The sequence below is a fragment of the Mobula hypostoma genome, chromosome 9, assembly GCF_963921235.1.
Source record: "Mobula hypostoma chromosome 9, sMobHyp1.1, whole genome shotgun sequence".
In the NCBI taxonomy this organism is placed as follows: Eukaryota; Metazoa; Chordata; class Chondrichthyes; order Myliobatiformes; family Myliobatidae; genus Mobula; species Mobula hypostoma.
In genome coordinates this window covers 120,167,710-120,289,605 of record NC_086105.1, presented here as the reverse complement: position 1 = coordinate 120,289,605, position 121,896 = coordinate 120,167,710, and the positions used below count along the sequence as shown (strand labels likewise).

The 121,896-nt window shown below is 40.9% G+C and overlaps 1 protein-coding gene across 1 annotated transcript; it reads left to right on the top strand.

The window, feature by feature from the left end:
• The first annotated feature begins 1,035 nt into the window (after positions 1-1,035).
• LOC134351371 (transmembrane protein 114) lies at positions 1,036-115,911 on the top strand. Its single transcript, XM_063057446.1, has 4 exons — positions 1,036-1,219; positions 1,436-1,516; positions 22,949-23,086; positions 115,682-115,911. The coding sequence occupies exons 1-4, from the start codon at positions 1,036-1,038 to the stop codon at positions 115,909-115,911; spliced, it is 633 nt and encodes a 210-aa protein (XP_062913516.1).
• The last annotated feature ends 5,985 nt before the right edge of the window (positions 115,912-121,896 follow it).

Genomic DNA, 121,896 nt, shown 5'->3' with positions numbered 1-121,896 from the left:
TTGCTGCTGCTATGTTAACAAACTTCACGATACACGCCGGTGATAATAAACCTGATTTTGACTTTGATATCATCTAAAAGTTTGACAAACTTCTATAGGTGTGCAGTGGAGAGCATCGTGACTGATTGCATCATGACCTGGTGTGGAAACACCAGTGCTCAAGATCGGAAAAGTCTGCAAAGAGTATTGGATACAGCTCAGTCCGTCACAGGGATTTAAAAAGCCTCCCACCATTGTACACATGTACAAGGAGCTCTGTCGGAGGAAAACTGTATCGAACATCAAAGAACCCCATCATCAAGGCCATTCTCTCTTCTCTCTCCTGTCACCAGGAAGGCGGTACAGGAGCCCTAGGACCCATACCACCAGGTTATTACCCTTCAGGCCTATGTTGTTTTGAAAGATACATTTCAATACATATAAATAATCAGAATAAGGAGGAATGTGGTTGCAATCTCTTTGTTTTATGATCCACAATTAATTCAAAGTCCTGGTGAAGGGTCTCGGTTCGAAACGTCGACAGCTTATTCCTCTCCACAGACGCTGCCTGCCTGGAGGTCCTCAGGTATTTTGTTTGCGTTGCAACCCCACCACACTCTGAGGAACGCGCGCAATGCTTGCTTCGATTCTTCTAACTTCATTTTTGTTATTTTCTCCTCCACCCCCCTCACAAGGATGTTAACCTTACACTCGTAAGGAGTTAGTTACTTATATAATGGAACGTGTATGTGAGGGCATCATTAAGTGGTGGTGAAATGCACTGCTTGGATTGCCGGGCTTTGTTTGCGAGGGATGAGCATACCCACAAACACCACACGCCACAGCAGTTTCAGGAAGATGCGTCTGACATCTCTATAGCGTGGCGAATAGCAGCAAAAGAAAATAAACACTAAGAGCATTCAGCGCTGAGAATTCGCTGTATTCGCGCCGAAACGGCCAGAGGTGACAAATAGCATCGTTTTGGATTTCCTGGACTGTGCAACAAGCCCGCGAGTTGTCTATGAGTTTAGTCACGCCGGTGACTGGTCATTAATAATGAAGTTAACGTTCAGGTCTCTCTCAGTGTTTGTTGCTTTGACCGGCGCAATAAGCTTTGCGTTTCTGGTGGTCGCAATTGGGACAGATTTCTGGTACATAATCGATGCGTCAAAACTGGAAACATTTTCCAATTCTACCCATCACCTGAGCTCCCATTCTGGGCTTTGGAGAACTTGCAAATGTAAGACCATTAAATAGTACAAACATGAGTATCGTGCTATACTGTCTGTATTATTAACAACGATTCTTCCAATGCAGTAATGTAATGTAAGACATATTTTTAATAATTCATAAGGCTGTCAAACCGTTGTTTTGATTAATTTTCTTGAATAACAATTAATTTCTTTAAATAAATCTATGGTTCACTTTACAGCGGTTTTTGTCTTTCTGCTTGCAGTTGAAAGTAAATGCTTCCATTTAATGAATCCGTTCTGGAAAGGAAAGGCAAACTTGACAGCCTCGCAAAGACAGATTTTAAGTAAGTATTTTTATCTTTTTCGGTGACCATGATTAGTTAAACCTTGTGCAGAGCAACGCGTCTCCTCCATCTCTAACTAAACGCCGTGAATGCCATTAACCACAATTTTAAATGCGAAGCAGTAATAAGTGAGAGGTACAGTATTCACATCCTTTCCTCTGGCCGTCAGGGTAAAAAAATGTGACCGACAAGTTAGCACGCCTGATTTGATTAAATTTGTTCTAGCCAAGAATGTGAAAGAAGTTTTCATGCGAAGTGAGTGAAGTAAATTAGATTACGGAAGAAAGGAAACTAGCCGTTTAACAGTCATTTGGAGTGAAGATTTATTTAAACTGGGAAGCTAACATTTGGCTATGTGGCATAATAGAGTGGATGACATTTTCCAACTTCAGTATCTGTTGGAGGACTGGATGACAGACAGGCAGAACACACTGCTCCAAAGACTACCCCTGCTACAAAAGAATAATCTATTTTAGACTAGTGTATGATGTCTCAGGCTCCTCTGATGCATTAAGTTCGTCACCTGGTCCAAGAAAAAAAATGCAGGTAGCTGTAATCATCCCCTTTACTACTTAAATATACTTGCATTTTAGGAAGTAATTTGTCTGATTGTGAGAGTAAAGATCATATAGTACCTCATGTAGGTTTGTGAAGTTATTAGAAGAGGTCAGGATTATCAGTTAAGTTTGAAATGACCAATCTACTACCCCAAAAGGCAAACAGTGCCATTTTAAGTACATACTCAACATCTAACCTCATAAAAAAAAAACAAAAATCAAAAGCTGTAAATGTTGGAGATCTGCAGCACAGAGTCATAGAACACTACGGCACTGAAACAGGCCCTTCAGCCTGTCTAGGAATGTAAGCAGAAATTTTCTGGAGACATCCAGCAGGTCAGGCAACATCTATGAAAAGAGAACAATTAATGTCTTGGACCTTATCCATTGAACCTCCTGGAGATATGGTTATGAATAGATTTGCTGACACCCATCAGAACACATATTGATACTTGCAAGCATTTATGGATATCTGCAAATCTATTCATAACTCTATCTCCACATGGCCTCGTTTTAAAAAATAGCTAGGAGAGGAATGAATGGGGAAATTGAGGCGTCCAGCATCTGGGAAAATAATGAGAGTCTGCCATTAATCTTATTATAATATAGTAAGAATGTAAGAGAGAACATAATGAGATTGAAGATTGACAAGTCTCTTGGACTGATAACTTCAAAGGCATTCCAAAAGATACTAAATAAGAGATTATAACATTAATGGTGTATGGACTTTTGATAAGGATAGGGAATTGGATAGGAGGTAGGAGGTGAGAGTATTAGAATAAAGGACACCCACTCAAATTGACAAGATCAAATTTAAACAATGATTGAATTCAGGTCATCTTCAAATTGGGTGGTGGGTTTTTTTTATGGATTTGTATGGATGATATATTGAGAAATTTAGAAATCACTGAAGTGAAGAAACAGGAACTTATATCAAAATTAGGTGGCATATAAACAGGAACAGAGAGGTACAGTGGAATATGAGGAGCTTAAGTGAGTGCATAGAACTTTTGCAAATGGAGTTTATGTGCAGAAAGGTTAGGGCCATTCATGTTTTACTAAAGGTAAATCACAGTATTATGGTGAGCACTCAGTCCTTGATGACAGGCGAGAAGATCTCATTTATCCCAACTGCCAATTTTTTTTTGCAACCAGCACAATAACACACAGAGTGCCATAGCTTGGCGAAAACTAACTCAGTCACATACAGCTGGGAGAGGTGATTATTACACACGCTGTTTGCAGTCAGGATGACACACAACCACACAAGCGAACAACTGTATAACCTGAGTTAAAATAAGTGAACTTGAATATCTCACCATAATTCTACTGAACACGTACACTGTGAACACTTTTTAAAACAAGAACAATAAGTAACACTACTAGGAATGCTGGGACAAGCTGTCGACCGCACCACCAGAGCACCACACTATTATCTAAATTGTGAGAAGCTAAAAAGCTTAAATGGGCTGAGACTTGTAGAGATCCAACAGGTCATCAACAGGTCCAAAAACTGATTTTATAAGAAGAGAATGTTGGTTCAGTGATTTGAGGTTCCCAACTGCTTCAAAAAAACATCTATTGTACCAGTTCCCAAGACTAGTGGGGAGATCTGCCATGACTAGCATTCAGTACCATTTATATAAGCCATAATGAACTGCTTTAAGAGGCTGGTTATGGCACAAATCAATTTCTACGTCAGAGATGACCTGGATCATCTTCATTTTGCATAACACCACAACAGGTAAATAGCAGATGTGATTTCTCTGGCTCTTCACACTGCACCATCTGGACATTGGGGAAACATACGTCAGGATACACATGCAAAGTGCTGGAGGGACTTAGCAGGTCAGGCAGCATCTATGGAAATGAATAAACAGTCAATGTTTCAGGCTGAGAATCTTCAGGCTGCTGTTCGTTAACTACAGCATTCAACAAAATCAACCCCTCCAATTTATCATCAAGCTTCAAGGCCTGGGCCTCTGTAACTACCTTTGCAAATGGATCCTCAACTTCTTCATTAGTACACCTCGATCAGTGAGCATTGGTAACAACATCTTCCCTTCTCTGACCATCAACACTGGTGTACCTCAAGGCTGCATGCTTAGAGCCCTGCTTGGACCGGCAGGATTGTGGAGGGGAGGCTGCAGGTGTATTTTGTTGAGTGGGAATGGTTCTATGTACTTATCTCCGCACTCTCACCTTCCCTGAGCTGAGGGCACTGAGTGGACACACCTACACGTTCACTGAGACTTTGAGGATTACAGGTGGCTGATTTTCCCATGTCTGCTCATGGCCCAGTCACAGTTGTTTCTGAGATCACACACAGTGTCACACACTGTTTTTGTTCATCTATGACTAATGATTAACAGTTCTTGGGAATAGAACCCTGTGGTAACCTAGGGAACTGCCTCTACAGGCAAATCAACGATGAATTTCTGATGTATTTCCTACATATTATGAAGATCACTGGAGGGATTGACAAGATAGATGAAATAAGACTACTTCCACTCAAAGGAGAATCTAAAGCCATGAGTTATTATCTCAGGATGAATGTTATCCAATTAGGTCCATGATAAGGATACATTTCTTTAAATAACTGGTACATCTTTGGAATTCTTTTACCTTGTGGCCCTGCGAACACTCAGTCAGTTAGCATATTCAAGGCCGTGATCAATACATTTTTGGACATAGAAAGTTAGGAGATAAGGGAATCAGTGGAAAAGTGCACTTAAGGCATAGGATTGTCATGATCTAATTGAATGGTGGGACAATCAAGTCTGCTCCGCCATTTCATCATGACTGATCCATTTTTCTTCTCAGCTCCTATCTGCTGCCTTCTCCCCATATCCCTTCATGCCCTGACCAATCAAGAATCTATCAATCTCTGCCTTAAATATACATAAAGACTTGGCCTCCATGGCTGCCTATGACAATGAATTTCTCAGATTCACTACTCTCTGGCTAAAAAAACTCCTTCTCATCACTGTTCTAAAAGGATGACCCTCAATTTGGAGGTTGTGTCCTCTGGTCTTAGATTCTCCGACCAAAGAAAACATCTTCTACATATTCACTCTATCAAGGCCTTTCACCATTTGATAGATTTCAATTGGGTCTTCCCCCATTCCTCTGAATACTAGAGAATGCAGGACTGGAACTATCAAATGCTCTTCATAAGGCAAGCCGCTTAATCCTGGAATCATTTTCTTGAATCTCCTTTGAACCCTCCTCAGTTTCACCACATTCTTAATTAAGGGAAGGAGCCCAAAACTGTTCACAATACTCCAAATGAGATTTCACTAGTGCTTTATGAAGTCTCAACATCACATAGAAACCACAGAAATCCATAGAAAAAACTACAGCACAGAAACAGGCCTTTTGGCCCTTCTTGGCTGTGCCGAACCATTTTCTGCCTAGTCCCACTGACCTCCACATGGACCATATCCCTCCATATACCTCCCATCCATGTATCTGTCCAATTTATTCTTAAATGTTAAAAAAGAACCCACATTTACCACCTCGTCTGGCAGCTCATTCCACACTCCCACCACTCTCTGTGTGAAGAAGCCCCCCCTAATAGTCATAGTCATAGTCATAGTCATACTTTATTGATCTGGGGGAATCTGATTTTTGTTACAGTTGCACCATAAATAATAAACAGTAATAGAACCATAAATAGTTAAATAGTAATATGTAAATTATGCCAGTAAATTATGAAATAAACCAGCCTATCGGCTCAGGGTGTCTGACTCTCCAAGGGAGGAGTTGTAAAGTTTGATGTCTATAGGCACAAATGACTTCCTATGACGCTCTGTGTTGCATCTCGGTGGAATGAGTCTCTGGCTGAATGTACTCCTTTGCCCACCCAGTACATTATGTAGTGGATGGGATACATTGACCAAGATGGCATGCAACTTAGACAGCATCCTCTTTTCAGACACCACCGTGAGAGAGTCCAGTTCCATCCCCACAACATCACTGGCCTTACGAATGAGTTTGTTGATTCTGTTGGTGTCTGCTACCCTCAGCCTGCTGCCCCAGCACACAACAGCAAACATGATAGCACTGGCCACCACAGACTCGTAGAACATCCTCAGCATCGTCTGGCAGATGTTAAAGGACCTCAGTCTCCTCAGGAAATAGAGACGGCTCTGACCCTTCTTGTAGACAGCCTCAGTGTTCTTAGACCAGTCCAGTTTATTGTCAATTTGTATCCCCAGGTATTTGTAATCCTCCACCATGTCCACACTGACCCCCTGGATGGAAACAGGGGTCATCGGTACCTTAAATCTCCTCAGGTCTACCACGAGCTCCTTAGTCTTTTTCACATTAAGCTGCAGATAATTCTGCTCACACCATGAGACAAAGTTTCCTACCGTAGCCCTGTACTCAACCTCATCTCCCTTGCTGATGCATCCAACTATGGCAGAGTCATTCGAAAACTTCTGAAGATGACAAGACTCCCTAATGTTCCCTTTAAACTTTACCCCCCTCACCCTTAACCCATGTCCTCTGGTTTTTTTCTCCCCTTGCCTCAGTGGAAAAAGCCTCCTTGCATTCACTCTATCTATACCCAACATAATTTTATATACCTCTATCAAATCTCCCCTCATTCTTCTACGCTCCAGGGAATAAAGTCCTAAGCTATTCAACCTTTCTCTGTAACTGAGTTTCTCAAGTCCTGGCAACGTCCTTGTAAACCTTCTCTGCACTCTTTCAACCTTATTAATATCCTTCCTGTAATTTGGTGACCAAAACTGAACACAATACTCCAGATCCGGCCTCTCCAATGCCTTAAACAACCTCATTATAACATTCTAGCTCTTATACTCAATACTTTGATTAATAAAGGCCAATGTATCAAAAGCTCTCTTTACAACCCTATCTACCTGTGATGCCACTTTTAGGGAATTTTGTATCTGTATTCCCAGATCCCTCTGTTCTACTGCACTCCTCAGTGCCTTACCTTTTATCCTGTATGTTCTACTTTGGTTTGTCCTTCCAAAGTGCAATACCTCACACTTGTCTGTATTAAGCTCCATCTGCCATTTTTCAGCCCATTTTTCCAGCTGGTCCAAATCCCTCTGCAGGCTTTGAAAACCTTCCTCACTGTCCACTACACCTCCAATCTTTGTATCATCAGCAAATTTGCTGACCTAGTTTACCACATTATCATCCAGATCATTGATATAGATGACAAATAACAATGGACCCAGCACTGATCCCTGTGGCACACCACTAGTTACAGGCCTTCACTCTGAGAAGCAATCCTCTACTACCTCTCTTTGGCTTCTTCCATTGAGCCAATGTCTAATCCAATTTACTACTTCTCCATGTATACCTAGCGACTGAATTTTCCTAACTAACCTCCAATGCGGGACCTTGTCAAAGGCCTTACTGAAGTCCATGTAGACAACATCCACTGCCTTCCCTTCATCCACTTTCCTAGTAACCTCCTCGAAAAACTCCAATAGATTGGTCAAACATGACCTACCACGCACAAAACCATGTTGACTCTCCCTAGTAAGTCTCTGTCTCTCCAAATGCTTGTAGATTCTGTCTCTTAGTACTCCCTCCAATAACTTACCCACTACCGAAGTCAAACTTACTGGCCTATAATTTCCCAGATTACTTTTCTATCCTTTTTTAAACAACGGAACAACATGAACCATTCTCCAATCCTCCGGCACCTCACCCGTAGACACCGACATTTTAAATATATCTGCCAGGGCCCCTGCAATTTCAACACTAGTCTCCTTCAAGTTCCAAGGGAATACCCTGTCAGGTCCTGGGGATTTATCCACTTTAATTTGCCTCAAGATAGCAAGCACCTCCTCCTTTTCAATCTGTACAGTTTCCATGATCTCACTACTTGTTTCCCTTAATTCCACAGACTTCATGCCTTAGTGAATACAGATGCAAAAAACCCATTTAAGATCTCCCCCATTTCTTTTGGTTCCACACATAGCTGACCACTCTGATCTTCAAGAGGACCAATTTTATCCCTTACAATCCTTTTACTGTTAATATACCTGTAAAAACTCTTTGGATTATCCTTCACTTTGACTGCCAAGGCAACCTCACGTCTACTTTTAGCCCTCCTGATTTCCTTTTCAAGTATTTTCATGCACTTTTTATACTCTTCAAGCACCTTATTTACTCCCTGTTTCCTATACATGTCATGCAACTCTCTCTTCTTCTTTATCAGAGTTGTAATATCCCTTGAGAACCAAGGTTCCTTATTCCCATTCTCTTTGCTTTTATGTTCTAGTCCTCTTAAAATGAATTGTAACATTGCATTTGCCTTCCTCACCACAGACTCAACCTACAAATTAACCTTTAGGGAATCTTGCACAAGGACTCCCAAGTCCCTTTTGCACCTCATACTTCTGTATTTTCTCTCCGTTTAGAAAAAGGTCAACACTTCATTTCTTCTACCAAAGTATATGGTCATATACTTCCCAATTACCACTTCTTTACCCATACTCTTAATCTGTTTAAGTATTTATGTAGCCTCTCTACTTCCTCAAACCTACTTGCCCTACACCTATCTTTGTATCATCTACAAACTTTGTAACAAAGCTATCAATTGGGTCATACAAATCATTGACATATATTGTAAAAATAATTGTTCCTAACACAGATCCTTATGGAACACCACTAGCCACTGGCAGCCAACCAGAAAAGGCTCCCTTTATTCCCACTCTTTGCCTTCTGTTAATTAGTCACTGTTTTATCCATGCTGGAATCTTTCCATGGGCTCATAACTTGTTCAGTAGCCTCATGTGTGGCACCTTGTCAAAGGCCTTCTGAAAATCAAAATACACAACATCAACAGTCTCTCCTTTGTCTATCCTGCTTAATATTTCTTCTCAGAATTTCAACAGATTTGTCAGGCAAGATTTTCCCCTGAGGAAACCATATTGACTACTGCCTATTTTAACATGAGCCTCTAAGTACCCTAAAACCACAGTCTTAACAATTGAATCCAATGTCTTCCCAACCACTGATGTCAAACTAACTGACCCATAATTTCCTTTATTTTGCCTCTCTTTCTTAAGGAGTGGAGTGACACTTGCAATTCCCAGTCTTCTGGAACCATTCCAGAATCTAGTGATTCTTGAAAGACCATTACTATTGCCTCCATGATCTCTTCAGCCACCTCTTTCAGAACTCTGGGGTGTACACCATCTGGTCCAGTGGACTTATCTACCTTCAGACCTTTCAGTTTCCCAAGAACCTTCTCTTTAGTAACGATAACTTCAATGAATTCATGGCCCCGACACCTGGAATTTCCAGCATACTGCTAGTGTCTTCCACAGTGAAAACTAATACAAAATTCTTAGTCAGTTCATCTGTCATTTCATTGTCCCTCATTACTAACTCTCCAGCATTGTTTCCCAGTGGTCAGATATCCATTTTTGTCTCTCCTTTATACTTTATATATCTAAAGAATTTTTTGTTATCTTCTTTAATATTACAGGCTAGCGTACTTTCATATTCCTACTTCACCGTCTTAATGACTTTTTAGTTGCCTTCTGTTGGTTTTTAAAAGCTTCCCAATCCTTTGCTCTATTATATTCCCTTTCTGGCTTTTATGTTGGCTTTGTCTTCTCTTATTAGTCATGGTTGTGTCATCTTGCCTTCCCTTCCTCTTTGGGATGTATATATCCAGTGCCTTCCAAATTTCTTCAAGATATTCCAGCCATTGCTGCTTTGCCATCATCCCTGCCAGTGTTCTTTTCCAATCAGTTCTGGCCAACCCCTCTCTCATGCCTCTGTAATTCCCTTTACTCCACTGTGATACTGATACGTCTGACTTTAGCTTCTCCTTCTGGAATTTCACAATGAATTTGATCATATTATCATCACCTTCCCCTAAGGGTTCTTTTACCTTAAGCTCCCTAATCAATTCCGGTTCACTGTACAACACCCAATCCTGAATAGCTGATCCCCTTGTGGGCTCAACCGTGAGCTGCTCTAAAAAAGCCATCTTGAAGGCATTCTAGAAATACCCCCCTCTTGGGATCCAGCATCAACCTCATTTTCCCAATCTACCTGTATATTGAAATCCCCCCTGACTATTGTAACATTGCCCTTTCAGTATACATTTTCTATCTCCCATTGTAATCTTTAGACCACATCCTTACTACTGTTTGGGGGTCTGTATACAACTCCCATCAGGGTCCTTTTACCCTTGCAGTTTCTTAGCTCTATCCACAATGATTCAACACCACCTGACCCTATGCTACCTCTTATAAATCATGGTTAAAATCTTAGTTATGAGGAAAGGATGGTCTTGATTCATGTTCATAAATTTGCAATGCATTGTAAGGCCAAGTAACTAGCACACATCAATGTTGAATTTAAATGTGCCCAAGAATAAAATAATGAAGATAGAATACAGAATGGTACACCACAAGATCATGCCACCATGACTACTCCAAACGTAACTGCACCTTCCTGCATATAGTCCATAATATGAAATCATCCAGAGATGGAAGGGACTGCAGATACTGGGATCAGGACCAACAGACTGCTAGAGGAGTTCATTGAGTCAGGTACTGTCTGTGGTTAGGTGACTTTTTGTGGAGACCCTGAAGATTCCTCAAGTAGTTTATTACTCAATGTTTGAAAAAAGTAATATAGTATCTTTATTTCTGACAAGTTACGTATATCTTAGTCAGATATCTCTGACAGGGATCTGATGAAAATTTGCACTTTTATGTCAAATTAAGTTGACTCTTCTGTTCTCTGGTGGACTGAACAATATTTGCTGTATGCAATGGAACATGAACTGGAAGTTTTCTCCTGTCTAAACAAAATATTGAATCCTTGTGTGAAGGTGTGGAGGCAAAAATGATAGGGTTTTTTAAGAGACTCCTGGATGGCTACATGGAGCTTAGAAAAATAGAGGGCTATGGGTAAAGCCTAGGTAGTTCTAAGGTAGGGACATGTTTGGCACAGCTTTGTGGGCCGAAAGGCCTGTATTGTGCCGTATGTTTTCTATGTTTCAATATTTTTAACTTTGTAATTGAACCAAGAGCAACTGTAAATTATAAGGATTAATACCTAACAATAGACAGCTGTGAAGAACAATATGTTACCATCACAGTCTTTTGAGTTTTGCTAGAGATATTGATGAATTGGAAGGGAAGAAACCTCTCTTTTACAACAGAGTTGTCCATACCAGTAGATTATTGGCATTACAAAGTTAATTTCATATTCTGATTGCTTGATCTAACAATTGACAAGTGCCAAATATATAGACTACTTCTGCATTCTGAAGTAATTGGTTGATACTTGCAACTTCTCCCATGAACATTGTAAATAATTTTATATAAAATTAGGACATGTTTGGACAAGACTTTTGCATCTACTCTCATATCAAGATAAATCCATATTAGATTATTTGGGAGTGAAGATAAATAAGTCATTTTTTTTATCAACAAGAGGTTTCTAAAGTTAAAAACAAAATGGAATAAAGTTCATGCAGAATGAAGCTCAGTAGAATTTTGGACACTCAGGAAATCAAATTACAATAAACTTTAGTTTCAATATTTATGCTGTGGCTAATGGTAAATCTATAACAGAAAAAGTGGCCACACCATCTAATCATCCACAATCTGGGGTTATATATGAAGCAGTTCTAAAGAGCTTTGTTTTCCGGTAAGAGTTACCTTCAAGCCTTGTCGTTAGCTCAACCAATCTGATTGAGTTACATAGCTAAGTAACTATACATTGAAAAGAATTAGTGTGAGGATTTCACAGGTTGTAGAAGTGCAGTTGGATCATAAACCTCAGGATAGATTCTATCAGTTCATCAGAGCTGTCTTATGAAAAATTAATTGAAGAACCACATGATTATTAAAGGTCAAACTGTCCTGGTTTAATCATGTTTAAACACACTGTTCAGCATTTTTTTTGCTCAGAAGAAAGAAAGGGATTTGATTGTTGAAGGCATGGAAAGAAGAGAAATAACTATTGAAGATCTGATTACTCAGGTACGGTAATTCTGGAGAGTCATAGATACAAAATTTGTCTTTGGTCATCAGTGAGAGAATATTAATTTTATTCCCTTCCTTATGTTTAGAGTATTGACTTAAATACAGGTGGCAGAGCTGAGTACAACCAATTGCAGTACAACCAATGTGTTCAGTGCCAGTGACCAAAGACAAATAGACAAATGTCCTGGGGGGTGAGGTGGGGTTACAATCTGGAACAGAGAGGTACAAAAGTCTGTAAATGGTATAGAGGAAGCATTTTTTTAAAACGACCTTTAGTTTAAACAAATGACTCGTAACAGGAAATTCTTCCTAGAAATAATTCCAAGTAAAATATTGTTGGTAAAGGCATGGAGTTGTTTTAATAACAATGATGGTGGGAGATCTTTGGAAAGATGAGCTTATTAGAAGAAGATAACCACAAGCAAAGAACAAAATGAACTGCATACTGGATGTCCAACAGAGAAAATTAAAAACAAATTGGTCTTTCGCTGCAACATCAGTTAGTAGCAACAGTTTTGGAGATTTGGAAAAATTGGATTGATCTCAAACATCTGCACTGGAGTCATGATACATGAGTAATGCACATCACAAGTCACAATTACGTTATGTTGTCACAATGGCAACATCCAGATGGTACCAACCACATTGTTCAGTGTATTGGTGCTTTACCATGGAGAGTAATTTTGGAAGTTGCTCCCAACAACTTGAAGTTAACACTAGCCGATTAGAGTCATGACTGCACCTCCTGAGGAGAAGGTGCTCATTGTCTTTGATTGGTATCAGAAAACAGAAAATGTTGGGAATAATGCTCAGGTCAGACAGCATCTGTGGAGAGAGAAACAGAGTTAGCATTAAAAGTTAATGATCAATATTGTTTTGGATGCTTTGAGAGTATTGTATGGCAGAACAATAATGAAAGCAGGCATCTTGAGTTTTTGACAGAGCTCTGAACACTAAATGTCTTGATAGGAGGAGTTGAAGGGAGAAGAGTTGGAGGCCCAAGAATCTCAATGTCCATCCACTAGTTAGAAGGGCTTAACAGGCTTATAGCACTACTTAAGCCATTACAACCTGAATGTAGTGCTCAACAAAATAGTGATTTCAAAGATACATTCAAAGCAAATGAACTCATGAATAAATCCCAACTCTGAAACTTATTTTGCATTTGTGCATCAGAGGTCAGGTTGTGTGGTGAGACTTCCTTCTAGCCTATTAATCATGATGCCTAGCTAACATTTATATGCTCCAGCCAACATTTTCAAGCTTATCACTACTTTAGCACATAAATCCATATCTCAAAACTTCCCTATATGTCAGCCACCCATGCTTGGCAAAGCGCATCACTTGGAAGCATGAATATGAATATTGCTTGTTGAAATCCCAAACAATTTCCACCAGCAACAAAAGACTAGCAGATGTCACTTCTGCTTGTTTTAGATGTGTATCTTGGAGGAGATTTATGCTTTCTGTTACATATGCAATTATCTGAGTCGGTGTCTGGTATGGTGTAAGCTTTCATCTCCTGATCCGCTTTCCCCTCATCCCACAATCTCATTTGAGTTACATGGGGATGAATAAACATCTGGACCTGTATGGACCTGTCAATCCCTGGGAAAAAGAGGCTGTAGTAAGAAACAGTTCAAGGAGAAAAAAATACAACATAGAGCTGCCAAGGAGAATCAAATCAGGTTTAATATCACTGGCATTTGTCATGAAATTTGTTAACTTTGTGGCAGCAGGACAATGAAATACATGATAAGTACATGTATAGAGAAAATTCAGAAATCAGATGGCAGCAGGGAGGAAGCTGTTCCTGAATTGCTGAGTGTTGGCCTTCAGCCTTCTATACCCCCTTCCTGACTGTAACAGTGTGAAGAGGGCATATCCTGGGTGGTGGGGATCCTTAATGATGGAGGCTGCACTTTTAAGGCACTGCACCTTGAAGATGTCTTGGATGCTAAGAAGGCTAGTACCCGTGATGGAGTGGCTAATTTTACAAATTTCTGCAACATACTTCTCTTGTGCAGTGGTGCTCCCCACCGCCCCAACCCCCTGCCGGTACCAGATGCTGATGCAGCCAGTTGGAATGCTTTTCATGGTACATTTGCAAAAGGCTTCAAGTGTTTTAGTTGATAAACCAAATCTCCTCAAACTTCTAATGAAATATAGCCACTGTCTTGCCTTCTTTATAGTTGCGTCAATGTGTTGTATCCAGGTTAGGTCCTCAGAGATATTGACACCCAGGAACTTGAAATTGCTCACTCTCTCCACTTCTGATCCCTCTATGAGGACTGGTTTGTGTTCCCTAGTCTTACCCTTTCTGAAGCCCATAGTTGGATGCATCAGCAAGGCAGATGAGGCTGAGTACAGGGCTACGGTAGGAAACTGTCACATGGTGTGAGCAGAATTATCTGCAGCTTAATGTGAAAAAGACTAAGGAGCTGGTGGTAGACCTGAGGAGAGCTAAGGTACCGGTGACCCCTGTTTCCATCCAGGGGGTCAGTGTGGACATGGTGGAGGATTAGAAGTACCTGGGGATATGAATTGACAATAAACTGGACTGGTCAAAGAACACTAAGGCTGTCTACAAGAAGGGTCAGAGCCGTCTCTATTTCCTGAGGAGACTGAGGTCCTTTAACATCGGTCGGACGATGCTGAGGATGTTCTACGAGTCTGTGGTGTCCAGTGCGATCATGTTTGCTGTTGTGTGCTGGGGCAGCAGGCTGAGGGTAGCAGACAAACCACAGAATCAACAAACTCATTCGTAAGGTCAGTGATGTTGTGGGGATGGAGCTGGACTCTCTGACAGTGGTGTCTGAAAAGAGGATGCTGTCCAAGTTGCATGCCATCTTGGACAATGTCTCCCATCCATTACATAATGTACTGGTTGGGCACAGGAGTACATTCAGCCAGAGACTCATTCCACCGAGATGCAACACAGAGCGTCATAGGAAGTCATTCCTGCCTGTGGCCATCAAACTTTACAACTCCTCCCTTGGAGGGTCAGACACCCCGAGCCAATAGGCTGGTCCTGGACTTATTTCCTGGCATAATTTACATATTACTATTTAATTATTTATGGATTTATTACTATTTAATTATTTATGGTGCAACTGTAATGAAAACCAATTTCCCCCGGGATCAATAAAGTATGACTATGACTATGACTATGACTATGACTAATCAGCTCTTTGATCTTACTAATGTTGAGTGCAGGGTTGCTGCTGTGACACCACTCAATATCTTGCTCCCATACGCCATCTTGTCACCATCTGAAATTCTGCCAACAATGGTTGTATCATTGACAAATTTATATATGCTGTTTGAGCTATGCCTAATGTGACGAATACACATAGATAAGATGTTAGCTGTCCTGGGTGATCAGCAGTTGGTCTGCCACCTGTCTTCAAGAGAGAGATAAGGGACACAATGAAACAGCACCTGGAGATGTGTAGAGAGCTGTCTGGAGCGGCTCCCCCTTTGAACCCTGAACTGTTTGAAGTGATGGACAGGCGATACCCCAGCAGGGGGATAAAAAGGGACAGGTTCGCTAAGGCAGGTCACACACGCCACCCGAGGTAACGAGACCCTGGAAGCGGTACGCCTCTCACGAGTCGGTGGGAAGTATCAGACAACGGCCAGGGTGGAAAGGTACGATCAGCGGGAACCCGGTGTGTGTCCGCCCTTGCCTGGGTGCTGGGTTCACTGCAGAGGATCGACCGCATCTGGAGGAGGGGTCACAGTCGGTGACCTCAGGTGACATCACCAAGGACCTGCCCAAAAGCTGCTTGTGAGCCATATCGCCGGTCTGTGAGTGAAGCCGTGTCTGAATGATCAGTTGTTCCTGTTCCCTCTCTCTCTCCCCCCACGTTGTCCATCGCCATGGCAACGATTACTGCGAACTGAACTACTAAACTGGACTGAACTTTGAGTCACTTTGAAATTTGGTCATTTACCCCTAGACAACGATAGAGCTTGATTGATGCTGTTATCTTAATTCTGTGCACATGTGTGTTTATAATCGCTGAACTGTTGCATTTATTATCCTTTCGATTACTGTGTTGCTTGTTTCTTTAATAAAACTTTCTTAGTTCTAGTACTCCAGACTCCAACTGACTGATCCATTTCTGCTGGTTTGGCAACCCAGTTACGGGGTACGTAACACTAACCACACAGTTATGGGTACAGAGAGAGTACAGCAGTGGGCTAAGCACACATTCCTGTGGTGCGCCTGTGTTGATTGTCAGCGAGGTAGAGATGTTATTTTAATCTGCACAGATTGCGACCTTCCAGCTGGGATCCATATCCAGCAACGTACTTTCATAGAACTGGATCATGCTGCAGCATGCCCACTTCAGCATGGTGGAGGAGATTAACATATAATTATTTATTTAGTTATCTATGTATCTATCTACCTATTTATTGAGATACAGCGTGGAATCAGCTCTTTGAGGCACACCACCTAGCAACCCTTGATTTAATCCGAACTTAATCATGGGACAATTTACAATGACCAATTAACCTACTAACCAGAACACGTTTGGACTGTGGGTGGAAACCAGAGCACCCGGAGGAAACCGATGCAGTCATAGGGAGAACTCCTTACAGGCACTGGCAGGAATTGAACCTCATATCGCCTGTACTGTAAAGTGTTGTGCTCACAACTGGACTACCGTGCCGTCACCATCAAGAGTCATGTTGGACTGTGAGGCATTCTGCCACTCAAGCAGGGCTGACAAGTATTGGATTCATCCAGACAAATGCTGTTGGCTGTGGTGGGTATACTACTTGCAAAATATTCAGAAAATAAATGAAGTAGCACTTTCCCAATTTTATCCAGTTTAATTTCACTTACACTGTAGTTTTTCTAGTCTGTAGAAATCCTGTTCTTCCCTCATTATTTCTTCCTTGGTTAATAGTACCTATTTCCTCTGCAAGCTCCAAAGTTCAAAGTACATATAGGTGACCGTATACAGGCCCTGCGATTCATTTTCTCGCAGGCATGCACAATAAATCCATAATAGAATAATAATCATAATAGAATCAATGAAAAACACACCATCTTGGTGTTATTTAATCTTGGCTTATTTAATTAACATCTATTGGAAATGTCTATTGCTTTCTATCTCCTTTCTGTCTCCCACCACCCCCTCAAGTATTCATTGAAAATAGATCTTTGATTCATATGGGAGTATCCGAGAAATCCACATCATTGGAAGTATGAGATGGTGTTGCCATAGCATGCAAAGGCAACAAGACCAGTGGTAACAATAGTAAAATGGCAATCTCACTCAGAATGTCACCACCAAAGAGATGTCCTGAAGCATAATGTAACAGTTATCAGATTCCTAATTTCCTTTGTGAACATGGACTTGCTTTCCATGAACACGAAGAGCAATTGGAATCCATACACAATACAAATTATTTTGGCATTTGGAGTTGATTGCTTGATTGGATCATAGAGTTAAGTTCAAGCTGAAGGGCAAAAGCAATTCATTTTCTGAAGAATTCATTTATTTGACTGCACAGTTAAAGGAATAATATTAGCTGAAGAGTAACAGGTCAAATATCTCACAGCATTGGTGGATTCAGAAAGAGATTTATTGGATGTTGATTTGCTGATTTTTATATTCAGGTTTAGTAAACCAGAAGGAGAACCTGGAATAATTTATTGGGTTGTATTGTAATTTTGAATTTATTGAATTACATCGTAATTTTGATGCAGCTTTTGTGAATCTACAGAACTGCTCTGTCTCATGTTTGACAGAATTTTGTGTGCCAAGCATAAGCAGCCTTAAGCATCTGGGGGCCCGTTTCAAGAGTTAATGTGGTGCCCTACCCCCGCTTCTCAAAAAAAAAGAAAGAAAAAAAGCAAATATTCAAGTTGGTTTGCTTCAATAATGGTATAATTTCGGATTTAAACATTGATGCATTATATGCACTTTCAGCATAATGGACAGACAGCTCAACATAATCCAGACAATTCCCTTAATTAAAAACTGAAACAATGACATTTTTTGCTTTGGAGTGAGAAGCCTCACCCTTTTCAGCAACTAGTCTGCATTGAATGGCACTATGTGTTAGGTATCAGCTGACATAAGAACAGCTTAAACAATTTCCCTCTAATTAAATTAATAACAAAAGCAATCTGATATTTAATGAAAATTCACACTTTATTTATTCAATGAACAGTGTCTGAAAGTTAACTACTGGAAGTTTACAACAAACTGCGTCTGGCGCTCTTTCAGCACCACGGACAGCTCACGTAAGGCCTGGAGAGCGAACAGGAGGAGAGTGAGAGAGAGAGGGGATGCAAGCGGGAGAGAGAAATTACCATTTGTGGAAATGCCACCTAATTGCCTATAAACTTTTTGAGTGAAATACATGGTTTATTTTATTATTTTAATTATAAACTTTATTTCCGCTAAAATGTGTTAAAAGACTTACCACTAGAACTTCATCACCCTCCTGTGCTTGAGTGCTGAGAATGCTTTAATGAGCTCATCTTTGTCCAGTGATCTTGTTATTTCATGCTCAATTGATATCCGAGCAAGAGCTGACAGACGCTCCTGGAGCATGGTTGTCCTCAGATGCGTTTTGATGAGCTTTAGCCTTGAAAAACTTCTCTCTCCACTTGCTACCATCACAGGCACTGTCAGCATGAGTCTTGGAGCAATGGTGAGGTTAGGATACAGTTCAACCAGATTGTTGCTGTAAATGTAGCTCAGAATCTGCAGGCCAGATGTTTCTTTTGTAGGCATGGTACCGTGACAGCAGCCGACACCTCGTGCAAAAGGTCCTCATCATCCACATCATCAAGTGTCCTCTCCATGTTTACACAGCTGTCTTTCAGTGTGCGACTTTGGTTGGCTTTTTTCATTTCCTCTCTTCCATAAATGAAGCCAAACAGACTGTAAAATGACTCCGTCAGCTTGAAGTGCTCACTAATGCCTGTGATGGCAGAGTCCACTAGTGGAAGGAAAACTTCTGTCTTGTACCATTCCTCGGGTGCCACTGTCAGAGAAGGATCTGCACTTTGGGACTTGTACTGAAACTGGCATTTTGGTTTTCTGATTCGTGTAGTAGGAAAGACCATTGGCATCCCTATCTCTTCAGCTTTGTCTCTGGCATCTGTTTGGGCAGATGAAAGGCCGTTCTCTCTGTATTCCTTGAGAAATTTCAGAACATATTCCACCTCACGCTGTAGCACTTCGATTCCCACTTGTGGGCTCTGGATCAGCTTGCTGACACAATTCACCTCATGTAAAACGTTGTACCAGATGATAACAGTCAGCAGGAATTTCCATGACATGGTCTCCTGTTCTAGGCCTCTGGCTGCAGATGTGGTTTCACTGTCACCTCTCTGTGTAGCATGTTCAGTGACAGGAGCGCATTGCCAACATCGGGAAGCTAGTAGCACAGGACTTTCACACTTTCCACGCAGCACTCCCATCGCGTGTTGGATATGGCCTTGAGGGTCATCTGTGGCACGTTCTCCTTGAAAAGCTCCCGTCTCTGTGTCCATGAGCTGAAAAGTGTGTATAGACGTTGCAGTACCCCAAAGAAGCTCTCAGACTCCACTGTTGATTTTGCGGCACCGACAATGACTAGGTCTAGGCTGTGGCTGGTGCATGGCATGAACAGTTCTTTTTTGTTAATATCTAGCACCCTCTTCTGCACCCCACTATTTCCCCCCCCGCATATTGCTCCTGTTATCATATGCCTGCCCTCTGCATTTTGAGATATCTAATCCTAACTTCTCCATATGCGTTAAGAAAATGTCGGTTCGGCCTGCACCTGTTGTGTCAAGTGCTGGTAGGAAACCGACAAAATGCTCACTAACAGTAGCTCCGACATTTGCTTGGCATGTGACAATGCGCAGTGTCACAGAGAGCTGCTCTATGTGTGCAGCATCAGTGGTGCAGTCCATTATCACCGAGTAGTAATGTGATTGTTTTACTCTCTCTGTTATTGCTTCCAGTGTCTTGTCTCCAATAAGTGTGATTAACTCATTTTGTATGGTTTTCCCCATGTAGTGGTCAGCAATCTCTTTTTCCTCTGCTCGTCTGACATGTTCGCTCATCACTGGGTCAAACTCGGCAAGCAGCTCTACCAGACCTACAAACGTTTGTAGAAAGTTCCCATTATTTGGTTCATGTAGGGTGGAACTGTGGCCACGGAAAGCAAGGTTTCATTCTGCAAGGTAACAGACTATAGCAATGAACCTCTTCATGACATTATTCCCATTTTTTTCCCCAGCATTTGCATTTCTTGGTACGTGCTGTCAATGGCACTGTGTGTTCTCAAGCGTGTTTCCAGATTGCGCCAGCTATCCGTGGTGGCACGGTGCGCATTCGACTTCTCATGATCCTGGAGTGTGAGAGTGAGTCACTCCCACACTCTGAAACCTCCGCAAGTGAGACTGTGATTTCGCTTGCCAAGTAGGGTAAAGCAGAAACAGAAGATTGAATCAGATGATTCTGAGTACACTAACCATGACCTACAAATGGTCTCTCCATTTTTCATCTTCATAAGATATCTGTCCTCGGTAAAACGACGGCGTGATTGGCTCTGTGGAAAGTTAATGTCCTCTTAACTGAACGGGACCTCTCCAAACAATGTCGATCCGTTGGTCGCTGGTAATATGCATTGGCCAACGTGCTGGATCGGTGGTCTCTGTGAATGTTAGTGGGACTTTCTCTCTGTCTGGTGAGCATCTCTCTCACCTGTCTCAGTTGTAGGTCTGTCATTAAGCTGTGGTACATGTTCATCAAACAAAGTCTGGTCATCATTATCACCATCTGTTTGAGTAGAATTATTCTTCTCATTTTCATTGCTCTGATTATCAACATCTCCTGTACCACTTACACTGTCACTTGGAACTGCAGCCCCATGCTGTGACGATGGTGTGGCAGCAACTGCAGTCGGTGGGCCTTTTACAGATGCTGGACCAAATGAAGATGTAACTTTTGGGAGACTATTTAGACGTTTTGTTTTGTTGTCTAATATTTTCCGTTTTTCAGCACCACTAGGATAGGAGCGCTACACTTTCCTCTCATTGAAAAGTAACCTTCTTTGCCAGGAGCAATGTTTACAAGTGAAGTAAATATTTTAATAGATTTTCTCAGATGTCAGTCAACGAGTGCCCACTGGTGGTTCAGCTGGCAATAGCAGGAGAATATTGTGGCGTCTGGGAGCTGTGCATTAAATTTTTGCATGTCAGTCAGGGGCCCCTGGGAGGGCGGGGCCCGTTTCAGTTGAAATGGGTGAAACATAGCTAAGGCCACCTATGGTGCCAAGAATGAATGGCTACCCTTATTATATTAAACCTGTTCCAGTGATATGTACAAGCTGGGCATAAAGGAGACAACATTTGTAGACACCAGAATCCATTTATAGCACATCTCTGTAAACTTCCACTATATTTAACAAAGGGGCCCATACAGGGAATGTAGCAAGTGGGTTAGGTCATTTTATACTCATATATTATACCATTGTTTTATCATTTCCATATATTTGTCTAAACAATTGTAAAGGAGTGGCACAGTAGCGTAGTGGTTAGTATATTGCTTTATAGCACCTGCAGTAAGACCGGGGTTCAATTCCCAGCACTGTCTGTGAGGAATTTGTATATTCTCCCTGTGATTGTGTGGCTTGCCCTCCAGGTGTTCTTGTTCCCTCCCACATTCCAAAGACATACAGTGAGTGTAATGAGCTGTGGGCATGCTCTGTTAACACCCGAAGTGTGGCGACACTTGCCCAGCACAATCTTAGCTGATTTGATTTGAAGCAAGCATTGCATTTCAAAGTTCAAAGTAGATTTGTTATCTGAGTGCATATATGTCACCATATACAATCATGAGATTCATTTCATTGTATGTTTTGATGTACACATGACCAATAAAGCAAATCTTTTTTTTCTGGGATTGATGTGCAACCCCCATACAGATTGTGTACTTAGAGTTGTGCACAATTTGGGTTTGGATTTTACAATTGTTGTAAACAAATACTGAATATGGCAATGATAGCAGTACAATGACATAATACTTCAGTATAAAATGATCTAGCCCATTTACATGCTATGTTCTTTAATCGTAGTGGAAGTTAACAGAGAAGTGCTATTATTATGTTTTGGTTTCCACAATTGCTGTCGCTTTCTGCTCAGCTGAAGATATCATTAGAACAGGTTTTTCATCAAAAGAGTAACCATTCACCCTTGGCACATAAAATCCGTCAAGCATAAGATAGAGTAGTTATGCAGATTCCCCAAAGATATATCGAAATTACAATACAATTCAATAAGCACTGGAAGGCTTGAGAAAGCCTGAGAACCACGAGAAAGAAGAGAAAAGGGCCCCATTTTCAACAGAAGGAATGGAAGGACAACTCTGGAAAAGTTATCTGGTGTGCTGAACGGCAGGAATTTTTTAACCTCTGGGAGATTTCACATGGTGAACTTGAAAGGTGTAAGAGGATATTACATCATGCTGGACATGCTGTGGTGTGATTATTTTTGATCATCAGAAGTTCTTAAACATCCTAATGTACCAAATTCACCTTGCTGACACTTAGATGAAGGCTCTCAGCCTGACACACTGATTCTTTATTCTCCTCCATAGATGATGCCTGCCAGGCAGAGTTCGTCCAGAATTTTGTGCACATTACTTTAATTGTTACATACAAATTAATTGTTTACAGTTGGTCTCTGACTGAAGATGACTTAATTCTCGCTCCAAATTCAGTATTGTTCTTTGACTTGGTAATGAAGCCATCATTACTGAAAATACTTGAGTATTTCCTAATTTCCAGAAATGTATTTTGCTTATTCTCTTCGGCTGAAATGGATCTGATTTTTCTTTTTCTTACAGACCTACATGGAGCATTTGTGATTCTGCTTCCGCTCAGTCTCATCCTGATGATTTTTGGTGGAATAGCTGGGTTTATCAGTATTCTAGTTCGAGCCTATTCCTTACTGCTGCTGACTGGAATTCTTTTTCTTTTTGGAGGTAAGACTAATCTGAACTTGCTGTCTCTTACTTGGTATATTTATTTTTGCGATTTCCTTTACTTGCTCCCCACACCACTTCCCCCTCACATTTTCAAGCCTGGAGTTTTCCTTTAGAACCACCTCAGCCTTTGCATGGAGTGAATCCACAGCCTTTTGATTTCTAATACTATATCTTCTTTCTTTTAAAAAAAATATCTTTATTACAAATTCAGTGCTACACTATATATAAACCAGTGGCTAACACAATTACTAATCCTATATATTTATCCTTTGGATTCAGACCTCTGCAGTCACTATTTTCTTATCCTTTCTAAACCTACTCTAATCTAAATCTAAATCTTTTCTACTCATGTTTATAATCACTCTTCTCTGCTTTCCACTTCACGAGTAAAGACAAATATAACCTTGCTCTGTCATTAATGGAGAGCCGGCTGGTGGTGTAGTGGCATCAGCACCAGACTTTGAAGTGAATGGTCCTGGGTCTGAATCTGGCATGCTCCTTGAAGTGCTGGATTGAGTGTCCAGCCAGCAACTCAAATTCATAAAAAACGGGCAAATGCTAAAGGAACAGCAAGGTTGCTCCCTGATGCACCACGAAAGGAATAAACAATAACCTTGATCACTTCACCATCTGGTACCTTCTTCTAAATTAAAATCTTTTGTATTTGGATGTTTAGAAAACTGCATCAAACATCTTACAACAGGACTTTTAGATGATTAATTGCCTTCCTTTGGAGTTCATTATTCAAAATTTGTTCATTTACTTTGGTCCCATAGAACCATAGAAACTACAGCACAGAAACAGGCCTTTTGGCATTTCTTGGCTGTGCCGAACCATTTTCTGCCTAGTCCCACTGACCTGCACACGGACCATATCCTTCCATACACCTCCCATCCATGTATCTGTCCAATTTATTCTTAAATGTTAAAAAAGAACCCGCATTTACCACCTCATCTGGCAGCTCATTCCATACTCCCACCACTCTCTGTGTGAAGAAGCCCCCCCTAATGTTCCCTTTAAACTTTTCCCCCCTCACCCTTAACCCATGTCCTCTGGTTTTTTTCTCCCCTTGCCTCAGTGGAAAAAGCCTGCTTGCATTCACTCTATCTATACCCATCATAATTTTATATACCTCTATCAAATCTCCCCCCATTCTTCTACGCTCCAGGGAATAAAGTCCTAACCTATTCAACCTTTCTCTGTAACTGAGTTTCTCAAGTCCCGGCAACAACCTTGTGAACCTTCTCTGCACTCTTTCAACCTTATTTATATCCTTCCTGTAATTTGGTGACCAAAACTGAACACAATACGCCAGATTCGGCCTCACCAATGTCTTATACAACCTCATCATAACATTCCAGCTCTTATACTCAATACTTTGATTAATAAAGGTCAACGTACCAAAAGCTCTCTTTACGACCCTATCTACCTGTGACGCCACTTTTAGGGAATTTTGTATCTGTATTCCCAGATCTCACTCCTCAGTGCCTTACCATTAACCCTGTATGTTCTACCTTGGTTTGTCCTTCCAACGTGCAATACCTCACACTTGTCTGCATTAAACTCCATCTGCCATTTTTCAGCCCATTTTTCCAGCTGGTCCAAGTCCCTCTGGAGGCTCTGAAAACTTTCCTCGCTGTCTACTACACCTCCAATCTTTGTATCATCAGCAAATTTACTGATCCAATTTACCACATTATCATCCAGATCATTGATATAGATGACAAATAACAATGGACCCAGCACTGATCCCTGTGGCACACCACTAGTCACAGGCCTCCACTCGGAGAAGCAATTCTCTACTACCACTCTTTGGCTTCTTCCATTGAGCCAATGTCTGATCCAATTTACCACCTCTCCATGTATACCTAGCGACTGAATTTTCCTAACTAGCCTCTCATGTGGGACCTTGTCAAAGGCCTTACTGAAGTCCATGTAGACAATATCCACTGCCTTCCCTTCATCCATTTTCCTGGTAACCTCCTCGAGAAACTCCAATAGATTGGTCAAACATGACCTACCACACACAAAGCCATGTTGACTCTCCCTAATAAGTCCCTGTCTATCCAAATGCTTGTAGATCCTGTCTCTTAGTACTCCCTCCAATAACTTACCTACTACCGAAGTTAAATTTACTGGCCTATAATTTCCCAGATTACTTTTTGATCCATTTTTAAACAACGGAACAACATGAGCCACTCTCCAATCCTCCGGCACCTCACCTGTAGACAGCGACATTTTAAATATTTCTGCCAGGGTCCCTGCAATTTCAACACCAGTCTCCTTCAAGGTCCGAGGGAACACCCTGTCAGATCCTGGGGATTTATCCACTTTAATTTTCCTCAAGACAGCAAGGACCTCCTCCTTTTCGATCCGTACGGTTTCCATGATCTCACTACTTGTTTCCCCTAATTCCATAGACTTCATGCCAGTTTCCTTAGTAAATACAGATGCAAAAAACCTATTTAAGATCGCCCCCATTTCCTTTGGTTCCGCACATAGGCGACCACTTTGTTCTTCAAGAGGACCAATTTTATCCCTTACAATCCTTTTGCTCTTAATATACCTGTAAAAGCTCTTTGGATTATCCTTCACTTTGACTGCCAATGCAACCTCATGTCTTCTTTTAGCCCTCCTGATTTCTTTCTTAAGTACTTTCTTGCACTTCTTATACTCCTCAAGCACCTTATTTACTCCCTGCTTCCTATACATGTCATGCAACTCCCTCTTCTTCTTTATCAGAGTTGCAATATCCCTTGAGAACCAAGGTTTCTTATTCCTATTCACTTTGCCTTTAATCCTGACAGGAACATACAAATTCTGCACTCTCAAAATTTCTCCTTTGAAGGCTTCCCACCTACCAATCACATCCTTGCCAGAGAACAACCTGTCCCAATCCACGCTTTTTAGATCCTTGCTCATTTCTTCAAATTTGGCCTTCTTCCAGTTAAGAACCTCAACCCTAGGACCAGATCTATCCTTGTCCATGATCAAGTTGAAACTAATGGTGTTATGATCACTGGAACCAAAGTGCTCCCCTACACAGACTTCCGTCACTTGTCCTAACTCGTTTCCTAACAGGAGATCCAATATTGCATCCCCTCTAGTTGGTCCCTCTATATATTGATTTAGAAAACTTTCCTGAACTCATTTTACAAACTCTAAACCATCTAGACCCCTAACAGTATGGGAGTCCCAATCAATATATGGAAAATTGAAATCCCCTGATCACTTTGATCCTCTTTCTCTCAGTTAGCTTCCTCTTTGCTTCTTCAGTTTAAGGGATTGCGAGGTTGAGCATTCATCATCCAGATCTTGATAGATTAGGTCCTCATCCACCTCCACCAAAGCATTTGGTTATTTCTGGAGAATAATCATCACACATTAATTTTTTTTACTGCATTACAAATAAAGTTCCTAAACTATTATTCCCTGTTTTGCCCACTCTCAGCTCAAATAAGCGTGAGGAACAATCGCCTTTCTTTGCCATTATTAGCCAGGGCAAATATTCAGCTACACCATTAGCCAATCCTTGACCATCTCCAGATTGCTTTTACCTTGCTGTGAATTTCATCTTTCTTTAACTACCTGCTCCCATGCATTTTCATGGCTCAAGCACGTCCCTAACTTAATTCTGACTGAATCGTGCAAGGTAAAACTGATCTCCAAAATAGTCTCCTTTCCCTTGGGCATTTCTACCACCTCCTTCCAAAATGACACCATCACTCGTGCTGCAAAAGATGCCTTTGCTCTCTCTGTATTTCTATGTGACTACTTAACCTTTAACTTCACTTCCTTTCCTAAGATGTGTTTCTGGCTTCAAGAAGAGTTTCCATTATCTCTGGTTGAGTCTTTCCAATCAGCATGCTGCACAATCAACAAAGTCAATAATATCAGTCATAAAATGTCTCCCATTGTATGCTTCAACCACCCTGAAACATTCAAAATTCATACTTTTTTCGAGTCTTACTGGTACAGTATCCAATTTAGGGAGCATGTTGTTTTGGTTCCATTTTTATCCATTGAATTGAGATGGAACATCTTTAAAAATGGCTTCTCCCCCATTCCAACCAACATGACACTCTCTACCAACCCAAACCCCAAGGTCCTTAATGTGCCTATGATGGAGTTCCTTACCTTACCTATGTGCTATCATGTAGCAACCACATGGAGCCAAGTTAATTAGGGAATCTTGGACAAGAGAAAAGCTGCAGATGCTAGAAATCCAAGCAACACACACAAAATGCTGGAGGACTTCAGCAGGCCAGGCAACATCAACTGTACTCTTTTCCATAGATGTTGGCCTGCTGAGTTCCTCCAGCATTTTGTGTGTGTTGTAAGGAATCATGGACTTGTTATAGCATTCAAGGAGAAGGATATTTGACCTATTAATTTAATTCTGACTTCTATATGAGCAGAGCTATCAGTCCCATTCCTCTTTTCCTTCCCCAGAGCCCCTTCAAGAGCCTTTCCAATTCCCTTTGAAGCTACTGTGTAATTCTGTTCCAACCTTCCCTGAAGCCGGTGAGTTCCATAACCACTTACTAAGTTAAAAATTGAAAGCTTCCTTCTATCTCCCTTGTCTCTTTAACTCTCTTGACCCTTGAATATCTGATGACATTGAGCCTATTTACATCAATCATAACATCTGTCAACACTCATCTCAATTTTATTTTCAGCAAGGAAAGCAAACTGATTTCACTATTATAAATATTCTAAAAATCCCTCATCCCATGAACTATTCTAGTTCATCTTCTATGTAGTATCTCTAAATATAGAATAAATGCAACATGCCAGTTATGGCCTAAACACTGTTATATACATGTAAGGGGTTTCTTTTTTTTAATGTCACTGCGTAGTCTAATTAAAATGGCTTCTTTGTTATGTTATAGTTGAAAGGGCTTCTTTGTTATGTTAACTGCTGAGAAAGTCCTCCTGCTAGCAGTTTGTTTGGATCACGTTGCTAATAAGAAGGTGTTACGAACCAATTGGGATAGTTGTTATGCTTTTGGTGTGTCTGTAAGATATTGTATGTGCGGGGTTTTGGGGAGAAGGCGGGAGAGAAAGACAGAGGATGGTCCAGGTGTTGTGAGTCAGCTAACGGGGTTGGACCCTGAGCAGGAGTCCGAGGTCCATGGTGAGGAGAGGAGACGGAGACGGACTCGTGTGGAGCGTCTGGTCGACCACCGTTGTTGGTCCCAGATGGCCGGTCGAGATGGTCTGAGGGGTCGCAGGGTGAAGAAGAAGGGTCCTGAGCTCCAACTGTTTGTGCACGAAGAGATTGAACTTTGATAAGTGTGGCACCGTTTATTTTCCTTTTATATTTTATTCTCTATTAATTATATAGTTCCAGTAATACCTATAAACTGTAAATCATTTAATTGTATCTGGTGTATTGCCTGTTATTTGGTGGGGTGGGTACATCATACAACATCCACACAAACTAATTACCCGTTTGGCGGGGCCGAGGGCTATTTCCCTAGACGACAGCGAGCCGAGCCACTCTGAAGTTGGCCGGGGGGCTACATTGTGTGGGCTTTTGTCCGGGATTGGATCTAGTGGTATGCTGTGTGGTTGCCCTGTATAAATCAGTAATGTGTGTCTCTGTTATTGCTGCATGTGTGTTGGGTGAGGTCTTTGTTCGAGTTCAGACTATCGTTGACGAGTTGGGGGTGGAACTCTGGGCTGTCCATGCTGTTGGGAGAGAGAGGAAAGAGTGGTCTGATTCGGAGATAGTGTCTGTGAATAAATGTTCTAGCTCTGGCAGGCTCCGCCTGGCGTTTTGGATAGTGTCCACCCCAAGAGAGGCGGAGGCATGTGAGAAGTGGGCGGAGCGGATCTCTCAGTTGTTAGATGAGTGGCAGCGCTCGGTTGAGGGAGAGCGACAGGGATTGGTTGAAAGTTTAAGTAGATGGGCTGGTGACGGTGTTAGAGCTGTCAGGTTCAATTACACCGTAGTGACAACTATCAGTTATTTGAAAGAGGGGGGAAAGTTTTCAGTGTGTCTTCTCTGGCTAGGAGGGCGGCTAAATTGCTTGCAGTGTCAGGGGGATCATTTCAGGGAATCAGCCCCTCCTTCAGTTGTTCAGCTGATCAGAGAGGTGTCGGGAAACTTAGTGGAGGCCCCGTGGGGGAACGGCTCAGGGTCTGTAGGGAAGCACGTTCCCAGCAAGGTACCAAGGAGCTTCCGAAAGGAAAAGACCCTATTCCTGAAGGCTTAGAGGGACCACACCCCTGTGTGTCATTACAGATAGAGGGAAGCGATGCTAAAACCATCCTCGACCCCGGGGTGCAGGTCAAGTTGTACAGTTCGTTTTACAACCGGTGTCTGAAGCATTTATCCTTGACAACCGCAAGGGCACCGGAGATTTTGGGTACCAGTGCCAGTAATTATCCAGAAGATGATGATTGGTTAATGACCCTGGAGTTCATGGGGGCACTGTCTGGGCACCCAGCGTGTCGAGTTGCTTCTGAGGACGTGTGTAGCAGCCTTGAGCCGGTACCGAATTTAAATGAGATCCAGCTGTGGTACGGCCTGGGGAAAGTAGCTGAGGGTGAGACCCTCTTAGTAGATGCTCTGAACTACCACGAGGGAAGGGAGTTGACCACTGAAGACACCTCAGTGAGAGAGAGGTTGCGGCAACTGGACCCTGGCGCCGTGGAAGCTGTAGGCAGCGAGTGTGGGGATTATGCGACGTGGTTTAATGTGCTGGATCTGAGGAGTGGATGTTGCCAGATCCCGAGGAGTGCGGCTGTTGAGCCAAAGACGGCCGTTATTAGTTCCCTAGGATTATTCCGATCCAAAAAGATGCCCAAGGGCATATCCAGAGCCCCTGCATCCTTCCCGCGGGGCATGAGGAAGAGCATGGGGGAAGTGAAGGTGTGTGGAATTTTGGCCTATGTGGATGACTATCTAGAGCTTGGATTTGCCTGGGGGGACTATGAGGCGAGGCGAGTGGCTGAGCCCGGGCGACAGAAGCGAAGTGTCAAATGTGGAGGAGTTTTTGGCCGGAGGAGTTTGGTGCAATGTGAGAAAAATGACCCGACATACCAGTTGAACTTCCTGGTGTTGGAACAGACGGTGGTGGACCTGGGGATGGAAACCCAGGTCGTCAATCTGAATGAGACACAGGGGAGAGGGGGGATTTGCACCGCTGAACTGAGTGCTCAGAAATGCCAGCCGGAGACCAAGTGCCGCACTTGTGGGACGACCATTGCAGACTTGGAATTCATGCTCATCAACGTGGAGAAGGAGCAACGGAATTCCGGGCTGACACTGCGGTCATGTACTGATGAATTAATCCAGTGTGAAGAAACAATGACTCACTTTCGAAGGGATCAGCAGAAACTCAAGACGTCGATCCAGAAAAGATTGGAAGACTTATAAGTTGGGGAAGATCAAGGAAGTGTTCTGACTAAGGCCAACAGAAAACCGAGAGCCCAGGGAGGGGAGTTTGACTACACTCCCAAGGAGGTCGGAAAAGGGAGGTGGATGTTTGAAAGGAAACTGAAGGTGACTATCGACAGTTTAAATGAAGTGGAAAAACTGAAAGTTGACCTGGAAGACGTCATCAGGAAGAAACAACCGGAGGCTGAACATTCTTTAACTGCTGCTTTTCAGGTCAGGATGGAAGAAGCTGGTGGGGTAACTACGTCCCAGATTGAGATGGCCAAGAACCGTGAGTCAGAACTACTGAGGCTGTGGCGAGAGTTGAAGGAGTCCCCGAAGAAGCTGACGTCTCGACTGCAGGAGGCTGAAGGGGTAGCCCCAGCTAAATGTTTCAGTTTGGAGAAACTCAAACAGCAGCTACTGATCAAGGGAATGAGGAAGATTACAGACTCGAAGGATGATGTGCTGGACATGTGGAAGATGCTGCCTTTCGCTAACTTCCCCATGACTGAGGAAGAGACCTTTGGCCCTTCTCCCACTGAGTCAGGTGTAGTGGGGAGGGCTAGCTGTGGGCAGTCTGAGTTACAGCAGGACCAGGAAGGAAAAGAAGCGGGACCCCGGACACGGGACAGGGGGCTCCGAGTTGTAATGGTGGCAAAAATTGTTAATCAGGTAATCAGGTAAATTTCCTCAAGGTTATTATCGCCAGGGGTGGTAGTGGGGATAAGCTCCCACTACCTATTAAATGCTCCCAATGGTGTGCACCTCAAGAATTCTCTGACAACCAAATCCAGCTCCTGGCCTCCAGGTGTGGCCCAGAAAAACTGTTTCTACTGACAGGAGAAAGAGCAAAGTTGGGTTGCTGGCAACTTAAAAGTAGTTGCTTTGGGCATTTGAGACTTGTCAGCCATGGTTGGCAACTCATCTGGGAGAAGGAAAACTCTGATTTAAGACCTCCACTGCCTTGCAGCTATACTCATGGGGAGAGTTTCAGGATTAAACCCTGAGGGAAAATCTGGGACTGGAGTCCCTAAGGCAGTCCCACATTGAGTTCAATGCTAACTGTCTTCTCCTGGGATGTCGCTGGTGCCAAACTGTATTGGTCTCTGCTGTTCCTTTGGATTCATCAGCAGTGTGAAAATGTGGAGCCTGCTGCATGGGAACAGCTTGCTCTCCATATTGTACTACACTGGCTTGCGTATCACGTGATCAGCTGAGAAGCAACATCCATGGTTGACCTGATCAACGGAGGGCCTCAAATCAGGTAATTAGTGAGGATGGGGGCTGATGCAATCAGGCAGGAAACTGGAAGTTGGGGATGGGTGCAAATGTGAATAGGAAGGAAGTCGTTGGCAATTAGAAGAAATGGGATTTGTGATTGATAGGGCTTTACATCTGGATGTTTGGCATAAAAGATTCCTTGAGGAGCCCATGTGGAAAACTACCCCTCCTCTGATCCATACTTTGGAGAAAATAGCACACCCAACCTTCCAGTCCCTGTTTAAATTCTGAAAATCTGGAATTAAACTGTGCAGTTTCATTTCATCTGAGCATGCCAATCTCCATGACATAATAATGCAGGATATGTTTAATCGTCCTTTTATCAGAAACAAACATGGGAATTTAATTTTGACTCTAAGTATCTGATACCTGGTGAAAATTAGTTTGGCTTAGGGAAATCGGAGTTATGTATTTAATATATCAGTAATATTTGAGTAATATTGTAAATATATCATTTGATTAAGCAATCTTTGTTGTTTCCATAATTCATTACGGGTTATATGTAAAATTATGTGAATGGCAAATGCCATTACACCACTATGTCAAAAGCGTGCACCTCACTAAATTGAAAATGGAGTAGACGCATTATCCCAGGCTCCTGTGTGTTCCGTTTTGCAACTTCAAAACATTAAACTAATTTAAAGGAAGACATGGCAGTCCAAAATGGAAGTCTAACTTTGTTCTTTACTTTAAGCTAGGTGTGTATATATCACGTGGTTGGGTCATGATGAATACAATTCATATATTTTTACATGTAACCATAATGAATCATATAAACAAAAAGAATGCTTAATTAAACAATATATTTACAAGGTTACTCAAATATTACTGAAATATTAAATACACAGCAGCCCTCCCTGCTTAGCTATAAACTCCGACTCAATATAGAATGCATCTCAACTATGTACACAGTATATTATATAATACATCTACTATTTAGACATTTACTGCATAATACATTTTAAATTGTCCCATTTAGACCTAAAGATTTAATTGCTGTGGAGGTGTTCTTCTTCTTGTAGGATAATGTCTTTCCTGACAAGGGGAATCCCTCGGCTTGGCGGGTGAGACTTGTGGCTGTGAAACAATCTCAGGATCTGGGTCTCCTCCGTGGTGGTTGTAGGAGTTGACTCCAAGACTGCAAGAAGTGGTTCTGACAGCTCTGGACACCTTTATTTCCCTTTACTTGGTGTTTTTCTCTGGATCTACTTTGATCCTTGTATCTCTCCTTTTTAACTTCGTCTTTCTTTTTCTCACCTTCCTTTTTCTTTCAGTTTCTAGTGAGTATCTCGGAATTTGCTAATTTCTTGAGAAATTAAGTCTCGTTTATCCTCTTCCATTTCCATAGCATTTACGTCATCCTTTTTCTTTTTCTTTTTCTATTTTCTAGGATGTGCATCTCAATCTTGGGAAGGTGCATTTAGTTCACTGGAGTATTCTCCTATTAATCCTTCTATTGCTCCCTGTATGATCTAATCTCTCCTCTTGGTTTTGTTACCCTCAACATTATCTGACAGATCCTTGTTTTCGTATCTCTGTTGACTCTTTTCTTTTTGGCCTTCCATTCATCCAAGCTGGGCTTTAGACTTTGCATCTACTTTTACAAGCAGCTTTTTGTTTCCCACTTGAAGTTCATGCAATAACCTTAAGGCACGTTCAGTAGATTTATATTAGAAAAGCCGAATGCTTGCAACTTTCCTGAAGCTCCTTGAACTCTTTTCCAGCTTAAAACCAAGCCACATTTCACAAGTAAATACCTGATTGACATATCAGAGGCTTTCACTGATATGCTACATTCATTTACTGCCTATTTTTTTAACTTGACAGTCTCTTTCTGTGCTGGACTGCAGTTTTTACTCGCCATTCTTCACTGCACTTCAACAGGTCAGTAGATGTATCGGGTTTGTTTTAAAAGTACCTTATCACCACTTATGTGTTGTAACTTCAACATATTAAGCTAAATCTAAGGAAGACACAGGAGTCTAACTTCATTCTTTACTTTGAACAAGGCATGCATGTATCATATGGTAACTTTGTGATGTTTGCAATTCAAGTATTTTTACATATAGCCATAATGAATTATATAAACAACGAAGAATGCTTTATGAAACAGTATACTTACACGATTACTCAAAAATACTGAAATATTAAATACGACACCGTGATTTTCTTTCGATTAGTTTTTGGAGTTACAAATCAAAACAGGAATGATCTTGACATCAGTTCAGGTGGAGAAACTCACCTCTCCCCTCCCAAGAAATCAATACTTGTGCTCCTGATATCAGGAATATGCATGCATTCTTGGAAGGTTATATCCTGCAGGGTTCCATGGTCAAATAAATACTAAAGTTTCCGTGATAGGTCTTTCTACTTGTGAGACAGGAACATGACGGTAGTAACTAAGCTATCTAAGACCCCACCAAACAAAATGGAAGTGATATTTCAGGGCATTTTTCTGTTAGTGTGTCACACGTGCATTGGAGCTTTGCTGCCAATGATGCCCATAGATCATCCAGCAATAGGCAGCAAAAGGGCACATGGTTTTCACATCATCTAGCAATTGCAACATCAGCAGTTTGCCAGGAGAAATACAATTTTGCTAGGAATGAGTTTCATTCATGAGAGACTATAGTTGTGGCATTGTTTGTCCAGGATCACAATTGCTAATCCAAATTAAATTGGTAAATAGTTTTATTATTGTAATGTGTACAATTCATACAGATCAATTCATTACAATAGTGCATCAAGGTAGTACGAGGTAAAACAATACCAGAAGGCACAATAAAGTGTTACAGGTACAGATGAAGTGCAGTGCAGGTAGACAGCAAAGTGCAAGATCACAATGAAATAGATTGTGAGGTCAAAAATCCATCTTATTGTACTAAGAAACCATTCAATAATCTTATAACAGTCAAATAGCAGTTGTCCTTGAGCCCAGTTGATATGTGCTTTCAGGCTTTTGTAGCCCAGGGTAAATGTGCAGAACTCCAACAACAAATAGAAGTACCCGACAAGAACAACGATGAGTTGGAAAGAGATTGGAAAATGGAGGAAATTATTACAAGGATACAAAAGGAAAAGGAATTTCTTGCAAAGTGAATTATCTACATTCAGATTATAAAATGAAAACATGGAAACAAATGAAGAAGAACTCCGAGGTCTCAGTAAACAACTGCAGACTATGATTCAAGAAAGGGAAAACCTGAAAAAGCAGATAGACTTGGAAAAACAGCAATTTTAAAAGTATAACATGCAATAATTACTATCCTTTAACAAGACGATTTTAGTCTTACAAGTGATGTAGATGAAATCAATGTAATTGAGGTAATGCAACTACATGAAAACATGTGACAAAATTAGGGAAGAATAGCAGTTTGCGGCATTATCTAATGAGCGCATTAAGCATTCACCAGGAACTGCAACTACAGAGTGATGCTAATAGGGAACTGCAGGCTGAACTAGATTGTCCAAAGTAGAGAACTCCAGGACATATTTGGTTAGAACACAAGAAGTCTAGCAGGTGGCGGTAATGCACTGAAAACTGGTTGCCAACCGCTATAAAACAAAAAAGAAGAAGAAGAGGAAGAAGAAGAAGAAGAAGAAGGCTTTTGTATCTTCTTCCTGATGGGAGGAGAAAGAAGAGAGGAAGTCTCTGGTTCATGGAGTCTTTGAATATGTTGACTGCTTTAATGAGGCAGCACAAACAGGAGAAAATCTGCAGATGCTGGAAATTCGAGCAACACACACAAGATGCTAGAGGAGCTCAGTAGTCCTGCCGAAGGGTTTTGGCCAGAAAAAATGATTGTACACTTTTCCACAGATGCTGCCTGGCCTGCTGAGTTCCTCCAGCATTTTATGTGTGTTATTGAGACAGCAAGAGGTATAGACCATGGAGGGGAAGTTGGTTTCTGTGATGTGCTGAGCTACATCCACAACTCTAGTTTCTAGCAGAGCAGTGGCCGTACCAAGCTGTGATGTATCTGGATAGGATGCTTTCTATGGTGCATCAATAAAAAATTGCTGCAAGCCAAAGGGGACATGTCAAATTTCTTCAGCCTCCCATGAAAGTAGAGGAACTGGTGACCTTGCTTGGTCATGGCATCAAAAGAGCTTGACTAGAACAGGCTATTGGTGATGTTCAGCCCTAGAAACAGAGAACATAGAACATAGAACAGTACAGCACTGGTACAGGCTCTTTGGCCTACAATGTTGTGCCGAACCAATTAAATTTGTAATCAAATCGCCAACTAAACTAACGTTCTCTGCCTACAGAATGTCTATATCCCTCCATTTTCCTCACATTCATGTGCCTATCTAAACATCTCTTTAAAGTCTATAGTGTTTCTGCCTCTACCACCTCCCCAGGCAGTTCATTCCGGGTACCCACCACCCGCTGTATAAAAACCCTGCCCCTCACATCTCCTTTGATCTTACCCCCTCTCACCTTAAATGCATGGTCTCGGGTATTAGACATTTCAAGATTTGGAAAAAGATACTGTCAGTCTACTCTATTTACGCCTCTCATAATTTTATAAACCTCCATCAGATCTCCCCTCAGCCATGGGCACTCCCAACCCAAGTTTGTTCAAGCTTTAGTTATAGCACATGTCCTCTAATCCAGGCAGGATCCTGCTTTACCACTTCTGTGCCCTCTCCAAAGCCTCAGCATCCTTCCCATAAAGGGGTGACCAGAACAGTATGCTATACTCCAGACTAACTAGAGTTTGATAAAGCTGCAACATAACTTCCTGACTTTTAAATTCAATGCCTCAACCAATAAAGTCAAGCATGCATATGCCTTCTTAACCACCCTATCAACCTGTGTAGCCACTTTCAGGGAATTATGAACCAAGATCCCTCTGCTCCTCAGCAGTGTTAAGGGTCTTGCCCTTAATAGTGTACTGTCTCTTTACATTTGACCTTTCAAAGTGCAACACTCCACATTTGGCTGGGTTAAACTTCATCTGCCATGTGTCTGCCCATATTGGCAACTGGCCTATATCCCATTATATTCTTAGTTAATAATCTATGCTACCCACAACACCACCAATCTTCATTTCATCTTCACACGTACTAACCGACATATCTACATTTTGATCCAGGTAATTTATGTACATCACAAACAGAAGAGGTTCCAGTACAGATCCCTGAGGAACATCACTAATTACAGACCTCCAGCTAGAATAATTCTCTTCAACCATTACCCTCTGTCTTCTGTGGACAAGCCAGTTCTGAATCCAAACAGCCAATTCACCATCGATTCCATGAATCTTAATCTTCTAGTTAAGCCTCTCACTAGGGACCGTTTCAAAGACCTTAGTAAAATCTATGTAGAAAACATCCACAGCTCTATCTTCATCAATCACCCTCATAACAAAACTCAATCAAGTTTATAAGACACAACTTGTGCTGCACAAAGCCATGCTGGCTCTCCCCAGTCAGGCCATGGTTTTCCAAATGCTCATAAATCCTATCGCTAAGAATTCTCTCTAGTAAATTCCCTACCATTGACATGAGTCTCACTGGTCTATAGTTTCCAGGATTATCCTAGTAAGCACAAGGTTGTGATTGTGGGAGATTTTAATTTTCCACACATAGACTGGGAGGCCCATACTGTAAAAGGGCTGAATGGTTTGGAGTTTGTAAAATGTGTGCAGGATAGTTTTTCGCAGCAATACATAGAGGTACCAACTAGAGAAAGGGCAGTGTTGGATCTCCTGTTAGGGAATGAGATAGGTCAGGTGATGGAGATTTGTGTTGGGGAGTACTTCGGGTCCAGTGATCGCAATGTTACAAGTTTCAATATAATTACGGAGAAGGATAGGTCTGCACCCAGGGTTGAGATTTTTGGTTGGAGAAAGAAATTAGAAGGAGTGGATTGGGACAATTTGTTTTATGGGAAGAACATATTAGAGAAATGGAGGTCATTTAAAGGTGAAATTTTGAGGGTACAGAATCTTTATGTTTCTGTTAGGTTGAAAGGAAAGGTTAAAAGTTTGAGAGAGCCATGGTTTTCAAGGGATATTGGAAACTTGGTTCAGGAAAAGAGAGATATCAATAATAAATATAGGCAGCATGGAGTAAATGAGGTGCTCGAGGAATATAAAGAATGTAAAAAGAACCTTAAGAAAGAAATTAGAAAAGCTAAAAGAAGATATGAGGTTGCTTTGGCAAGTAAGGTGAAAATAAATCCAAAGGGTTTCTACAGTTATATTAATAGCAAAAGGATAGTGAGGGATAAAATCGGTCCCTTAGAGAATCAGAGTGGACAGCTATGTGTGGAGCCAAAAGAGATGGGGGAGATTCTGAACAATTTCTTTTCTTCGGTATTCATTAAGGAGAAGGATATTGAATTGTGTAAGATAAGGGAAACAGGTAGAGAAGTTATGGAAACTATGATGATTAAAGAAGAGGAATTATTGGCGCTTTTAAGGAATATAAAAGTGGGTAAGTCTCCGGGTTCTGATAGGATATTCCCTAGGGCCTTGAGGGAAGTTAGTGTGGAAATAGTCGGGGTCTGACAGAAATATTTTGAATATCATTAGAAACGGGGGTGGTGCCGGAGGATTGGCATATTGCTCATGTTGTTCCATTGTTTAAAAAGGGTTCTAAGACTAAACCTAGCAATTATTGGCCTGTGAGTTTGACGTCAGTGGTGGGTAAATTGATGGAAAGTATTCTTAGAGATAGTATATATAATTATCTGGATAGACAGGGTCTGATAAGGAACAGTCAACATGGATTTGTGCGTGGAAGGTCATGTTTGACAAATCTTATTGAATTTTTTAAGAGGTTACTAGGAAAGTTGATGAGGGTAAAGCATTGGATGTTGTCTATATGGACTTCAGTAAGACCTTTGACAAGGTTCCACACAGAAGGTTAGTTAGGAAGGTTCAATCGTTAGGTATTAATATTGAAGTAGTAAAATGGATTCAGCAGTGGCTGGATGGGACGCCTGAGAGTAGTGGTGGATAACTGTTTGTCAGATTGGAGGCCGGTGACTAGTGGTGTGCCTCAGGGATCTGTACTGGGTCCAATGTTGTTTGTCATATACATTAATGATCTGGATGATAGGGTGGTAAATTGGATGAGTAAGTATGCAGATGATACTAAGGTAGGTAGAGTTGTGGATAATGAAGTAGGTTTTCAAAGCTTGCAGAGAGATTTAGGCCAGTTAGAAGAGTGGGCTGAAAGATGGCAGATGGAGTTTAATGCTGATAAATGTGAGGTGCTACATTTTGGTAGGGCTAATCAAAATAGAACATACATGGTAAATGGTAGGGCATTGAAGAATGCAGTAGAACAGAGGGATTTAGGAATAATGGTGCATAGTTCCCCGAAGGTGGACTCTCATGTGGTTAGGGAGGTGAAGAAAGCTTTTGGTATGCTGGCCTTTATAAATCAGAGCATTGAGTATAGGAGTTGGGATGTAATGTTGAAATTGTACAAGGCATTGGTGAGGCCAAATTTGGAATATTGTGTACAGTTTTGTCACTGAATTATAGGAAAGATGTCAACAAAATAGAGAGAGTACAGAAACCGTTTACTAGAATGTTACCTGGGTTTCATCACCTAAGTTACAGAGAAAGGTTGAACAAGTTGGGTTTTTATTCTCTGGAACATAGAAGGTTGAGGGGAGACTTGATAGATGTATTTAAAATTATGAGGGGGATAGATAGAGTTGACATGGATAGGCTTTTTCTATTGAGAGTGGGGGAGATTCAAACAAGAGGACGTGAGTTGAGAGTTAAAGGGCAAAAGTTAGGGGTAACATGAGGGGGAACTTCTTTACTCAGAGAGTGGTAGCTGTATGGAACGAGCTTCCAGCAGAAGTGGTTGAGGCAGGTTCTATGTTGTCATTTAAAGTTAAATTGGACAGCTATATGGACAGGAAAGGAATGGAGGGTTATGAACTGAGTGCAGGTCGGTGGGACTAGGTGAGAGTAAGAGTTCGGCACGGACTAGAAAGGCCAAGATGGCTTGTTTCCGTGCCGTAATTGTTATATGGTTATATGGTTATCCCTGGTTTCCTTCTTGACTGATGGATCAACATCAGCTCCTTGCCAGTACTTTGGGATCTCTCCTGTGGCTAGAGAGGACACGAAGATATTGGTCAAGGCCTCAGCAATCTCTTTGCTTGCTTCTTTCAATAACCTGGGATATATCCCATCAGGCCCTGATGACTCATTCACCGTAATGCTCTTTAAGAGATGCAACACTACTTCCTCCTTTACTTCCAAATGCCCTAGTATATTAATACTGTCAGCACTGATCTTTCTATCCTCCATGTCTTTCTCCTTGATAATTACTGATATAAATACTTATTAAGGACTTCACCCGCTTCCCCTGCAAGCAAATGTTCCCCACTTTATCTTTTAGTGATCCTATCCTCTTCCTAGTTAACATCTTGCTCCATGTAGTGGCTATTTGAACTCTTCACTTTACCACACCCCTATCCATGTGACAAACTCTCATAAATGCACAGCACAAAGCAGACTGAAAAGAGATACATGGCGCCTATACTCCTGATGTACAGTATATAGAGAATGCCTTGGGATTCTCTTTAATTCTACTTGCCAAAGGCTTTTCATGGCCCCTCCTGGCTTTTCTAATTTCCTGGTTTCTTTATAATCCTCAAGGGCTATGTTTGATTCTACCTTCTTAAGCTTTACGTACTTTTCCTTTCTCTTCTTTACAAATTCATTACCTTTCATAAACTCCAAAGTTCTCTCACCTTGCCATCCTTGTCCTTCCCTCTGATTGGAGCATATTGTCCCTGTTCTCTGTGCAGTTGGTCTTTAAACCCTACCACATGTCAGATGTGGATTTGCCCAAAAACAACCATTCCCAATTAAACCTCACTAGTTCTTGCCTAATGCTCTCGAAATTTGCCCTGCTCCAATTTAATACTGTCCCTCAAGGTTCATGCTTATCCTGACCTTAAAACTTAATGAGCTGTGATTATTGTTCCCTAACTGCTCGCCACATGAAAGGTTAGTCATCTGTTCAGACTCATTGTGCAGCACCAGGTACAGATTTTGAAACAGATTCAAAACTTTGTAAAGACTAAGTGTCCTTGGATTGAATGCATTGAATGGACAGAATTTCATATAAAATGTATTTATTCATTCCTATGATTGCAAATTTCTCTGAATTCTTCAAGTCAGAAGGCAATTTAACTCACCTTTGAACTCTGAAAATATGTACTTCATAGGCCACATTTCCATATTACCAGCATATTACATTTTTTCTTCATATTTGACCATTAATGCATTTTCAGCTTCTGTTTTCAAGTCTGTTTAGTGATGTCAGTGTAAGGCCAACACTTACCATCAATATTTTATTACGCTTGAGGAGGCCGATTGAACCAGCTTCATAGATTACTGCCGCTTTTGTTGGAGTAATTTTCTCAGAGCTGTTCGACAGGCAAGTCCAGCATTTTGAGTCAGCAACGCTGATAAGCTTTCAAGATGCGTGTGCTTTGGAGGGAAGGTTGCAAGTGATGGCATTTCCTAGTTCGTAGTTGCCTCTGTTCCTTTTTATTCTCTCCCTCCCCTTCCCCTCCTCCCCTCGCTCTCTCCCTCTCCCCCTTCTCTCTCCTCCCCCTCTCTCCCCCTCCCCTCCCCTCCCTCTCCCTTCCCCCTCCGTCCCTCTCTCTCCCCTCCCTCCCTCTCTCTCTCCCCCTCCCTCCCTCTCTCTCTCTCTCCCTCCCTTCCCGCTCTCTCTCTCCCTCCCCTCTCTTTCTCTCCCCCCCTCTCTTTCTTCCTCTCCCCCCCCCCCCAGAAGAAGTTGCCTGGATTTGCAGAAGCCTCTGAGGCAATCTTTCATAGTTCCTCATACCACATGCTAGGCAATATGATTACATGAAAAGTAAATGTTAAGTATGAATTTAATTGGAATCTTTAAGAAAGTGTTAAGGGACAGTTTATTGAAAGGAATCTGTGGAAATAGCATATTTAGCTATCTAAAGGGCATTTGCTGAGATGTCACAGAAGAGACTGGTGCATTAATTAAGAGCCTAGAGTCAAATGTCAAAGTTCAAAGTAAATTTTATATTCAAGTACATATATGTCATCATATACAACCCTGAGATTTAATTTCCTGTGGGAATACTCAGCAAATCTATAGAATACTAACTATAGCAGGATCAATGAAAAATCAATTAGAGCATAGAAGACAACAAACTGTGCAAATACAAATATAAATAAATAACAGAAACATGAAATAACAAGATAAAGAGTCCTTAAATTAAGACCATCGGTTGTGGGAACACCAGGTATAGAATGAGTGTAGTTATCTCCTTTGATCCAAAAGCCTGATGGTTGAGGGGTAGTAACTGTTCTTGAACCTGGTGGGGCGAGTCTTGTACCTTCTACCTGATAGTAGCAGCGAGAAGAGAGCATGAACGGGGTGGTGAGTTTGATAATGTATTCCTATGACAGTGTTTCATTAGATGTGCTCAATAGTTGGGAGGGCTGTACCAGTGATCCACTACCTTTTGTAGGATTTTCCATTCAATGGCATTGATGTTTCCATACCAGACCATGATGTAGCCAGTCAATATACTCTCCACAACATATCTATAGAAGTTTGTCAAAATTTTAGATGTCATGCCCAATCTCCACAGACTCCTAAGGAAGCAGAGTTGCTGCCATGCTTTCTTTGTAATTGCACTTCTGTGACGGGTCCAGGACAGGTCCTCTGAAATAGTAACATCCACGAATTTAAAATTGCTTACCCTCTCCTCCTCTGATCCTCCATGAGGACTGGGTCATGAACCTCTGGTTTCCCTCTCCTGAAATCTATAATCAGGTCCTTAGTCTTGCTGACATTGAGTGAGAGGTTGTTATGATACCACTCAGTCAAATTTTCAACCGCCCTCTTGTATACTGATTCATCACCACCTTATAATCAGCCCACAATGATGGTGTCATCAGCAATCTTGAATAAGGCATTGGAGCTGGTCTTAGCCACACAGTCATGGGTGTAAAGTGAGTAGAGTTGCCAATCTGAACTGACTGGGGCCTACAAATAAGGAAATCCAGGATCCAATTGCACAAAGAGGTACTGAGGCCAAGGTCTTGGAGCTTATTGATTAGTATTGGTGAAACTGTGAAAACTAACATATAAAACAAAGAGTTACAATAAATGATTCCTTTTCAGACTGGAAAGAGGTAAATGAGAGGCATACCTAAAGGATCTGTTCTTGGCCCTCAATCATTTACTAATGTTTCCAAGTTTGCAATCGATTCGAAACTAGGTGGAAGAGCACGTTGTAATTCGGATATTGTGATTCTGCAACAGGATGTAGAGGCATAGCCAGATAAACACTTAGCAAATGGACTTTAATACAGGGAAATGTAAGGTCATGTACTTCAGTAAGAGAAATAATGGGTTATTATCTAAATGGAGAGAAAATCAAAATGAGTGAATCACATGTTCATGCATGAATCACAAAAAGATACAGGCAGGTTCAACAAATAGTTCAGAAGGCAAGTGGTATTTGGCCATTATTGCAAATGGGCTGGAGTTTAAAAATAGGAGTTTTCGTCACAGTTCTACAGGATATTGAGAAGGCCATGTCTGGAATATTATGCACAGCTTTAGACCCACACGTAAAAAAGGGATATAGTAGCAGTAGAGGCATTCTAAAGGAGGTTCACCAGGCTAATAATTTGGATGAGTGAGTTCTCCTACCAAGAGAAACTAGATAGTTTGGGTCTGAATTTCATGGAATTTAGAAGAACAAGGCGATCCTAAGGTGACTTGACAGGATAGGTGCCATTATGTTTAGGGGCGCCACCGTAGCAGAGCTGTTAGCATGACATGATTACAACTCGGCACTGGAGTTTAGAGTTCAATTCTGATGTCCTCTTAAAAAGGTTTGTGCATTGTCCCTGTGAGCACCTGGGTTTCCTCCAGGTGTTCCGGTTTCAATCCAAAGACATACCAGTTAGTAGGTTAATTGGTAGTAGGCAGCTTCAATCCCAGGGGATCATGGGCTTGCGCCTCTGGTGGACTGTGTCCTCTCCAGGGCTCAAGCCTGGGCGGGGAGATCTGAAGAACCAGCTGTTGTCTGTGCAGCGGGTTCCTCCTCTCCACGTCACTGATGTAGTCCAAGGGAAGGGCAAGCGCCAATAGAGCTTGGCACCAGTGTCGTTGCTGAGGTTGCCAGAGTGAAGTTGTAAACAACATCAAACTGCCTTAGGGACCCTACTCCAGATTTCTTCCTCAGGGTTTACTCCTGATGCCTTTCCCACGGGTGGATATGGCCGCAAGGCAGCAGAGGTTTAAAATCAGAGTTTTCTTTCTCTTAGGCCGGCTGCCGTCCAAGGCTGATGAGCCCCACTTGCCCAAAGCTACTGGTTTTGAGGCGCCAGTGGTCCGCCTTTGCCCCTTCTCTTGTCAGCAGAAACAGTTTAGCCGGGCCTAGTAGCTAAGCCACACATGAAGGCCAAAAGTTGGACTTGGTTGTCAGAGGCTGTTAGAGACACACCCCATTTGGAGCACTTTATAGGTAGTGGGAGCTTATCCCACTGCCACCATGGCTATGACAACCTGAGGAACCATGGGATAATTAGTCAATGTAAGAATTGTTCTGTGATTAGGCTGTGGTTAAATGGGAGGTGTTCTGGACAGTGTAGCTCATTGGCCGGCTACACTGTGCTGTATCTCTAAATAAAAATAAAAAAAAACGTTCATATAACTGAAAGTCAAAAGCAAGAATTTAATTCAGTCAAGTGTGAGGTAATGTATTTTGGGATGTCAGATACATATACAATAAATTGCAGGAATGCTGATGGAGAGATGGACCTTGACATATTGCCTCACAGGTCCTTGAAATAGGCAATGCAGGTAGATGCAGGCGGGTGAAGACAGCATACAGCATTAATTAAGAGTCTAAAGTATAAGTGAAACTGTGAAAATTTACATAGAAAACAAAGAGCTATAACAATCAATTCCTTGACAGACCCTTTCTACTTGTGATGCCACTTTCAAGGTATTATAAATACCTTTTTTCTACCGCGCTCCTCAGTGCCCTACCTTTCACAATTCCTACCCTAGTTTGTCCTTCTAAAGTGCAATTTCTCACACTTGTTTGTATTAAATTCCATCTGCCTTTCTTCCAGGCATTTTTTTCCAGTTGGTCCAAATCCTGCTGTAAGCTTTGATGGCCTTCCTCGCTGTCCACTACTTAGTGTTACCTGAAAATTTGCTGATCCAGTTTACCATGTTATCATCCAAATCATTAATGTAGATGACAAATAGAAACAGACCCAGCACCGATCCCTTTGGCACACCATTAGTCACAGGCCTCCAGTCTGCGAGGCAACCATCTAATATCAATCTCTGACCTCTCCTGCAAAGCCAAAGTTGAATCCATTTTATTACTACATCTTGAATGCCAAGTGACTAAACCTTCTGGACCAGATTTCCATGCGGACTTGTTGTCAACCGTCTTGCTAGAGTCCATGTAGAGAGCATTCACTGCCTTCCCTTTATCAACTTTTATGTAATCTCCTTGAAAAACTCTATAAGATTGATTAGACATGACCTACCATGCACAAAGCCATGTTGACTATCCCTATCATTCATGTCTATCCAAATGCTTATATGTTTTCTCTCCATTCATCAGGGTTGACGACAGATGCTGCATCCCAGCTGTCTATGTAATATGCAAACCAAGGCAGAGTGATATGAAGAGCAAACTGGTGCATGTGAAGCAGGCTCTCCCTACAGCTGATGAACCCAAAGGAATGGCAGAGAATGATGGAGTTTAGTGCCAGTTGTGTTGCAGAAGTTGCCAGTCAGCATTGAACTCAATGTAGGGCTGCCTTAGGGACTCTGGCTCTAGATTTTTCCCTCGGGGTTTACTCCCAAAGCCTTCCCCATGAGAGGGTATAGCCACAAGGCAGCAGAGGTTTGAGATCAGAGTTTTCCTTCTTCTGGATGAGCTGCCAAGCACTGCTGACGAGACCCATTTGCCCAAAGGGACTGATTTTAAGGTACCAATAACCTACCTTTGCCCCTTCTCCTTTCAATAGAAAGAACTCTGCTGGACTTAGTAGCTAAGTCACATTTAAAGGCCAGGAGCTGGACTTGGTTATCTGAGACTATTTGACACACATGCCATTGGGAGCATTTAATAGGCAGTAATCCACACTACCTGTCCTGGCTGTGACAACCTTAAGGAACATCACTTACAACACCTTCCAATATTATATTCAATACTGACATCAGGTTCAACGGCCTATAATTTCCTGGCTTATTCTTAGAACCTTTCTTAAGCAACAGAACAACATCAGCTATCCTCCAGTCCTCCACCACCTCACCCATGGCTAAGAATGTGTTTTATACTTCTGCTGGGGCCCCTTGCAATTTCTACACTAGCCTCACACAAGGTATAAGGGGCACCTTGTTAGGACCTGGCCACTTATCCACCTCAAGACAACAAATACTTACTCTTCTGCAATCTGGATATGGTCCATTACCTCAGTTCTGTTTTGCTTCAGTGCTATAGACTCTGTATCCATTTCCTGAGATGCAAAAAAATCTGTTTAAGGTCTTTTCCAATCCTTTTGGTTCCCTGCATAGATGGCCATGCTGATCTTCGAATGGACCAATTTTGGTATTCTTTTGTTCTTAATATATTTTTAGAAGCCTTTTGTCTCTTTAGCCTCACCATCAGCCTGGTAAAAATGGAAGCCCTATTTCACTCCTGGATCTGCGGTTGCCCCTCCTTCCGTCACCATCGAGGGAGCAAAATGGACAAGGAAATCAATGCCTGTATTTGCAAAGCCAGTCAGAACCTTGACCGCCTGTGTTCATGCACGTAGAACCAGCACAGCATTCAACTATCCACAGAGCTCAAGGTGTACAATGCTGTCCTTGTTAGCAGTCTCTTTTATCTCTGTGAAACATGGATTGTTTACAGAAGACATCCCTTAGAAAGCTAGAGCCTTTCCAAATTCATAGCCTAATGTTGAACCTGGGCACCCGCTAGCAAGACTGAGTCACAAACCTGGAAGTCCTTGACAGAGCAGAGACCACAAGCATTGAGAGCCATGGTCCGGGAAGCCCAGCTTCGATGGACAGGACATGTCATATGCATGGAGGATTCCAGAATCCCCAAAGAGCTACTGTATGGCATACTGTCTCTGGGCAAGAGGAACCAAGGTAGAGCTCACAAGAGGTTTAAATACTGCGTGAAGGCTAACATTGCATATGCTGGACTTACTCCAAAGCAGTTGGAACGATACGCACATGACTAGACTGGATGGCATGCCTTGGTAAGACCTGCTCATGACAGTTCTGAGAAGAGGCATCGTGCAGCCTGAGAGTGATGGAAAGCTGCAACAGCAACTACTCCTGCTGACTTCAGACTTTTTCCCTATCCACACTGCCAAAGAACTTGCCACTCAAGACTTGGACTCCACAGCCACCTTCAGATCTATAACCAATAAAACACCATCATCATCAGACACAACGAATGACCATCACCTTGTCTGCCAGAACAACATCATGCTTTCTTTCAGGTTTCTTGATTTCCCTCTTAAGCATTTTCTTGCATTTATTATACTCCTCAAGCACATCATTTCTTCCTTGCTGCCTATACCTGCTATGTATCTCCTTCTTCTTCTTAACCAGGGCCTCAATACCCCCATGAAAACCAAGATTCCCTAAACCTATTTGCCTTGCCTTTAATTCTGACAGGAACAAACAAACTCTGCACTCTCAAAATTTCAGTTTTGAACACCTCCCACTTAACAAGCAACTCTTTGCCTTAAAGCAACCTATCCCAATTCACACCTGTCAGATGCTTTCTGATGCCATCAAAGTTAGCCTTTTTCATATTTAGAATCTCTTCTTCTCACCTACCCTCTCCATAATTATCTTGAAACTAATAGGACTATGATTACTAGATCAAATGTGTTCCCCTACACACACTTCTGAACCCTGTCCTGTCTTAGTCCCTAATTGAAGATCAAGTATTGTAAAGTACTTGACTACGTATAGTGACAGGCTTTTAAGAGAATCCTTTTGCATACCATATAAAAACATTGTGCAATACAATAGAATTTTAGGTCTACTTCTTAGAACTAGTGAATCATTTTTATTGCATCCAATGCAGATTAGATTGGATTTGTTTTATTTGTCGCGTGCATTGAAACATTAAAACATGCAGTGAAATGTGTTGTTTGCACCAACGACCAACACAGTCTGAGGACATGTTGGAGGCAGCCTGTAAATGTCGCCAAGCTTCCGGCACCAACATAGCATGCCCACAACTTACTGATCCAAACCGCACATTTTTGGAATGTGGGAGGAAACACGGGAATAATGTATAAACTCCTTATGGACAGCAATGGAATTGTACCTGAGTCACTGGCGATGTAATTGCTATGCTACTGTGACACATGTAGCAACATGCACAAAATGCTGGAGGAGCTTAGCAAGTCAGGCAGCATCTATGGAAATGAATAAACAGTCGACGTTTCAGGCTGAGACCCTTCTTCATGACCCCTAGACTACTTTTGATGTTGACTGCATCAAGAACGTAACCATCATCCAGCCCTGTTTCTTCCTCAAATAATTCAGTCAAGAAAGCAGGTGTGACTTTCTATCAACAAATACACAATGAGCTTTCCTGTTTAATTGATGCTTTCTAAACTAAGATTTACCCTGTCCGTTGAAATGGATTCCAATAATATTCCCACAAGTAAATTAAACTAGCTAGACTGTTTTTACTTGGTTTATTCTGTCTCCCTTTCTAAATAATCTCTGCTTTTAATGCTAAATGACTCTTGTTATTATCCTTATGAGAGGTTTTTTTAATCTAATACTTAGACAGCAGGCTGTGAAATTAAAATCTTCATTATATTGTGATGATGTTAAAGGAGAATAACAGCCATTAGTCTTTTTAAATTTCACCCTTGTCCCTGGCTAATGCCTTCTGTCTCTAGGAGTATATACAATATCTTCACAGCATTAACTGGTGTGGTTTCATGCACTTGTGCTTATTCAAATAGGTGCAGTTGATAACTAGCCTGCAGCGAACATATATTGGGAAATTGTAGATGGGTTTTTCATAAAGTTTTGCTGATGAATTGTAATGAATGAAACATAACAGGATGGTACCAATAATTTCTTCAAGGATAATCCTAGCAGGAGTGTGATTTTGGAAAATTAGATTCAGAGTGCTGCTGAGTCAAACAGTTTAGGATGAAGCCGTTTTAATCCATCTGATCTGCTGGCTTTCAGAGGAGCATCGTCAATTAGATACACTTTATTGCTTCTAACCTGATGGCATGAACATCAAATTCTCTAACTTCATGTCATTTCTCACCTCTCCCTTCATCTCTCTTTTTCCATCCCTCATTCTAGCTACCCTCGCACCTCTTCTTTTCTCCTCACCTGCCCATCACCTCTCTCTGGTTCCCAGCCTCCTTCCCTTTCTCCCAGGGTCCACTCTTCTCTCCTATCAGATTCCTTCTTCTTCAGCCCTTTACCTCTCCTACTCTTCCCCTCCCAGCTTCTTATTTCATCCGTCCTTCCACACCTACCTTCCACCTCACCTGGTCTCACCTATCACTTGCCAGCTTGTGCTACTCCCCTGTCCCCACATTCTTATTCTGGCATTTGTCCCTTCCTTTCCAGTCCTGATGAAGTGTCTTAGCCTGAAGCGTTGACTGTTTATTCCCCTTCATTGATGCTACTGACTTGATGAGTTTCTTTAGCATTTTGCATGTGTTTGCTCAAAATTTCTAGCCTCTGCAAAATCTCTGTGGTTAAGGCTTGCTTATTAATCTCTCTAGTTACTGTCTGCAGCTATGCAATTTTTTTATATGAAGGGGGCAATCCAATTCTGATTTGTTGAATACAATGAATCTGTCTCCAGTAAGTATTTACAATATATGCTGTATCTTCTGACTAGACACTTCACAGCTCCCCAGACTCAATAATAACTGACAAATTCAGATAACCAGCATTTCCAGTTTGTTAGAGCTTGCCAATTCTGATGAAAAGTCATCAGTTTGAAATGTTAGTCCAGCTTTTCTCTCCACCTGATGCAGTTTGGCCTGTAGCATTCTGTGTTAATTTAGATTTCTAGCAACTACAGTGTTCTGTCTTTCACAATATCAGTAAGTTTTATTTGTTTGGTTTTCACTCAATTATCATTATTTATCTTCCTCTATTTATTCTACTTTGGGACAAGTCGCTGGCAATTAACAAGTTTTCAGCATCCTATCTCAGCCAGTATCTGCAGTTTCTCTTTACCTCCAATCTATTACGACCATCCTCCTTGTCTTTTCCAACACTCACTGTTCTCTTTAACTTGTTTTTCCAATCTCCCTGTGTTCTTTATGAGAAATTTTCATTTGTTTTCAACGATGCTGCTTGACCTGTTGAATATTTTCTACATTTTCCATTTTATTTCAACATTGTAAATCGTAACAATTTGCACATTTTAAGAAAGCACTTTGATTTACTGCCATTGATTGCAATTAATTTTAACGGGTATTCTACCCATTCTCCCATTGTGAAGTGGAGATTGAGAGATGGATGGCCTTCAAATCTATAAACATCTTCCTTTTTAATCAGGAAAGACTGAAGTATACTGGAAAATATTCAATTTGAGCAGAGTAACTTCAATTCCAATCGAGTGACTGGGTAATACTTAGCCAAAGGCAGGTATGATTTTTGAATGCATCAGCTTTTAGAATCCCAAGTGCGAGATACTTGCAATAGAGCTTTATCAACATTGCTAAAAATTCAGATTTGTAAAAACAAAATAGTCCATCTTGATAGCATTTTTATTCTATAAGAGCAATACTTCATTAAGCTTTGCCTTTTAATGTCCGATATTGATTCAGAAATATCCTGGGCTCCTCTTGGCAGTTGGCATGGGGACATGCTGACATGGGGACAGTTGGCAGTTTTGTTCACTCATACTGCAACTCACTGGAATTGCATCGATAGTTTGGTTACCAGGGTAACTAGAACATTATATGTTTTGGGTTTAATAGACAATAATTCCATCTAATTTAAAGATAGGGCAGAAAACAAAGCAGATAGTTGAATAAAATAGCTGAATTAAATATCAATAGGTTGCTACACAGCAGGATATATTAACACAAAGAGAAAACTATTTTGTAATCAAGTAATATTTCTCTAGGCAGCTTCTTACCTGCAGGAGTAAGACTCCACACTTCCTTTCATGGGTCTCAAAGATTTCATGTCAGGGGTATAAATCAATTAGCCATAACTTCCTTTAACTTACCTTCCTTTAATTAGTCTGGACAATCGAGCAGTTATTTGACACACAAGGGATGTTAACAGTGAGCTTCTATTTTTACAAAGTTAACTTAATCTTGGCATGACTGGCTAATATTTTGCTTTCATTTTACACTGTTATGACAGTGCCATAAGGTGCATAAATTTGACAGAAAATATGAAGTGTTCCAATACAATTTGATGTTAGTTTTAAAACTGACGTGTAATACCTTCATTCTTTATTTAACAGTATTAAAATTGAATCCAATGACATGTGTTTATTTTGTAATCTAATTCAGTCTTTTATTCATGGTTGTAAAACCTTTCACTGCTTGCCATTAACATATAAGCCCAACTGCTGCATTTAGAAGACAAATTCCTGCTTTGTCTTTCTTTCCCATCTTCACTGAATAGATTTATGTGGAATATATCAGTACAGCGAACACTGGAGATACATTTTCACTGTGATAAATTGATATGTGAATAATCTCCAAGAAGCAAAGAAACAATAAAAAATACTGTACGGATCAGTCTGCCCAGTTGCAGGATTTTTCCAGTGTATTTATATTCATACTTAGTTAGCAGTGTTACATCTTTGGAAATACAATATTGAAGTGGGTGTTGAAGCTGTTCAGTGGGCAGCTGGAGAAGCTTGCATTTGTGGATGCTTGGGGACTGAGCTCCTAGCCCTTGCTGATGATTTCACTGAAGCATATGAAAGGACGGGCTGTCACATGTACTGTATCACCCTGTCCCTGCTATATCAGATTGTAAATGTCCACAGGGATACAGTGGAAAATGGAGTGCTTCCTATTATCGTGGTAGTCACCTCTTGCCAAAGGCAGGCATTGATGATGAAATTCAGTAATGCACAAAGACAGCAGTTGGTTGACTCAGCCTCTACTTTCTGAGGAGGCTGAAGAGAACCGCATGGAGGCCGGTGGCCAGCGGTGTGTATGTTCCGCATGGAGGCTGGTGGCCAGCGGTGTGTATGTTCCGCATGGAGGCCGGTGACCAGCGGTGTGTACGTTCCGCATGGAGGCCGGTGACCAGCGGTGTGTACGTTCCGCATGGAGGCCGGTGACCAGCGGTGTGTACATTCCGCATGGAGGCCGGTGACCAGCGGTGTGTACATTCCGCATGAAGGTAGGTGACCAGTGATGTGCCTCAGGAACCTGTTCTGGGACCCCTACTCTTCATGATTTTTATAAATGACCTGGATGAGAAAGTAGAGGGTTGGGTTAGTAAATTTGCTGATGACACAAAGGTTGGGGGTGTTGTGGATAGTGTGGAGGTCTGTCAGAGGTTACAGCAGGACATCAATAGGATGCAAAACTGGGCTGAGAAGTGGCAGATGGAGTTCAACCCAGATAAGTGTGAGGTGGTTCATTTTGGTAGGTCAAATACAATGGCAGAATATAGTATTAATGGTAAGACTCTTGGCAGTGTGGAGTATCAGAGGGATCTTGGGGTCCGAGTACATAGGACACTCAAAGCTGCTGCTCAGGTTGCCTCTGTGGTTAAGAAGGCATACGGTGCATTGGCCTACAGCAATTGCAGGATTGAGTTTAGGAGCCGAGAGGTAATGTTGCAGCTATATAGGACCCTGGTCAGACCCCACTTGGAGTACTGTGCTCAGTTCTGATCGCCTTGCTACAGGAAGGATGTGGAAACCATAGAAAGGGTGCAGGGGAGATTTACAAGGATGTTGCCTGGATTGGGGAGCATGCCTTATGAGAATAGGTTGAGCGAACTTGGCCTTTTCTCCTTGGAGTGACGGAGGATAAGAGGTGACCTCATAGAGATGTATAAGATGATGAGGGGCATTGATTGTGTGGATAGTCAGACGCTTTTTCCCAGAGCTGAAATGGCTAGCACAAGAGGTCACAGTTTTAAGGTTTTTGGAAGTAGGTACAGAGGAGATGTCAGGGGTAAATTTTTTACGCAGAGAGTACTGAGTGCCTGGAATGGGCTGCTGGCAATGGTGATGGAGGCGGATACGAATGAGCCTTTTAAGAGACTCCTGGATAGGTACATGGAGCTTAGAAAAATAGAGGACAATGGGTAACCCTTGGTAATTTCTAAGGTAAGGACATGTTCGGCACAGCTTTTTGGGCTGAAGGGCCTGTATTCTGTTGTAGGTTTTCTATGTTTCTATGTTTCTAGAACTGAACTATGTATTGTACTTAATACTCATGACTTTCTAAGATGTGTATCTGAGAGCATCCTGACATGCTCCTTCACTGTGTGGCATACTGTATCACTGCAGTGGGCAAGATGGCTCTACTACAGGTAGTTGAGACCTTGCCCATGGACTGTTTGTCCCCTCTCATCAGGGAAGAGGCTATTCAACATTCATACCAAGACCACCAGACTCAAAAACAGTTACTTCCTCAAGCCTTCAGTCTGATCAACACCTCCACCCATTACCCACTCCACTACATCCCACACCACCACTACTTTATTATTTCCTGTCAGAGTCATCTTATGTACAGGCACTCCTGTACCTAGCGTCATCTTATGTACATACAATCAGTCTATGTATACAAGCTAATCTTATACACTTACAGTATATTTAATGTGTTTTATTGTGTTCTTTATGCTTATATGCTGCAGTAACAATCATTTTGTTCTCCTTTACACGTGTATATTGAAAAATGACAATAAGTAATCTTGATTCTTGAATCTTGGCAAGGCTACTTTCTGTGTGTGTCTTCCAGCACCAGCTCCTCAGTGTCATAGATAAATTACTCATCTGGGGATTTGGTTCCTGTTCTTGACTGTACTTGCATTTTTTTACCCTCAAATGTCCTTTTATTTTCACTCCGGTGCTGTTGTGCAAGTGAGGTGATCTGTTTTCCAATAGGGACAGAATCAGAATCAGAATTAGGTTGAATATTACTGGCCTATGTCATGAAGTTTGTTGTTTTGTGAGGGCAGTATGTTGTAATATGTGATAAAAAACTAGATGTCCCAGAAAATGACAGCAACAAGTGGTGAGGTAGTGTACATTCAGAACAAATTCCATTCATAAATCTGATGGCAAAGGAGGAGATACTGTTTCTAAAATGTTGAGTGTATGTTTTCAGGCTCCTGTACGTCCTTCTTGACGGTAGCAATGAGAAGAGGGCATGTCCTGGGTGATGAGGTCCTTAATATTCTTTGCCACTTTTTGAGGCATTGCTTTTGGAGATGCCCTTGATGTTGGGGAGACTAGTGCCCATAATGGAGTTGGTTGAGTTTGCAACTTTCCACAGCTTTTTCCAATCCTGTGCAGTGGCCCCTCCATACCAGAAAGTGATGCAACCAGTTAGAATGCTCTCCATGGTACATCTGTAGAAATGCTCTGTAGAAAACTTACTCCATTCTGACACTAACTACTCCGATTTAGTTTGAATTCATGCTGTGTTTGACGACTGAAATTTCTTCAAAGGAAGTAAATGAATCATTTACCTAATGTTCAATTGATCATTGTTCCTGCAAAATTTCTAATAATCTTTGATGTTCATGTCCTTATGTTCAATTGCTTTAATTTTTATCTTGCATTCAATGCTTCATCTTTTCCTTTGTTCCAAACCACGGGCACCTATTTTTCATATATACCCCGAGGCATAACGAATGGATGCTATCAGAAGGTTGCTATAGTAACTAGTTCTCCTATAATATATCCTGGAGAGTCAGATGCCAGAGTCAGACTTTACAAGCTGAAAATTTGATTATAAATAGCTGCATGTATTTAATTCTTAACAAATATGTGTCTAAATAGCTATATGTGCAATTTGTCAATGTGGGCATAAATGTAGTTATATTCACATCTGAAATGACCAATGTGAAACTTGGCAAATAGAATCATTGGGTTCTACTTACAACTGCTGCAAACTATTTAGTATGAAATATAAGTATTTAAAATACTTTCTGTTAAATTCCTGATTTAAACTTTGCACTGCATTACATTCATGAGTATTTTTGCAAACAACAAAGATAATTAAGCAAATTAGGGTCAGTGTGCTGTTTGTTATTCTTATGGGATTTTCTTTTGATTTAGGCTGCTGGTGGAAGACACATCCTAGATTACAATAAATTGATCAGAATATCTACTTAACTTTAGTTTCAGAAGCTGAATGCTTCGGGGAGGGAAGGAGTTCCACATTACTGAGCATCTTGGAATGACTGAACTATAGTGGGACAATTTTGCATGAGTTTTAATTCTAGTACAGTAGAGGCAGGAGGTTAGGCGGTAGAATAACATATTGGAGTTTAGAAGTTTAGAAGGGGCAACAGAGAAAATTTCAGGAAAGCAATGCCCTTTGCATCAATAAAATTGAGAAAGTGTGAGGGAGCAAAATGCAAGAAAAGCAACGATAGTGATAAAGTGAGTTTAGAGTACATCATATTAGCTTATATAGTCTTATCCAAGAGTTAAACGTAAGCATTAAAAGAAGCTGCAAGACATGGTATAAGTTTATATTCCTGAGTAACTTTACAGAGCTGATGGTCAGTAATTTTGGGGTCTTCTGCATGTTGTACATCTGCTCACTCTGTTATTAAGAATTAATGGAATTAAAAATAGGTGGAGGATCTGCAACACTGCATTAAAAGCAGAATGAAGATTAAACAGAAGACAAATTGTGCCTTTAAAAGAGCATCACTACTCTGAAAATAACTAAGTAGATAAAGAAGAGTGTGATGTGATGATTGAACCAATGCCTTTTAGCAGCATTCTTTACATGGTGTTCATGAACAATGAGGAAGAGTGGGATCCCATCAGAAATGTCATTTGGGTTCAAAGATTCAAGATTGTTTAATACTATTTCCAGTACACAAATGTAAGGGGAACAAAATAATTGTAACTCTGGATTCAATGCAGAACAAAGAAATCACAATCAGATAAAGAAAACAATAATACAAAAACACAATCAATATGAATACATAAGATAGCTTATATACATAGATAAATTGTATGTACGTAAAGTGGCATTAGGTACAAGAGTGCCAGTAAAAAAGATAACTCTGATAGGAAATGATAAAGTAGTGGTGGGGTGGATTATTGGGTGGAGGTGTTGATCAGCCTTACTGTTTGGGGAATGTAACTGTTTTTGAGTCTGATGGTCCTGATGTGGATGTTACATAGCCTCCTCCCTGACAGATGTGAGATAAACAGCCCATGAGCAGGATGGGTGGGAAGCTTTATGATATTGCTGGCCTTTTTCTGGCATTTTTCTCGACGGAGGGTAGGCTGGTGCCCGTGATGCACTGGGCAGTTTTGATCACCCGTTGTGGAGCCTTCCTGTCTGCCGCAGTGCAGTTTCTGTGCCAAGCAGTAATGCAGCTTGTTGGGATGCTCTCAAAGGTGCATCTGTAGAAGATCTGAGTATAGGTGTGCATAGTTCAGCTCTCTTCAGTCTCCTCAGAAAGTAGAGGCATTGGTGAGCTTTCTTGACTGTTCTGGGACCATGAGAAGTTGTGCAAGATGTGCCCTCTCAGGAATTTTGAAACTGTTCGCAGTTTCTACAACTGTGCTGCCAATGTAAAGAGAGGTGTACGTGGCGTGAGTTCTCCTGCAGTCAATAACCATCTCCTTTATCTTGCTGACATTGAGGAAGAGGTTATGTGCCTGCTACCAGGCCTTGAGCTCTTCCACCTCCTCTCTATAGGTCTTCTCAATGTTGTTGCTGATGAGCAACACCTCTGTTGTGACATTAGCTAGCTTGACAATGCGATTACTCAGGTATTTAGCCGTGTAATCGCACGTGAGCAGAGTGTACAGCAGTGGGTTCAGCATACAGCTCGAGGGGCACTTGTGTTGAGGATGATAGGGAGAGAGGAGCGGTTTTGCGTCCTGGGTTTTTATGGAATGTTAAGATAAAAATTGGTTACCTCAAATGCTTTCCTGGAGTCTTGAAGAATAAATATATTGGTTACTAGTCCGAGGCTTGCTAGGTTTAAAATTATATTATATCATATTAGTACAAGCATTTTTTCCCAAATTGTGCAGATTGTAAATTAGTTTCATTAACTGATGGCTGTCACTTATTAATAAATAATTCTGCTGTTTGTGGGAAACTAATCTCCTGTTTATCCATTTCACTTTATCAGGGGTTGCGTAGATGACGCGATTGCCTGGCCATCTGCCCAATAGCACAGGAGGAGCAACACACATAAAAGTTGCTGGTGAACGCAGCAGGTCAGGCAGCATCACTAGGAAGAGGTACAGTTGACGTTTCGGGCCGAGACCGTTCGTCAGGAGGTCTGGTTTATTAAGACAGTTACACCTCATTCCCATGACACTGACTGTTGCAGCTGCCAAATGAGTAATCTGCAGCCAACCATAAACAGAAGAGATTCTGCAGATGCTGAAAATCCAGAGGCACACACAAAATACTGGAGGAACTCAGCAGGTCAGGTAGTATCTATGGAGAGGAATAAATGTTTCAGGCTGAGAAGTGGAGAGTAGGGTTGGGGGAGGGAAAGAACAGGTTTCCCTTCTTCCACTGCTGATGCTACCCTCACCCGTATCTCCTCAATTTCCCAGACATCCAACCTCAACCCGTCTTCCCACTGCCACAACAGCGATTGAGTTCCCTTTGTTCTTACCTACAACTCCATGGGACTCCACATCCCACACATCATTCTCCGGAACCTCAGCCATCTTCAATGGATCCTGCTGCTAAACATATCTTTTCCTCTGCCGTCCTGTCTCTGCTTTCTGCAGGGATTGCTCTCTATCTGTCTCCCTTTTTGTGAAATCACCAGGTAGGATGTCATCTTATCCTGATAGAATTAGGGTTCACATAAGAATGAGACAAATGACTTGGCTAATAGAAGACATTTCTAAATAACATGAAAGCTGAAGAAACCTTGATCGACAAAGACACTGCATTGTAGGAAACTGTAGGAATCTACAGTTCCTGTGAAAATTCACCAACCTTCTTTGAAGCATATTTATGCTCACATTTTATTTTAAACCCAATTATTGATTTTTTTTTTCATGGTGACACAGGATTTGGAATGAGTTATGAAACAGGCTTGGGAAAAAATTGGAATGACTACAGTAATTAGTCACAGCTGGAGGAGAGAGAAAGAGCGCACTGCGTGTGCGCAGCCCTCCTGTGAAAAATGACATCATATCTGTTAAATAGGGGCCGTGGACAATTCTGATTTGATGGAGATGGACGTGAAAGCACAGAGGAACATCTGGAAAAATTTCTGAAATGCTCGTTCGCTGCTGTCATTACTGCACAGTCGGGAATCTTTCGGATGGAAGGCCTCAAAATCCCCGGCTTTGCCTGCTGTTGGCAACAGAGATGGAGGTTGAATCGTTCCGATAGAGATGGTGCTCAGTACTCGGTGTCGGAGAGCTAATTAGAGCTCGAAGTTTTCGGTTGACTCAGAGTCGGACTGTGGTCAGGTATGGCAGAGAGAGTTTTTCTTCCTTCTCCCATCTGTGTGAGATATGGGACGTTTGAGTGACTTTGAACTTTTACTGTGCTCATGGACTTCTTCATCAAATTATGGTATTGTTGCACTATTGTAACTATATGTTATAATTATGTGGTTTTGTTGGTTTTTTTCAGTCTTGGTCTGTCCTGTGTTTTGTGATATCACACCAGAGGAAATATTGTATCATTTCTTAATGCATGCATTACTAAATGACAATAAAAGAGGACTGCGTGTCTTCATAATCTGAAAAAAAATTGTAGATTTAAATTCCCATTAAAGTGATCAGAAATTTCCTCAGCACTTTTAAGTTTGTGTTGCTATATGCTGTTAGAGTTTTGGCAGTTCCAGGCATATTCTCAGCCTATAGGTGTATGTATAGGGTGGGGAGGCAGATATAGGAGGCTTCCTAATAATCTTTAAGAATATTAAGTGTGCTTATGTATGTGCGTAAGTGTCTGTTTCATGGACATATCTAAACAGTCAGATTACAATTTCTACACGTGGCCTGCTAGTTTCTGTTTTAATCTGAAATCAGATTAAATTACAAGAGAATATCCAAGATTGTAACATACAACATTCGACATACAGCACCAGCTGTGCCTCATTTGCCTGTACTCTCATCTCAGAATCAGAAGGATTTTGTATCAAGTGCCAGTGCAGAGAATGAGCTGAAAATCTAGGCTGAGACTTTAAAGCATACCCTTTAAATAATATAGTCTTAATGTGGAGATTTTCATTCCACTGTTGTCTTGCTTTTGGATTCAAATTGGGCATAATGCATAAGTTGATTATTTGTGCTTTTTGAACAGATCGTCATAGTCATAGAGTTATAGAGCACTACAGCACAGAAACAGGCCCTTCAGCCCATCTAGTCAATAGAACCTGTAGGCAGTCATCACTAATGCCAGAGATGGGTTAATTCATGCTTATCCATTCTTTCAATCATGGATTCATGATTAATCGTTGTGACCAAAGTAGTGAGGTAGTGTTCATGGGTTCAATGTCGAGTCAGAAATCCGACAACAGAGGGGAAGAAGCAATTCCTGAATCATTGAGTATGTGCCTTCAGGCTCCAGCACCTCCTCCCTGACGGTAGCAATGAGAAGAAGGCATATCCTGGATAATGGGGTTCCTTAAAGATGGATGCCGCCTTTGGAAGGCATCAATCAAACTTGAACTCAAACTAGAACTCATAGATCCTTGAAGATGTCCTAGATGCCTATGATGGAGCTGATGGAGTTTACAACTTTCAACAGCTTATTTCAAAGTTCCAAAGTTTCAAAGTGCATTTATTATTAAAGAATGTATAAATTATACAACCTTGAGATTTGCTTGTTTACAGGCAATCGCGAAGCAAGGAACGCAAAAGAACCCAATTAAAAAAAAGACCAACCCCTCAGTGCGCACAAAGAAAGAGGGAAAAAAACACGTCACAAATCACGTAAGTGATAGAAGAGATCTACAACAACAGCATTCCGAACCAAATTGAATCCTTTCGATTCTGTGTCGTGGCCCCCCACCCCCGTGCCAGACGGTGATGCAGCCAGTTAGAACGCTCTCCATGGTACATCTGTAAAATGGGAATCTGGGGAGAACATAATTGAATAGGGTAAGATTAATGTGCAAATGGTTGTTTGGTGCAGGGACTTGGTGAGCTGAATGGCTTGTTTCTGCGTGCTCATGGCTATGACCCCGTGACTCTTTGAATCAGCTCTAATCAATTTAGCGGCAGTGAGGGGAGGCTACAATGAAGTGTCATCATTTACATCCTTCTTTTGGGAGTTCTGAATCTTAAAGACTTCATTTTGTTTATTTCCTTGCTATTTATTGTTTTTTTCTTGTTGGAAATATGCTGGTTTATATAGTCTTGATAGTTTTAGCTCTCCCCAGTGGCTGACCAACCAACTACTTAAATAATAAAATGCCAAGATCATTGGGCAGGCCGTCTATGCCATGCACAGAGATGGGAATCGGTCACCTAAATCACAGGGGGCTTCTAATGATGGTATTAACAGCAGACAATATGGTTCACTTACCTGATGAAAAATAAGCTATCAGATCATATGATGCCTGAGCTCTTGGGTAATTAAGTAGGATGGGGAAGAGTGTAAGTTATTGGAAAACATTGTAACACTCTGTTTTCTAAGTATTTATTTAAGTGCACTTTTATTGCGCATCAACTGTTTATTCAGGTCTTTACTATGCATTAAGTGTCTGTTATTGAGTATGCAGGGAATTACTACGGTATTTTACTATGTAACCATTGATTTATTAGCTAGAATGAAACCTGTGTACTTTTGACCCCTCGAGAAATACGAATGTAGCCAAGTAAAGAGATAGAGTGATTGATTTATTAGCTAGAGTAAAACTTACAGCGATATGCTAATGCAGTTAACCCAGAAAGGGGGCTGTAAAGAATGCTGTGTGAAGGAGGCAGGCAGGCGTTCAGAGGCTAGCCCACTGACTGTCTCAGCTTTGGTTTGCAAATTAAAGTTTAAACGTTTCTTGAAGAATCTTTGGTGTCTCCTTGTCCTTTGTAAAACCACGACAAAGTCAGCTTGCAAGCTACCCGCTTTTCAGCTTGCATACTGTGTTTATGTTTCCTGGCAGCGGCTGGGTGTTGGATTGTAAATAAGAACATCTGAGTGCTGACATTTATTTCTCACCGTAATGGCCATGAATCTGCTTCTCACTGCCCAGATTAAAGGCTTGAATTAATTCAATTGTGGAGCCTCAGTTCTTTCTATGAAAGTTATTTCCTGTGCCAGCAGCGTCCTTAACAACCTTCATTCATGTTTGCCTGTGTGAACCTTTTCATTCTTAATCTGCCACCCAATAGGATGGAGGGCTCTGTGGAGCAGGATTGATTTGACTGGGATTCAGCACGATGAAGCAAAACCCCAGTGACAAAATAAGAGAAAATCCCTGAGAGATTCCATGTGCATTCCGGTGTTACTCAGGGAAGCTGGCTTAGTCCCTTACTCTTCTCCTTACACATGCTCCCCTTAGGCGACATCATGAGAGAGCATAAACTTGGTTTCCACAGTTATGTAGGTGACACACTGTTGTATATCTTGGTTGACCCTGATGATGATAGCACCGTATCTTCTCAGACTTCTGGTATAGCTGCAATGAGCAAATGGATGAATAACAATTTCCCAAAACTGAAATTCTTCTAGTTGGTCCCTGTTATGTTTTGTAATTCCAAAGTATAAACAAACCAAGCACGGGAGACTGGGAGATGCGTGTCTGCTTTGTTTGTACTTTAGTGAGGCATGCAATTATAACATGGCGATGTAATGATGTATGCCACTCACATACTTTCTACATATAACCTGTAATGAATTAGGTAAACAAAAAAGGGTGCTTAATCAAACATATTTACAATATTACTCAAATTTAACTGTATAATACACCTACTATATAGACATCTATAGCATAGTAAGTTTTAAATTGCCTCATCTAGACCAGGCCACCAGTCAAAGTTTTGAGCCAACTCTTTCATTTTGTCCATACCTAAATGACCGGCCTGTAGCTCCTCCTGCACTTCAGCTCTCAGCTTGGAAGGTACAAAACTCTTAATCCCCACATCAGCCAACCTCCATCAAGGGCAAGTTCATCCCAGCTCTGGTAATTTCTGGAATTTCTGCTGAACATTCCGGCCATTTTGAGTTGTGATATAGACCTGAGACAGTATGGGGACTTCTCTGGTTTCCCTTTGGATCATCTCTGTTATAATAGGGAGACTTTGATTTACATTAGGGAGATTTGCAAAAGTGTCCTCTTTTGTAAATTTTTCAGGTATTTCCTTTTCCAAGGGTAAACAGAACAATCCATCAGAATTTCCATGATTAGTTGTCCTCTTGAATTTAATCTTGTAATTATATTCTCCAAGAAACAGAGCACATCTCTGCACTCGTGCTGCTGCTGTTAATGGAGCACCCTTCTGTGTATTGAAAATGGACACCGGAGGTTGATGATCAGCAGTGAGGGCAAACTCTCTCCCATCCAAGTACTTGTTGAAAGGTTTTACACCCTAAACCAGACTCAAAGCCTCCTTGTCAATCTGCATAATTTTTACAGCAGTAAGGCAATGTGATGCAAAGGCATACACTTCCATCACTAACAACATCTCACATGATTGCACTTATACCTTAAGGCAAGGCATCATGAGCAAGCTTCACTGGAGGACGTGAGTCATGATGTGTGTCTACATTGTCTGATGTCACCATTCCATTAACTTTTTAAAAACCACCCCACACTGCCACTTGTCCATTGCCATTTCTTCTCAATCTGTAGTAATGAGTTCAATGGGAGAAGCACAGTGCCAGGTCTAGCAAGAACCTGTTATAATAATTGAAAAAACCAAAAGAGGGCCACAACTGTGGCACATCCTTTGGCTGTGGGGTATCCACCGCTGCTTGAATTTTCTCAGCACACTTGAGTAATTCTTGTGTGTTGATGGTATGACTACTGGGAGCGATGCTTGGTTTTAAAGAATTCACACTTGTGTCATTTTCTGAGCCCATAATCTTCTAATCTTTTCAACACTATCTTGAGATTTTGCAGATGTTCCTTGTCATCCTTACAGGTAATGATGTCATCCAGGTAACCTTGAGTACCTGGACTGCCTTTCAATACCTGGTCCATGGCTTTCCGCCAGAGTGCAGGTGCAGATGTTACTCCACAAATAAGCCTATTATGGTGATAAAGCCGTTGTGAGTGTTTATAATGAAAAACACTTTGGACTTTTCTTCCATCTTCATCTGTAGGTAGGCCTCAGCTAAGTCTACTTTATGGAAGTGTTTCCCTCCAGAATGTTTTGCAAAGATATCCTCTATTCTGGACAGAGGATATTGACCTACTTTTAGTACTGGATTGATGGTATCCTTAATATCACCGTAGATCCTGACAGACCCATTCTCCATGGTTATTGGGACCATTGGTGTTGCCCATGGGCTCCACTCAACCTTGGAAAGAATTCCTTCAGCCTCCTTCTAGCTCATTGGCTACTTTATCATGGATGGTATAAGGAACTGGATGGGCTTTGTAAAACTGAGAAGTAGCATTTTCATTTAATACTATTCTACCCTTGATGTGTTTTTTAATGCCAACCTTGAACACTGCTTGGCATCATCCAGTACCTTCCTTAAATTGCTTTCAGCTATTTCTCTTGCAGGGGATGTGGCATGCAAATGGTGATGGATCTTCAATCAAGTCTCAGCCAATCACATTCCCACAAAATGCTGAACCTTCTGTTTTTTTTGCCATGTATAAGCCCAATGTGGCTGGTTGGTTGTTGTATTTCATTGTTACAGACGTCATTTCCACAGGAGTTATTTTTTCCCTGGTATAAGTTCTTCGTTGGATATCTGCAGGCTTCAGATCAATATCTTTGAAATGCCACTCAAATTCATTTTGTGGAATGACTGAAGCAGCCAAACCAGTGTCCAATTCCATTTTAATTAATTTGCTGTTAACTTCTGGTGTAACCCATATTGCTCATCTATTGTTAGTTTTCTCATTGTAAATCTCAAGGTTATCCAGTCTTGTGTTACTCTCATCATGATCAGATTTTTCATAAACAGCATGCAGATTAGTGCTCTTTTTGAAACTGCGCCTGACTTTTTATCCTTTTCTCTTCCCTGTGCAGTCCATTTATTTTTATCTGACCAAAATGCTCTTTGGATTTGTCCTATTTTGTTGCATTTTTTTGTAAGTTTCATCTTTAAATCTGCATTGGTTTGGTGTATGTGAGACCCTGCCACAATGGTGGCACAATTTGTTCAGCCAGGCAGATCTCCATCTAGACACTGCAATTTTGTTTACACTCACTTTCACTCTTAAATGCAATTTAATTTTGTCTCTGTCTGCTGTTTCGATTGATAGAGTAACTGCAATTGCTCTTTTAAATGTGAGTTGTGCTTCAGTTAGGAGTCATTTTTGAATGCTTTATTGTATCACTCTACAAACAGAACCTCTCAGTGCATCACTAAGTCCATCACGGAATGGACAATGCTCAGACAACTTCAAGTCAGCCACGTAACCTGAAATGGTGTCCCCTTCATTTTGATACTGCTTATAAAACCTAAAGCATTCTGCAATCAATAATGGTTTCGGTTCTAAATGTTCCTTCATTACTTTCATGATACCATCAAAGCTCATTTCCGCTTGTTTTGTTGGAGCCGTCAAACTTCTAAGCAAATTGTATTGTCTTGTGTACGTTCAGCAAAACTGGCAGTTGTTTCTCATCGGCTGTTCCATTTGCTTTAAAATACTACTCATTTCACTCAGTATACATCAGCAAGTTATCCATTGTGCAATCAAAGACATCTATATTTCTGATATAGCCAGCCATTCAGTTATTTATTTATTTATTTATTTATTTATTTATTATTGTTTATCATCTGGCACTCACTGTTTATGGACCTGTGAAGTTCATCTGTTTTCTGTCTTTTTTAAAACTTGACCTTTTCACTGCACTTTTGAAGAAAAAAATCATTCTGCACTGCTTTTTAAAAAAAATACAGATGTCTCTCTCCTCTTGCAAAGTAAAAAAAAATGTGTTGCGCTTCAACAGGCAGGTAGTCATCTCAGGTTTGTTTAAAACTTATCCTATCACTTTGTAACTCCAAAACATAAAACTTGGAAGAAAAACATGGAAGACGAGGAGATGCATGTCTACTTCATTTGTACTTTAGTGAAACGTGCACTTATGATGTGGTGGCGTAATGACATATTTCATACATACAACCCATAATGAAAGACTATGTCATCAAACAATATATTTATGTTACTCAAATATTACAGAAATATTAAATACATGACAGTCTCAGAGTCAAAAGAGGTAAACTTCTTGATAAACTTGGAAACTTGGCTCCCTTAGTAAAATCAGACATCATCAGCCTTGGAGCTACCCTTGATTCTGATGTGAATATTAAATTCCACATAAAGAAAGTGACCAGAGCAGCATTTCTACACTTAAATATTGCGAAGGTCATCCATTTCTGTCACATAAAATGATGCTGTAAAGCTAATTCATATCTTTATATCAAAAAGACTGGATAACTACAATGCACTTTTTACTGGCCTTCCAAATCAATCTATTAATAAATTACAGCACACTCAGAACACTGCTGCTAGACTTTTAAGTACAACCAGGATGAAGGAGCATGTCACTCCTGTCCTAGCTATTCTGCATTGACTTTCTATACCTTTTAGAACTGATTTTAAAATTCTCTTACTGGTTTTAATAGCTCTCAATTATCTTGGAATAGAGTACATCACAGAATCACTTTTGTTTTATATTCCTGCTCAAAATCTTAGGTCTTCTTCCCCCAGCCTCTTAAATTTAAACAATTTCCCTCAAAAGAAAATGAGCAAGTCAGCATTTTCAAAATATGCTTCTAAACTTTGGAACTCAATACCCAAAACTATAAGAAATGCAGACTCAGTTGACACATTTAAACATCAGCTCAAAACCTGTTTATTTAACCTTGCTTTTAACTAACACAATTTTGTCTTTTATTTTCATGTTTGTATTTTATCCCATTACAAAGCACTTTGAACAATATCATTTGAATGAATTGTTTCTTACAAATGTTATTAATTTTATTATTTATCATATTAAATGCCACAGATAATAGTTGCCCAATATAATCTTTGAGTAAGAGATAAGATTGAATTCTTCTATTTCTTCATTCACCAAACAACGGATCTTTTATGTCCATTGTGATCATTGATGCAGAAAACAAGCATGCTGAAAATTGATCACTTATTTTGAAATGAAATCAAACTTATGGCATTTGCAACACAATACAATGTGATACATCACAATATGATTTGCAATTTTTGCCAACTTATTTTTATGTTTAAACTAGAGTCTACTTTTAGTTTGTTCTCTCTCCCAGACTTTTGAGGAACCAAAAGCATTGCAGGGTGGTTGCATATAAAAAGTAGCTCTCCAGTAAATAGCCCCTTTTTTTTTGCAGAAGCATGTGAGAGCCCATCTTTAATACTTGATCCAGATGGCAGGAGTAAAGATGAACCAGAGCACCAGCAAGAAAACATTATGGCCAGATCTCCCATTGATTTGATAATGGGCTCCCAACTGCCTCTATCCTACTGTAAAGCCAATTGCCTCCTCTTCATTTCAGTCTCCCGCTGAATGCTTTTTTTCCCAAAACAGCCAGTGGCCCAGCACAGACGTAAGTCTTAGAGCTCATTGGTCTAATGACAGGGATGGTTTAACTATTGTTCAAACCACCTCTGCTAAAAATATAGAAAGATTTGTGTACAACTACAGACAGAGTAAAGAGTTAAGTTGAATCACAAAGGCAAAATTCAAAAGGGCAAAGAATGCAGGACTGAAGGTACTGTACTTAAATGTGTGTAGCACTTGGAATAAGGTGGATGAACTTGTGGCGCAATTACAGGTGTGATGTTGTGGGCATCACTGGGTCATGGCTGAAAGAAGGCCATAGCTGGGAGCTTAACATCAAAGGATATACTTTGTATTGAAAGGACAGGCAGGAAGGCATAGGTGATGGTGTAGCTTTATAGGTAAGAGATGGAATTATATCTTTAGAAAGAGGTGACCTAGGGTCAGAGAATGTTGAGTCTTTGTGGGTGGAGTTAAGAAACTGTAGGGGGTGAAAAAAACACATTACGGGATTCATATATAATGGCCTCCAAATAGTAGCCAAGATGTGGGGTTGAGATTGCAAGGGACGCTGAAAAAGGCATGTAATAAGGGTAATGACACAATTGTAATGGGGGTCTTCAATATACAAGGAGATTGGGAAAACCAGGTTGGAGTCAGATCACAAGAGAGGGAATTTATTGAATCCCTGGGAGATGGCTTTTTAGAGCAGCTTGTGCTTGAGCCTAATCAGGGAAAAGTTATCTTAGATTGGGTGTTGTCTAATAACCCAGATTTAATGTAAAGGAAACCTTAGGAAGAAGTGATCATAGTATTTGAATCCATACTGCAATTTGTGAGGGAGAAGAATAAGTCACATGTATCCGTATCACAATGGAATAAAGGGAATTACAGAGGAGCTTGCCCAGGTGGATTGGAGGAGGATAATGGTGGGGATGACGGCAGAAATGGTGTCTGAAATTTCTGGGAATAGTTCACAAGATGCAGGATAGATATGTTCCACAGAAGAAGTAGTTCTCAAATGGCAGGGGTAGGCAACTGTGGCTGACGTGGGCAGTTGACAATAAAAAGCAACTAGAAAGCTATAAGAAGGGGAAAGATGAAATATGAGAGTAAAACTAGCCAATAATATAAAGCAGGATACCAAAAGATTTTCCAGTTATATAAAGAGTAAAAGGGAGGTGAAAAAGTTGATATTGGACCACTGGAAAATGATGCTGGTGAGGCAGTAATGGACGGACAAAGAAATGGCAGATGAACTTAATGGGTACTTTGCATCAGTCTCCATTGTGGAAGACACTAGCAGTGTGACAGAAGCCCGAAAGAGTCAGGGAGTAGGAGTGAGTGCCATTGCTACTACAAAGGAAAAGGTGCTAGGCAAACTCAAAGCTCTTAAGGTGAATAAGTCACTCGTGCCAGATGGACTACATCCCAGAGTCCTCAGAGAGGTTGCTGAAGAGATAACGGACACATTGATCATGATCTTTCAAGAATCACTTGATTCTGACATGGTTCTGGGGGACTGGAAAATTGCAAATGTCACACCACTCTTTAAAAAAGGAGGAAGCAAAAAAAAAAGGAAATTATAGACCAGTTAGCCTAACCCCAGTGGTTGGGAAAGTGTTGGAGTCTATTATTAAGGATGAGGTTTCGTGGTACTTGGAGACTAATGTTAAAACAAGTCAAAGTCAGCATGGTTTCTGTTAAGGAAAATCTTGCCTGACAAATCTGTTAGAGTTCTTTAAGGAAGTGACAAGCAGGGTGGACAAAGGAGAGGTAGTGGATGTTATTTACTTGGATTTCAGAAGGCATTTGATAACGTGCCACATATGAGACTGCTTAACAAGATAAAATCCTAGGGTGTTACAAGAAAGATACTGGTGTGGATAGAGGAATGGCTGACAGGCAGGAGGCAGTGAGTGGGAATAACAGGGGCCCTTTCTGGTTGGCTGCTAGTGTCTAGTGATGTTCCTCAGGTATCAGTATCGGGACTGCTACTTTTCACATTGTTTGTCAATGAAATAGATAATGGAATTAATGGCTTTGTGAGAAAATTTGTGGATGATATGAAGATAAGTGGAGAGGTAGGTAGTGCAGTTTGATCACAGCAGGACTTAGACAAATGGGAAGAATGGCAGAGAAATGGCAGATGGAATACAATGTTGGGAAATGTACGATAACCCATTTTGATAAAAGGAACAGTAGTGCAGACTATTATCTAAATGGGGAAAAAACTCAAACATCAGAGGTGCAGAGGAACTTAGGAGTCCTTGTACAAGACTCTCGGAAGGTTAGTTCACAGGTTGAGTCTGTGGTCATGAAGGCAAATGTAATGTTGGCATTCATTTCAAGGGGAACAGAATATAAAAGCAAGGAGATAATGCTGAGCCTTTATAAGACACTAGTCAGGTCACACTTAGAAGTAATATCAACAGTTTTGGGCCCCATACCTCAGAAAGAATGTGTTGTCATTGGAGACAGTCCAGAGGAGGTTCACAAGGATAATTCCAGGAATGAAGGGGTTAACGTATGAGGAGTGCTTAGCAGCTTTGGGCCTGTACTCACTGAAATTTAGAAGAATGTGGGGGATCTCAATGAATTGTACTGAATGTTGAAAGGACTAGATAGAGTGGAATTGGAGAGGATGTTTCCTAAGGTGGGGGTATCCAGAACTAGAGGACACAGCCTCAAAATTGAGGGGTGACCTTTTAGAAAAGAGGTAAGGAGAAACTTTTTAAAACAGAGGATAGTGAATCTGTGGAATGTTCTGCGATAGACTGCAGTGGAGGTTAAATTCTGTGGGTATATTTAAGGTGGAAGTTGTTCATTTCCTGATCAGTCAGGGCATCAAAGGATATGGCGAGAAGGCAGATGGATGGGGTTGAGCGGGATCCGGGATCAGCCATGATGGAATGGCGGAGCAGATTCAATGGGCTGAATGTCCTAATTCTGCTCTTATGTCTTATGGTCTTATGGTCATATTTCTGGTTTCCAATCAAGTAATAGGTAGCCATCAAAAAAGTAGCAACCTTCTTCAGTATCACAATTTGACACTTATTGGATCAGGATAATCTGGAGAGATCAGGATATATATTAAGCGTGTACTTGGATCACTGAACAGGTTCCTTTAGTTAATAAGAAAATTCTTACTACCTTTTATAAAATCAGATCAACCAGGTCCATCATGTTGAATTAGGAAGTACAGATTTGTATGGTCAATTAAAATAGAAGAGGGTCAAAAAGAAGCTATATGTAAATTGCGCAAAAGATTGCTTCATTAATGAAGTATTCAATTCCATAGTAAACACAAGAGATTCTGCAGATACTGGAATTCTTGAGCAATGCACACTAAGTGCTAGAGGAACTCAGCAGGTCTGTTATGCCATAATGCAGGTCTATTCCATAATGATCTTCTGGGAAACCTAAGACATGCAAATGATAGGAAAAGGAAAATAAGTATCTATTTAATAAAAAAATGAAAATAATATGAATGAGAGACAAATAGTCTTCGCGATTTATAATGTTAGAGACAATTATCACCCTTGAATTTGCAGTTTTTCTTGGTAGAATAATGCTTGGAATAACACTGAGACAAAATAGCTTTTCCCTCAGTTGACCAAAGGGCATGCAAGTGCATTGAAGGCATGGGTGAATTTCACCATCGATGCTCGCCTTCACAGAGAGGTGGCTTCCAAGCAAAGGGTTGCATGTAGTCCATGGTTATTGTCTATGTGGTACAGTAGGACTTTGGTTTTGTGAATGTTGATTGTAAAGCTCATTCTCTTTATGCTTCAGTGAATGAATCGATGATGGCTTAGAACTCATTCTCCAGGTATATATAGACATAATGATCACTTTTGTACTGAAACTCATCGATTGCAGTTTAGGTGACCTTGCTTCTGGATTGTAGCTACGGTCGGGTTAATAGCTTCCTATCAAATCTGAAGAGTAGCCGCATTACCACGGAAAATTTGTCACACGATGATGTGGAATATTGTTGGAAGAAGGGTCTAGAAAAGTGTTGGAGGAATAATGCAGATTTGTTTGTCACCAATCTACTGAGATTAGTTCATACGCGTGCTACTGGAGAGCCAGTTTAAGATGAGGACACATTTCTATTGGAAGCCACATTTAAGGAAGTAACCACAGTCCTTCCTGATTCAAGAAATCAAAGGCTTTGGTGAGATTGAAGAAGGCTGTGTTTATAATATTTGATTCTGCTCCTTGCATTTTTCTTGCTGAGGTTTATATCCACTATGCCTCAGATGGTTAAGGTTTACAGTGGGATTTGAAGAGCATTTCCTTGGCGTTGAGAGCAGGCAGCAAGGCCACACTGTTGTTCCTACATTTGACTACTGCAGGCAGGCTACTTTTATATAACTGGCAACAAACTTCTGGAATGCACCTTCTGTTTTAAACCCTGTCATGGGAAGGCATTTCCTAACAGACAGAAAAATGATTCGAGAATGTGCTTAGAACCTTCTTAAAGAAATCGTGCAATTTTCTGTCTGACTTCTAGGAATCTCTGGTCAATAACAGGCTAAAACAGGGCCAACTATGAACAGATAAAAATATTTTCATATTAGTTGCCATTGAAAAAACATTTCTGGTAAATGACCCTTCATTAGAACCTTTAGTGCCTTTTCTGGTCATTATAGGGACATCCGGAAATGTAGAGATACCTGCACCATAGATCCCTCTCAGCTGTGTGTGTGTGCACGTGCACACACGTTTTTCAGCCAGCGCACAAAAGGAAATTAATGTGCACACAAAAGGTTAGTTACCTAAAATGATGTAGTAGTTAATAATTATACTTATAGAAAGTAATCTTTTAGCTAACCATTTCTGTTAACTTGTTAATCGGTTTTTCAAACACCACAATGCATTTACGTTACCTCACCTACCCTGTTCCGGTTTGTACAGCTGCATCACGGCGGCAGCCATGTTTGGCGAACAGTGTTCATATCGTAAAGTTTACAAAGATCTATTTCAAATCCTGTAGATAGCTTACTAAGTTTTTATTGGAAAAAATATTGATTCACTATGTCGAATTTACAAGAAGTGAAGGGCGTGAAGCGCAAAAGAACTGCAAATTTGTTTAAAGTTGAATGGCTTAACAAAATAGTAGGAACTGTTACACTGTAAGCTCATGAGGTCATGAATGTTCAGCTACGAGAAATATTTATGTTTGATTCGGAAAATGGAGTTATCTGTTTGTATTGCCGTGATGCGAAAGTTGCTGGAGAATTTGCTAGTGGAAAGAAGTAGGATGATATTTGGAAACTTGACTTTTTGAAGCATCATTTGGCAAGTAGATCGCATTTGGACGGTGTACAAAAGCTCAGGCAACAGAACCCGTCATTACCCATTGCAGGAGTACTACACATGTTACGGTTGAGTGCAGATGAGCGAGTGCGAAAACGATCAAACCCAGAGGAGGTCAAAGTTGAGATACAAGACTGATCAGTTTTTGATTTCTCCGCAACTGCAGATTGTGACTTCACATTTGGCGATGAACAAGTTAAGGCCTTGTATCTAAAATATCATGATTTTCTAACTGAAAATATTGTAATAGTTAGACAGTTTAATGATTTCAAATTTTCTGTGCAAGAAAAAATTAAATCCAAACTGATTTCAAACTTTGCTCAAATGGTGGGATGTGTACTTCAAAATGAACAGTTTTGCGACCTTGCACAGTTGATGGACATTGGGTTAACCTTTCTCTATGGTTTCTATGGTTTCTTACGTCTACTGCGGACTGTGAACGAGGTTTTAGCCTAATGAATCAACTCAAAAACAAGCTGAGAAACCGTTCGGGTGAATGTCATTTGGATATGTTAATGAGAATCAAAAGCTATCAATGGGATGGAAGTTCTATTAGTCGAGATAGAGTTTACAAAGAATGGGTAAATGCCAAAGACAGGAGAGAGAAAAATAACTGAGTGACTTAAATATGATAAAAATTAAATATCTCCAACCTGATGGCATGAACATTGACTTCTCTAACTTCCGTTAATGCCCCTCCTCCCCTTTGTACCCCATCCCTTATTTATTTATCTATCTATCTATCTATCTATCTATTTATTTATTTATTTATTTATTAATTATGATTTTTTTTCTTTCCCCCATTTTTTTCTCTCTTTTTTCTCCCTCTGTCCCTCTCACTATAACTCCTTGCCCATCCTCTGGGCTCCCCTCCCCCTTTCTTTCTCCCTAGGCCTCCCATCCCATGATCCTCTCCCTTCTCCAGCCTCGTATCCCTTTTGCCAATCAACTTTCCAGCTCTTAGCTCCATTCCTCCCCCTCCTATCTTCTCCTATCATTTTGGATCTCCCCCTCCCTCCCCCTCCCACTTTCAAATCGCTTACTACCTCTTCTTTCAGTTAGTCCTGACGAAGGGTCTTGGCCTGAAACGTCGACTGTACCTCTTCCTATAGATGCTGCCTGGCCGCTGTGTTAACCAGCATTTTTTGTGGGTGTGACTTAAATATGTATGTTATTTTGTTGTTATTCTATGCAGTTTTATGTCAAATATTTTGTAAACCTACATAAACTGTCCCATGCGTGCATTCAGTCCGCACATACTTTTATCACAGGAAAAAAATGTGCACAGCATAAGATTTTTGCGCACACTGAATACTAAAAATTAGAGGGAACATTGATCTGCACATCATTTATCTCTCCTCAAACTCAACAAAATATCTTATTGTGGAGCCTTGCTCTGGTGAATTGGTTGCTGGCTTTTCCTAATATTATACCAGTGGCCATGCTTTAAGAGAACCTCGCTAGTAAAATAAACTTAAAGTAATGCAGCAAGGGGAGAAAATAAGTCATCTACCAGTGGGGAGCTCCTCCAGCTTCCCCTTGATATTTAATGTATTATGATTGTGCACTCCAACAACAAAAACCTCCCGGGGATTACAATGGAACAGAAAGTTACTTGAACCAGTCACTTCATTATTGTGGCTGCTGAAGCATATCAGAGGCAGTGGACGCCATTGTGAGGGACTTTGCAAAGCTGCTCATCCATCAGAAAAAGAGAGATCACAACTCAGAATTTCCCAAAGTTCTAACAATGCTCTCTATTTGCCTCTCTGCTTGTAACCCCAAAGGCAATGAGCAATGCTCTATCTCATTTTTCTTGAAGCAACCAATTGATATCACTATGAGCAATATCAGCTTTGTATGCAGCTCTACGTTGTGATGCCTTCATTATATGCTGCTTTCTAAATCAAGAAATCTTCTTCCCTCACAAGCAGAGTCTTCAATCTCTAAGATTTGGAGTGGGAAGGGTGCCTTTTGCCTAGATATTTTAGAAAAGTAGATTCTGCATCCTACAACATACTTACCTGGAGATATTTCTTCCCCTTCCTTCAATCTTCACTTTGCTGGAACTGTTTCCATACCAGAACAGTGGGCTTTGAAGGCAGCACCACACCAACTTAAAAGGGCAATGTGATGACCTGTCCCCCAATCATACAAAGATGAAAACATGTAACGATTAGCTCAGAATATTTTGTATCATGGATTTCCCATATTAACACCTTTAACATACAGAACATCTAAATATTTTCTTCCTAAATAATCAAAAACATCAGAACTAAGCAAATCAAGATGCATTCATTCGAGAGCAAAATTGATCATAGTTAAATGTGCATTCCCTCAGCGGCTGGGATAGATAGATGATGGCCAACTATGTAGGACTGTCAAAGTAGGAGAATGAACGTTTTCATCTTGAAGTTCCCCAACAGATTGATATTTCATTGTGAAGCTCCCCGTATAAAGAATGAGTCAACCTTTCTAGGATTTCCCTGTCAAGGCCATGATGGCAATAACCTGAACTTGCAAGGTCACAAAGTAATTCACAGCTGTACTGATCAAGTGTCGTGCATTCGTTTCCAAATCATTGATATTAATAATTAATAAAAATGGTCCAAACACTACTTACCAGCCTCCAATCTGTGAAACAACCTTCAACCACCTGTTTTCTATCTCTCAGCTAATTTTGAATCCATCTAGCTAGCTTTCCTTGTATTCGAAGGAACCTAACCTTCCAGATAGCCTACCATGTGGGACCTTATCAAAGACCTTGTTAAAGTCCAAGTAGACAACATTCACTATACTGCCCTCATCAACCTTTTTGGGTCCCTTTTCAAAGAACTCTAGAAGTCTGTCAGGCAGGACTTTCCGTGCACAAAGCCTTGCCGACTCCTAATCAGACTCTATCCAAATGCTAGTAGATTTAAAATTTGATGATTAAATTCGTCCTTGATTTTGCATTTCACACAATGACAGTCTGATTTTTGAACAACCTGTGAAAAAATGCAATAATCAACTATTCACTTGTCTGTGCTCAGTGACTTTGCAGTGCAGTGATTTGTTAGCCCTCTTTGCTCCATCCCCAATAAGTTGAATTCCTCATAGTTTCCAGACTCTGACACACAGTTGAGAATTCAGCAGCCAGCCTCAAAGTGGTCAAGCGTGCAACCTGCTGTTCATCTTTCCCCGGCTATTCCAATGATTCCCTACAGCAAAGAGAGTGCTCCTAGGGTTACTGGCAGGAACTGAAGAAGCTGGTGTATTAAGGACAGTCACACACTGGCATCTACCCAACAATGTGGAAAGTTGCCTGTGCATATGCTGTTCACAAAGAGCAGGTCAAATTCAATCCAGCTAATTACCAACCAATCAATCATCAGTAAATGATTGGGAGTTTTTACAGTACGATCAAGTGGAGCCTGCTCAGTATTGCTCAGACCAGATCCAGACCTTTCACAGAGATACGGTGAGAGGGAATGGCCTTGACAGCAAAACAACGTTTTCCTGATGGAGACACAGGGACTGCAGATGCTGGAACCTGGAGTGACACACAAAGCGCTGGAGGAATTCAACGGGTCAGGCAGCATCTATGGACAGTTGAAGTTTTGGTCAATCCGAAATGTCTATTGTCCATTTCTCTCCATAGAAAGTGCCTCTGGCATTTTGTGTGTTGCCTCAATGTTCACTCAAGCCTAGCATCAATAAACATTGAAAAAACTGGTTAATAGTCACCAAGGCTGATAATTGATAAATAATATTTGTACCACAAGTGTCAGATAAACATTTTAACTGAACATATTAAAATTTCCAAAGAAAGTTAAATCATCTTCAATATTTAGCCTACAAGAATGTCTTCACCAATCTTCCCTTGATATTCAATAGTACTGTCATTGCCTGGTCCTGTATTAACAATATCCTGGGATCACTATTGACAAGAAGTATAATTGGGCTAGCTACGAACATTCTGGCTACAAGACTTGATTGGAGACCAGGCACCCTTCTGTGACTGACATCCCAAAACCTTTCCACCAAGCTTGGCATAATACAGGAGTGTGAAAGAATACACTCCGTTTGCCTGCAAAAGTTTAGCTCCAATAACCCTAAAGAAGCTCAGCACATTCCTGGACAAAAAAGCCTAGCTTCATCCAACAGAGTAACCATTCATTCCCTTCGTCACCAGTGCACCATGGCTGAAACGTGCACCATTTACAAAACGCTATGCAGTTATTTGCTTAGGTTTTTCCACCATGGCCTCTATCACCAACCAGGACAAGGGCAGTGGGTAAATGGAAACATCACCATCTGCAAATTCTCCTTGAAATCTCTCACTCTCTTTACTTAAAGTATACCACTGCCCCTTAGTTGTCACTAGATCTCAATAATGGAGCACCCTGTCTAGCAACATTATGAGTCTACCTTCACTAGAAGGATTGCAACGGTTCTAGAAGCTGGCTATCACAAACTTCACAAAGGAAGTTAGGAGCAGGAAATAGACTCTGGACTTTAGTGTGGCGCATTGATCCTGAACAATAAATAATTAAGGAGAAGTCTTGATGCTCTTTCTTCTGAGAGATGTTGCTGCTTAATAAAGAGGGATTAAATTGGTTTATACTTTCTGATCAGTACTTATATACTTCTTGTGACTTTCAGTTCTATTGCTTCCTCACATAAATATCAGCAATTTTATTGCATTGGATTGGATTTGTGATACTTTCATTGACAAAGTCAATTTACAATTAAGCTGTTTCATGCACCTGTTTTCTATGTTTCTATGCCTTATTAAAACTTTGAAGGAAAGTTGTCTGGCATTTTAATATTTGTCTTTCAACATTTTATATTGAATAACCTGCATTAAAAGAATATCCCCCCACCCTTCCTTAAGATGCGTTCGTTTATGGGTTTTGTCCTAGTTACAATCATTATTTGGCATTTAATATGGGTGCTGATTCCTACAGCATCTCCTGAACAATATAAATAGCAATTGGGATGTCTCAAAAGCCTCACTTTAATGATCATATGTTCAGGATTAATTTGTGCATCTGATAAACAATTACAAACGATCAAAGCTGCTTCAGACCACAAAATTTGAAAGGCAAATAAGACAGCATTGAAATATTGAAGAGAAATTATTCTGAGGTTCTAAGGTCATTGAAGTACCAGGTAAACAATCAACTTTAAATGATCCCCTTTGTCTCCAGAGCTTTGCTTTAATTAATCCAAGCTGAGAAACAATGTTCATTTCACACAACAGGGAATGTTACCTATCTGTAAAACCACATTAATGTAACCCCCTCACTGGGCTCGTATGTAAACTTGGTTTAATAGGCTGCTCTGCTAACAGCCATGGGACTCAGTGGTGAAAAGGCCAACTTTCATAAACGATATAAACCTAGGGTCAATATGATTTGGTATTCAATCAAAGGGGAATGATGTGATGCTCCAGTTAAAGAAACCTCGATTTGAGTGAATGCAGTGTAAATACTGCCCATACACAATTGTTGGATGGCAAGATAGAACAAAATGTACACCGCATAAATTTATAAAGTAAGTATATTTACAAATTTCAGCTTTATCAAACAGTTGGTAGGAAAGAGAACCATATTCCAAACTTCACTCAAGATGAATCTTGAACAAACGGGCTCTCTCTTGGAAGTAATGGCCCTTCCTTCTTGGAGCCATTCATCTGCACAAAGCACTTTGTGCAATGGAGAGGTTCCTTCCCATGGCATTCTCAGTCATCTTCTTTCCTGTCTTTCCACAGCTCCTGCCAAAGTGACCCATGATCCACACTGTCCGTCACAAAAACTCTCTCTGTCCCACTCTCTCTAGAACTTACTCCCAATTTCACCATCCTGATCGGCTGATGCAACATTCCTAAATTCCTAAGCGGAACAGCAGGACTCTTATATCTAGCCAAAACCAAAACATTCTACCATCAGGACACACTGCTTTTGCAGAAAACTGCTGAAATGAAATGCCTACAGAATAGCAGTATAAATCTTAACCTGGGCATTACACTCTCCCCCCCCCACCAAAAATAGTAATGTCCTCATGAATTTGTAACTTCTGAATTTCGTGATTTCAGGACCCCCTATCCATTTGTAAATAGAAGTAGCATATCTCAAATTGGGAATAGATAAAATGCTCTGTTTCTCAGGTGCATCCTCTGCCAGCCTTTTTTAGGGTTTCCTAACTCTCTGAGAACTTCTTATCTCATCTTCAGCTTCTCCAGCTTCAGGCACACCCTGTGGCCTTTCCAGTCCACTAGAGGCTGCCCGCCCCTGTCTACCACTCGTATATTCCGCTGGCTCAGGTCGCTCTGCCCCATGATGGAACTTAGCTTCCTCCAGTTTAAGCAGGTGCTGCCAAACATTTTCAACCTCCACCAGTGCTAAATGGCTAGACATCTTTCGGAAAGGGGTGTACTTGGTTACTCTAATAATATGGCAAGTAGTCTTGGAACAACCAGCATCAGACTCATAAGTAGAAAAGACATCTTCATGTTCAAATATCTTCCTAGTTAATTTCCTTTTCTACTCCTTGGGTATCGGTGAGTCATCAAAGTTGCCTGACTTCAATGTCAACGTCCTCAATCTAGGAGACTGTTTCTCTTCTATTTCCTCAGGAAAACCAGACACTACCCCCACAGGAAATAGAGGGGCAATCAGCAAACCAACGTTAGAGGGTAACATCTCTTACTGAGGTGTTCCTGCTAATCGCTGTCATTCTGTTAGTGTACATGGCCAAAGATTTCTGCAGTTCAGGCCTCACCAACTCTCCTGCAGGTAAGTGTAACTCTTCTTCCTGATCATCAGGAACATCCCCCTGGCTGGGGAGTTGTTGGGCATTCTGGCAAATTTGGGATTCCCGCCACTCCAGCTACCTTTCCAGGACATAATATGACAGGTTTAGACTCGATGTACCACACAGTTCCTCATTGTTGCTCATCATCCTGCTTAAGAAAGACTTGCACCTTCTCAAAAGCAGCTCTGAAGACAGGGTGAATGGACAAGGTTTTCAAAAACTTCTCTCCATTTCTATCCCTGCATGCTCCCATGAGCCTTCTTACAATGGAAGTATTCATTCCCACAAGAATGGAAGCTCCACCCTTTTCAACAGGATCTGGACAGACTAACACTGGAGTGTCAATAGTCTCAGTTACTTCCACATCTGCTTCCGAAAACTCTAGTTTCAATGACAAATAACCATTGTACAGGTACTCATCAGTACTAAGGCCCCAAATCTCAAGGGCACTGAGTGGCGTCAAAGGTAAATGCATCAACTACCATTGCAAAAGGATCGGTAAAGTAACTTGAAGACTTGTATCAATTAGGGCTCTAGCATAAATACCTTCAATCCATATGGATACACCAGAGCTTGGTCCCACTAAACCTTCAGAAATAGTGTTCTGCACTTTAGCATTTCCCTTGATACACTGATTTGAACGTATCTTCTCTGAGACACCAGCCCATTACTTTACTGGGTTCCTCTGTAGTTTTGCTCCTTTTACTTCTCTGGTTGATTAACCGGTAACTTACCCCTCACAGTCTCGCTCCACTGTTGGAACAGAAAATACCAGTCACCTCTCTAGACAAGAAACCCTTTTCAGCAGCAGTCTGCTACATTGTAAGTCCTACAGTGGATCATGTTTCCCAGTGGATGTATCAGTTTTAGCTGAAACATCAGCATACATCCATTGAATCAGCTCAGCTCGAAGGTTTTCTACCTCTTTCCTCAAAAGCTCAATCTCCGTGGCATCAGGGGTCACCTTGGCAACGGAAGCTACCACTGAAGATGTGATATTTTTTGGAAATGTTCTGGTTCTCAATCCTGTTTTCCTCCTCTCTAACTTCGCAGAGTGACTTGGTAAAAGATGGAGGAGGGCACATCTTGCAAGTCATTTGAGTGTGTAGAGCAATCACGTCATGTGACTACGCGCCCTCACAACTTGCTCCATCCTTGAGCAATTTCTCACAAATAGTTGAATACCCGCTTTGTGGCAAAACCAATGCAGCAGTTTCTCCTGCCAGAAAATGTAGGCAGACGGCTCCTCTCACTCCTTCTGGAACATGTGCCTAAACTTCATTATCAGATCAGCTGCACTTCTAGCAGTGTCAAAAGCATCTTTCAGAGCTTGCAGATAATTAGCTGACATGGCTAATGGATTTTTTTTTTTGCCTTTAGGAACCTCACTATACAGCTGCCAGACACTTTAAACTCTCTACCAGTCTCTGCTTTTTTCATATTATCTGAGCACTTCCATTCATCCAGTAACTGAGTTGTCTGTTCAGACCAAGCCTCAGATTCTTCCCCATCAGTTGTGGGCTTGACTCCAGAGAACAGTCCCAGCCTACAGTAACTTTGGCTCTCTGCAGGTACATCTACAATTATCAACCAATACTGTAATAGGCAAAATCAGCTCAGAATTTAAGTCAGTCACTGAAGGACTTATTAGATCTTTCACATCACACAACTCTTTTTCCCTCACTTTGCAGAAACAAGAACAATTTGTCCTTAAAGTCTTTGCCCTCAGCTACATGAACCCCCCAACTCTAAAAATATGGACTGTCCATGGCCCCCCCTCTCCAGGGTCTCCCAACCTATCAGGCAGCACGACTTCAGTCAGGTCACTGCTCACACGACATCCTTTCCAGCTTTTTGGTCAAAATGCCGTTGAGACAGCGTAACTTTTCCCAAATGTTTTACAGAACTCAGCACTCTGAGTAACCCTTCATCCGGAATTTGGACATCCACCCCACTCAACACACAAGCATTATTTGTGGATAATCTCATTGACTCGCACCAAACCTCAATCCCTGTGGTGTCCATAATAAAGTACCTTAATCACTTTTCCCTGACACTAGCTTAAACACAGACTATTAAACCAACTCTAAAACAGCAGTTACACAGCATCTGAGAAATCCCTGCATGAAGGCCCCCGCAAATGTAACCCCCTCACCGGGCTCATATGGAAACTTGGCTTGTTAGCTGGCTCTGCTAACAGCCACGGACTCAGTGGTGAGAAGGCCACTTTTCATAAACAATGTATGTCTAGGGTCGGTATGATTTGGGATTCAACCAAACAGGAACATTGTGATGTTCCAATTAAAGCAACTCATTTTGAGTGATCTCTGTGTAAGTACTGCCCATACACAATTATTGGTTGGCAAGATATAACAAATTGTACATCGCATAAATTTATAAAGGCAGTATATTTACAAATTTCGAATTTATCGAACAGTTGGTAGGAAAGAGAAAAGAATAAAATAAAAAGGCCCTTTACAGTTAACCCCGTCCAACTGAGCACATTAAGTTGGAGCCTATCCTGGAGTTGTCTTTTTACTCAAGCAGTGAACACACGGTCCGTGTGAAAGCACACACCATATTCCGAACTTTGCTCGAAATCCATCTCGAACAAATGGGCTCTCTCTCAGGAGTATTGCCCAATCCTTCTTGGAGCCATTCATCTGCACAAATCACTTTGAGCAATGAGAATGTTCCTTCCCACAGGATTCTCAGCCATCTTCCCTCCTGTCCTCTCTGCAGTTCCTGCCAAAATGATCCATGAACCACACTGTCTGTCACCAAAGCTCTCTCCGCCCTGCTCTCTCCAGAACTTCCTCCTGATTGGCTGACACAACATTCCTAAGCGGAACAGCAGATCTCCTATCTTTAGCCGAAATGAAAATGTTCTACTAGCTGGGCACTCTGTTTTTGCAGAAAACTGCTGAAGTGAAAGACCTACAGCATAGCAGTATAAACGTTGACTAGGGCTTTACACTAAGAAGATAGGATCATGTGGATATATGTGACTAGTTTGAGGAAATTTTTATATTATCTATTATTGGGAAATGAATGAATGAAACTTATTTCAGTCAGTACAAACATAACAAAAAGCATCATTTTCAACGATGATTTCATAGGACAAAATTACAACAAAAAACATAGATGTTCTTTAAAACAGACTGAAAGGGTGTAGGCTGTTAGGGTGTGGTTTGATAATTTGTTAGTATCAAAACACATCTTTAAAATTTTTACTTCTTTCTCCACTGTATCCAAAAGTTGTTTCAGATGTTCCCCACTACAAGATATAGTTGAATCATCAGCGAATAGTGTGGGCACATGGCCAAGTGGTTAAGGCATACAACTAGCGATCTGAAGGTCATGAGTTCGAGCCCCAGCCAAGGCAACGTGTTGTGTCTTTGATCAAGGCACTTAATCACACATTGCTCTGCGATGACACTGGTGCCAAGCTGTATGGGTCCTAATGCCCTTCCCTTGGACAACATCAGTGTCGTGGAGAGGGGAGACTTGCAGCATGGGCAACTGCTGGTCTTCCATACAACCTTACCCAGGCCTGCACCCTGGAGAGTGAAGACTTTCCAGGTGCAGATCCAAGGTCTCGCAAGACTAACGGATGCCTTTATCAGCAAATAATATATATTTTAATGTCTGGCAGACCATACATATATTGCTTATATACAAGATGAACAGCAATGGTCCAAGCACTGAACCTTGAGGAACCCCACAAGTTACCCTCAAAAGTTTGAAACTGAGTTGTTTATATGTGATATACTGATACCTGTCTTCCAAATAACTACTTAACCAGTCATGTGCCACCCCTCTAACACCATATCTTTCTAATTTTGTTAATAATAATTTATGGTCAATGGTGTCAAATGCTGTTTTTAGGTCAACGAATATTCCCACTGTGTATTCATTTCTTTCTATAGCGTTTGATATTTCTTCCACAAAATCTATTAATGCTATTGTAGTGGTTTTGTTTTTTCTGAAACCATATTGCTGTTCACAGAGTATATTATGTTTTGTTAAGAAATTATTTAACCTTAATACAAATATTTTTTCCAATATTTTGGAAAACTGTGAGAGCAAAGAAACTGGTCTATAATTTGAAAATACATGTTTATCTCCAGCTTTGTGTTTTGGAATGACCATGGCTATTTTCATTCTGTTAGGAAATTTTCCAGCAATCAAAGATTGATTACAAATATGAGTCAGTGGTTTTGTATCACAGTCAATGATGTTTTTAATTAAATACATATCATATCCATTCCAATCTGTTGATTTCTTGCTCTTTGATTTATATACTATATCAATTATTTCTTTTTCCTCAGTTGCTCTAATAAACATAGTGTAAGTGTTTATATTGAAAATATTACTATTTACTCCAACTTTATTGCTGGGTTCAGTAATTGATTTAGCTAATTTAGTTCCCACATTAGCAAAGAAATCATTAAACCTATCTACAACCAAGTTAGTATCCTTTATTACCATATCATTGTTTAAGTTAAAGTAATATGGGTAAATTGTTTTTCTTATATCCTTTTTAATAATTTCATTTAAAACTCTCCAAGTATTTTTAATATTATTTCTATTATTCTCCAATAATTTACTATAATAACTTCTTTTACTAGATCTCATCATATTTGTTAACTTATTTTTATATACAGGGGTATCTTGTATTTAATTTCAGCTTCCTTTGTTCTATGTTTTAAGAATTTCTTATATAATACATTTTTCTTTTTACAAACATTTTGTATTCCCTTTGTTAACCAAGGCTTATCAATATACTTCTCTTTGTCAACTTTTTAAACTAGTGGGCAATGATTATCATACAAATTAGTTATTACAGAAACAAATGCTTCATAGGCTTCATCTACATCGTCAACATAACCTGTATTCTTGTTTAATTAACTCCTCCTTAAGAGATTTAATGGTACCTTCTGTTATATGTCAAATTAACCCACTAGTTTTAGTTTCATTATTGGTCATGATTCAGCTCCCAAAAGCTACAAAAACAGGCAGGTGATCGCTAACATCATTTATGAGTAAACCTCCTGTTATTTTCCCATCAGTAACATTTTCAAATATGTTATCAATAAGTGTAGCACTATTTACAGTTATCCTGCTTGGTTGTGTGATTGAAGGATATAAACTCATGCAAAACATTGTAATGATAAAATTTGTTATTTGTGTATGCCCATGAGGATTTAACAAGTCAATATTAAAATCCCCACAGACAAAAAAAACACCTTCTTATTCTTAATGTTATCATATAACCCAGCCAACTTATCTTCAAATGTATCTATGTTGGATCCTGGGGTTCTATATAGCTTATAATTATATTTTTTGATCTCTCAAGTTTAATTTCTGCAGTCGCACGTTCCATAATATTGTCTAAGGCAAAAGACATATTTTCAACGAATTCACTTTTGTAAGATGATTTGATATACTGTATAGTGCAACCCCCCTCCCCTTTTATTAAACCTATTAATGAAAAATAAATCATATCTTTCAATCTCAACCATAGCAATTTGCTCTTCATTTAGCCAAGTCTCAGAAACAGCTATTACAATAAAGTTCTTATGATATAAATTCAAACAATCCTGGATTTTTAAAAGATTCATAGAGGCTTCTACTATTAAAATGTATTATTGATATAGTTCCATCCATATTCATATTTCTTTTGAACTGCTCTTCAGTGTAGTAATTGCACTGTTGATACATGCTGATTGTCTGGATCAATATCATTTTCAATATTATAGAATCTATGCTCTCTGTAATCAAATGTTTTAAAATGGAGATCCTCCACCTCTGTACTTCCGATCTGCAAGTCAGTTCCCGTCATCCAGAAGTAAAGATTTTGCTCAAATTAGTGAAAGTACTCTTACTCCGATCAAATGGTTCCATAATAAAAACAGTTATCATACTTACTCAGCTGAATGATATAGTGCACACATTGGAATCTTGGAAGTTAAATATCTTTTAAGAATTGGGCAGGTATATTTCAAACTGCTAGGAAAGTTGAAATTCAAAGTTCAAAGTAAATTTATATCAAGGTTATTATCACCATATACTACATTGAGATTCATTTTCTTGCAGGCATTCACAGTAAAACAAATGCAATAGAATCAATGAAAAACCACACAAAGACTGACAAACAACCAATGAGCAAAAGAAGACAAACTATTCAAATAAATAAGTAGATAGGTAGATAGATAAATAATACTGAGAACATGAGTTGTAGAGTGCTTGAAAGTGAGTTCAGAGGTTGTGTAATAAGTTCAGAGTTGTGGGATGTAGATATCCATGCTGGTACAGGAGCCTGATGATTGACAGCTAATAACTGTTCCTGAATCTGGTGGTGTGGGCCCTAAGACTCCCCCTGTACCTTCTTCCTGATGGCAGCAGTGAGAAGAGAGCACAGACTGGACGGTGGGGCTTTGTTCATGATGTATGGCAGTGCTCCTTGTAGAAGTGCTCAATGGTAGGGAAGGCTTTGCCTGTGATAGACTGGGCTGTATTCACCAATTTCTGTAGACTTTTCTGTCCTTGGGCATTAGTGTTTACATGCCAGGCCGTGAAGCAACCAGTCAAGATACTTTCCACTGTTACTCTGTGCATCTATAGAAGTTTGTCAAAGTTTTAGGTGCATGCCACATCTGTGAAAACTTTAAAGAAAGCAGAGGTACTGTCATGCCTTCTTTGTGAGGCACTGATGTGTTTGTCCTAAGACAGATCCTCCGATATAATAATGCCAAGGAATTTAAAATTCCTGACCCTCTCCACCTCTGATGTCCCAGTGAGGATGGGCTCATGGACCTCCATTTTCTCCTTCCTGTAATCAATAATCAGTTACGTATTTGGTCTTGCTGATGTTGTGTGATAGATCATTGTTGTGGCACCATTCAACCAAATGCGACATGGTAATGTAGTGGTTAGCACAACATTTTACAGCACCAGCGACCCAGGTTCATTTTGTGCTTCTCCCAATGACCACGTGGGTTTCCTCTAGGTTCTCTGGTTTCCTCCCACAGTCCAAAGACATACCGGTTTGGAGGTTAATTGGTCATTGTAAATTGTCCTGTGATTAGGCCAGGATTAAATTGGGGTGCTGGGCGGAGTATCGAGGGGCCAGAAGGGCCAGAAGGGCCTACTCTGCGCTGTGTCTCAATAAATAAGTAAATTTTTAATCTCCCCCCTATATGTCGATTTGTCACCACCTTTGATTTGGCCAACAACTGTGATGTTGACAGCAAATTTAAATATGGTATTGGAGTTGTGCTTAGCCACACAGTCATAAGAGTAAAGTGAGCAGAAGAAGGGGCTAAACACACAGTCTTATGGTGCACCTGTCCTGCTGACGATGCTGGAGGAGCTGTTATTGCAAATCCATACTGACTGGGGTCTGCAGTGAGGAAATCGATAATCCATTTGCATATGGAGATATCAAGGCCTAGGTCTTGGAGCTTAATGACTAGTCTTGAAGGGATGATCGTGTTAAATGCTGAGCTGTAGTCAATGAAGGATATCCTGATGTATACATCATTATGATCTACGGTAGTTCAGCTGTTGAATCTTTCAATAATTGTTCATTCCTTAATTATGAATAGACTACCAGCACAGGGTAGGTTTGTCCAAAGAGTTGGCCAGTTACACATTTACCAGGGAAACATAAAAGCTGCCTCTTCAGTTATGCTTAAAAGCCTGTACTTTGCTGTAGAAGACATATAATGGCTGTAGCAGTAATGGATGCTATTTTCTCACAATGGGAAAACTGAGATACGTAGGCCACATTGCTATTTTTGATGCTATGATTTAGAGGCTTCAGTAAACGCACAAAAGAACATTGTTCCATTTGAGCCAAGGGCCATTCACCAGTAAGCACCCAAGCTAAAATGAAGGTTCCCAAAAAGTCTTTACACACTGACACTGATCCCTCATCTTAAGTCTTAAGGTTGGAAAGTTAAAGGCAAGGGATATTAAGCATGTTTTTGTGCAAGTATAACGTAAGAGATGGGCGCAGTAAGAAATGTTGCTTAATGAATTAGTCTTGCCTTTTTCATAATGGCGAAGATGCTTTAGTGGTCAGATACACTGACCAGTACAAAACCTTTCTTTTCATGTATGGTGCAGGTATTTAGATGCCATCTACAGTACCGTAACCTCCAAGGAACTCTGCTATTAAGAAGAAACAGCAGAGAAGCATTGTATTTCTTAAATGATAAGAGAGTGGGTGGTATTGATGTTCAAAGCAAGATAGGTATGCTTGTTCACAAGTTTCTGAAAACCAAAATGTAGCTGCAACAGTGATTAGGAAGGCAAATTGTGCATTGGGCCTTACTATGGGACAATTTGAATACAGGCATTCCAAGGTATGACAACAATTATAGGTTTTAGATAAGACTTGCGTCTGGGAAATTATGTACAATTTTTGGTCTTCGTACCTAAGAAATTATGTATTTGCCCAGGAAATGTAGTGAAGATTCATAAGATTGTTTCTTGGATGGTGAATTTGTTGTATGAGGAAAGGCTAAGGAGACTATTTCTGTGTTCTTTACACTAATATCAAAATGATTGAACTAAATTATGTATACGCTCAGTGGATACTTTATTAGGTACACCTGTACACATGCTCATTAACGCAAATATCTAATCAGCCAATCATGTGGCAGCAGCTCAATGCATTAAAGCAGGGGTCCCCAACCTTTTTTGCACCGCGGACCGGTTTAATATTGACAATATTCTTGCAGACCGGCCTACTGGGGGGAGGGGTGTGTTCAAGTAGGGTTAAACTCATCTCAACATGTCCTTTACAGTTCGGGTTGCCAACTTTCTCACTCTCAAATAAGGGGCAAAAGTAGCAGTCCTGACGAAGGGTCCCGGCCCGAAACGTCGACTGTACCTCTTCCTATAGATGCTGCCTGGGCATTTTTTGTGTGTGTTGACGGGACACTTGTTTACCCTGAGAAAGACTACCATGACCATGAAGCCTTGTGCGGGCACCTGTGTGTGCATGCGTGACATGTACATATGTGACGTGCGCATGCGCATACGTGCCGATTTTTTTCCCCCACAAATCGGTTTGGCTTAATCTTCTCGACTACACTGTACATACATTGTTTCTACTTTATATAGGCTGTGTATTTATCATATCATTCCTGCTTTTACTATATGTTAGAGTTATTTTAGGTTTTATGTGTTATTTGGTAGGTTATTTCTTGGGTCTGGGAACGCTGAAAAATTTTTCCCATATGAATTAATGATAATTGCTTCTTCGCTTTATGCCATTTCGGCACGAAAGGTTTCATAGAGGCACTCTACCTTAGCAGGGAAAATACGGGACAAAGCAATTTAGCCCAATATACAGGATGTCCCGGCAAATACGGGACAGTTGGCAACCCTATGTTCAAGTTCAACAGTGCGTGACAGGGAATGAGGAAAGGTGCAGCTGACTCATATCATTTCCTTGCGGCCCGGTAGCACAAACTTTGCGACCCGGTACTGGTCCACGGCCCGGTGGTTGGGGACCGCTGCATTAAAGCATGCAGGCATGATCAAGGGGTTCAGTTGCTGTTCAGACTAAACATCAGAATGGGGAAGAAATGTTATCTAAGCAACTTTAACTGTGGGATGATTGTTGGTGTCAGATGGGGTGCTTTGTGTATCTCAGAAACTACTGATCTCCTGGGACTTCCATGCACAACAGCCTCTAGAGTTTAACGTAGAATGATGCGAAAAACACAAAAACATCCAGAAGGTGGCAGCTCTGTGAGCAAAACATCTTGTTAATGAGAGAGGACAGAGCAGAATTGCCAGCTGGTTCAAGCTGACAGGGAGGTGACAGTAACTCAAATAACCATACATTATAACAGTGATGTGCAGAAGAGCATCTCTGAATGCACAACATGCCGAACGTTAATAGATGGGCTACAGCAGCAGAGGACCACGAACATACACTCAGTGGCTACTTCATTAGGTATAGGAGTTAACTAATAAAGTGGCGAATGAGTACAGATTTTAGAAGGATGAATGTTAGGATGGGAGACAGCTTACTCTCCAGGCCATAAAACGGATGAACTGCCGGCCATCACCTAGGTCTCATTATGTATAAAGTGCTAGGAGCATTATGCTGTTTACCTTTTAACTTGCGTCGTAAGTACACCTTATTATTTGTTAATTTATTGGTAGTAATAGTACTTATATGTCAGACCCTTAAGGTTGTCGTATCCAGAGGTGGAGGGAGGTGGTGATGGGGATAAACTCCCACTACCTATAAAATACTCCCAATGGCATGCATCTCAAATAGCCTCGAACAACCAAGTCCAGGTCCTTCACGAACATGAGAAATCTGCAAATGCTGGACATCCAAACCAACACACACAAAATGCTGGCGGAACTCAGCCGGCTGGGTGGCATCTATGGAAAAGAGTAAACGCTCGACGTCAACTGTTTACTCTTTTCCATAGATGCTGCCTGCCCCGCTGAGTTCCTCTAGCGTTTTGTGTGCATTCCTGTCCTTCACGTGTGACTGGGCTATCAAGTCTGGTGGAACCATTTCTACTGATAAGAGAAGGGGCAAAATTGAGTTTCTGCCACCTTAAAACCAGTTGCTTCGAAAACACGGGGCTCGTCAGCTGTAGTTGGCAGCTCATCTGGAAAAGGAAAACTCTTATTTCAAACCTCCACTGTCTCACTCATGGGGAAGGCTTTGAGAGTAAACCCAGAGGGAAAAATCCAGAGCTGGAGTCCCTAAAGCAGTCCTACATTGAGTTCAAACTGACTGGCAACTCCTGTGATGCTGTTGGTGCCAAACTATCTTGCTTTCTGCTGTTCCTTTGGACTCGTCAGCTGTGTGGAGAGGGAGAGCCTGATGCTCGGTCAACAGCTTACTCTCCATATCATACTGCCCTGGCTTGTGTCTAACAGCTAGGATGCAACATCCATAATCGATCCCAACCAGTAGAGGCCTACTATTGCCACTGTACTGCCTACAGTATGTGTTGTGTATGTGAGTTACATGTACTGTGTTGTGCACCTTGGTCTGGAGGAATGTTATTTTGTTTGGTGGTATACATATGTGGTGTGGGCAGGTGGCCAAGTGATTAAGGCATTTGACTAGTGATCTGAAGGTCGTGAGTTCGAGCCCCAGCTGAGGCAGCGTGTTGTGTCCTTGAGCAAGGCACTCAACCACACAGTGTTCTGCAACGACACTGGTGCCAAGACTTATCGGCCCTTGCCCTTCTCTTGGACAACATCAGTGTCGTGGAGAGCGGTGACTCGCAGCATGGGCAACTGCCGGTCTTCCATACAACCTTATCCAGGCCTGCACCCTGGAGAGTGAAAACTTTCCAGGCGCAGATCCATGGTCTCGCAAGACTAACGGATGCCTTTAATACATATGAATGGTTAAGTGACAATAAACTGAACTTAAGTTTCGCCTTGAGATTTTATTGAAACTTGCTACATTCCTTAAGGGACCCCAGGATGAGGAATTATAGAGGTGACAAGGAGTAGTCTGCTTTGGACCAAAGTGAGGAGCAATTGCTTCAATCAGAGGATACAGAATCGGTGGGGTGTGCAATTTTGAAGGATTGTGGAGACTCACTTATTGAGTTAATTTAGATCAGAGATCAATAGATATGGGGATTGTGCAGGAAAATGTAAATAAGGTAGAAGATCCTGTTTAATGGCAGAGTAGGCTTGAGCTCTTGCTCCAGTTTCTTATGAGTGTAAATATAGAAAATATGGCAATGCAAGACAATGAAAATGTTGCCTCTTACATAGGTTGGGAAATTTCCATGGTATTTATTTGTTTTTTTTTAATTTCAGGCAAGGAATATTGCATTCAAGTACACAAATTCCATTTTTCTGTTTCAAAGTATATGACCTTTTTTAGTGTCACACACAAAATGCTGGAGGAACTCAACAGGCCAGGCAGCCTCTGTGGAAAAGAGTACAGTCGATGTTTCGGGCTGGGACCCTTCAGCAGGACTGGAGATGAAAAGATGAGGAGTAGAGTTAACTGGTGGGGGAAGGAGAGGGAGAAACACAGGTGATAGGTGAAACTGGGAGGGGGAAGGGTGAAGTAAAGAGCTGGGAAGTGATTGGTGAAAGAGGTACAGGGCTGGAGAAGGGGAATCTAACAGGAAAGGACGGAAGGCAATGGAAGAAAGAAAATGGGGAAGGAGCACCAGAGGGAGGTGATGGGCAGGCAAGGAGGTAAGTGAGAGAGGGAAAAGGGGATGGGGAATGGTGAAGTGGGGGCATTACCGGAAGTTCGAAAAATTGATGTTCATGCCATCAGGTTGGAGGCTACCCGGACGGAATATAAGGTGGTTTTCCTCCAACCTGAGTATGGCCTCATTGCAACAGTAGAAGAGGCCATGGATAGCCAGATCAGAACAGGAATGGGAATTGGAATTAAAATGGATGGCCGCTGTTGTTTCTGGCAGACAGAACTTAGGTGCTCAGTGAAGCGGTGTCTCAATCGTTATCGGTCTCACTGATACACAGAAGGACACGTCAGGAGCACTGCACACAGTATATGACCCCAACAGACTCACAGGTAAAGTGTTGCATCACCTGGAAGGACTGTTCGGGGCCCTGAATAGTAATGAGGGAGGAGGTGTAGGGGCAGGTGTGGCACTTGCTGGCAGGCCTTTAGTGCAATAGTTTATATGGTTCAACAATTTTATAAGGATGATTTTGGGGTGATTATAAAGCAGGATATATCTTCATTTATAAGGCTACATTCATAAGGTTTGAGGTGGAAATCTTTTCAAAGATATGTTGACATATTAAAATAAGACTGTGTTATTGGATCTACATTAGTTATGGGAACAAATCAGTTGGTGGGAAACTGGATGCCTTATTACAGTGACTGATGTATCACCCTCTACCTGTGAGTTCTGCTCTACAGCTGGAGCCTCACAAACCTGATGTTAATACATAATAAATTTCCGTTTCTGTTCTGTACTGTTAACTTAATTTACTGATCATAAATGTTCCTGTTTGGAAAGATCAGAGCTAGAAAATACAGTTCATGCAAGGTGTTACTTTTTGATTAAACTTAACAGCATCAGCAAAAAGTGGTATTTTCAAAATAGGCTCCCCACTGACTGCAGTTTCTGTGATGTGAGATGATCAAAGAATGTCAGCAACTTCAAAGAAGCTTGTGATAGTTGGAAAAGATTGAATCACTTCAGAATTAGAGATCCATTCATAGTCTTTATCTCATGATATCATGTCAGTTTAATACTCTATTACCTTATCATATGGTGGTTTATGTGGTTTGGAGTTAGAACTTAATTTGAGACAATCTAAGGGTTTTTTGAAACCTCACTCTTCCTGGAAGTGTACAAATAGAAGGCTAGTATAAAGGATGCTCATAATTGCACTTTTGGCTCAGGCTTCTGTGTACATTTCTTTGAAAAAATTCTGAAGTGCTCGAGGCATTAATATTGAAGCAATCATCTTCACACAAAAGAAGCAATATTGTCAGTAGATTTGGTGATTCTTATCAAAACACTGGGGGAAATGCATCTGTGAAAATTTTCCACTTTAACTGGAAAATACTTAATGTAATAATATTTATGCGATCCAGTACATTTCATAATTAGAATTATGGTACTCTGAATTATCATAGCTTAATTTCACATGCATTTAAAACCATAGACCTCGATCATTTCATAATCTGAATTTGATTAGAAAAATATATATCCTCATTTCCTTTGTGCTAAGCTGTTGGGAATTTAGGAACATGAGTAGCTCATTCAAATGATCAAGCTCACTTCACTATTCAATTATATTAGCCTGATTGCATCTACCTGGTTTTGCATCATATCTAACAATGTTTTACTTCACTCAAAGAGCTTGGGTTTGAAAGCTCTACTGGCATTGCGTCCACAGTTCTTCAGGGTTAGAATTCCAGCTTTCCAAGTTTTATCTGGATAATTGCTTCCTGAATTGTCTCCTACTTTAATGGAAATATAGAGATATAGAACATAAAAACAAGCCTTTTGACCCACCACATTACTGCAAGTATTGAGTACCCAGCTATACTGATCACGATCCTATTTTTCAGCACTTGATCTGTGGCCTTGCCAATTCCATTTCTCATGTAGATATTTTATAGATGTTTGTGTTCTGCTTTCTCATCATTTGTTCCACCACTGGAATCAGGAGTTTGTGCAGCTCTCATTTGAATGTTCTGTGTTGTCTCAGATTCATCATTCGTGGTTAAAATGATTAATTTTGCCTTTTGCTAGCCTTTCTCCAAAATGTATGCATTGCTCCTTTTGTGGTTCAATGGTGTGAAGCCAAGAAATAAACTGAATATTGATTACTAGATCAGATCGTGATGCAGGGTTTTGACGCAAAATATCAGCAGGTCCTTTCCTCTCTTTAGCAGCTAGTTTGTTGCTCCAGATTCCAGCATCAGCAGTGTCTTGTGCCTCCATGAATTTTCTGATGGCAGAGTCTAAAGTCTTTCTTTGGTATCAGTTCAGTGACCTTCCAGACACTCATTAGTTTGCAGTCCTGTACTCATCTCTATATATACTGTACATCTCGAGTATAATTTGTCCTGACAGTTGTAATACTGTTGTTTAGAATTGTGATCAAATATTATATTGGCTGTCATATACTTGAGTCAGATATTACATGAAGCATCATTTTTCTATTTAGAATATGAACACATAGGCACCTAGATGATTTTTTCCATTAATGTCTTTATATATCTCAATAATACATTCATCATGCTGTCAGATAATCCCGGTTAATCACCAAACAATATGTTTTTCCTTGAAACTTAATCATTTCACATCTGGTTGTTTGAGAAAATAAGCGTTTTACTTACAATTCCTCACTGCAGATATTAATACTAAAATTAAAAGTTTATTCAGAACTTATCTAGGAATATGAAGGTTGATACAATCCTCTAGTCACCAGTATTCTGGTTGAGTTAACCCAATGTTATTTTAGCTGTTTACTTCATTTTGATATTGGGTGCACAGGGCAGAAAATTACACATCTACTGAATCAATCTTTAATGATGTCCTTTGTGATATTGAATTGTGATTCTGATGCTTGCTTTAACTTTGTTAATCCAATAAGCATGTACTTATTTTAGGAGAAACCAAAAAATACCCGCAAGAACATCTTGGAGAAATTTAGCTATGCAGTTTGAAATCACAGATTGAAAATGGAAGTGATTGAAATGTTCAGTCACATTTTTATTTATTATTTATTTATTAAAATACAGCACAGAATGGGTCCTTCTGAAAAAAATCATTGGACTTGGGCATGGTGCCAGAGGACTGGAAAATTGCAAATGTCATTCCACTCCTTAAGAAAGGTGGAAAGCAGCAGAAAGGTAATTATAGACCAGTTAGCCTAATATCAGTGGTTGGGAAGATGTTGGAGTCAATTGTTAAGGATGAGGTGATGGGGTACTTGGTGACACAGGACAAGATAGTACAAAGTCAGCATAGTTTCCTTCAGGGAAAATCCTGCCTGACGAACCTGTGAGAATTCTTTGAGGAGATTACGAGTAGGATAGATAAAGGGGATGCAGTGGATGTTGTATATTTGGACTTTCAGAAGGCCTTTGACAATGTGCTACACATGAGGCTGCTTACCAAGTTAAGAGCCCACGGTATTACAGGAAAGTTACTAACATGGTTAAAGCATTGGCTGATTGGTAGGAGGCAGTGAGTGGAAATAAAAGGATCCTTTTCCGGTTGGCTGCCAGTGACCAGTGGTGTTGTCCACAGGGGTCAGTGTTGGGGCCACTTATTTTCATACTGTATATAAATGATTTAGATGATGGAATAGATGGTTTTGTTGCCAAGTTTGCAGATGGTACAAAGACTGGTGGAGGAGCAGGTAGTATTGAGGAAACAGGTAGGCTGCAGAAGGACTTAGACATATTAGGAGAATGGGCAAGAATGTGGCAAATGAAATACAATGTTGGAAAATGCATGGTCATGCACTTTGGTAGTAGAAATAAATGTGCGGACTGTTTTCTAAACGGGAGAAAATCCAAAAATCTGAGATGCAAAGTGACTTGGGAGACCTTGTGAAGAACAACCTAAAGCTTAACTTGCAGGTTGGGTCAGTGGTGAGGAAGGCTAATGACATGTTAGCATTCATTTGAAGAGGCCTAGAATACAAGAGCAGGGATGTGATGCTGAGGTTTTATAAGGCACTGGTGAGGCCTCACCTTGAGTGTTGTGAACAGTTTTGGGCCCCTCATCTTAGAAAATGAACGTCCAGAGGACGTTCACAAAAATAATTTCAGGAATGAAAGGGTTATCGTACGAGGAATGTTTGCTGGCTCTGCGTCTGTACTCACTGGAATTCAGAAGGATGAAGGGGAATCTCATTGGAACCTTTTGAATGTTGAAAGGCCTAGACAGAGTAGATGTGGAAAGGATGTTTCTCATGGTGGGAGAGTCTATGACAAGAAGGCTCAGCCTCAGGATAGAGGGACGCCCTTTCAAAACAGAGATGCGGAGAAATTTCTTTCGTCAAAGGGTGGTGAATTTGTTGCCACATGCAGCTATGGAGGCCAGGTCATTTGGTGCATTTAAGGCAGAGATTGATAGGTTCTTGACTGGACATGGCATCAAAGGTTACGTGGAGAAGGCCAAGAACTGGGGTTGAGGAGGAGAAAGAAAAAGATCAGCCGTGATTGTATGGCGGGGCAGACTTGATGGGCCAGATGGCCTAATTCTGCTCCTATGTCTGATGGTTTTATGGTCTTTGAGCACACCAATCCCCCCATTTAACTCTAGCCTAATCACGGGACTATTTATAATGACCAATTGGCCTACCAACTTATACGTCTTTGGACTGTGGGACAGCACCCACGTGGTTATGGGGAGAATGAACAGGCAAGTAGGCAGCAGCAGGAATTGAACCCAGGTCACCTGTACTGTAAAGCATTGTGCTAACCACTACACTACCATGCCATTTGGTTCCTAGCATACAGTATAACACCTACTCAGTGCTCATTTAGCACACAATGGTGACATCAGCTGCTGTGTGCTAGATATTCAACTTCATTGCTTCCACGGTGGCATATAGGCTTCTTCTTCTTCATGTGCCTTGCGCTTGGGCGATCACGGCTCTCCACATCGAACGATCCCTCGCAGCGCCAATGATATCTCGCACGCTTAGATCTGTTAGTTCTTTCACAGTGTCCATATATTTTCTTCTTTGCCTTCCTCTTCTACGTTTCCCAGGCACACGGCCTTGTAATGTTAGGTATTCTATTTCTCCCTTTCTGATGACATGGCCCAGGAATTTAAGTTTCCCCTCATTTAAAGTTATTAAAGATCTTTTTGTATAGGCACATTGGAGTACTGTCTCATTAGTTACCCTATCTCTATATGATATTTTCAGCATTCTTCTAAGAAACCATATTTCTGTTGTTTCTAAGTTTCTTTGGAGTTCTGGTGTTATAGTCCATGTTGCAGAAGCATACAGCAAGATTGACCAGACGTAATATTTTAGTAGCCTAAGCCTTGTTGTCATAGAAATGTATCTGTTGGTAAAAATGGGTTTCATTTTTTGGAAGTTGGTTTTGGCAATGGCAATTCTTCTTTTTATTTCTACTTTACTTCCAGCATCTTGTGATACAAAGCTACCAAGGTAATTAAAGCTGGTCTTTTGATCAATCTCTTGGTTACCGAAGTACAATTGGCAGTTGGGAGTATCCTGCTGTTCTGATATTTTCATACATTTGTTTTTTTTCACAGTTGATGGTTAGACCAAAATCTGCACTTGTTTGTATTACTTTGTTTAGGAGGATTTGTAGGTCTTCTGCAGCACTTGCTATTAGAGTGGTATCGTCTGCATATCTCATATTGTTGATGTTAACACCTCCAATTTTTATCCCATCTAGGTCTTCTATTTCTCTGAGAATCATTTCACTATAGATACTGTATTAAATGATTCTGGTGAGGCAACACATCCCTGTCTAACTTCTCTTTGAATTTTAGTTCAACTGCTTATATTATCATCAGTTTTTACTGCCACCATTTGGTTCCAATATAAATTTTGAAGCAGTTGTTGGTCCCTTCTGTCAATGTTTAGTTTAGCAAGAATTTGAAATAATTTTTCATGATGCACTTTGTCGAATGCTTTAGTGAAATTGATAAAACATAAAAAGACATCATTTTGATATTCAATTGCCCTTTCTGAAAGCATTCGTAGTATGAAAATTGTGTTCCTAGTTCCTCTATCTTCAACAAATCCATATTGTAGTTTAGAAGTTTCTGGCCTTAACTTGTTTTTAATTCAACTCAGAATAATTCTCAACAAAATCTTTATTATGTGACTCATAAGACTGATTGTTCTATAATTTTTGCAGCCAATAGTTCCACGAATTTTTGGCAGAGTTATAAATACTGATTCAAGAGATCGTCAGGCAATACACCAGACTCATATATGCCAGTAAACAGTTCAAAAAGAATATCTATGCCCAGATCTTCTAGGGCTTGTATCATTTCCACTGTAATTTCATCAGGTCCAGTGGCTTTACCATGTTTCATGATTTTCATTGCTTTATTTATTTCCTCCTATATCTGGGAGTTCCCCTCTATTATCTTCAAAAATCTGCTCTATATACTGAATCCACCTCTCACATACTTTATTTGGATCTGTTGGTATGGATCCATCTGCTGATCTTATGCATCCTGTAGAGGAGGTTTTCTTAATTCCAGTAATTTCCTTAATTTTCTTGCGTATTTCTTTGCTGTTGTTAACATGGCCTTCTACTTCATTGCATTTTTGAGTCAGCCGTTCTTCCGTTGCAATATTGCACAATTATCTGATCTGTCTGTTTAGTTCTCTGTATTGCACTTCATTATTCTTCACTAACCTTCTTTGTTCCATCAGATCTAGAAATTCTTTGGTTATCCACCACTTGTTGGTGTATTGGATTTCTTGCACTGGGATTATTTCCTCTACTGATTGCTGTATAGCATATTTAAATCTGTCCCAAATAAGTGTTGTTTCGTTTTCACTGAGGTGTTCTTCTACAGCTGTTTTGAATTGCTGCTTAAGTATGCTATCATTTTTAATTTCTCCTAACATATACTTCTTTCTCTTTTTTCTACGTTTCAGTTTCTTTAATTTTGTTTTGATGGTAGCTATTACTGGATGGTGACCTGAACCACAGTCTGCTCCTGGGTAGGCTTTAGAATTTGTGATATTATTTCTGAAGCATTCATTGATGGTAATGAAATCTATTTGGTTCCTTGTTCTATCTCCAGGGCTAATCCAAGTACACAATCTATGTGGATCTACCAAGTATTGGTGATCACTTGGTTGTTTCTGACACACCAGTCAGTAAACCTTTCTCCATTTTCATTTTTTGTCCCCTAATCCCAAAGGTCCTATGATGTTATTAACCATTTCCTGTCCAACTTTGGCATTAAAATCTCCCATGACTAGTTTTATATCGTGAGATTTACATTGCTCATAAACACTGTCGAGATCTTCATAAAACTTGTTGATATCCTCTTCATCTGCATCATTTGTTGGCGCATAGGTTTGAATTATGCTAATGTTAAAAGGGTTACCCCTTAATTTAACTAAAAGCAGCCGGTCGGATAGCGCCCAAAATCCCATAAGACATTTTGATACTTGTTTGCTTAAAATAATTCCAACTCCATACATATGCTGTTGACCTCCAGAATACATTATCAGAGAACTATTCTTAGTGAATTTGCCACTGTCAGTCCATCTAATTTCGGACAGGCCTAAGATATCAACTTCCAACCTTTTCATTTCATTTAATGTGTTGTCTAACTTTCCTTTCTGATGAAGTGTTTCCCTATTGCTTACAGTCTCTGGATGACAGTCTGGTGTCACCTGCAGCACATGACTACCCCAACCGAGCGAGGTGTTGTTCTGTTGATTAGAATCAACTCCATTCATGTTGTTGTCTGGTTATCTTCTTTTGTTTCTTTCCCTGATTGACTAGGCAGAAATTTCAACGGTAGTTTGCCGTTGTCTTCTGTTGCCGCAGTGCTCATCTAACTAGAGCATTTGTCCTCTACTGGTGTTCCCGATTGGGAATCATACACTAGACATCGCCCAACCTTTGCTGTTGTTGTACAAAGACAATCCTCCACCAAAGCCTGGAATCCATCTCCCTGCTGCCGAAGACTTCAGTGATTTTAGGTGACACCACCACCACTGGTCTGGTTATTTTTCTGGCACCAAACACTTGCCATAGACAGAGCTCCTTCAGCCAGACAGGGTGCACCCCGACCTAAGTCCTACGTGAAGGCAGAGTTGTGTTGGGTGGGAGAAGCTATATAATCGATATTGGCATTTCCTGATATTTAGTCAGGACCAACCACCCCATACACCCTGGTATATAGGCATGATACAAAAATATGTCACTTGAGCACACATAGTTTCAGCTAATATGATTGCAATACTTTAGATCTCTTCTCCTTCCTTGTCCTCTACATATATACCACATCCTGTAAATCTCCCTCCATCCTGAAATGATGATGATCCATCAACAAAGATCTTTAAAGAGGAACTTTCTGCTTGCATGACTTTATTTTCCTCTCCTGATTTTAAGATGGGAATGGATGGTCCATTCCGTACTTGTGCTACTGTAAACTGACACCCATGAAGTTACATACATCAAAGTTGCTGGTGAACGCAGCAGGCCAAGCAGCATCTGTAGGAAGAGGTGCAGTCGACGTTTCAGGCCGAGACCCTTCGTCAGGACTAACTGAAGGAAGAGTGAGTAAGGGATTTGAAAGTAGGAGGGGGAGGGGGAGATCCAAAATGGCATGAAGTTAAATTGTCAGTGAGCATAGTTGTGCTGTTAACTCTTTTAATGGCGAGATTGCCACCCTGTAATAGCAATATCCATCAGGCTTGTCAAGTTTGACTGACTGTCTCATCCTTCATATGTCCATACAGTTTAGGTCGGCATGGTAGCATTGTGGTTAGCTGAACACTTTACAGTGCATTGATGGAGGTATAATTCCTGCTGCTGCCTGTAAGGAGTTTGTACATTCTCTCTGTGACTGTGGGGGCTTCCTCCGGGTGCTCGCGCTGGTTTTCTCCCATAGTCTAAAGACTCACCGGTTTGCAGGTTAAATGGTCGCTGTAAATTGTCCCATGCTTTGGAGAGGATTAAATTGGGGGATTGCTGGGTGGCAGGGCTCAAAGGGCTGAAAGGGTATATTTGGCACTGTACCTCAAAAACATGAAATAAAAATAGTGTATTCTCTGTTAAAGTGGTCAGTGGATTAAAACCTACAACATAAGTGAAATGTTTAACTGCTGAAAACACTGCTAATAGATGACTCTAAATGTTGTGTATGTTTGTTCTACTGGACTAACTGGGAATGAAGAGGTTAACGCATGAGGAGAGTTTGGCAGCTTTGGGCCTGTACACACTGGAACTTAGAAGAATGCGCGAGGATCTCATTGAAATTTACCAAATGTTGAAAGGACCAGATAGGATGAATGCGTAGACGATGTTTTCTCCGGTGGGGATATCCAGAACTAGATGGCACAGCTTCAAAACTGAGGGACAACCTTTTAGAATGGAGGAATTCTTTTAATCTGTGGAAGGCTCTGCCCCAGACTGCGGTGGAGGCCAGGACCATGGATATATTTAAGGCGGAAGTTGATCGTTTCCTGATTCGTCAGGGCATCAAAGGATATGGCAAGAAGGGGGTGTATAGAGTTCAGTGGGATTTGGGATCAGCCATGATGGAGTGATGGAGCAGACTTGATGGGCTGAATGGCCTAATTCTGCTCCTATGTCTTATGTTCTTATAGTCTTATGTGGAACAAAAGCAATCCAAGGGTATGCAGATTGTATAACATTGCATTGGAAGCCTTGGGGGCAGATGACATGGAGAGGAAGAAAGAAGTTATCCACCTTCAATGGGCTAAGAAATATGTTAAGGTAGCAAATCCTGCACCAGGTGAAATCGTGGATACTCCCAGTGTTTCAGAAAACAATATATGCAGGAAGTATCTCCAGGTGCAACAGCTTGAGCTCTGCATTTCGGAGTGGAAATGGCAGCTTGAATCACTGTGGAGATTGTGAGATGGTGCAGGATGGAGGGCTTTAGATTTCTGAGGCAATGGAACCTGTGCAGAACAGAGCTCAGGAGGGCAAGGACCCACATCCATACAGAAGTGATTGCTAATGTGGAGGGTTAAAATAGCCTGGTAGGGACATGGGAATCTTGAAGAGAGTTCAAAAGGTAAGAAAACAGGTAAAAGATAAAGGAAAATAATAGATGGAAAAAGCAAGTTCAATAGGAATGGGGCTCAATGAACAGAAAATATGTTAAAAGTGACAAAATTAAAGGGACTATATCTAAATGTTTGCAGAAATCACAAAAGGGCAAATGAATTAATGGCACAAATTGATGTGAAAGTGTACGATCTCTATTTGCATAATGGAGATTTGATTGCAGGGTGACCAAAGCTGGGATATAAATATCCCAGTATATTTAATATTTAAGAAAAACCGATGAAAAGAAAAAAAGTGGGCAGTGTAACACTGTTAAAAAAGGAGGAGATCAGTACAGTAGTGAGAAATGACCTTGGTGATGAAGAAATGGAATTAATTTGGGTTAAGCTAAGAAATAACAAAAGGAAGTAAATATTGTTGTAAATTATTTATAGACCTTAAAATAGTACTTGTAATATTGGACATGAAAACAATTGGAAAATCCAAATTGTGTGTAATGTGGTAATGGACTAATTATAGGGTATTTTGACCTACATAAACTGTATTATGGAGTAAGATGATTTCAAGAAGCAACACAGAATTCTTTTCTACCTCAACACATTGAGGAAAATGGTTATTTTGAAGCTCATTTTGCGAATTTAAAAAGAGTGCATTGAAAACCTTGTTTTGTGATCAGCATTTTAGGGAACTGGTCTCTCTGCCGGCATTTGCACTGTGGAATAGTTACAATCCCTGTATTTATGCAGGGAGAGTTGCTGGGAAGAGATTCAGTATATCATAATGACACCTAGAGTCATGCAGAAGTGGGAGAAGGCTCATTTTGCACTGGTTTTGTGTACGGGAGCAGCTTAATTGTGCGTCATGGGTTTAGACAGAATCTATGAGTTTAATAAGCTACACTGATTATCCCAAGGTAGGGCAAATGCTAAAAAGTGCCAAGTAAATGGAACCAGAGAGTTGGATTGCTCCTTCCATTAGGTATTGCGCACCTGTACACTTACAGAATTGAATCAGTTGTGATAATTAAATGCTGTGCTGGAAGGATTTTTGAATTTATTAAGGCTGTCTTAAAAGAAATGTTGAATAACCTGTGAATGCCAGGCATTAATTTGCTTTCTGAAAGCTGATAATTACACTTAATTTGTTTGAATTGAGTTACACAGTTAATCATAATTTGACTTGTTTGGAGGAACTTGAAGATGAGGCCCTTGACTGTTTCCACACTGTCACCTGCTGGGAAACTGCTGCATGTCCTCATAGGCAGGGGGCCTTTCTTTTTTTTCCAAGCTCAGCTTTCTAATGTGGCAGTGGAAACTTCTGGAGGTAAAAGAGTCTGGAGTAAGATAAACTTCCAACCAATATTCTTCGTTTAGCTTCTTGTCATAAACTGGAGCCAGTCTTAAGTTATTGACATAAATAACTAGCAGTAAGTGGTCTGAAGTTAAAAGGACAGTTTTGTAAATAAGCACACTATCAGTAGAGCAGTTGCTGGCCCACAGCACCTGAACTGATTCCTCACGAGTTGCAGTGTTGGAAAATGTGGTTATTTAACTTGGCTTCTTTCAAACCAGACATGCTGGCTAATTGATTGAGTTCAAGGAAGCTTGCCAACCAGATTGATATTATCACTTAGCGCATCAAATAGCTGATACGTTAATTGTCAGTAGTTCTTTCAGCTTTGCAGCATTAATTGTAGGTGTCCGTGAACTGTGTCTACTGATGCTTTTAGACCGTTGGTGCAAAAAGGCGTCTGAGAAAAAAACACCAGTGTGTGAAGTCACCTAAGTGGCACAAGAACATTAGAAACATAGAGAGAAGTCAGGTTTATCAGAAATGGTTAAGGAACATCAAGAGGAATGATAGAAACAAGGAGTGAACTAGAATCCATTCCTCTGCCTTCAATTTCTGCGATGGATAATTCATTTTATTGAGTCCCGTGGGTTTGTAGCTAGACCTCATTAGCTAGGGAGCTAAAGATATGCCTGAGTAATGAAAATCAGGGATGCTAATAAGATAATTAGATTTGAAGTAACACTGAAACCCAGAAGTTTTTTTTAAATTGAAGCAGATTACAGAGATGAAAATTAAACTGTTAGATCTTGAAGCTGAAAGAATTTAAAAGTCACGATGATGCTAGATTCAGAGCCATTTGGTAAGTCAGATTTGTTATGTACAAATATACAAATTAGAAACATAGAAACATGGGAAACCTACAGCACAATACAGGCCCTTTGGCCCACAAATCTGTGCCGAACACGTCCTTACATGGGGTTACCCATAGGCCTCTATTTTTCTGAGCTCCATGTACTTGTCCAGGAGTCTCTTAAAAGACCCTATGGTATCCCCTTCCACAACTGTCACCGGCAGCCCATTCCACGCACAAATTGGTTGAGTTTGGATGGTGTTTTGTTTTTAGAGCATGCAGGGTGGGAGATGGCTAGAAGATGAATCTTACTTTCTCCTGTATGATCAAATGGAACTAAGTATACATATTTGCAGTCATCCATTTCCTTTAGGGACACACACAGAGAGCTGGAGGAACTCAGCAGATCAGGCAGCATCTATGGAGTGGAATAAACAGTTGATGTTTTGGGTCAAGACCCTTCATCAGGACGAGAAAGGAAAGTGGAAGAAGCCAGAAGAAGAAGAAGGTGGGAGGAGGGGAAAGAGTACAAGCTGGCAGCTGATAGGTGAGACCAGGTGAAGAGGAAGGTGAGTAAGTAGGAGAGGAGGATGAGGTAAGAAGCTGGGATGTGATACAATAGGTGGATGAGGTAAAGGGCTGAAGAAGAAGCAATCCAACAGGAAAGGACAGTGAACTATGGGAGACAGAGAAGGAGGAGAAGCACAAGAGAGAAGTAATGGTCGGGTGAGGTGAAGGGAAGTGTTTAAGCGGGAATCCAGATGGGGAATGGAGGCAGAGAGAAGGGGGCAGGAGGGCGAAGTTACCAGGCTGGAGGTACCTCCATCTGGTGGAACTAGTTCTCATCCTCAACAATTTCTCTTTTGGCTCCTTTCATTTTCAAACAATCAAAGAAAACTACTCGACTTAAATAGTGTGATAAATATTGTCAAATCAGCAGAATATAAGTAATATTCACGAGTAGAATCGCTAGTTGGTATTGTTATTGAGACCTTATAATAAAGTCTTGACAAACAACAAGAAGAATGACTTTAAGTATAATTCTCCTGACTAAGACTGTTGAGGGGACAGGCAGTTAATGTTGAACAAGATTTGAGTTGTTCTTATTTTATTTCTCTATCCTATTCTGAGTCTGATCTCTCTATGGCTCCAGCATTGTTCAAATAAAGCTCATCATAAAAATCTCAAAGAACTTCACTTCATCTTTCATTTAGGCACATTATAGCTTCAGCACCCAACAATGGGTTAACAATTTCAGATGAAAAGTGCTGCTTCTATTTTAGTCAAGTTGTGGCTGTTGATAATAATTCTCCTGCAGCTATTATGTCTGCTCTAGATCCATCTTTTATTTACATTCAGTGGCCACTTTATTAGCCACCTCCTGTACCTGATAAGGTGGGCACTGAATGTACATTTGTGGTCTTCTGCTACCGTAGCTCATCCACTTCAAGGTTTGATGTGTTGTGCATTCAGAGATGCTCTTGTGCACACCACTGTTGTAACGCATGGTTATTTGAGTTACTGTTGCCTTCCTGTCAGCTTGAACCAGTCTGGCCATTCTCCTTTATCTTCTCTCATTAACAAGGCATTTTTATCCACAGGACTGCCACTTACTGGATGTTTTCTTTTCATTTTTCGCACCATTCCCTTTAATCCCTAGAGAATGTAGTGCATGAAAATCTCAGAAGACCAGCTGTATAGCACTATCAAGCGTTCTACGGTCAAAGTCAATTAGATCACATTTCTTTCCCATTCTAATGGTTGGTCTGAACAACAACTGAGCCTCTTGATCATGTCTACATTCTTTTATACATTGAGTTTCTGCCATGTGATTGGCTGATTAGATATTTGCTTTGATGAACAGGTGCACTAAAAGTCACTGTATTTCCTTCTCCCAGTATCACTTCCAAATACCTTGCACCATCATTCTGTCATGGTCCCTTCTGGCAATCCCCCACCTTGCTAGTTACCTCAGGAATTGGGCCTCAATCCCCTCGTTGAATTTCCAATCATTCCCAGGTTCCACTAACTACACACACCTGCTTTCTATCAGAAAATGCAGGATAAAGACCCTGTGATCACAAAAAGGAGCTGCTAGTTTGTTGGTTGACTCTAGTGTGAGTAAACCTTGTTTCTTGAATCGTGAGAACTGTCAGTTCTAAGTTCCGCATCGTTTCCGGGATACTTTACATGACCCTTGTCTCTGTGTAAAGACTCTCCTGGATACTGGTTCCCCATTCGCGGCGGTGCTAACGCCTCACGACTCTGCCTCAGCGCCTGTGTCCTGCACTTGGGTTCGTCCCCAGCCCCGTCCTTGCAACACATTCTTTTGGTCATTAAGGTCATTTCCACCCTCACTCTATCAAGGACCTGTGATGATGTTCCCCTTCTCTCTATTTCTGCAATATGTAGTGAATGTGTGATATCAGGTGTGATGGCAGAGGCAGATACATTAGGGATGTTTAAGGAACTTAGATAGGCACATGAATGATAGAAAAACGGAGGGCTATGTAGGACAGAAGGGTTAGATTGTTCTTAAAGTATGTTAAAAATTTGGCACAACATCATGTGCCTGTACTGTGCTGTAATATTCTGTGTTAATGCTTAAATTTATTACAATCAGCAGGAAATATTAATTATTTCTTTCTCCCCAGAATTTTTAAGCATTTTTTCTTTATTTCAGATTTGCAGGGTTTTGCATTTACAGGTTTCCCCTGCCATCCGAAGGTAGAGCATTCCTACGAAACGGTTCGTAAGCCGAAATGTCGTAAAGTGAAGAAGCAACTGCCATTCATTTATATGGGAAAATTTTGTGAGCGTTCGCAGACCCAAAAATAACCTACCAAATCATGCCAAATAACACATAAAACCTAAAATAACAGTAACATATAGTAAAAGCAGGAATGATATGATAAATACACAGCCTATATAAAGTAGAAATACTTTTCCACAATCATTGCCGGTACTGTTCTCCGAAGCAAAAATGTCACGCAAGCGCCATCGGCACAAAATCTCACTCAAGCGCTGCTGGCAAGAACACTCTCTCCAGTAACCTTTAAACTATGAAGCTGCCAAATCATATCAAATAACACGTAAAAATACACAGCCTATATAAAGTAGAAATAATGTATGTACAGTGTAGCATCACTTACGGGAATCGGGAAGATAGCGCCGAGCACACTGATGATGGTGTGTTAGACTGAGTCGTCAGAGTTTGGGTGGTGCAATGGCCCCCACCCTCCAGGCCGCTGAGCGATACATTGCCGCAAAGAACACAGGGGTCCAGCGGTAGCCGGGAGGTACACAGCACATCTTTAAGAAAAAAGCTGAAATAAACATGCTAATTAATTAGGTGTTGCCCGTAATTGTCGGCCCAGATCAGTGCCGATTTCCGATTGCGTCGTCTCTGATCTGGGCCGACAATTAAGTGTCGGCGGCACCTAATTAATTAGCATGTTTATTTTGGCTTTTTTCTTAAAGATGTGCTGTGTGCCTCCCGGCTACCTTTGCATTCTCCGCGAATCGGTATCTGCCTGGGGGTTGGGGTGGTGGGACACTGGGGTGTCATCTCGTCGCCTGTTTCCATTAGAGCCGGCAGCTCATCTTCTTCTATCTCTGCCCACCTCGATGTCAAAGGTCGAGGTTCATCGTCTGCTGTGGCTGATGTGGAAGGCTTGCTTGACTGCTGAGTCTGGCGCATTTTTCTATCACACAGTTCTTTAATAAGGACTCAAACCATCCTGCAAATATCCCCTAAACTGATGTACCCTTCCAAAATTAAAGTCGTACTTTATCATTACTCATTCGATTTTGATTGTTATCCTTTTTTCTTCCAATTGCATCAGCTCTTCATCTATCTGTTCTTGGTCATGGGATGCCAAAACCTCTTCAACATCATGTTCGTCAGCTTCCACAAGCCAAACTCACTTTGTCCTTACTTGGTTCACCAAGATCAAAATGCTTAATTATGTCTAGTTTTACCATAAGTGTAACACTCTTACGAGCTCTTTCAGGCTTTTCCGATACCATAGAACTCATCTTGCAAACGGCTGCTCACAGGCACGTGTTAAAGCAAAGCAGTTCCGAATCTGGGGGAGAGTGGCTGCTCGGGGCACGCTGCCTTTTATCACGCGCTGATTTTTCCGCACGCTGAATTTTTTTTCGTAACAGTGAAAACACCTTCTGAAAGCGAAAACAGGGTACTAATGTAGGTCTTTCGTAACAGTGAGGTTTCGTAAAGCGAACGTTTGGAAAGCGGGGGACACCTTATCTGTGTTCCAAACTCCAGTTAGCCCTCATTACTGCTGAATGTCTCAATGAATATTCATTAGTATTTTTTCTTACCATCCCCATTTATATATTCAAACCTATGAACCAAACACAGGAGTAAATAACAATCTGTTCAAACCATCTCAAATTCACTCTGTTGTATATCCATATTAACCTTTCACAGCCATCCCACCTCTCCCAGAAGATCCGGGAGTCTCCCGCAAATCGATAGTGGCTCCCTGACGCCCGGAAGTTATATACAATATCCTGGAAATAGATATTTTTGAGAGGGAGAAGGAGAGCGAGCATCCTGATTGGTCTCCCTTCGTGCTAAGAGTGGTTCCCAACCATCGGGCCGTGCAAGATCATTACGCGTGCGTCATCCATGCCAGCGCGGGAAGAAGATCAACTTCTCGAGCTTGTAAATGACAGTGGGCTGAAAAGTATGTTTGACATAACATCTCTGCTGGCACTCTGGATCAAAGTCAAGGCTAAATATCCTGAGATAGCCACGGAAGCACTAAAAACGTTGCTTCCATTTCCAACATCATATTGCTGTGAAGCAGAGTTTTCTGCAATGAATGCAACGAAAGCTAAATTGCGGAACAGACTGGACATAAGGATCCCCCTTCAAGTATCGCTGTCTCCCCTCACCCCTCAATGGGACCGCCTTGTTGCAGGAAAACAAGCCCAGGGCTCGCACTGATTCAGCGATATTGGTGTGTTGCATTGACTTTATATGTTCATACGGGGAAAATATGCACTGTGTGTTTAATATCTAAATGTTACTTAAAATGTTATGATGCTATTGACTTATCACCTATATTCCGGTCGTGATTAACACCCCCCCCCCCAACCCCTGGTTGGCCGGTCATCAAGAATATTGTCAATATTAAACCAGTCTGCGGTGCAAAAATTGTTGGGGACCCCTGCTAAGTAGACCTATCAGTTTTCTCTGTGGGTGGGCTTTACAGTCGACCTCAAAAATAATGACAGTGTTGCTCGCTGCACTGTTTGCAACAGTGACTTTTCTATTGCCCATGGTGGGTTAAAATGTAAAAGACGTGTTGAGGTGAGTTTAACAGGTGTCATTACAGCATAGCTAACGTTATTTAAACTAGCTGGCTAGCTGCCAAGGAGCTACGCTATTGATGACCTACGTGATGAGGCCAAACTCCCTGTAGACTTGTTTAAAGTTATAATAGAATAAACATGATAATATGATATAATATAAGCACATATTTTAATGTCACATTTGCTGCATATACCCAACTTGGTTTACAGATTAGACAAAATCACTAAACAAAGTATTACATACACCCTTGGAGGTCGACGGGTGGTGGGGGGGGGGTGATTTGGTGTTGTGGGGGGGGTGCTAACCTCCCTGAAATGGTGGTGATACCTCCCTGAAATAAGTTTTTGCAGGGTGGGATGTCTGCTTTCACCACTTTGTAAGTGCTCATCGCTCTCTATCTTGAAGAAAAGATTAGAAGACTGCTTCTATTGCCCCTCGAGGAAGGTAGTTACAAAGATACATGACCTACTTTGTGAGAAAGTAAAGTTACATCATGATGTTTTAAAAGGGCATTTCCTCATTTATAACATAGTGATGCCTAGTTCCAGAGTCTCCTATCCTCTTTACAATCACCCTACAGTAAGATCTTGTAATTAAGCTCTCTCTCTCTCTCTCTCTCTCTCTCTCTCTCTCTCTCTCTCTCTCTCTCTCTCTCTCTCTCTCTCTCTCTCTCTCTCTCTCTCTCTCTCTCTCTCTCTCTCTCTCTCTCTCTCTCTCTCTCTCTCTCTCTCTCTCTCTCTCTCTCTCTCTCTCTCTCTCTCTCTCCCCCCCCCCCCCCCCCCCCCCTCCCTCCCTCCCTCCCTCCCTCTCTCTCTCTCTCCCTCTCTCTCTTCTAAATTACCATTTGGAATATAAACCCAGCTGGTACAAACTTTCCTCATGAGACAGCCCACCAAATCAAGGAATAGTCCAATAAATCTTCTCTAAAATGCTTCCAATTCATTAATATTGTTATAATGAGAGCAAATACTGTACACAGCTCTCCAGATGTGGTTTCACCATTGACCCTTTTAACTGAAGCATAACGTAGAACGTACAGCAAAGTATGGCTCTTTGGCCCGCAATGTCGTGCTGACCTTTTAGCCACTCCCGATCAATCTAATACAGTCATAGAACCATAGAACCATAGAAACTACAGCACAGAAACAGGCCCTTTGGCCCTTCTTGGCTATGCTGAACCATTTTCTGCCTAGTCACACTGACCTGCATACGGACCATATCCCTCCATACACCTCCCATCCATGTATCTGTCCAATTTATTCCTAAATGTTAAAAAAGAACCCGCATTTACCATCTCGTCTGGCAGCTCATTCCATACTCCCACCACTCTCTGTGTGAAGAAGCCCCCACCTAATGTTCCCTTTAAACTTTTCCCCCCTCACCCTTAACCCATGTCCTCTGGTTTTTTTCTCCCCTTGCCTCAGTGGAAAAAGCCTGCTTGCATTCACTCTATCTATACCCATCATAATTTTATATACCTCTATCAAATCTCCCCTCATTCTTCTACGCTCCAGGGAATAAAGTCCTAACCTATTCAACCTTTCTCTGTAACTGAGTTTCTCAAGTCCCGGCAACATCCTTGTAAACCTTCTCTGCACTCTTTCAACCTTATTTATATCCTTCCTGTAATTTGGTGACCAAAACTGAACACAATACTCCAGATTCGGCCTCACCAATGCCTTATACAAACTCATCATAACATTCCAGCTCTTATACTCAATACTTCGATTAATAAAGGCCAATGTACCAAAAGCTCTCTTTACGACCCTATCTACCTGTGACGACACTTTTAGGGAATTTTGTATCTGTATTCCCAGATCCCTCTGTTCCACTGCACCCCTCAGTGCCCTACCATTTACCCTGTATGTTCTACCTTGTCCATAACCCTCCATTTTTCTTTCATCCATCTGCCTATCTAAGTGCCTTTTAAATGTCCCTATTGTATCAGCCACTGCCACCACCCCCAGCAGTGCATTCCACTCTCTGTGTAAAAAGCCTACCTCTGACATCTCCCTTAAATGTCCTCCAGTGACCTCAAATGGATGTCCTCTGGTATTGGACATTGGCTCCCTGGGAAAAATGTGTTGGGTGTCCACTCTATCAATGGCTCTCGTGATCTTATATACCTGCACCAAGTTCCCTCCAAGGGGAAAAGTCCCAACTTGCTCAGCCTTTCCTCATAAGACATGTTCTCTAATCCAGGCAGCATCCTAGTAAATCTCCTTTACAACCTCTCTAATATTTCCATATCCTTCCTACAATGAGACAATCAGATTTGAATGCAAATAATATTTCTACTTCATTTAAATTTCCCAGCAATAAATGATAACATTCTTTCCTAACTTCTTAATGTACAAAAACCCTTTAAATTTTGCATATAACAAGTTGTAGAAATTTAACGATGTAATAAAAATTAACAGGATCTCCTGCTAGGAAACAGTGAATTTTGAAAATGAAAACCATATGATTAGCATTGGCTTCCCTTCCCTTCCAGGATAAAAAAAAGTTATTTAAAATTTTAAAAATATCTGTTGAGAACCTATGGTTTTGCTAAGATAAAATGTTCTCATTCAGAAAATCTTGTTTGGGATGATCACTAAAAAATACTAATGGATCGATCAATAACCTTGTTCATTTTCCTTACTCCTGGGTTTTTCGTGATTACTCCTCAACAAATGATGTTCTTCCATCTAGCATTTCTATCAATACTGGTGGTTTAATGGGTGACCTGTATGATTCAGCTTGTCTAAACAAGCAGAATTTACTTTTGATTGACTGCAATCTGACGGAAATGATTGATTGGTTTCTGAGCAACACACACAAAATGCTAGAGGAACTCAAAAGTTTAGGTAGCATCTCTGGAAATAAATAAACAGTTTTGGGATGAAACCCTTCTGGTTTTTGGTTTTCTTCACTATCCATGGCAGCTGGTAGTTAATAGTTACCACTAAACCAGAAAATAACAGAGTTACCAGCATGATACACAAAGTTCAAAGTAAAATTTATTATCAGAGTACAAACATGTCACCACATACAACCCTGAGATTCTTTTTCCTGGGGTCATACTTAGCAAACCTATAGAACAGTAAACAGGATCAATAAACAGCAAACTGTGCAAATACAAATATAAGTAAATAGCAATAAATAATGAGCACGAAATAACAAAATAAAGAGTCATTAAAGTGAGACTATCAGCTATGGGAACACCAGAAATAGAATGAGTGTAGTATCCCCTTTTGTTCAACAGCTTGATGTTGAGGGGTAGTAACTGTTCTTGAACCTGGTGGTGTGAGTCCTGAGCCACTGGTACCTTCTACCTGATGGAAACAATGAAAAAAGAGCATGGCCTGGTTAGTGAGGATCTTTGATGATGGATGCTGCTTTTCTGCAGCAATATTTCATGTAGATGTGCTCAGTGGTTGAGAGGGCTTTACCCGTGATGTACTGGGTTGAATCCACTTCCTTTTGTAGGATTTTCTGCTCAAGGGCATTAGTGTTCCCATACCAGCCTGCAATACAGCCAGTCAGTACACTTTCCACCACAGATCTATAGAGGTTTGCCAAGGCTTTAGATATCAGCCGAATCTCTGCAGACTCCTGAGGAAGTAGAGGTGCTGTCGTGCTTTCTTTGCAATTATATTTATATGATGGGTCCAGGACAGGTCCACTGAGATAGTGACACCCTGGAATTTAAAGTTACCTCAGATCCTCCAGTGATTACCGACTCGTGGACCTCTGGTTTCCCTCTCCTTAAGTCTACAATCATTTCCTTGATCTTGCTGACATCATGTGAGAGGTTGTTGCTATGACACCACTCAGATAAATTTTCAATTTCCCTCCTGTATGCTGATTCATCACCACCTTTGATGCGGCCCACAACAGTGGTGTCATCAGCAAACTTGTATATGGTGTTGGAGCTGTTCTTAGCCACACAGCTATAGTTGTAAAGGGAGTAGAGAAGGGGGCTAAGAACACATCCCTGTGGTGCTCCTGTGCTGATGGAGATTGTGGAGGAGATGATTTTGCCAATCCAAACTGACTGGGGTCTGTCTATAAGTGAAGAAATCCAGGATCTAATTACACAAGGGGGTATTGAGGCCCAGGTCTTGGTGTTTACTAATTAGTTTTAAGGGGATAGTGGTATTGAATGCTGAGCTATAGTCGATAAAGAGCACCCTGATGTATACATCTTTGCTGTCCAGATGTTCCAAGGTTGTATGAAGAGCCAGTGAGATGGCCTCTGCTCTAGACCTGTTGCTTCAGCAGGCAAATTGGAGCGGATCAAATTTGCCACTCAGACAGGAGCTGATATGCTTCACCACCAGCCTCTGAATACACTTCATCACTGTGGATGTAAGTGCTACTGGGTGATAGTCATTTGGACAGGTTACTGTGCTCTACTTGGGCACCGGTATGATTGAAGCCTGCTTGAAGCAAGTGGGTACCACACACTGCTGGAGCAAGAGGTTGAAGATAACCATGAATACATCAGCACAGATCTTCAGTACTCGATCAGGTACACTGTCTGGACCGATGTTTTCCTTGGATTCACTCTCTTGAAGAAAGCCTGTATGTCATATTCAGGTACTGAGACCAAAGGATCATCGGGAGACATGGGGGTGGGTGATGGTTTCTCCCTGTTATGGAAGTCAAAGCAAGCAAAGAAGGCATTGAGCTGACCTGTAAGTGAAGCTCTGCTGTCCTCTATGACACAAGATTTAACTTTGTAGGAGGTTATGGCCTTCAAACCCTGCCACAGCTGTCAAGCATCCCTTGTTGATTCCAGTCTAGTCTGGAATCTCCACTGCACCCGTGAGATGGCTTTCCGGAGATCATACCAAATGGTGTAGTTATATGATCAGTACATATTGAAGTATTTTTATTAAGAGTATCAAATTGTTACTTATTGCATTCTGTGTACATACTGAATATTCATTGCATTTGTATTTATGTAAATATGGTCTATGCAGTTTCTGGGATTCATTAAACAAGTTCCATGTCTGGAACATCAGATTTGTTCAGATTTTACTGTACTTGCTACTGACTTTTTGCTATATTAATCCAGATCCTTTTGCATCTCAAAGCTCTGCAATCTCTCATCATTTAGATAGATTGCTTTTTAAAAGTTTTCCTGATAAAATGGTAAATTTCATATTTCTTCATGTTATATGCCATTTGCCAGATATAGTTCACCAATCTATATCACTTTGTACCCTTCATGTGTCCTCTTCAAAAGTTATTCCAATCTATACTTCTGTTATTGGCAAACTTAGCAATCATACCATTCTAATTTTGTGTCATTCTTTTAAAATTTGAGATTTAAATTATATGTGGTCCCATGCTTACATTTCACATTAAGCAGCAATAAACCATATGACTGACCATTCAAACAGCTCGGCTTAAATTAGTTTATTATGACTTACATTATTATTATGATGAATTATATTATGAACTAATTCTATTCCAATTCTCTTGCCATTTATTTCCATTTTCTATCATTATCCTCTATGGTTATTCCACTTATCTATTATCTATTATCATTATATTTTATTAATGCATTTCTCAAAGGACTTTTTATTTAGGTATTGATTTTTTTTCTGTCCCTTTCTTCAAGCACACACACCAGTCCACAGACTTGGTGTCAGAAACCATCCAGACCTCAGCACAGATTGTGTGGTTTCATTCTTTACAGTGTTTGATTTGCAATCACGCTGCTCACTCTGATTTACACATTATTATTTCCCAGCTGCAGTAAAATCACTGGCTGGCACAAGATCATGGCCACAAACTTTGCTTTGCAAGCAACTTCAGTCAGTTTTCTATAGAACAGGTCATGTTACTTCACTGTTCATTTGATTCCTTTCTTACATTTAAGAAGTTATTGTTGAGTCCAACTTCCTGAACAATTCTTGATTCCTGCTTCCCACACATTCTTGTTGACTTCCTCTAATCAGAAACCTTTACAGCTCGCAGTTGTATTAGAACGACTTTCAGGGTGCCTTACAATACTTTACACAACTGAGGTTTCTTCTCGTTACTTCCCAGATTATCCCCACGTACTTTATAAAATTCTTAGGTTGCCTGTGTAGCAGTCTTCAGTTCTCCCATTGATGAGTTTACCAGATGTTGGAAGTCATAGTGAAATGGCATGCTGCTTTTTGGTTGGATTTGTTATCTGAATGAAGAGCTACATCTCAAAAAATTAGTTTTGCCAATGGTTCTAGAAGCGTCTGGGGATTAAGGTTTTTTTTTCTCTTATTTTGCATAGGACACCATGCAATAGAGGATTCCACAGAAAAATCCTCCTTCCTTCCTGAAGCATGCTTTCTTTTTGTTGCCAAGCATTTGTTTAAATGTTGGCATGTGCACACTGAATGTCCTCCTCCAAAAGTGATCGTGAGTGACTTCCAGCACCTGTTCAACAATGCTACCTTACTAAGAGCATAACATCCCTGAAGGTCGCTCAGGCTTCTAGCCAACACTACTGCAGAAGTGCAACTGATCAAGCTGCTGACCATTGTCCTTATTTGAAATGAAAATGCAAACTGGTTTTAACTCTAAGTAACCAGTTCACAAGAAATGTTTCAAGCAACGAACTGCTGAAGGAACAGAGTAGTTCAGACAGCATTGTCAGAAGGAAATGGACGGTCGACACTTCAGTTCAAGACCCTTCATCTGGACTGAAAGAGTAGGGGAAGATAGCCAGTATAAAGAGATGCAGAGGAGGGGGTTAAGCAAGAGCTCGCAAGTAATAGGTGAATAATGGTGATGAGGTGAGGAGGGATGATTGGCAGAAGGAGTCAGGTGGGGGAAAGATAAGATGGAAAAAAGTTACAGAGAGGTTGGGAGGCTGAGAGGTGATTGGTGGAGGCATAGGCAACAAAGGGATAAAGATGGTAGAGCTGTCCATTTCCTTTTACAGTAGCTACCTGACCCACTGAACTCCTCCAGCACTTGGTTTCATTTACTTCAGATTCGGCCATCTGTAGTTCCTTGTGCCTCTATGTATTGCTCGTTTTTCCACATCCTTTAGCACAGAATGTAGTTTTTTTTATAAACATGACAATACATCAGTAAATGTTGCACGGTCAATATTCTGAAAAAGACATGGCCAGGAAGAATGTCTAGAGAGATTATAATTGTGGCTGTCTCTAATGAAGGTCTCACTTTCTGTTTCACCTAGCGCTGGTAACACTTGCTGGAATCAGTGTGTACGTCGGGTATTCTGCAGCAGCGTTCAAGGAAGCCGTCAATCTGTCTGGAAAAGACATACTTGAAGATATTAACATCGGGTTTGGATGGTCCTTGGCTCTGGTGTGGATCTCACTCACCGCTGAGGTGTTCACAGGTGTTGCATTCATACTGGCTGCAAAGTTGACAGGCATGAAGGAAAGACACGAAGGATCACCATAAAGCTAAAGAATCTGTTCATGGTTCGCTGGAGCTCAGAACTGAGGTGAAACAAAGGGAAGTCTCTGAAACTAACTTTGATATAGAAACCAGGCAAATCTGGCGAACCCGTCTAAATATAATTCTCTCAAAATCAGTATTGTTTACAAATGGTTTCAATGCTAAAAGTTTGGAAATAAATACTAGTAGCTGTTTTTTTTTAATGAGAGCACTCTGCTTTTCAATGCTGCTTAGTAGATGCCGTGTTTCTGCTAATGAGGTCAAAATTTCTTTGCAAGTAGAACCTCCAGCTGAAAAAGATTACTGTAGCTGCTTTATGCGTGATGACTTTGGGAGAAACATTCTTGGAATTTCAGGTCAAGTGGCAAGGATTTTCTGTCGTACAGAGAATTTCTTTTACTGTTACTCCATTCTGTTGTAAGTACATTTGTTTATTGTTAAATAAAAATACCAAGTCCCAAAAGATTTCTGAGCTATATAAGCAATCTTACATGCCTGTGGCTAGCTGTGGTTACTAGGGCACAAGATGTAATTAGACTGAATATCACAATCCAAGCTTGACTGGGATTTAGCTGTAGTCAGTTGATAACACCCCTGTGTTAGAATTGGGGTGTTATGGGAGCTCAAAGACCAGCCCAAAAGTTGGAATCAAGGAATCTATAAAATGATTATTTTATATGAAGGAGTTTAGAAAGGCTGATTAGAGATAAAATGAGGCCCTGATTTTTCTCTTGGGGAATTCTAATAGATCCAACACCCTTGTTTCAATATCCAGCACCCTAAACAATAATTACCCCATAACTAGCATATTATCCAATCATTACTACTTAGCTGTTTGTGGAGAGATTGCTTTGTGCAGATCTTGTTATTTTACTCCATTAATACTCGTCAGACTTTAAAAACCATTAGAGAAGTGCAACTTGATATATAAATACAAAGCTTTTATTTTTGAATAATCCCTTCTTTAAAGATTCTAAACAGTCTGAGGAAATGGCAATTAACTCTTAAGTGGTTGACTGCAAGAATGTTGAGATAAACACATATTTCATTCAAAAATGATCTGATGATTAAAGCCAAGTGATTTTTTTTGGGTTTCCTTCAATATTTTTCTATTACCTCCATGGATTTTGTTCCATACACAGCTGTTACCTTTGAACATCTTGCTCAAGTTTTCAGTGTTTATTGAGAGCTTTGAGCGGGACAATGACTGGCTACTTACACAATGGAGAGTCATAACCACCATGCTGTCATTACATACACAACTCTGACAGGATTTTATGAAGGATTAAGACTGGTGAACTAAGCTGGCTCTCTGTTCTCTAATTCATTCTGAAGTTAGCTGTGATCCACATCAGTTTCCTATTGTGCTGATCCAGCTTACCACAGCAGCTGATCCAGTCTATGATCTTTCTGGTGACTATGATTCAGCAGCTCATTGTGCAAAAATGCTGAGCCATTGGTGGAACCCATCTAATTAATGTTGTAGTAAGTACAGAACAGAAAGTGAAAAGTTTCCTGTAGCAAATTGGGATTACTTAGAAACACAATAATATTTCATTATTTAATTTATTTTTATTATATGTTAATACTTGCCATTTGATGTTTAGAACAGTGTAGAGGCACTTATAGTTTGTGTGTCTCTTATGTACAAAATGTTGAAGAAACACTTCTATTGCATATTTTACTGCTTATGATAAATAGTGTTTTGACCAGTTGTAATATATTAACATTCAAAAGAATAAATAATTGTGAGTCTTTGTGAAAACATTACGTTATTCAATATGGTCAATATGATGCAAGACATTGACAACTTGATTCTAAGAAGAGGGTGGCAGTTTTGTCATAAAATCATTGGTCATCTTGAGATGCATTGATCCTAGAGGAAAGGTATTAAGCATTGAAAATATTATTAATTTATTTGTGAAAATGATCATTAAATAAATTATTTAAGAAATACTCAGCAAGTTAGGTTACATCTGCGAAGAGGGAAAGCAAGCCAATATTTCAAGTCAATGATCTTTCATTCGAACCAAGTAAGAAATCAAACTTGATTTAAGTTGCAGATATGGGGAGAGGTGGCAAGAACAATGGGAGTGTCTGATAGGGTGGGGACCAATAAAGAGACAACATGGCAGAAGTAGCAGTGTTGCCAACTGAGAGAGAATGTTCCTTGTAAGTGGAACAAGTGCTACACATGCCCTTACACTTCCTCCCTCACCACCACTCAGGGCCCCAGACAGTCCTTCCAGGTGAGGTGACACTTCACCTGTGAGTCAGCTGGGGTGATATACTGCGTCCGGTGCTCCCAGTGCGGCCTTCTATATATTGGCGAGGCCCGATGCAGGCTGGGAGACCATTTCGATGAACACCTACGCTTTGTCCGCCAGAGAAAGCAGGATCTCTCAGTGACCACACATTTTAATTCCATGTCCCATTCCCATTCTGATATGTCTATCCACGGCCTCGTCTGCTGTCGAGATGAAGCCATACTTAGGTTGGAAGAACAACATCTCATATTCCGTCTGGGTAGCCTCCAACCTGATGGCATGAACATTGACTTCTCTAACTTCCGTTAATGCCCCTCCTTTCTTTCTTACCCCATCCTTTATTTGTTTATTTATTATTTTTTATTTTTTATTTTCTCCCTCTGCCACTCCCACTATAACTCCTTGCCTGCTCTCCATCTTCCTCTGGGCCCCCCTTCTCCTTTCTTTCTCCCAAGGCTTCCCATCCCATAATCCTCTCCCTTCTCCAGCCTTGTATCCCTTTTGTCAATCAACTTTCCAGCTCTATGCTCCATCCCTCCCCCTCCTGTCTTCTCCTACCATTTTGAATCTCCCCCTCCCCCTCCCACTTTCAAATCTCTTACTATCTCTTCTTTCAGTTAGTCCTGATGAAGGGTCTCGGCCTGCAACGACGACTGTACCTCTTCCTATAGATGCTGCCTGGCCTGCTGCGTTCCATCAGCATTTTGTGTGTTTTGCGAGAATGGTGAAGGCTTGTTTGTTGCAGTTGATTTGCTTGCTTGAGATGTAAACGGATGAATGAAAACAGAGGAAGAGAAAAGAAAACACAAATAAAAATCCATGCTCGATCTCTCAGGTATGCACTGGAGAAACAGAGCTCTGTGAATGCTGGAAATATGAAAGGGAAAAGAGAGAATGCTGCAATCTTCCCCCGTCTTCAACCCTCCTCTTCTTCATGGACACCCCGCTCTGGTCTTCTGCCTGCTCTGGATCTCTTTATCGCTAACTGCCAACAGGATATCAACTGTCTCGACTTCACCCGCACCTTGTCCCCATTCCAACCGCACTCCTTCGGAACGCTCTGCTCTCTACTCCCTCTGCACTAATCTTAACCTTATTATTAAACCCGCCGATAAGGGGGGGTGCTGTTGTAGTCTGGCGCACTGACCTCTACCTTGCCGAGGCACAGCGACAACTCGCAGATACCTCCTCTTATTTAACCCTCGATCGTGACCCCACTAAGGAGCACCAGGCCATTGTCTCCCACACTATCACCGACTTTATCCGCTCAGGGGATCTCCCATCCACTGCTACCAACCTTATAGCTCCCACACCTCGCACTTCCCGGTTCTACCTCCTACCCAAGATCCACAAACCTGCCTGTCCTGGCAGACTTATTGTCTCAGCTTGCTCCTGCCCCACCAAACTCGTTTCTGCATACCTCGACACGGTTTTATCCCCCCTTGTTCAATCCCTTCCTACCTATGTTCGTGACACTTCTCACGCTCTTAAACTTTTCGATGATTTTAAGTTCCCTGGCCCCCACCGCTTTATTTTCACCATGGATGTCCAGTCCCTATATACTTCCATCCCCCATCAGGAAGGTCTCAAAGCCCTCCGCTTCTTTTTGCATTCCAGACCTAATCAGTTCCCCTCTACCACCACTCTGCTCCCCGTCTAGCGGAATTAGTCCTTACTCTTAATAATTTCTCCTTTGGCTCCTCCCACTTCCTCCAAACTAAAGGTGTAGCTATGGGCACCCATATGGGTCCTAGCTATGCCTGCCTTTTTGTTGGCTTTGTGGAACAATCTATGTTCCGTGCCTATTCTGGTATTCAGCTCTCGGCTCTATCCCTCCCCCTCCTGTCTTCTCCTATCATTTTGGATCTCCCCCTCCCCCTCCAACTTTCAAATCCCTTACTCATTCTTCCTTCAGTTAGTCCTGACGAAGGGTCTCGGCCTGAAACGTCGACTGCGCCTCTTCCTATAGATGCTGCCTGGCCTGCTGCGTTCACCAGCAACTTTGATGTGTGTTGCTTGAATTTCCAGCATCTGCAGAATTCCTGTTGAATGCTGCGAATGCTGCAAATACTCAGTGCAGGCTGAGTATTTGGAATCTTGCAGTCATCAGGATCTAACACTGAATTCAACAATTTCAAGGAATCTGCCTTTCAAGTTGTACCAGAATAGGGTAATTTGGAGGAAAGGTGACTAATCTGAAATTCTTTCTCTGGTTCTCTCTCTACAGATGCTGACTGGTTCCAGCACTCCCTCAGATTTATTTTAGATTTTTGCTGTCTGTGATGTTTTACTTCTCCAATATGCATCTTACATTTCTAGCATTGAATCCCTCCTTCATTTTCCTGAATGTGCCTTCCTTATTTTCATTCATCTCCTTAAATTTACATCTCCTGCTAGTGCGTGTTTTCAAGCTTTCGTATCTTCTGCCCCTATCAGAGAGAAGAGAGAGTGTCTAGGGTGGGAGAGAGCATTGATAATGTCGGATGTTTTCCCAAGGCTGTGAGAAGTATAGAGTGATTCCATTGAAGGGAGTCCAGTTTTATGATGGACTTAATTGTGTCCACAACTCAAAAGTAATTTCTTGTGATGTTGGGCAGAGCAGTTACATACCAGGCCTTGATACAATGCTCTCTGTAAAGCTTAGTGAGTGACCTTGAGGACATGTTATACTTCCTTGGCCTTCTGACTTAAAATCACTTTTTGTGTTGTGTTTTTATTTATTTTTTTTTAATCTAGCCCAGTAACAGGCCCTTCTGGCTCAATGAGCCCACGCTGCCCAATTACTCCCATGTGGCCAATAAACCGACTGACCCTTAGGAGGGAGGAAACCAGAGCCTTCGGAGGAAACCCACATGGTCACGGGGAGAATATACAAACTCCTTACAGACAGCGGTGGAATTGAACCCAGCTCACTGGCGTCGTAATGACATTGAGCTAACCACTAACCACTACGCTACTATGCTGTAATGTAACGGTCAGATTTTATGTCTGATGATATCCCACGGTGTATAAAAAAGACAAATAATATCAAGTTTCTATTGACTTCTTGCTAATCACAATTATCTGACAAATGGGCTGCAAAGAGAGGGAAAGTAATTTTGCTGATGCAGAGTGGGTTGGCATAACTGGAAAGCTGTGTTAAAGCCAATTTGCATGTATTCTGGCAAGTTGTACTGGAGATGGTTTGTATGCTAATCTGTGACCTGTGCCATGTTTTGTGTGGTAAGGTAGAAAGTGGAACTCTCAGACGTACTCAATAAAACATAAAAAAACATAAAATAAAGCATTGTATTTAATTTCCAGTCAGCAATGTAAAAGCAAAGCTCAAAGTTCAAAGTAAATTTATTATGTGTATCTTACCATGTACAACCCTGAGATCCATTTTCCTGTGGGCATACTCAAAAAATCCATAGAATAATGATGATAACAGAATCAATGAAAGACTGCACCAACTCGGGCTTTCAACCTGTGTACAAAAGACAACAAACTATGCAAACACAGAAAGAAAGAAATAATAATAATAATAAATAAAAAAGCAATAAATAAATGAAGTACATAATGTACTGTACATCATGGAACTCTGAAACAACAAAAACCAGAAAATGCAGGGGGTACTCAGGATCGACAGCATCTGTGGAATGAGAAACAGAGTTAATGTTCTGAGCTGATGCTCTTTAATGAAATGTTAACTCTGGCTCTGCAGATGCTGCCTGACCTGTCG

Coding starts and splice junctions, on each gene's coding strand:
- LOC134351371 (XM_063057446.1), top strand. CDS start 1,036: ATGAAGTTAACGTTCAGGTCTCTCTCAGTGTTTGTTGCTTTGACCGGC. Junction 1,517..22,948: donor CTCGCAAAGACAGATTTTAA/GTAAGTATTTTT, acceptor TTTTTCTTACAG/ACCTACATGGAGCATTTGTG. Junction 23,087..115,681: donor AATTCTTTTTCTTTTTGGAG/GTAAGACTAATC, acceptor TGTTTCACCTAG/CGCTGGTAACACTTGCTGGA.